We start from the raw sequence: 140066 nt of genomic DNA, 5'->3' as shown, positions 1-140066 counted from the left end.
AAGCGTAGCAGGAGACACTACATACGCGTATAAAGAACTAGACAAGTGGGACGGTTGTCCAATGTACGTGACTGCTGGTATTTATGGGCTTTTCCCATCGATCGGTCCTCGAACTCTTCCGGATGACGCTGTCAAACAAAATGCTTAATTTGACTTTAGAGACCATATCCCTGAAACGTTAAACGAGACCTTTATGCTGCCTTTAAAACAATCTAGGAGCGCATGTTGTGAAGGTGAATAACGGGGTCGGAAAAAAGCTGCACACGATGACAAGCGCTCTTAGAGAAAAGCTGAATGTCACCTAATAAATAAACGAAGATCTAGCAGCGTCGTTTCGGGTCATTCACAGCTCATAAAAAAAACAAGGACACTCTAGTGCTCTGTTTTATGACAAACAGCTTGTAAGCTGACATTTTTCGATACGGTACCTCCAATTGGCTTTCTGACTGAACAAAACAAAGTCATAAATATTCTACTGCGGCAGTTTTTCAGTGTAAGTTCGCACCTATTCGACGCATCCTACACATTTAACGGGCACACAATAACCTCTACGCTTACTTGAAACGGAAAGAGCAATGATTTCTGCAGAAAAAGCCTCCCTACACTGGTAAACTGCCTTGCAGCACTGTAATTGAACAGCACCACAGCAGCATGAGCTGCATTTCAAAAGCTAATAGTACATATGTATAGGCGTCTTTTGTAAAAATACATAACTGAATTCTGTCTTGAACAGGGCCTGAATTCACAAAAAAAATTTGTTCACTCGCAAAGGCTATTTGCCATCGCCTGGCGTCTTTCATTCATCATCGTAAGCGACACCTACCCTAATACCCAGCATCAAGATTGAGTGACGTTCTTTCTTAGGATTAATACTAGCATAAGAGCTTTTTGTGGATACGGGCCAAGTTTGTTGGAGCACATAACATAGTCGATATTTTCGTGCTGAAGCTCCTCAGCTATCTTATATAAATCGGATGCGCCCGCTCAAATGCCGTTTTCATATTATGTCTCTATTTTTCTCTTCTTTATGCAGCTGCAACAAATTATGCAGATAATTCTATAGAGTGGCAAGAGGTCTGAAAGAAATGTTTCAGATAATAGCCACGATATTGTTGAAAGCAAGATGTGTTCCGTAAGTCCGATGATGCAGGATCTAAAGGGCACTGTTTATAATTAGAAGTTTTGTGCACTTCGTCATTAACAATGCCAATTCTATCTCTCGTTCGGCTCCCTGGGCAACTACTTCCAATATTCAATAAATTTATTATCCAAACAACCTATATATATTACTACAAGAGAGGAGCAGAAAGAGGTAAGAACAACCTCTACAGCGAAGTCAATGAATGAGCGCATTTCGCTGGTGATTTCTCTCACTGGCACTACCTTTAAATGCTTCTTTGCAGAAGCTTTTGCCGAAAATCACTTTTCCGTGACAGCATTCGTAGAACTCCACGTATCCCTTAATCGCCACACAGATTAGTGGTGGCCGCGACCTGCCTTGCTGATGGTGATAGGATATCAACAGCACTAGCTGGTATGTCTGTGCCTGCCACCGATTACATCCAAACATCGTAATTCATGATTGTTATTCCGTCCAACGGCTCGCTGAGTTTCTCAGAAGGCGTGAATGGAACAGATTGGACCGAATCACTCGCTAGCGTGATTTTATGACAGGAGCTTCACTTTGTGGCTACGTCTTCCGCAACCTTTAAGCATTGAGGCGAAACGAAGGCAACGCTATGGCACCAATGGACATCGTGGTGCTGTAGCTACCCGTCACCCACGTACGTGACGGTGTCTGTGCTTGCTTAGTGACAGAAAGGACGGCCTCGGCATTTCGTATTTTGTGACACTACTGTGCTGGTGGACATGAAGGAAGGACAAAAGCGATGAGATGGTGAAAGGTCTGCGTCAGTGGCGCAGTCGAAAACGGCTGAAGGTAGTGTTGATGAGCGAGAAGTAATGGCGTCAAAGTGTAAATGGGTGGCACCATAGTGAACCCTAAGATCTTCAGTACACGTGACCGTTTGCACAACTCCTTAAGTCTCACCGCGCATTATTGTCCTTACATAGCAGTGCGGATTACATATGGATACCAAAGAGGATTCAGACCTAATAGCGAGGACGGCGAATGATAGAAATAAGCCCTTGCGGTCAGCAAGCATTTCGTATGAGGGAAACGCCACGGTAGAGTTTGGCACGGGAGCGCATGATAGGGTCCGGCCTGGAAACTCGGCCGCCCCAATGGCAGTAAAGCCCCTTAAACTTCGTAAACTAGCAATACTCTTCTCCTTCGCCTGCACTCCTCCTCGTTTCTCCTCTCTTTCGCGTTCCTTCCTCGACCGTGGTGCCACCTACACTGCTCGAGCGTAGCAACGGCGCCAACATGCGCGGCTCGCCACTCCGCAGACGCCTCTCGAGCAAAAATGGTGCTGAAGCAAGGCGCGAGGGCCCACGTGATGATATTAAGCCAATAGCGACGCGGCGGCGGCCTCTGCCAGAGCGCGCGAGGAGGAGGCGGCATTCTTGAAAGCGTGGCACTACTTTACGAAGTTTAAGGTGCTTTAGGTGGCAGTGGTAATTGACGTCATTCATCGGTAGGGCGGGAAAGCAAATCTGCTGCTCTTGTACGACCTCCTAAATATGCGCGCGCCCGCTCGCGCCGATCCAGGAAGCTCTGCCCTTTCGCCCCTCCTCACAACTCGTCTCCCCTTGCCCACTCTCGTAACTCCCTCACCTTCGACTGTCACCGCGCGCGCCCGCCAGCCCGGCACCAGCTTAGCCCGCTCCACGACGTTTTAGGTTTCGTTATTTGCGGTTACAGGGAGGCGTGCGCTGCTGTGCGTTGAACGGTGTGGGCAGTTTCATTAGTCTCGTGATCCTTAATAGCTGTGTGCTTGTGCTCCGCGACTCGTACCGCTCGTGCATCATGCAGTGGCGCACGAATGCCTCAAAAACAAGCCCTGCAAGGTTGTTCTGGGTGCCTAAAGGCAACAGGTGAGGGCGCAGACCCAAGGACATGAGAATGCGCATGTAGACGAACACAGCCCTGTCCATGTGAGGGCTCCATGAGCCTCCGGACGTCGTTCGGCAATGATTGTACTACACTTCCCTCCTACCGGTAGGGAAAGCTGACAAATAAACGTTCCTCCTCATTGACCCCTGGCCTATGACGTGTTTTTCTGTGCCAAGTCTCATTCTGCAACTGCATAAACTTGCCAAGCTCTACCTTCCATGCCCTCAGTGCTTTTTGCTGTGTGTCACGTTCAACAAACGTACTAACAGCTGAGAAATTACTCTTCGTGTTTGTGTATTATCTCAGTAATCACCGATGGGAAAAGCACGCGAACAACCTTCATGTGTACGCATGATACGCTTTTTTTTCTTCTGGAAATCATGAGCATTGCAAGTGTTCTAAATCCAGAATTTTGGTGCTCATGTTTATTACACATAGCAGTGCCCAATAGGTACGACTTAGTGCCTTAAGTGATGCAATTTTACTGCTAAGCATTGGATTCGGGGTGAAAGAAAAGTCATGTTGTCGGCTTATTTTACCTGGTCTTTCCTTGAGGAATAGGCCTTTCTGCGAATGTTTTCTATGTGCTGCTGCAAAAGCTGACTACCTTCTGTTCCCCCTCGCCACGGTTACTGAAGTTCTGGACAAGTGCAAAATAATGTGATAATCAGAATTTCCGTTTTTAGTACAATGTTATTTTTGTTGCCACATCTTTTTCATTTGTTCAGTAGTAATGAACATGTCACGCATTTCAAATTCTTTTGTGCCGGTTCTTATGTAAGCTCTTTTTATTTAGTATGGCTGTCAATCAAACAATCTTACAATTTTGTTCTATTTTTTAGGTATTTTGCATTTTTTTTTGCCATTACCAGTGAATTTTCCCTTTCTTTATTGATGATGACTATGTCATACACGTCGTCCAGTTTTGTGCAATATCGCAGTGAGTATATCAGAAGCCCTCAGTGCGCATTTCAGCAGTGTTTCTACACTTTGGTCTTTAGGGCATTATGTAAAAATATTTTATATCCGTGATAGAAAAGGTCTTCATGTTTTCCAGAGTTTTATTTATTTCTTTTTTTTATTTCACCGTCTGTGAACTTTTGTGTTGTTTATTAGTCATGTACATATCATGCTTTTTTCACTTTTGTTTATTTTCTGAGCGTGTATCATACCAATTGAATTATGCAAAATATTTGTTTTTGGAAACCAAAGTCAATAAAATGAGGCCAAAGATCTGTTGTGTTCGAAGTGGAATTTGTGTACTTTGTGGAATGTGCAGGCATACTCAAAGTAGGGACAACACTGCGTGCATGCCAACGCATAAAGAACCGACGCCGCACGACTCGCCAGTTCACCAAAAAAAATGTCTGGAGTAGCAGACTCGTGGGATAAAAAAATACGCGCCACAGAAAGGCAAAATGAAAGCAAAAGTAAAGGCGCGCGGGCATGAGGAAGGGTGGAGAGAGAGCAGTGCGGGTCTGCATAATAAAAACAAAAAGAAAAAAATAGAGAGTGCTAGGGAGAGGAGGCGCCACACGACTGCTGTTCCTGTTGCCACGACAACGTAAACAATAGTGTGCGCCGCCATTTTGCTTAAGCATCGCCCTTCTATGGGGGCCGTAACTGAAGGGGACCTTGGCGCTAGGGTCGAAAGAGCATATGCTTCAAAACAGACAATGGCAGCCATGCGGAGATTCGCCCCTGGGACAGGGTCACAAGCACCGCCGTCTCCGGAGGTAGATCAGTATCAGCATCAACGATGGCTTTGCGAAAGCTGAGGTTGGCGGTGACCTGTGGTGTGTCACATAGCGGCGAGAGGGTCACTTGGGCGCGAGGGCCAGTGATGACGGCACTTAGGCGTGACAGGAAGTCACACCCTTGGATGACAACACAAATAACTCGATGGCCTACAATACGTCTTTGATAACTACAAAGGCGGTGCATAGGGCTGTAGGATGAATGCGCTGTGCGCTAGCAGTGCAGAGTGCCATGCCAGAGTGAGAGGTAGCGATTTTCTCAGGGTGCGACAAACGTTTTCATGGATTACCAAAACGGCTGCCCCGCTATCAGCAAGGGCTTATGCGGCTGCTCCCTCTACAGAGGGAACCATACGTACCAAAATTCTAGCCGGTCAAATGGGACAAACACTTGATTACGTAAGATTTAGTGTATGATTTATTGCCTTCTACTGCCACGCTCAATGACTCAGATACAATTAAGCTTAAGCTTTTCCGAAAAGAAAACGTGTGTGACAGTAACTTACGAGCACAAATGCCGCACTTGCACATTGCAACGACAACGGCACATGTATGCCATGCAATATTTGACCGAAGATTCACAAGCATACAAGAAGATGTGCCCAAGCATACGTTGATTGAAGAAATGGAGAAACAAATATACAAGGCCGAGTGCGAGGAACACAGAGCCACATTTTCGGCCATGTTTTGATAGAGTAAACGTGTTGGTATTACTTCATGGACAATTGGCTTGATAAGGCTTGCTGCATGACGTGACACTCCCTCCTAGTCTATTTCAAACATCCATGCCTGCGGACAGCTTATGCGGCAATCTAGGGAAAGCTACAGGTTCGGGTGTTCTGTATATGTGTTAGCGTGCCAAGTAGTACGGCAAAATCTCACAGCGCTTTCGCCTTGATCAAAGTTACATAAATCAGGGCAGCTTCCATTGGCGACATTTTTTGCATTTGCTTGAAAACTCGGAAGGAAAAGTCAAACAAATGTCTGCACCAAAGTAAACAAGGTCGACTGGCATGGTTGTTCAAATGAGTCGATAAATAAATGTTGATTATATGTTTTATATTATCTCTTTCTTTATATGTATTATTCGCGTATGTCGTATCTTAGTCGTGTCGTATTTCACGCGCAATTACGACGATGCCCATTGGGTCCCCCTGGCGTCTTGCAACATCGAATAAGTTGGCTCTATTTCCCAAACGATTACGATGATGATGAATTGTTGCATCTCCTTTGAAACTAGGCGGCGACAAATAGACAGTTATCCTGTTTGAGTTAACAATGTATATTATAGATGCTTTTCATTCCAGCAGTTTTTTATGCATCGTCCTACTCTTTTTGCTGTTCCTCAGAATTTCATGTAGTGTTACGATTGACGTTTAGCGTCGTTTACCCGGCAGCCCTTCTCGACAATTAATGCTTCACGGGCAAGTGTGCAACTATGAAAAGTCGCTCACGGTGTATCGCCGTTATCTGAGGATCAGAAAGCTAGCTCCTAAATCAGCGTAACCAAATCTCACGGACCCGACGAGCGCCCCCTTGCACGTGACTGGACCCGGCATAGACGGTGACGCGCAAAGGCGCTCACGTCGACGCGGCCACAGCCGCCGTCCTTCGTGACAGCAAGCATTACCATGAATACCGCTCAACCGGAGCCTAACCATGACAAACGGACTATCACGAACGGCTCCCCAACTGATGAAAGGGGCGGGCGAACGTCGAGGACTTCCGTGGGAACGACCTCGACATCGTCATCCGAGCTTGCGACGTCGCTGCTTCGTATGTGGGGACGAACGTGCAACATGAGAGGCGGAGCCCGGCTTGACGATGTGGCGTGGTGGGCGGTATTTTGCAAACAGTTCAACGATTGTGGTTGGCAGAGAACAAAATGGGAAATAGCACTACTCGTACTAGTGCTTCTAGTCGTGTGGATGTACCGCTCGTACTCATAATTGAACGAATACTCGTGTTCGTGCTATTACATGTACTTTCAGCATGTATATTTGTAAATAAACCGTTTTTTTTATCTCTTGCACGTCGCCCTGGACCTTTCGACCGCCCGGCACCTGGCACATCATCAGCCACGGAACCGTAATGGCCGCTCGGACGCAGAGCCGCAACAACTGTATGACAGCGATAACGCTACCCTGATTCCCAACATCAGCTTCCGCCGCTACCTCTGCCTGTAACGGATCGGTTCCTGTTTATTTTCCACCAATACTCTAAACGTCTCTTGCTTATCTCTACTCACCGGTTGATGCTTTTGTCCACCTTAACTGCAGGCACTTGTGGAATGTGTACGTTACCTACGGGTGTCAATGGGTGAACAACTTCACATTACATAAGGTTGGGCTGAGCATTCTCCAAGTTTTGCTGCGGCAGACACATGCCTCATCTTCTTGCAGAGATTTGCTCAGGTATGGTTTTCTCCTTGGCATACTCAAAGTATCCTCTCCTTCGGGGCTTCGTCATTGGGCTTCGGCCACAGGAACGTCTGCGCGGCCCTTTGCGACTATCTCTGTGACACAAGAATGCTGCAATGTTAATTTTTGAAATCAGCAGTCGGATAGCTCATTAAATCTGATTGTGTGTTTAAGCCATTGTGATACCAATAAAAAAAGATTCGCTTTTACATATGATTACCATTATTTTTATTTCTGTGCCTGTCAGGTATATTTATTTTCGATTTACAATAAACGTTATACTTCACCCTGATTTACTTTTTCGTTTAGGCCTTTCCCACTCACCCTTCCCTTTAACCTTGAACCGCCAGATTCTTGGCCAAACCCATGCAGTGGGTAAGCGCCATAATTGAGGAACAAGCAAGCAAAGCACTGCCGGTCCTGACGGGGCCTGCTGGCGTGTGCTGCGAAATCGCGCCGTTCCCGTACGGTGCCCAAAACATGTGGCACCAGCTGCCTTCTGTGGCGGACTATCGCCGTAGGGAAGGTGGGCGGCACCCATTCCACAACCATTAGCGTATCCTGTCGAGGCTAGTGGCGTCTTCCTAAAAGCGGCTTGCGTGGCGAGATGAATCTCTGGTGATCGCTGCGGAGTGCTTCAGCCTACTCCTTCTCTGTCACCATCATCGGGCCTGGCATGGGAACCGGGGGAGTCTCGATCTGCTGCGCGCTGCTCAAGCTCCAGGCACCTACATGGGAGAAGGGCACTGGTGACGTAGATGATGATATCAACGCGCTGGAGTCGAGACTACCTCCGAGATCAGCTGCGTTACTCGGCGGTACAGGGTGCCTACTTTCACAAAGTCGTCTAGGGAGGACCTAGTGAGTGACGTCCGGTGCTACGCTCAGACCACCGTCAAATCTGAGGAGTTCGAGGTCAATTACCAACCGTAGCGCGCGCGCCGGCAGCACCGTTTGGGTGATGATGCACATCATCTGCAAGATGCAGTGCGATCTCTGTGGGGTGGCAGGGTAGGGAGCCGGCAACTGCACCTTCCGGCGACCTGGTGTGCGCACTCTTTAGAACGAAGTCAGGGAGGAAGGCCAGACCAGATGTGCGTCTTGGAATGGTTTAAGGTTTTCTACTTTCTGCAAAACCTCGACAACTTTGACGCTGCAGCGCCTGGTCTGCCACAGCTTCGGGAGGCTTACGTCCGCGAAGCCAGCCAGATTCAAGGCCTTCAGGTGTCTGATGGATGGATGGAATAACTTCCCTGAAATGTCCTGCGAGCTACGGGGCGCAAGGCCCCATAGAGCGGGCTACTCCCACGCTGGGACAGGGAGTTCTAACTCCCTGACCGCATCGGGGGCTCGCTGGACGGCCCAGAGCTGCTCCGCCAGGTCCTTGCTGCGTAATGCTTCTTGTAGCCTGGCGGAGTCTTGAGTCTTGTTTGCATGACTCCGACCACACGGCAAGAGTAAGTGATGTAAGGCCTTGGAGACTAAGACGTTGCCTGCTCGGCCAATCCTCGTTCGCTGCATGCAGCAGTCTTCAAGTTTCGTCGCCGCAAGCCGCCGTGGGAGGGGCGGTATGGGAAAGTAGGCATGATGAGCGACGTGGGACCCAGTTACGGAAGAAGACAACGAAGAACGCGTAGTGGAGCAAGCGTTGGGGCGACCCGCGGCTGGGAGCCCTACCGCCCGGCCGCCCAAAACTGGGACCTGCTGGCGTGGAATGCGAAATCGCGCCGTTCCAACTTTACTAACGAGCAAAGCTGCCTTCATGGTAACAAGTGGAACGGCAGAGCGGACAGAGCTGTTCAATGCATCTGAGGTCTGTTGTTGGTACGCGACTTTCCGAGTTACTGCCCCGAGTTCCGTGGTTTCTGTGAGATACAGAATACTATCAATATTGTGCCATCAATTAGTCATAGCTCTGCAATAATAGTACCGCTGACATATACTAGCATTTAGTATTGCTTAGCTAAAGAAAGCCTGGCGCATGCAGCCAGCAAACGCATGGCCTTCGAGATCAGTTAGCCTTACTTCGAGGGAGCTGTCACTGGGGGATAGATTCGCACACCACCCATTACAGTAAAAATAATTTACCGCTTCATAAAACATGAACGAGAAGAACATCGGCTTCAAAAAATATTACCTCCCTTCATCTAAAGTCGCACTTGTCGGTTTCCCACTAATGCCGGCGTACAATCAACAATGACTATCGCGCTGGCCTGTCACTGTTTCCAGCATGTTTCATGAACACGACTGCATCCTGAATGCAGAGTGAAAAATTCCGATAAAAAATTTCGAGAGGTGAAACTGAAACAAACTGAAATAAACACTTCACTTTTTACGTAGAACTGGGCTTGTTACAATTTCGATGTTTCATGTATTCCCAGTGCCCTTAAGAGGAAGCTTTAGCTCGGGCCCAACTCCGACGCGGCCTATTCAAATACATGTAAAACGCAAAAACGTTTTTATGAGATAACCCCTGGACCGATTTTGATGAAATTTGTTGCATTTGAAAGAGAAAGTTAAATTCTAGTGACTATTGGAAGCGGAATTTCGATTTAGGGCTTCAATGTTCCTTAAACGATTTTCAAATATTTGACCGTTTGAAAAAAATAGAAGTACGAAGTTTATAAATTCATAGCTCTGCATCAAGAACCGATATCGCGGTTCTGTAAACGGCATCCATTAGATCATTCAAAGCAGACAAATTCAATATGTCATTTTACATCTTACGTGAATTTGTTACGTTGGTTACAACGGTTTTGCAAAAGTTGTATTTCTCTATGATTAAATTTTTTTATATTCATGTGTAACATATCAATTTTGTCCGCTTTAGATGTGCTATTAGACGCAATTCACAGAATTGTATTATCATTTTTAGTGGTTAAGTTACAGAGTTGTAAACTTGATAGTTTCGTTTTTTGAAAATTTTCGATTTTTGCCAATTTTTAGTAAAAAATTGACAATCTAACTCAAAAATTCGAAACCAACAATCACTAGATTTCAGGTTTTTCTTTTAAATGCAACAAACCTCGTCAAATTTGGTGCAGTGGTTGCCGAGAAAAACGAATTCTCCTTTTACATGTATTTAGATAGGAGCACTTGAGCTAAAGCTTCCTCTTAAGGAGAAACATAAAACCGAAAGAAGAAAAGGCAGTAGGACAGGTAGGAGAGTGGTCTTCAACTAATTTTACTACTCAAAAGATACACTCACAGCGCACGTGGCAACAGACCGACAGATCACGTGGCAGCAGCCACTCGTCATGGATATGTGGCAGACAGCTTCCGATGCAGTTAATCAAACTTTTTCATTGACAATGTAATATACGCACTGCTAACACATTTCTGAACCTTCTTCTTCGACGCTATAGGCTTCCAGAATGAAACGGCATTTTTAAAATTTTGTATCTTCCCAGAAAACGTGTGCTGTTGAATGATAGTGTACGCAGTTAAGGGCATCATCGGGAGCACATCGCCTAGCAGATCACTGTAAGCGATGGTGTCAAGTTGCCGTAAATTTTTTTTTGGTGAAATCCACTTGAGGGGGGCGTCACTCCGTTTGTTTTTACTTTCTGGAAAGGCAATTATTGTCAAAACCATTTCTTTAAAGAAAACAACGTTACCAATCTGACTGCCAAATTTCCTTTTCTAAGTTAATTTAACACTGAAAAGTATCAGTGCTGACATTTTCGTTAGTGATGCTTCGGCCTTTTAAGTTCTGTATTGAATTATTATTCTAATTAATGGCTATCTTGTTCATGATCTGTTTTCGTATCTCTTTTTGCTCATTGTGCACCAATTAAAAAGTGTTAATGTATGCTGTTTCTTGACAAATAAACAAGCGATTCTATTCAGTGGGTACATATGAAAATGAAAAACAAATGCTTAATAGCCACAAGCGGAGGCAGGGCACGGTGTCTAAACATAAAGCTATAGGCTCACCAACAATAACTGTTCAAATAGCGACGGAAATAAATGACCGTGCCATTAGACGACAGAGCGTGCTAGCTGCTTATATAGGTATATTTGCAAAATGTTTTCTATGTTTCATCGTTTAATAATCTTCTGTTATTTCTATCATAGTTAATAACTTTCTAATGTAACCGCGTGGCTTTCTGACAACTGTGGTCTGCTTGGAATGGATTACCGGCCGCGGCGGCCGCTTATAAAGTATATATACAAGGTTGCATGTGTGCACGTTCGATCGGCCCCGCAGAATAATACGCTATGCATCGAACACTACCGCATGTGTCATTGTCCCTCGGCTGTTGTTCGGGAATAGAAACCCGCTAATCAATCATTGCTTGACAGAAAGCACATATTCTACTTTTTTAGCAGGAAACAACATGCTGCTCGCTCGGCTCGTTAGTGCCCGCGTGGCTCGCTTGAGTGATCATCAGTGCACTGCCCAGACTCGTGGATTTGTTTGAGGCTGCCGGGCAGATAAATGATGCACAATAAACTAAAAGGACGGTCACAAACATAGCATGGGAAAAAGGGGATGAAAGATGATTTCAGAATCCTCGATATGATCTCACGGCAGTATCCGAATTCGATGTTGTCCTCCAAGAATCGATGACGCTACCATAGGGGCTTTCAATCCCAACGCTTCGAGAGGCCCTTTTTACATAAATATTGAACAGCTATAAACACCAGTATCTCCACACCACGATAATTTCTTCGAGCATTTGTTTTACTCTTAATATACAATAGAAACAAAATAAAACCATAGGCACGCAAGTTCAACACAATATTGGTAAATTATATGATGCGAAGATTGGTTAAGTTAGCGAAGTAGCAGTGGTGGCCGATGTCTTGAGCACAGCCTAGTGGCTTGCTGCTTTTAGCTCTCTGGGTAATGGCGGCGGAGGTGCGTTTTAATGCTTGTCGACTGAAACATCTCGATAAGAGGTGTATGCAAAGGAAGTGTGACACGTATTTATATAGCTCTTAGGTTTGTGTGCTCCTTGTATGACAGTGGCAGATGCCCATTCTGAGCTATACAGTATGAATTTGCAAATACCAGTGATCCAAGTGGTCTGTTCGAGCCTTCATTCGGGCATATACCCAGAAGCACCTACGCAGTGGTCCAAAATGTCTACTTGGCAAGGCAGCACTCGTAAAATTTGATGAAGAAGCTATTGCTTTAAAAAGCTTTTAGAGGGCTTGTAAATAGGTTGAGAAGGATTTCCAGTTGTCCGGAGCTTCCTGTCTGAAAAACAGCGTGGATGGTGTAATAGTGCCAATAGATACGGAACCCACTCGATGTCCCCTCATCGCTTTGAGCCTCTGGAGCACTTTGAGGAATGGTGGGTTTCAATGTACTCTTCTATTCAACACCACACGAAAATTACTACAACATACGTAAAAAAAGTGACGCTAGTCATGGGCAGGCCATGTAAGGCGTAAGATGGATCACCGGTGGACCATTAGAGATACAGAATGAGTGCCAAGGAAACGGAAGCGTAGTCGAGGACGACACAAAACTAGGTGGGTGATGAAATTAGGAAATTTGCTGGCGGAAGCTGGAATCGGATGGCGCTGGACAAGGTAATTTGAGATTGCCTTCGTCCTGCAATTTACATAAATAGGCTGATGATGACCAACCCCATCGGACAGGCTCACCACTAATTATTGATGTACTTCCTGTGAAGCCTCAAAGACTAATGAATCACACTTTCAGTCCATGGAGATGGCGAAGTTTTGCTTAAAGCAAAAGATCTATGAGAGAGAGAGAGAGGAATACAGGAAAGCAGAGAAGACGTTAACCAGTCGATAGTCTGGTTGGCTACCCTACGCTGGGGGAAGGGAGAAGGGGAAGAGAGGTAAGGGAGAGAGAAGGTGTAGATTCGTGTACGGACAGAACATGAGTTAAAGCCGCTCGAGCAAACCAGAAGTTCTGAGAAAACACAAATTTGCCTTCACTGCTTTCTGAGCCGATGATCGGTCGGGACGGTGCTGTAGTACTGTCTGTTCACTCTGAGGACGATCATCTAATTTCCTCAATGTGTTGCACAAAGATTATCGTTGTGCTTGAAATTAAGGACAATGGCACAATAAGTGGTCAATGTTCTCCTCGCATCCGCAAACATCACATGCAGGACTATCAGCCATTCCAATTAGTGCTGAGTAGGCATTCGTGAAGGCAACTCCAAGCCATAACCGACACAGAAGAGACGCTTCACGTCGGTGCAGACCGGCTGGAGGTCTGAGTTGAAGTGACGGGTTTAGTCTGCGCAGTCTTGTGCTTCATGTATGTACGGTATTCTACTCTGCTAAGGAGATCGTGCGTGCTAGAATGCCAAGTTGTCTCGCGCCGTCAGTCCTTGAGAGAGGAATGGAGACGCAGCGTTCTTCTTGGTTTGACGACCGAGCTACCTTATCCGCGTCATCATTTCCAATGATACCGCAATGACCTGGTATCCACTGAAAAAAGACATCATGGCTCTTTTCCCTTAAGTCATGGACAAGTTCCACGATTTCGCACGTGAGCTGATTGGGAGTTCCATGTCGGAGAAACGACTGCACACATTGCAAGGCCGGCTTTCAATCACAGAAGACTGCCCATGAAGGAAGACCTATGAAACATGCAATACAGAAATGAGGAACGTTCGTTTTTATTGCGCTAATTATAACTTTCAAATGCTTCGTTGTACTCTTCCATGAATTCCCAGTCATTTAAATAGCAAAGGGATAGAACTGTCTTATTTCAGTGTAGCAGAATCAGCGGTATTTTTTGTTGTATAAACTTTGTAGTAATGCATTTAAGTGCAGCAGACTTAGCGGCTCTTGTTCAAAGTGGCTGGTGCATTATCTAAATGTAGGAGATAACGGTGGCTTTCATTGTTGTATAAGCTATGTCTTTCAGTTTTCTTTTATGTGTTGATCTTTACTTAAAACAATGTGTAACATAAAAATGCATTGCAGTGATATTGTTCTGTCTTTCAGCGGCTGTCATTGTTGGCAAAGAGGGCGAAAGACCCCTCAAACCTTAGTTTGAGCGGTTTTTCCCTGCGCCTAATTTTGTGCTGTGCTGTGACGAACAAAAAAATTCACTCGCTCGCTCGCTCGCTCACTCACTCACTCACTCACTCACTCACTCACTCACTCACTCACTCACTCACTCACTCACTCACTCACTCACTCACTCACTCACTCACTCACTCACTCACTCACTCACTCACTCACTCACTCACTCACTCACTCACTCACTCACTCACTCACTCACTCACTCACTCAATGAATCAATATGGTTGAAATATGTATGTGTTATAAAGATACCATAAGCAATGCTTATTGGCCGTAAGCAATTAATATACTATAGAGATATTATTTCTGTAGCAGAGCTGTGAGGGCGCATTCATTACGCGTTAGGTACAGGGCCTATCTCTCTCTCTCTCTCGCCAAAATGGTGAGAAAAATTTAGAAACATAAAGCAGCTGCCTAATGAGTTTTTACAGAAGCTGACAGTCAAGTGTTCCCAGACAATAAGACTAACCAGAGGCTCTACAAAGACGTGACGGAGAACGGAATGAGCTTCAGCGTTATTCTTTTCTACGCAATGTTAACGGCGACCGAGCAGCTCGAAGATAAAATGGCATCTTTGCTTTGAGACAAAGTTACTTTCCTTTGCTCTACGAGGTGCATGGTGACAGCTTGTACACGTAATATTTAGGCGACAGCTTTAAGCGGCTCATACCACCGATGGCCTTGAAAAAATATCGTCGTCTGGTCAAGTGGGACAAAAACTATCATAACCAGCAATGGCTCATACCTCCTAAGCAAGCAAAAAGTGCAATGGTTCATCCCTCTCGTAATGCAGAGGCTACAACAACTCCGCAGAGATCAGAGAAGTTCACCATCGCATAGTTGACGAAGCACAGGATATAATATATCAGTGGTTGCCTAGTCACTGTGGCATACGTGGCAATGATCGAGCAGATGCAGCTGCCCGATCTGCCCATGACGGCGTCAGCTGCGTTGCCATTCCTATTTCGAGAGCTGACGCAGCGAAAAAACTTTCCGCACTTGCTCGTGACCTCACAATAGCTCAATGGAAGTCATGCGAGTTTACAAGTACAGGCCTTCATGCCCTGGACCCCAATATGCAGCTCTGTACACCGCCCGAGCTTCCACGACGTGACTGCACCCTTCTTGTCCGTCTATGGCTTAGAGTAGCATTTTCAAATACATACTCCTTTCTTATCGGAATGGCCAACAGCTCACTTTGTGACTTGTTCGAATGCAATGAAACAATCGCACACCTTCCTCGTGAGTGCCCTCGTTTCAACCTGCAAAGAGCAGTCCTCTCTGCTACCCTAGACAAACAGGACAGGCGCCCTAGGGCAGAAAACAACATCCTTGGAAACTGGCCGACGCGAACATCAGCGTGATCCGCTATGAAGGCGCTGGTGCGGTACTTAAAATACACGGGACTTTCCGACAAACTGTGGACTGTACACTGTGTGACGCAGGATTGTACGGTGACACTGGGTAACACTACGAACGCCTCTGCGGGCTGGGTGACAGTGCCCACAGAAACAATTCGTGTACGTGTGTTTGTGTGTGTATAGCTCCTTTCTTATTTATTTATTTTATCATTTTCTCTCTCTCATCTATCGCATCGTCTTTCCTCTCCCCCAGTACAGGATAGCCAACCAGAGATAATTTCTGGTTAACCTCCCTGTCTTTCCTTTGCCTTTCTCTCTCTCTCTCTCTGTCTACAACAAATCAGCAAAGTGAAAAGTACAGTGCATACATTCATTGGAATCACGCATACAACATAAAGAAGTGCGGCGTCTTGTCGAGTGGTAGAAAAAACAGCTACGTGACCTTCCCAATGGCTCATACTCCCATAATCAAGCAAAAAAAATCACCGGCCAAGCAATTCTTACAAATTGTTAACCACCTAAGCTGAAGCGCACGGCCCCGGTGTTTAATTCTGGGTTAATCCCGATGCTTCGTTGTGCTTGTCTGCAGAAACCTGCTCTTGTGCCCGGGCTACAGCATCAGCACGGCGTGGACGTGCTCGTTCTCGGTTCTATCATTGGCAGCAGCGACGGCGCAGTGGACACCTATTAATCGCGTCTGTCCGCTTTTGCAGGTCAGTAATTCTGTTCTTGAGCACTGTACGTTTCGTTTTGTTGCTTTGCTGTAGCTTCTGCCACATATATTGCGTGCCTTATGTACAGTCTAGTTTTTCGAAGGTTCTGTTTTCTTCCATGCGCGTTTCAAGGCTGTTTTCACTATGCCCATTTATGCTGAGCTCGCGAAAAGAATCGACGAACTTGAATCAAAATTAGGAAATGGGATCGGTAACTTTGAAGGAGACATAGTTGACAAGCTAATGGTAAAATTTAAGGCTACTGGCATAGATTTTGGTGGAATGAAAGAAGAGATCTGTAACCTGGTGTCGAGCGTTGTATTCCTCAACCGCATGGTTGAAAAACTGCCCTCAGAAAAGGCCTTACATATTAATAAAAACAAAGAGCTGAAACTGCAAAGCACCTCACTCACTACTGAATGCCAAGAAATCAAGTTGGAAAACAGTACTGTCCCTCGTGAGCTTTCTGATTTAGAGCAGTATTCAAGGGCAAGTAACGTGGAGATCAAAGGCATTCCATATACCCGAAATGAAGATTGCAACATAATTATGCAGACAATCGGAGACAAAATTGGCTATCCTCTCTCGCCTATCGATCTGGAAGTCGTTCACCGCATACCAATCAAAGGTGAAAGCAAGAAGAAAAAAACAAAAAAGAAACGTCATCGCCCGGTTTTGCTCTCGACCAAAGAAAGCAGACTTCTTCAGCAAGGCGCGAAAACCGAAGCTTTGCCTCAGTGACATCGGCTTCTCTGGACCAGTTCAGGATACTAAAGGGTAAGTCAACGATCACTTGACACCGCAGAACAAAGCATTCTTATCGAAAGCCCTGTCATTAAAGAAGGCTAAGAAATGGAAACTCCTCTGGACACATAACTACCAAATTTAACCCCGCAAGAGCATCGGCAGTAAGGTGCTTCGCATTGCCGATGAGTCTGACTTGGCTGTATTTACTTAATACTGTACTGTACCTTAGGAAACTTTTCAGGTACCCTTGCTAATAACAAAAACAAAAATGTCTGCATATTCTTCAACTAGCCAGGAAAATAAACCACAAAATAATAGTTCATGCTCGGCCGTTCAATTTAATGCACGAAGTTTGCACAAACGCTATAACGACATTAATTCCCTTCTGTCTACGCTCTCTTTTCGATTTACCATCATTAGCTTAACTGAAACTTGGCTCTGCGATGACTACAAGTTATTTTCCTTCCCTTCCTACACAGCCGAACACTGTCATAGACAAACTAGCAGTCATGGTGGTGTGGCCATTTACGTATCATCACATCTTAGCTATAAACGTCATTACCTCGACTTAAACCTAACAAACTGTGAATCTGTTTGGTTAGAATGCAATCACTATTTTCTTCGCGCTGATAACAAAACTTTAATTTTGGATGCATTTACGGATCAGCGTCTTCATCTTACATTGACTTTTGTTCCGCCCTCGATCAATCCCAAGAGAAACTATCACTTCAAAACAAGAATGTGGTTATTATGGGCGACATTATTATAAACGTTCCGGATGAAACTTCACCTACCTCCTCCCTTTATAGCAACTGTTTCCAGAGTTATGGTTTTGAAAGTTTGGTAACGCTACCTACTCGTTGTAATAAGCGAAATGAGGGCACACAACTAGATCATGCGCTAAGCAACATGACGTCACAGCCAGAGGCTGGTTTACTTAATGTCTACATAACAGATCATTACCCTATCTTTGTTTTTTTCAACTCACAGCCACAGTCACCCACTATTTCATGCTTCAGCTACGTACTGAACGAAGATGCCTTATTGGAATCTGTGACTAAAACTGACTGGTCTGCTATTCTTCCAAATATTGATCTGCAAGAAGCCTTTTCTCAGTTCTCCGCAATCTTGTTATCGTTAATCGATTCACACACCGTAAACAAATAATGCAAGAAAATCCTCTCCCTCCCTCAAAACCCTTCGTTGAATGCTAGCATACTAGCCAAAATGTGGAAATGTGTAACCAATGTAAAAAAACTAAAAGGCACACTTTTAATGTCGCCCTCTCTGCACGATTAAAAAAAACACAATTTGCAACGCACTCAACAGCAAAATAAAGAATGCAAGGAGGAGCTACTATGAGCGCAAACTTCATCAGACAGGCAGCAACTGAAGACAAATGTGGCAAGTCTTAAATTCCTTTTTGCGCATAAATGAACAACTCTAATTTATCGATACCATCAAAAACTATCACATGACATATGATCAACCATTTGAGATAGAAGAGCATTCAGTGATATATTTTCCTGGGCAAACCAGTTATCAGTAGCCGTTCTTTCTCACTAAAACATGTGCCGCATTCATTTTTTTTCTTTACGCTACAACTCCCCATTAGTGGGAGGCCCAACTGATAAGCTCGAGCCCTGAAGACCAGCATCGCCTGGTGAGCAGGGCCAAGCTATCAGCTCAAGCCCACGGCATCCTGGACTAGGGACGCCGCCCACCTCGGACGATTTTACCGTCGGCTCATTTCAACTAATAAAGTTTATTCCTCCTCCTCCTCCCCATGAGGTTCTTGATGTCATTCGCACGCTGAAAGTAACCAGTAGCGGTCTTGATAATATTCATCCCAGTAACATAAGACTAGTTGCTCATCTTATATGTGATCTTTTATGTTTTATTAAGAATTTAATATTCAGGACCGGCATTTTTCCTTCTGAGCTGAAACGAGCGAAGGTAATTCCAGTTTTTAAGAGAGGCGATCGTTCTTTAGTAACAAATTGCCGCCCAATATGTATGCGGCCATATTTTAGTAGAGTGATTGAAAAGTTTTTGCTACTAGATTAACCAATTACCTGAATAAATTTAACATTCTTTCCAATTCTCAGTATGGTTTTCGTCCTGGCTATTTGACCGACCTTGCTCTTATCTCCCTAACGGATCGCTTAAACGAAGCTATAAATATGTATAAAGGGTATATTGCCGGTTCAGTTTTTATTGATCCTATGAAAGCTTTTGACACTATTAACCATCAAATTTTGTTTTCAAAGTTGGAAGCTATAGGCATAACTGGGCTAGCACTAATGTTACTACGAACCTACCTGCCGGATAGACATAACATAGTTAACATAGGATAAACATAACATAACATAAGGTTACTAACCTAGGTGTACCGCAGGGTCCTATTATCGGACCTTTATTATTTTTAATTTGCATTAACGATCGGCGTGACTTTATACCATCCTAACACTGTGTATTGTACGCCCGCGACACAACCATTATCAACTACGATAAAAATATTTCGTCCCTGGTTACTAAATTCAATAATGACTTAGCTAAGCTTACAACTTGGTGTAGGATAATAATCTTGTTATTAATCCCTCGAAAACCAAGTTTATTGTATTTAATTCCCACCAGAAACCATCTTGTTCAGTTCCATTGCTGAATCTTGTCTCCCATTTAATCCCTTCTAGCACTCATTGCTCATTGTAAGGGGTAGAAATAGACTCTAGACTCAAGTTTCATTACATTTCTCGAATATTAAAAAGAAAGTTGCTTACGGCACTCGGCTAGTGATTAGAGCGCGCCAATTCTCTAACCGTGCTGAAGTTGTCTCGCTATATTACGCTTTTATACACTCACTCATTAATTACTCGTTAATAAGTTGGGGAAATATATATAATACTCACCTCAGTTCACTTCAAACTTAGCAAGACCAAGCAATTAGAATAGTCACCTGTAGTCCCTATAATACTAGCGCTCTCCCATTGCTACAGTCTAATAACATTCTGTCTGCCAAAGAAACTGTGTTGTATAATTTGGGTATATTTATTTTTAAGCAATTGAATAATCAAGTTCCTGCATGTTTTATTCCTAAAACATGCTTCAAGAACGCTAATATCACTAGATTTGCTTTAAACCATAATTTCATTCTACCTCAGGTGCGCACCAACTATTGAAAACAATCAGTTTATTTCTCAGCGTTGTCATTTTGTAATTCCGTATCACTTTGCGTCAAGACTTCGCGTTCAACATCCGTATTTAAAAAAAGAACATCTGAAGAATTTTCTTCTAACAGAAGATAATTAACATTAACATTTTTTTCCTTTTTTCACCTTTATTATTTCAAATATTCCGCTGTCCTGGAACCTTTCTTTTTTTATTAAGGGTCATGTATATTTCGAAGTTTTTTCTATTGTTGTGTTATTGGTCATGAATATTTTGAAGTCATGAAGTTTTTTTGATGTTTGTATTGCATGTCTCATTAAAAATTTTTGTCAGTTAATGTCCATTTCGTTTAGTTCGTTTAGTTTTACTGCATTCGCTCCTTGCAATTCTCTAATTTCCTTCGTTAGAGTTATTGTAACTTCTTGTTTTGCATTCTACATTGCCCACTATCTTCCATGTTTCCTTATATATGATTTTAATGTGGTGCTCCTTGTTGCTTTAGAAAACGCATATTTATAAATAACAGGATGTACCGATACTGTCATTGAATATGGGACCTCCTTATGTATATTGTTGTTTTTTATAACCTGTAATCTATAATGAATAAATTCATTTCAATTTCAATTTCTGCTCGCTACGCTGCTGATCGAAAACTGCCCACCCTTCAGGAGTTCAGGAGTGCCTACCCATTTCGGAGCTGACGAGAAACTGCTGCGCGCACGCTCGGCTGCAACAGTGAGCAACGACGTCACTATTGGCGTAGCCAATCGCATGCCTCTATTTCTTCACCTATGCGCAAGGCGTTGGACATGAGGAGTTTTTGGCGCACAGGCTACGGACGGAGGAGGAGGAGGAGAAAAAACTTTATTCAGGTCCTGTACAAGGCGTTGCCACCTTCCTGGCTAGTCCCATGTTGGGACTGGAAGGTCAAGCCTCCTAGCCCTATCACGGGCGTACTGGACAGCCAGGGCTTGAGCAATGTGACCGTGGGGCTTAATCATTCCGGAAAACCGATTCTGCGAATACCAGGGCCGAGCGGCCCACACTGCCAGAGCATATGTTCAAGCGTGCATATCTCCTTTTTGCATGCTTGCCACATAATATTCATGTTTGCAATGTAGAACCATTCCTTCATTTGTGCATGTGAATAACAGGACTGTGTTTGTAATTGCCTAAGTATAAATGCTTGTCCTCTGTTTAGCCTATAGTGAAAGGGTGGAAACTCCCTCCTTCCCATGTAGCAATGTTTTGTAATTTCATTGTATGTAATGAGCATCTCTCTCTGTAGGTTCTCCAATCCAGCAGAGTAAAAGCCATATTTAAGATCGGCCCGGTATGTAAGTTCGCGGGTGACGCTGTTGGCCGATTGATTTGGATTGACGGGAATTTAATCAAGTGAACGAAAGTGCGCCGGGAACCGATAAATGTAATGCGTAACATTTGCTTGTCTTATGGTAATTATCCTCGCAGCATGTGGAGAAATCTTGCCCCTATTTAAATCTCTAATAGCCGTTTTCGAGTCACTATATATTTGCGCGTATACCCACTACCACCGATGCGAACTTAGATCCTTGTAGGCAGCCGAATCAACAAAGCAGGCTCATCTGCCCCCTTTATCAATTTTCTTGATTAACGCCCTGGCTCGTGCAACTATTCTGTGGATGTTATGTGTTAGGTGGATATTCCTATGTAGTGGTGCGACAATTATGTTGTCTACGAGTACTTGATGAACTTTAGTGTACTGTGCTGGGTCCGTAATGGGATTCGTCATGATCTCGGCTAGGATTGATCTTCCCGGGCTGATTGTAGATGGTCTTGCCATTTGTGATATTTCTTGAGCCTCCGCGTTCTCCCTGGTCGTGTTTCGTATTCCTAAATTGAGCAATTTTTCACTGCTGGCTTGAATTGGGAGCCCCAATGCGCTTTTAGCAACCTTCTTGATCACTGCGTGAAGCTTCTTGAGTTGAATGTGCGTCCAGATGTACATGGCAGCGGCGTATGAAATATGACAGAGTACGAAAGAGTTGATTAACCTGATGAGGTTATCTTCTTTTATGCCCTTATGTCTTCCTGGCCGGCGTATAATCATCCTGTACGTATTATCCTTTTTAAGGTTGATTTTCTACAGCTCCGTATGGTTTCCGAGAGGAAGTCGCCAGTGGGATCGGAAGCTTCTCGGCTCCATCGATTTATGAGTGTTTCCGCAGTTTTTTTAGTCCTACACCCAAAAGCGGCATATCATCTGAAAGGTCAAGTCATCGCGAACCCAGGGATGCCAACTTTTTGGGTGAGCGTAAACTTTGCGAGTTTTTACGGCAAGAAAATCGCACGAGTCCTGTGTGAGCGCGGCCAGACCTAACGACGGTTGGGCCTGGCGCATCCTTCGTTGGACTTGGGGATTGAACGAAATACCGCCGAGATGGAGATAGACGAGGCAGGAACTGGGGAGACCCTGGACAACGGACCCAACGACGCAAAACGCGTTTCCGTGGGAGAAGACGCTGAAGGCGTTGCGGACGGTTGGATCGAAGTTGCACACAGAAGAAGGCGCCGCATGAACGCTACCCAGATGACGGGAAAGGACGACACCCGTCGCGAAGCCCGGTGCCCCGAGGCGGCCGAAGCATAGTGAACAAAGTTCTACGAGCAAGTAGGATGCCCAGACTACCCAGGAACGATACCAAGATAATCGTTCGACCGAAACACTGGCTGAATATAAGGAACACGTGCGGAACGAGTCTCGACGAGGCAATACGCAACGAAGCGGTGGTGGGCAACGACGAGATGATGACGATCTGTCCCAATCCCATGCAAAGCATCCTGGTGGTAAGCACACCGAACGAGACAATTGCGACAAAAATTGCTAAGATCAAGGTTTTGACGATCAACGGAAAGAGGCACGAGACCAACGTGTACGTTTCGGCACCCGAGCAAATGGCAAAAGGGATTATCCGCAACATTCCCCTGATGTATACGCAAGACCAGCTCATGCATGCTCTGGTGAACTCGAGAAACCCCTCTTTAACATACGCCAAGAGGCTCGGCAGTACGACCACCGTGATATTGCTGTATGAGGGAAACAGAGTCCCCACATGGGCTTACTTCAATAGCATCATGATAAGAGTATCATTGTATCGGGAACAGATTTACTTTTGCAAGGAGTGCGGCAGGCTCGGCCACCGACCCGACGTATGCCCAAGACCGCAGATCAAACTATGCCCGGCCTGCGGATCGAAGAACCCGAGCATCGAACACGAGTGCACGCCAAAGTGACAGATATGCGGCGAGGCACAACCCACGGCCGCCCGAATGTGCAAAGCAAAATATAATTTGCCACACATAGTGAGGAGAGAAGGTGGCGGGCGAGAAGAAGAGAAGAAAGGGAACACACATTGGAAGAAGGAAAGACGACCCCTCAGCGGACCCCATCACCATCGGGGTACAGTATGGCGCAGGGAAAAGGCCAAAGCCGATCGAGATCTGGATCCCTCTCGCCGATGAGAAGACGTAGCCGAAGTCGTAACAGATCTAAGAACAGAAGTCAAAGCCGGAGTCGGAGTGGAAGCCGCAACCGAAACCGAAACAGCCCCTTGCCAGACGGCGTGCGGGCCACACATGGCGAGATACAGACAGGGCCGGGCAAGGTCACCTGGTCCGACATAGTCGCGGGAAGAAATGGATACTTTATAGAGAGCACCCCCTTTTCTGGCAGCACGAGGGAAGCCCCGACTCCCTCCTGGCGGCGAGGATGGAAAAAATGGAGCGAGAGAATAAGGAACTTCCAGAAGAGCTGGGCAAGGCCAGAAAGCAGAACGAACAATCAGCGCGGAAAATCGACGAGCTACAACAGATGCTCAACGAAATCCTGAAGGGCATGAGAGGATCCCCTCCGTGAGAGGATCTCCTCCTTCACCTGCCGCGAGGCCGCCGAGCGAGGCGATGCGACCGCGACAGGAGGCGAAGTAGGGCAGATGCACATGTGTTGCGACGAAGAAGCGCCGGCGACGGCGGGCTCCAAGCCCAAGGGCACAAGCGATGCGCCACCTACGGAAGACGCTTTGGACCACGCACAAGCACCGAAGAGACCCCGGTTTCGAGCCAGAAAAATAGACGCGATCGAAGAGATGGTGAACAAACTGACGGACAAGACGGAGCGAATGTTTGAGGTACTCCTGACAAGGCTGAACGAATACGACGCGGGACGGAACGCGTAGTACGCAGCGGCTAACACCCAACTCGCGGCCATGAATAAGCTAATCGAAGATCTGGAACGCGGGACGATGCAGCTGAAGCAACAGCCACATCACCTCCACCTGCCTGGAAGGGCCGGGGTACCATCGTCACAAGCGGTAAACGCACCGGCCATCCTCGCCAGCGACAACGCCAAGACCACCCGCACCGGGGCAGGAGGAACACACGGACAGTTGCGTCCCCCCAACACCTCTGCATAACAAGCATGGCTGTGTCCCGCAAGTACGACAACAGACGCATAGTCTGGCAGTGGAATTGCAGGGGCTTCAAAAACAAGAAAGCCACGATGGTGCAATACATGAAAACGCTGGTGAACAACAAACTTCCTGTCGTGATTGCCTTGCAAGAACCTTTCGACCGGGCCCTACGACCGGGCTATGTGACGTGCGGCCCCCCTATGAATGCATGGGGAAGGACGTCAGGGTGTGCACCCTGCCTAAGCGTGGGAAGGCCTTCATCGAAGACGAACTCGTGCTCCACGAAGAGTCGGACATAGACCACGTACTGATCGAAGTCGTGCCGAGTATTGGAAGTAGGAAAACCGGCCTTTTCGTGCTCAACGTATATAGCTCCCCCTCCCAAAGATGCCGCACTCACACTTTCGACGCCCTCTTTCCCGAAGCGATGGCCAAGGCCGCCTCCAGTTCCTTGCTGATATGTGGAAACTTCAATGCGCCGCACACGCAATGGCGATACGGAGCCAACTCGCCGAAAGGGAAGAGGCTAGCCGCACTGATGGACGAGCTCGGCCTGACTGTACTCAATGAACCGGCTTCGCACACCAGGATCAGACAGGGAGTGTGCCGCGACGCATCCCCCGACCTATCCGTCTGGTCAGGCGCGGGCGTGTTCACTTGGTCGAACTCCGCAATGGCCTGGGTAGTGACTACAGGATCCTGTGCGTGACCGTGGAAGAGGATGAAAGCGAGTAGGACGTCTGCCGGAAGGCCAGAATCGTAGACTGTGACAGATTCCGGAAGAGTAGAGAACAAGACAAGAAGGAGGGCCCGATCGAAAACATCAGCGAATGGAGCAGAGTACTACTCGCGGACGTAGAGAAAGCTACCGATGAGATCCAATGAACGGACCGGCGACAAGAACCCAAAGAAGAGGCAGACAGATCCCGCGGAGCCGTGGACGACCGCGCTCGCCAACCGTCCAGAGTGGACAGCCGGCTGGCACATCTCGTTGCGGCCAAGAAATACATGCAACAGAGAGCGAGTAGGCAAAAACTCTACAGGAAGATACGCAAGAAGATCACCGAAATCAACCGGGAGATCGAGACGCATTGCGCCCACCTGTGCGAGCAAGAATGGCAGGGGCTGTGCGACACGATGAACGGCAACATGAGCGCTGGACGCACCTGTAAAATTCTCAGGCACCTGCTCGGCCCGGCAAGCACCAGAACGGCGACCCGTACAGAGATGGCCAAGCTGCGACACAAGTAGAAGGACGACCCTGAGGCCTTCGCGGAAGAGATCGTGCAGACGCACCTGGCTAGCCCGGAAGTGCAGAGTCACCCAGAGTGCCGCGGGGCTCCCAACGAGGAGCTGGACGCGGACATTTCCGTGCAGGAAATTAGAACGGTCCTCCAGCTACTGAAGACCAACTCGGCGCCCGGTCCTGACAGGATCACCAACAAAATCCTGAGGAACCTGAAAGACGACGCCATCGAGAAGCTCTCCGAGTATATCAACGCGTGCTGGAAGGAGGGCCAAATTCCGCAAGAGTGAAAGACCGCGGACGTAATACTGATACCAAAGCCGGGCAAACCGCTGGAGGTCGGAAACATGAGGCCAATCTACCTCACGTCGGGCGTCGGGAAAGTGATGGAGCATGCCCGCCTTAACAGGGTGACGACGCTGCTCAAGAAGCAGGACACCTTCGGCGGCCACATCATCGGTTTCCGGAAGGGACTTTCCACGCAGGACGCCATTCTGCAGATCAAGGAACAGGTCGTAAACGCTCCGAGCGCGCATATGCGCGCCCTGCTCGGGCTAGACCTCAAGGGTGCCTTCGACACTGTGAAGCACATGGCCATACTTGACAAGATCAGCCTACTCGATCTCGGGGCGAGGTTCCACCGATATGTCAGCAGCTTCCTGAATGGGCGCGAGGCGACCGTCAAGATGGACGGGGCCCCGCCCCGAACGGTCCGAATGGGTGGTTCGGGAACGCCGCAGGGCTCTGTACTCTTCCCCATGCTTTTCAACCTCGTCATGATCGGCCTGCTCGAACGTCTTGACGCGATAGAGGGCATCAATCACACGATATACGCAGATGACGTGACGGTGTGGACCAGGGAGAACACGAGCGTCGGCGAAATGCAAGACCGACTCCAGCGGGCCGTCCGGGAGGTGGAGCGGCACCTCGAAGACGCGCGACTCGTCTGCTCACCCGACAAATCGGAGATCCTCCTCCACAGACCGCGCAAAAAGGGACCCCTTCCTCAGGGTGTGAAAGACGCCCGTCGCTTCGGCGTCTACGTCACGATGAGGGAAGGGACCCGCATACCGACGGTGTCCAAGTTGCGAGCGCTCGGCCTGTGGCTGGAAGAGAACGATGCCAACCGCGAGCTGGTTGCCCGACTACAGAAAAAGTGGCCACTGCCATACACCTCGTGCGGTGGGTCGCGAACAAGAGGAAAGGAATGAAGCAATACAACGTTACGACGCTGATACAGGCGAACGCGCTAAGCCACATAGCGTACGTCGCCGCGTACGCCGACTGGAATAGGAGCGAAACCGACAAGCTGAACGTGGCGATCCGCAGGGCGTTCAAGACCGCCCAGGGAGTACCCCAATACACGCCAACCCACAGGCTCGTCGAGTTGGGCGTACACAACACGCTCGAGGAGATCGCCGAGGCGCAGAGAATCGCGCAGCTGGAGAGGCTCTCGAGCACCGTAACGGGAAGACGAATCCTAGACTTGCTCGGGATTCGATATCACGAGGCGCGTGGACTGAAGGAATCACTGCTACCGGAAGTCAGGGACGCCATACAGACGGAAAACATGCCGAAGAATATGCACCCGGTGCATAACGTGCAAAGCCGTAAACGCAGGGCGGTAGCAATCCTCGAGAAGCATGGAAGACGAGAAGGCGTCCTCTTCGTCGATGCAGCCAGCGGGCCAGGGCCGTTGCCGAGGATCTCGAAAGATTTTCCTCGGGCGATGAACCCCTGGCAGCCTAGCCCTGGGCACCAACATCAATAACCGTCGGACAAATAAAGTTTATTCCTCTCCTATCCGTATGGTTTTCACCGTTTGCGTCCATGAAAAAGCCTAGTACCCTGATCACATTGACTCTGGGTATATTGACACCATTTTCTGTAAGTATGTGTATATCACTTTCCGATAGAGGTTTCCAGCCCTTAGGCTTGCCTCCTTTTCACGTCTATAAATAGCAACTGCGATTTAAATGGGGAGCAGCTGATTTCAGTGGGTGTGAGGTATTCCTCCACCGTCCTGATTGCTTCAGTCAGCGCCTCTTGCATGTGCCCTTCATGGCCACGAGCACACCACACAATGAGATCATTAGCATATAAGGTATCGTCAACGTCTTCAATGTTGTCCAGCTTTCTGGACAGACCAATCATGACCATGTTGAAAAGGACAGGAGAGATCACCGATCCTTAGAGGTTTTCTCGATCTCCGAGCTTGTGCCTCGGACCTTTACCGTCGCTGTCCGTGCTTCGAGAAAAGATTTGATGTATTTAAACATCCTCAACCCGAGTCCAATGTCTTGTATCATTTTGATGATGTACTCATGCTTGATATTGTCGAAAGGTTTTTCCAAGTCTAATCCAGCTATGGCCTTGGTATTTCTAGAAAATTCATCTAGTATGTGGTGTTTGATTTGCTTCATTGCATCCTGTGTGGAAAGTTCGCACTTAAAACCAAGCATGTTTTGAGTGTATATGTCATTGTCCTCTAAGTGGTCATTTAGCCTATTAAGAATTGCGTGTTAAGCGACCTTTCCCACGCATGACGTAAGTGATACTAGCCGTAAGTAGTCCAAGCTTGGGGGTTTAGCCGGTTTCGATATTAGTATAAGTTGTCAAGTTTTCCATTCTTCCGGGACTTCGCCTGAGCTCCGTGCTTCATTAATGAAGTCTGTTGGCGATTCAATTGACTACTCATCGAGTTTGCTGAGTGATCTGTTTGTTGCTCCACCAGGACCAGGGGCTGACTTTCGATTTAGTACACTTAACCGCCTCTGGATTTCAGATGTGAAGGGTGGGTCGAGTTGAGGTTGACAGGCTCCCCTGTATTCTGATGGAAGTGGTTGGTCCTGCTCATTTTTAACTGGTAGGTATTGGTCAATTAGTTATTTGGTGATTGTTTCGATGAGCTGACCCATAAGGGCTATGTCTCTAGTTAGTGTTAGTGCTTCTTCATCCAGCCGATGCTTGATGAATTTCCACGCCTTGTCATTCCCTATTTGCACATCGATTGACTCACAAAACGCATCCCACTGTTGCTGGGAAATGGTGTTGCAATGTTGTTTGATTTGCTTCATAAGTTCTGCGATTATTTTTCTCAGCCTACCATTTTGCCTTTGGGCACGCCACTTTCGGTTATGGATTCCATGGCCTCTGTTAAGTGGGCAAGTTTGAGTTCATTGCCTCCACATTACTATCTGTAACAATCGTTTTGGACGCTGTTTTGATGTTCCGTCAGATGCACTCACACCAGTCGGTGAGGTTGAGTTTGGTGGCTTTTTCCGCTTTGGGCTCTTAGCTTAGGAAAAAGGCCCCAATCTACAACCTCGCTATCTTGAGTTCGGCCTTTCCCAACTTCCGATTTGAATTCTATTACGTAATGATCGCTGCCAAAATTATGTTTGTGTTAGTCCATGAAACATGATCTGTGTTCTTAATGTACGTAAGGTCGGGCGTGGTGTCTCTGCATACAGAATTGCCGGCCCTTGCAGGATGTGCCATATCCGTGATTAAGATCAGGTCGAGCTCATCCGCCTGGTTCAGCAGATTCCTGCCCTTGACATTCGTCGTAGCGTACCCCCATAGTTCGTGAGCTGCATTGAAGTCTCCCAATCTAATCAGAGGTCCAGTTCCAGCGAGATTTGTAGCCTTTTCGAATATTCTCTTGAAGGGGTGTTTCTGGTGTTTCGGATTCCTGTATATGTTGAGTACGAATAACGTATTGTTCCTTGATTTTTGTGTAAAGTTGGTACGACAACATCAACCATGAGCTACTCTAGGTTTTTGTCCATGATGCCTAAGTCATGTGGCATGTGTGTAAGCTACTTATCTACAAGCATAAATAGACCCCTACCGTACGTTTGACACTCTATGGACCTGTATCCTGTCAGTGTGACATATCCATATCCTGTCTCCTGAAGTTTGACAATATCCAGTTTTGACTGAAGTGACCCAAGGTATTGCTCGAGGATGGTATGTTTGTTGTTTTACCCCCGCTATTCCACTGCAATATTCGAAACTCCCTTTTAGTGTGTCGGGATGCGCGACTCTCCAATCACCGACTCTCCGACACCCTCCAATCCCTCTGCGTCGACGTCTCTGCTCGGCCTCCTACTCTCGAAGTTGGGGGTTAGATTGCCACTGCTGGCAGTTGGCTTGGATTGCCTTCTTTTGAAAGGGGGGAATGGCTTGCCTCCACCGGCGCTTGGCTTGGGCTTCCCGTTCTCGATCCTCGGTGGTAGCTGCTTCTCTCCGCTGGCGCTTTGCTTGCACTTCTCGCTGTCGAAGCTCAGGATTTGCGCGACGTCCGCGCGGCCGCTCTTACTGAGCGGAATCCATGGGGCGATAGGGCGCGCGCCCGGAAAACACCTGCTCCTATACCCCTCTCCTCGCCCTCCCCGGACCGCGCTCTGCCCCCTGCACCACTGAGAGGCTCCAAACGCCGGACAGTGAATGCTTCACTTAGAACATCTCCGCTGTTAAAAATATTTCTTGGTATGATATCCCGAAGCTGCAAGCTGGTTTATGAATTACGTCCTAATCGAGGACAGTATTATAGTTTTAGCAAGTGTGGGTTTCATAACTGTAAACTAAGCACGATAGGCGAGCGTTTTCGCGTACCGCCCCAAAATACATGTGACCATCATAAATAAAAAGCCATCCTGCGACCTCGTACTTTGCCACGAAACAACGTAGTAACTCACCATGGTGACTGCAGGTCTTGTCGTGAATTCAAGGCCGCCACTACACCACTACACAAGCAGAAAAGGTGTAGTGAGATTTGGGTGCGCCGTATACCCCTGAGGCACAGGCAAAAGTAAAGTCCTTCGCAGTAAACCCCTTTTGTTACACTGAAGGACCCTTTGCAGGAAGGCGTTGCGCCAATGACACACGGCACCGCACTAACTTCCTTAGGTCGTTCCTCAGATGAACGCCGCAAGAAAAATAGATCTGCTTGTTAAATCAGCAAGAGAAAAAACATTTTCAAAAAGCTGCGTATTTAGGTTGCATTTAGCTGCTCTAGAAACCCCCCCCCCAAAAAAAAATTCTTTTTCGCAGTTGATTCCATATAATCTGCATATTGGTTTAGTTTATTCGGGGTCTTGCGCTCTAAGCAGCAATTTAAATTGGTCTAGCAACTATGTACAGTCGCTGTATTGCTGTCATTTGCTGTGCATGCTATTTATTCTGGTGCTGCCCAGGTTTTTGTTCTCCCTTCCTTCGTGCGTGTAGGAGTAACGCGTTTTGTTCAATGTGTTATTCGCACAATTGCGATAGCGTGACAGAACTTCGAAGTTGCATCATGGCTCAGCGAAACGCTAACGATGAAGCAAGAGTTGAGCTCGCTCTGACTGACGCTTGTTGCTCTCGGATCTCTTGAAGATGAGATAAACGCAGCCAAGGCAAAACTGGAAAACACCAAACTTCGACTCATCATGAACAGTTCAATGTTGACTGCTTCAGCACTGTGCCCTCGAGCCGCCATCTACGGAAGGTGGGCCTACGTGCGCAACGAACGATGGTTTCACGATGCTAACACACCCAAGACAACGCAGCAGATGACACTGCCGAAATTCAACATGGCGGCACTAGCGACATGATGCAAATTTTTTGAGAATATACCTAAAGTAAATCTTCGCTGTTCGACTAATCAGATTACCGCTACAATTAAAACATTTTCGCAAGGTTGAAAAAATACTTATGGCGCACCGTATTTGTGTGGCAGGTTTCTCTCTATTGAAGAGTTGTGCACGCTGTGTGCGAGACTAACGCCTTTTCAGCTCGAAAAGTAGATGCGCGATATCCTTTCCTGGAAAGGAACTTCAGCGGGAGGGAGATACTTCTTTGTCCTGTGTCAATGCGCTTGAACGCCTTTCCGGTAGATGTCCCCTTACCTAAAGGTCACCTAAGAGTGCCGGTGTGTCAGGGGTATTCAAGAAAGAACAAAAGGCATTCATGTAGAAAGGAACAAGGAAAATTATGTAGAAATAAACATAAAGGCATCTGCTACTGCGTTGCTAATAGCTTTTGTGTTTTAGGACATAAACAACGTCAACCATCCTAATCCGTAAAGGCGTCCACAATAAAACATGATCGCCAGGAGCGAAAGTGGCATCTCTATGCCGGGTGTCATAGCGTGCCTTGGTTGAAACCTGCGGAGAAAGCGTTCTTAAGCGAGCTAGCCGACGGGCTTCTTCGGCATGACATAACGTGTGCGGAATGGATGTTGTTGGATACGGACCCTTTTCCTGGCATCGTTCAAGTTTACCGACCGCATCGAATCGCCGTCGCATTCCAATTATGGGGAGCGTCTACTGCGTTACCGGACCCATCAGACAGGTTGGTGACCCCCTCCCCTCATGCGCCGCACGGCGAACTATTGTCTCCCCCCCCCCTGCTTGACTCTTCCCGAAAGTGCAACGGTAGCCTCGCACGGTTCCACGTAGTGGATCTTGGTCCCGAGCCAAGCTGTTTTGCGCCTCTTGAAGGTCGTGCGAGAACAACCCGTCTCCTCCAGCTGAGCGCTTCCAGGCGGTGATACGACGCCTGAGACAAGTCAAACCTCGGTCAATGGAGCCCTTAGAGCGTCCCCATTGGCCAAATGTGACGGCACTTGCACGGGCGCCTACCATCGGAGGAAAACGACGACACCTGAGCTGGCTCGCCAATTGGCCGAAAATGATGTGACCCCGAGAGACCAAAGGGGTTAAAAGGGAGAGACAGAGAAAAGAGTTTTTTTTTTCGTTTTTCTTGCCACGGGTCACAGCGTCCGATTTGCTGTGGGCCGTCGATGACTTTATGACTGTTCATTACTTTGTGTTATTACTGTAAATAATATAAATAAACTTTCAGTTCTCAAAATCGTCCTCAACGCCGGTCAACTTCCGTACTCAACGGCAAGGTCAAATAATGTGTCTTCGTTACGTGTGAATGCCAAAATTGTGTCCAAGAATGTTTGGAGACTGCGAGCGTACAACAGATAGAAAGGCGCATACCCGGTTTCTTCGTGCTGGGCTGTATTTTATGCGCACGTGACAAAGGACAGCACGGCATCCCAATTCCTGTGATCAGCTGAGACCTATAGTGGCAACATGTTAGTAAACGTACAATTCGTGCGTTCGGTGAGGCCTTTTGTTTGTGGGTGGCATGGTGTTGAATGGCGATAAGCTGAACCGCAAAGGCGCAGCAGTTCAACAACGTCGGCGGTGAATTGCCGTCCGCGGTCACTTATAACAACACGTGGAGCGCCATGACATAGGATGACAGAATGAAACAGAAAGCCCGACACATCGGCGGCGGACGTGAGCGCCGCAGTCTATGTATAGCGCGTCAAGTAGTCGGCGCAAACAATAATCCAGCGAGGGCCGGTAGAGCTCTTGGAAAAGGGGCTGAGCAAATCGATACCAACTTTTTCAAATGGTAAAGTAGGTAGTTTGAATGGTTGTCAAAAGCCTGCAGGAGGCGTCGCCGGCTTCTTATGACATTGGCAACCTGGGCTACTTGCAATGTACTCTCCTGGCCTCTTCCATAGCTGCGTCCAATAAAAGCGCTGGCATAATCGATGAAGCGTGCGAGCAAAGCCAAGGTGGGTGGCCCAATGTGATGACATCATGCATGGCGCGAGTAATAGCAATGCGCAGGCGTTCGGGAAGGATTAGGAGCAAGGAAGGGCCTTCGGCAGAGCAATTATTTTTGCAAAACAGGCCGTCACACAAGGTGAAGGGCGTTTTCTGACCTGATGAGTGGGCAGCCTGCAATAGGGGAACGAGCGTAGGATCACGACGTCGTTCATATTTAAAGGAGCTGAGGACAGAAAACTCGGTAATATTGGCAAGATAGTCGTCGAAGTCGTCATCGTTAGCGGTGAAGTGTGGCGACGGTGACCAGGCAGGCAGTCGGCATCAATATGAACCGAACGCTCTTGTAACCGACATAAGACATATTCGCGTAGGCGTAACGCCCAACGTGCGAGCCGTCCAGAAGGGTACCGCAGTCCAACAAGCCAGCAAAGAGAATGGTGATCTGTCACTATCTTGAAAATGGCGACCGTACAGGTATGGCCGAAACTTCTGGATGTCGAAGACTATTGCCAGACATTCCAATTCGGTGACAGTGTAATTTCGCTCCGCTCTCGTCAGTGTCCGACTTGCGTGTACGACGACGTGCTGGTGCCCATGATGAAGTTGAACGAGGACGGCGCCACTGCCCACACCGCTAGCGTCAGAGTGTAGCTCAGTCATGGCCTCGGGATCCAAATGGCGCAAGACAGGCCCAGAAGTTAATAGATAATTCAGCTGACGGAACGCGTCCTCACACCCTGTAGTCCGTTCGTAAAGATTGTCTTTGTGAAGGAGGCACGTGAGTGGGTGAGCGAGTTGGTCGAAGTTCTTATTAAACCAGCGGAAGTACGAACACAGGCCAGCGAAACTACGGAGGTTTTTTGCCGTCTTTGGTTGGCTGAAATCGCGCACTGCAGCAATCTTTTCAGGGTCCGGTCGAATACCATCTTTGTCGACGTGGAAACCGAGCACGAGAGTCTGGCGCTCGCCGAAGGGGCAGTTTGAGTTTGAGTTTTTGTTTGAGTTTCAATGTAGTCCAGTGTGTTGTATTCGGTCCTGTGCGAAGCCCAATCGCTGATTGTGCGCCTCAAGTGTTTTGCCGTAAATGATTACATCATCGAGGTGGCACATACAGAACTCCTGTTTCAATCCGCGAAGCACTCTGTCCATAAATCTTTCAAAAGTTGTTGGCGCGTTGCAAAAACCGAAAGCCATGACATTAAACTCGCAGAGACTGTCTGGTGTCACAAAGGCAGTTTTCTCTTTATCTGTCGGGTGCATCGGTATTTCTCAGTATCCCGATCCTAAGTCAACGGAGGAGAAGTAGGAGGCTGCATGAAGACAATCAATAGCATTGTCGATGCGTGGCACATTGTATACATCCTTCTTTGCAGTTGTGTTAAGTCTTCAATAGTCAACACAGAATCAAGAAGAATTGTCCTTTTTCTTAACTAGTATCACAGGAGCTACCAGGCCATGCAAGGCTCCTGGACAATGCCTTTCCGCGGCATTTGTTGAACTTGCTCAACGATTACTTTTCGTTCTACAGGAGAGACGCGATACGGCTTCTGTCGAATAGGCTTCGCTTGGCCCGTGTTTATGCGGTGTTGCGTTCGCGAGTCAGGAAGCGAAATTGGACGCTCATCTTGAGCGAAATTGAAAACTGGTGCATAGCGGACAAGCACCTTTTGCAATTATTTCCGCTCTGAAGAGGATAGTGCCTTGTTCGTCATGCGGTAGAATTCCATAGAGTAGTCGCAATTTCCTGCGCTAGCGTCGGTGGAAGCGTCAACTGCACCAATACTGACGGTCGCTTCTGAGTCAAACCTGGCCAGCTTGAGTCCTGTCTGCAGTAAAACTTGCTCCAAAGACGCGTTCACCGTCCACACGGTAGCATGACCATCTACACATTCTATAATTGATCGAGGAACGAGTACATTTTCCTTCAACATAGTATGGGAGTACGGCTCAAGTAAGCCATGACAGCGATACGAAGGGCAATGCGTAGAAGTCACCGAAACAAATGCCGCAGTCTCAGCCGGTAAAAGTACATCGTAAGACACAGAAAATATACTCTGCTTGTCCACGCTAGATACTACTAGTATGGGTGTTATCACGTGGCTCCGAAGATAAATTTCACCTGCCCCGCAATCTAACATTGCACCATATTCACCAAGAAAGTCAATCCCAAGGATGACGTCCTGAGTGGTTTGTTACAAAACAACAAATTCATTTGGAAAATCTTGTCCACCCACAGTCACTATAGCAGAGCAAATTCCAACGGGCTGCAGTGGTTCACCCCCAATTCCACGAAAGCTAGTCTTTCGGTCCCACGCAAACATCACTTTGTGTCCCAAACAATTTTTAACAAAGCACTCATTACAGAAACTGTAGCACTGGTATCGATTAAGGCGTCAGTATTTAAACCATCAACACAGACACACTGTGTATTTGCGCATGGCGATAGGCGGAGGACTGCTTCACCGTCGCACGACCTCACCTTCATCAGTCGCACCCGCTAGTTTCCCAGTTGGGATGTTGGTAAAAGTGAACAACGGCGAGATGATGACGAGCGACGATAGCCTATAGTCGGAGGAGTAAGACTGCGGTCAGAAGCGGGAGACTCACGCCGGGATGTACGCTCACGCGATAGTCAACGAGGACGTGATGGGTTTGCCACGGTGCGCTGTCTTGGCCTCCAGATTGATAATCTGGTAAGCCTTAAACTTGCTGCTTCCGTCGGCGACAATACCTGGAGATCAAATACGTAGTTCGCGGTACACGGGATAGTCATAAAATTGGGCCTGGGGCTTGCTGTAACGGGGAGCAATACGTTGGGGTGGTGCCATCTGACGACGTTCGAAGGTACGCGAAGGATGCGGGAACCCCACCTGGACGATGGGGACGCGGAGATTGACACGCGTACATGTTTATCTTTCTCGGGTGACCAGGTTTCACCGCTTAACAAATGTTATCACGCAGCGCAAGACGCGCCTGCATGTATATGAAGTTTCTGAAATGTTATCGATGGTTTCACCCGCTGTATATCACCGAACCTTGTGTAATCTGATTCCATGTATGGGCGACGCGAATGATGTAGAACTTTGTGGAAGACACGGGGGTCCCAGCGATTAGTGGGGAACATTCGACGGTTGATGTATAAAAGCCGACGCGCTTGACCCGCTGATCAGATTTTCGGCGATCGCCGACCGTGTTCGCCGCTACCGTTGTGCCATAAGTGTAGCCTGTCTTTGAGGGCACAGGTTCGCCCAATAAAAGTTTTGCCTTTCACAGTATTGCTACTGTGTTCTCCAACGTCACCACCACGTGACAATATCATGAAAAAGCCGAATTTCGCGGTTAGTTTGCAGTTGGCAAAGCACCGGCTGTTCAGGACAGTGTACATCAAGCTTCCACTGGGGTTATTCCCGTCCGGCGTCTATTCCTCCACCTTGTGCTTGAAAGTGCGCCAGTTCCTCTTTAACGATTTTACGTACTAACAAGGCAATGTCGTGGTAGGAGGAGACGTCCTCCTCCCACGACATCGTGGGACCACTTGTGACCGTGGTCAGGTTGTCAAGTCTACCTAACTTTGGCAATACACGACGCGTCTTCAGTGTTTCAAAAGCCCGACAATGACATCTTAGATCAGATGAAGTCCGCAGGTCTGCCCTTCATATAAGGAAATTGTAGACATCTTAAGTGATGTCCTTCAGAGGATGTCCAACCTTGCCTTCATCCGACATGCCCGTGGTCACAATTCTACGCAGTTTCAATACTTATTAAATGTAAATTGTGCATGTTTCTTCGGACTGCTGTGCTCTACACGAAAGTGTGTCTTCAGCCTTCTTTCTTTTTGAAAGTGAGTCTCCGAAGCAGCTCTTGATTTTGTCAACGAACCATTCACACGTTGTCATCATGCTTTCGTTATTATCGAACCAGAGAAGTGCCTTTCCGGTGTGAAAGAAAAAAAACGTTAGCAAGTCGCGCAGTTGCGTTCCACTCATTGTGACCGCTTACTACCCTTCAATAATACTTCAGCCAGTCGTGGACATCCTCATCAGCTTTTTCGGAAAAGGTGCGCGGTTCTTTTTTAGTGAGCCAGCACATGTCTTGCTTTGGGCATTTACTGTCGTCTTGAATTTTGCATCATGGCTGCCGCCAGCTACTTGTAGGGCGCTATAGCGTAAAGCTATTCTAAACTTTTCTATTCCACTTCGGCAATAATCCCACCGCTATTGGCCAACAACTTTTTTAGCCACCCCCACTTTGCCTGTCTGTCACGTGACGTCACGAAAACCGTGGTAACTCTCCATCTGATATGATTTGCACACATTGTTTATGCATGATTGCAAAGAAGGAAAGCAAAATTGTTATTTTTGATTCGACGCCTTTTCGCCATTAGGCTTCAGCTATTGGTCAAAAGGTTTCGGGCTGCACCCACTTCACCTGCCTCCCACGCGACGCCACAAAACCGCGAAAACTTACTGCATCCAAGTGACGTGTACGCATTAAAGATGCATTAATATTCCGAACAAAACTGAATTTTTCTCTGAATAGCCGCAGGCTTTCCCGTTCCGAAAGGAATAAAAGATGGCTGCCGCCGATCGCTCAGGCACTGACTACTCGCACCTGCCGGAGAGCATGGGTTTATTTGCGTACAATAATACTTCTTGCGTGGCTGTGTAACGTTTTCGAGCACTTTGGGCACGTTTACGACCTCACTCAGTCAACTTTTCTTTGCTGATGATCCTTCTTAGTGGCATTCTTAACCTTCCGTTGCATGGCGCCATGATTGTCGACCGGCCACCGCAAGCTAAGTAAGGGAAACAGGACCAATCGCAGACGCCGCACCACGCTCTTCATCAGGTTATCTACTTTCAGTGCACTGGCTCGGCCCCAATGAATCCCTCTGCACTTGAGCTATGCTACTCACCTCTTATCAGCCAATTATATAAGACAAGCTGCTCAGTGTAGGCAATGTTATTCGTTTTTAAAGCAAACAAAAGTAACCTCCTATAAACGAGGAAAGCATTTCATTGGTCTCCTTAAACAACTTGGCGGGTCACACACCCGATGCTTGCGTAGGCGGTTACCCAAGTTTGACGTCAGGAGATTGCAATAAAAACATATTGGAATAGCTATATGTTATAGGGCCCGTGGTTCGTTCATGTCCGTGTCTTCAGGGGGCAGTCCGAGCAAGCACCGCCTTAAATGGTGGGTACGTAGAAGAAGGTCACCCAGAGCGCTTACCCAGCACCGCAAAGTTGTTACGGATGAGATGGATTTGTTTACAAGACGGTCGAGGGGGTGTAGAGACAAGATCGAACACAGTCGGGAATTTTTCTACACCGCACGCAGTTCTATCTTCTCTCCTAAGGCTCCACTGCACAGGGTAGCAATATATCTGATTACCATTGCTTGTGGAATTTGCGTCAGTGATCGCTGAGTTCTTGCGAAAACACACCCTTCAACAAGTGGAGCTTAAAATTGGTTTATACATTTCAAGAGCTGTCGACACAAGTTTCATTCAAAAATACAGTACAGTGAAGGAAATAAGATTTGTCTTTTTGGTAGTACAGAATGTGAACAGGAATTTACGCTGTTTACTATTATTATTATTTCATGGGTATTCTCTACCACCAAATCAGCTCGTCTTCATATACGAGACGGTAGTCGATAAAAGTGTAAGGCCAAAGTGCATCATCTATAGCTCGATCTGTGAACTGTCTTTCAGCTAGCCCATGTAGAAATCCCAGGCAAATATCTAGAGGCGGTTTATATATTGCAAAGTGCTGAAAATTTATTCGCGTGTCGACGAGAAGCATGCGCTCATAGCGTAACCTATCATCAATATCTAAAGTCGTCTTTTTATGAATGCACTGTCCATTCATGCGGGTATTTAGGCAATCGCCACGCCGTAGACGTGGAAGCTGTACTCAAAAGGCAGGTACAGATCGACTTCCTCCAGTTGGATCGTCTCGAAGCCGGCCTCCTTGAAAATGCGACCACTGTCTCTGTTCATGTAGCAGCCGCCGGTCATATACTGGGCGAGTGGTGCCAGCAGGTCCTGCATAAACCTAGAGAACGTGCCTTTTTTGTGGCCAACGTGTTCGGCGAAGAGAAGGCGACCTCCCTGCGAGTGAACAGTATCGATGGGTGAGATTTTGTGAAACAGCACTGGCACAGTATTTAAGACAGCTTGGCCAAGACTTCATCAGAGTGTAAAGGGAAGCCATTAGAAAACAGAATCACTTATCCATTCACGTGCACATACTACAAAGATGTTATGGCTTACCTCGTTTAGAAGAAGTGTTCTCTCTATCATTGTTAGTGGACTTGACAATTAGATGGTTCACTTATTTTCATTTCACTTCGTCACATTAGGACACGTTGAATCTCGGTACATGCTATTCGTAGGGGGACTGGGCATTCGTCAGCTCATCTGACACGACGAGGTACATTTCTTATGTTTATTTCTGCATCTCCCTGAATGATCGCCCTATCCTTTTGATACCAATTACAGACCTTACATGTGAGATGGCTGTACTTTTTCAGACTTAATGCATGGCTAGTTTGTGGTAGTTCAATATTATTTGTATATTACATCGGTGAATAAAACAAGTAAAAGGAAAACGAAAGCATCGGTTACATTGTAGTGAGTATTTCTTTAAAAAACAACGAGCTTTTTGGAATCCATCTCATGTGCGAAAATAAAATAAAGACCAGCGGCAATGTCAACGCTAAGCAAATGAATTGGTTGTGGAAGCTTTCCTCCGCAGCGTTTTCTTACGAGCAGTTCAGCATTTAATTTTGAATCTTTTGTAAACCTTCGCTGCCAGGATTTATCGCTGCAGGTGATTCATCCTTGCCCTTTTCACAGCCCTTAAAACAGACGTTGTCGTAGTGTTGAATGCAAGAACCGCATATTGTCTTTTGCAAATTGAGCTCCAAGTTCCTGTTTTGTTCGGGGAGCTCGCAAGTTGTTCGGTGACTAATTTTTTTCAAATGTTATTTTTAGATATTGACTTTATTATTGCGAAATTGAAAGTATTTGATTGTAGTTTTAAATACCATGAAAGACAAATTATTCTGAGTAACATGGCGGCTGTTTCTTCGTGATTTTTCTAATTGGGTGATCTTTTACTAGGACTTGAAAGCAAACCTTTTGGTAAAATTATCGGACTCTTTCAGATACTTCTTTGTTTACGATAGCAGCCGCTACCCGTCCTCGCTACTTACGAACACGGTACTACCGTTTGAATGAGAGCAAGCACTTCTTTCACGAGCGCACGAGGTAGCCGGTATCAACCCCACCCTCGAGATGGTTCCTCGCGTGTTCGTGTTCCTTTTGCTTAGTGCTTAGGTTTGCCATCGACATACAAAGGAGATATTTTTAGTCATATACAGGAGAGGTATAAATGTGTACCAAATTGACCATTTACCAGTCGCATTAATACAAAACTTTGCTTTTTTCAATAATTTTACTTCTTTGTCTTCGAGATTTAAAGTAGACCATAATTATTTAACTGCTGTACGATTTCCTTATTAACATAAAAACATACAAAGATTTTGCTTTCAGTTCACATTTAGCCACAATTTTCGTCATATATGACTCAAGAATATGATAAAAGTGTATTATATGGGCGTTTTTATAGACATTTTATCTCCGTCATTATCGCATTTTAATTTTTGTTTAAGTCAAATACAACCTTTTCAATTTCGTCCTAGCGCCCCGCTTGCCACAGTTTTGTCATACCGCTTCACCGCTAAGCGCAGTGGCTATCTTGCTTCAGAGAGTCGGCATGCGTACTTTGTTAGCGTAACACGACCTTCCTGAGCACGTGAGTTTGCGGCTGTGTTGCTCAGTCTAATTAACTATTGAAATTTCGCTTTGCCTCGTCTAGTCGCACGTCTCACCGTGCGCAAGGAGCTGAGACGTCGGCCCGTAGCTCTCAAACTTCCCTTCTATTTAGCGTCCGTCACACGCAGCCGTACGAGGCCGAAATGTCGACCCAGCTACAATAAACGAATGGTGGCTCTCCCGTAACCTAGAGTAGGTGTAAGAATGAAATGGCCGCCGGCAAAGCAGATTGGTTGGAGTAATTACGGTGATTACTCACAAGCATCTCACTACCATCCGCGGCGTGACGGACGCTGCCGGCCTGATCACACAGCGGGGCGCCTACTTTCGAAGGAGGCGGTGCGAGACCTGCGCATCAGGACCGACTCTGCGTACACCTCATCTTGGCTTTTCAAGAGTGGGCTTCGCGCTTCTCCACTCTGTGTTTTCTGCGGTGACATTGGCGACATTGAACATTTCATTTGGCTATACCCGCAGTTTGACACAGAAAGAAAAGCGATGGTCGACAACCTACAGAAGAGTGGTCTTACGCACAGGACCTTTGAAAACGTTTTTTTCCCCGGAGGGCCCGCGGCATTCAGGAAGAGAGCGCTACGACTGCTCATAGCCTTCCTGCGATACACGGGGCTCAACGACACCTGGTGACACACCCCTGATCTCAACTCGAAGGAGGATCAGGCGGAACAATTGCCGGCTGTGTACGCCAGGCTAACCCCGCCTGCTTCAACATCACCACCACCACCACCACCACATGCGCTGCCGAACTCATGGACTGCTGGCTTTGAAAAGAGCACAAACAACCCTGTCTCAGCGCCAAAAGATGACTATGAAGTCTATGGTGCAATGTGTCTACCTTTTGAACGTCGCTATTGGAAATTGCAAATTGAACGTCAGCGCACTAGACGTTACAGCTGGAGTGATATTGTGAACAAACATTAGAAAAAGCTCGGAAGCAATATTTTTTGTAACTTGTTTGGACAGTAACTAGCGTATGTACTGCGGTCCTGTACAAAGGGTCGGGTGCCACAGACCACATTCTATTAAGTTACAACTAGTTGCCCTGATGATCGCGTTTTGTTCTCGCAACGATGCCAGAACGTTCTCGTCTGAGTGCCTGAGTGCGCTGACTTTTCGGTCAAGATCACTTGAAGGTCACCGAAAACAGAAGCTAAAAGCATTTCATGCGCTGTACTATGATAGCCGGACACAGGGAGCGCCTCACAACTGACAGCCCATGCTCGGCTTGCTCTTGGAGTTCGCCAGGACGAGCAGCCTCGTACATGGACTCTAACATTGTGACCGCGGCTAACTTCAAGTGACCCAGCTTACTAGTACCACGAGCATCGAGTGACACTCGTGTTCTTTGCGCAGCATTCCTCTTTCACCTTCTGCGACGACCGGGGAGCAAATTCAAAATAAAAAAAAGAGAAAAGATAGTACAGCACGAAATTCGTTGGTTTAATTCTAACAATAATAGAAGAGCATAAGTTTAGTTACAAGTAGGGTTACTGAAATGTCTGGGATAATTAAAATTTCGAATTCAAAATAAATCAGGAGAATATAAATAAATAAATAAATATATAAATATATAAATAAATATATAATAATAATATATTATAATAATATATAACATATATATATATATATATATATATATATATATATATATATATATATATATATATATATATATATATATATATATATATATATATATATAAATAAATTATAATATAACACCAGAGATGGAGGCAATAGGCGGAGCGCGCCAGAAACAGGACAAAAGAAGACAGATTATACACATGTTTCGCCCTGTGTCGTCTGTGTTCTTCTTTTATCCTGTTTCTGATGCGCTCCGCCTTTTGCGTCCGTCCTGATACGAACAAGCCCAACGTGCAACTTTAAATAATATCAGAGAAAACGTTCAGTTACAAGTTGTGTTACTGAAGTCGCTAGAATAATTACGATTAACTAGAAATCGCTGACACGATCGGTGATGAAAAAATAAAAGGAATTAGAAAAATACAAAAGATAGTACAGTACAACATTCATGGGTTTTATCATACATATTCTATCAAAGCATAAGTTTAGTTGCAAGTTGAGTTACTGAAGTGTCTGGAATTGTCAGAATTAATTAGAAATCACTGATTACCGGCCACCAAAGCACAGAATCGTACACTTGAGAGATCCGCCACGTGAGCACGACACTGGTGAAATTCTTGGAAAGGCGGCTGTAGAAAAATGAAGTAATGACGTCACTAATGACCTCACACACAAAAAATGTGACATAACATTCAACCGGCTAATTATTGGAAAACAGTTGCCTACGAGTTCGGTTCGTGCGTTGAGTTCGCCTAAAGTTAACCTAAAGAACACCAACGCCGAGGTGCGAGTGCCACTAAGAGAAAACTAAGTCAAAGATTAGGGTCGCCTACCATTTTTTTCCTTCCCACAAACAGGCGAGAAGCCCATTCCTTTAGCTAATAAATTGAAGCAATGAATCATCCATAGTGTCTTTTCTTTTCTTCCTGCGCTCCACTTTACACTTCTGTCTCAGTAGACACATACTTGAGCACGCGCGAGAGTGAAGTTTAGTAGCGCCTGGAAGGGATGGAAGGTGAGGAGTATTCTGGAAAAGAGGTTGATGTTCGACTACTTAGCTGTAACAAAAAGCTGGTTGTAAGACGCACTCGTGAGAAGCTATGTAGCTCTCTTTGTTGTTGTAAGCGGGATCAAGGTGTTCCAAGCGAACAATTAAACTACTCGGCGTGACCGACAAGTCACACTGAGTAGGATATCATGACGCCCGATATCGGCTACCGATAGGTGCCCATTTGGCTCAGTGATTTGATGGCAACTATGTGAAGCGCGATAGCCAATGCAATTAGAGTATCACGTGCACTTAAGGTTAATGAGAAGAATTGAGCATGAGTCGGCTCTGCGGCTCAAATTTTCTAGTGAAATCACAGACGTGGGCTTTGAGCTCACGTGGAGTGAATAAATCGCACTTCGCGAAGACACAATATTTAGAGTGTCCCAATTTGGAAGCGCTATCTTGAAATCAACATTTTATTACGAAATGAAATTTGAATTTTCAAGTCACCAGCAAACATGGGTTGGAGCTGGCTGAATAAGAGGATGAAATATGCGGCACTATCGCGTCTGTTCAGCAGAGGGCACAACTCTAAGGGGAAGAAAACATAGGAGAGGCCTTTGTCTTGCTCTGCACATAATATGGGTAAATAGTCATGATCAATATGATCATGACGACAATTTGAAAGTTGTCTTCATTATCACATTAGGGTCGGTTTAACCGATCCACCGGCGTTCGCCTTACTGCGGACACGCGCTGATTCATCACATTTTAGCGGTGGCTGCACGTTGACGAAGTCCCGGCATTGATTCGCCGCTCTCAAGTCGTTGGTCCGGGATAAATCCTACATGCGTACAAAAGTTTTTCGATCATGCGCTCCTACATGTACGCTTTCAAACTTCTCAGACAGTTGTGTAAATGGTAATGCAGAGAAGAAAAAATTGTCTGTCCCACGCTCTGTTGGAATCGATGTGAACGTGGCTTTCTCGTTGTTTGCGTTGACTGACGATAATTGGCGGTGATCCTCACGGTGAAGGTTTACATTCATCAGTGTTCAGTGCTAAAATAGAGTGGTAAGTTGATATTGAAGTTTACTTGCCAACGCCACTTCTGTTTGGCCATGTGGTACACAGAACACACAAGGAGATGTGTTTTGCTTGAGGCATTGTTGTGTGCCTTTGTTCATAGCCTGCAAGAAGGTTAGCACTGCCGTTGCCTCACATGGTGCAAAGCATTGGGGCAGAAGTGTTAAAAGTTAATTAGAGAGCTTTACATTCCAAGCCCACAATCTTATTTTGCAGCATGACGCAGCGGGGCACTACATTTTGATTTTGACAACCTGGGAAATTTTTATTGATTGCGTTTCCTTTCTTGAAAACGCTGCGCTCGCTACTTTCCTGTTCAGAATGCTCTGTCATGCTGACAACGCGCATGCCGTTCGTTACTTGCACGTACCGCGCCCGCAGCGTTAAAGAAAGAAAATGCGGCAACAGAGATGACGATTGTTGTTGCGTGGCAAGAGACGACCCAAAGTATATAATTTTGCTTAAGAGTGCACCAACACTTTTAAACAACACTTTTAAAATGGTTGCACCCTTTGAGGTGTATGTATATTTGTCCCACAACGATTCTCGTCATCTGCGTTGCTTGCTTTTCCTTTCTTGAAAACTCGGCGCACGCTACTTTCCTGTCGAGAATACTGTGTCGCATTGGTAACACGCATGCCGTTCGTGACTGGGGAGTACCGGGCTCACAGCGTTACAGAAAGGAAACGCGGGCAAGAAAGATGACGATTATCGTTGTGCGCCAAGATATGACCCAAAGGGTGTAATTCAGTTTAAGAGTGTAGGTTTGCGTGTGGACTGGGCTGACAGCGCTTAACTGAGGATCAGCTGAAAAAAGTTAACGCTGTAAAGTTGCGAGTACAAGCAGTACAAGCATCGGGAGCATTATTTCACATCACCCCAGGCGCGCTGAAGTTGAAAGCCGGGTAAGTTGTACAATGAATCAATGAAGAGGAAGAGAAGATCTAGTGAGACCAGCAGAAAAACTGAATATACAATAAATCCGCAGCAGCCTGCTTCGCGCGCATTTCAAGCTGCTTGACTGCTCCCAGCTAATACTGACGACGTTACTTTTGGGATCGTCACGCCTGGTTTGGGAGACTACTTTATTTATGTTCAATGGCTACCGTTATATACGATTTCTGAGACTTTCTTCTACTAAGCCTAATATATTGTCTTTTGGTGACTCGTAAGGTAAAGCTGCACTTCTTACCTTTCTCAGCACACGCCTGCATTCGCTGATGATTTTCTTGCCGTCGATGGCCGTGCACAGCACGTACGTGATCACCACGGCATCGAAGTGGCCGTCCGGCAGCATGTTCATGTCTTCACCGTGTCCGCGAATAGTACGCACCAATTCAACCTGACAAGAAATGTATATTGACATTCTATAGAAATGGCTGTACGTCACGCAGGAAGTTGTTTACTGCTTTTAGATTCGCTTAAATCTGCATTATTATGCTACTTAGGTAGGTGCGGTAGACGGGGGAATTATGCATATCTATTACCTTCTGCCCAAGTGTGTCTTGGAGCACACAGCATACCGCATCGGCCCATTGCTTTAGAAACTCGGGTACAATACCAACGAATCTGGTTGTAGCGGATCTGTTTAGATATTTGTAATGCTATTGCATTTGATCCTCACCATCCTCACTGGATTCAGTAGTAAATTGTCCTCATTATCTAAGGCCGAGAGTGGCGGTGCTGTGGTGTAAATTGACAATTACTAAAGCCTGTTGACCAAACCTACTGTGAATTTAAGAAGCAGCACTTGTCAAGTTCCATTTCTTAACTGTTAGCATGAACTGGAACTGAAATGGCCCTCACGGCGCAGTGTGAGCGGTGACACCGAAGGGAAGAAAACACTGTCACAGTATACAGAAGACAGGCAGGAGGCGATGATGTCAATGATGTGTGATTAAAAAAAATGTCATGAATATTGATACATGCATATTGCGTGTTTCTTGCGGCCGAGGCAGGTGGGCGCCTCGACGAAGACCACGAACGCTCTCTGGCGCTCGAGCTGTCGGCTGAAGTGGCCGGCGCTGCAGTTATCCTTTTGTAAGGATACTTTGTAAAAAGTCTCAAGTCTTAATCCTTTGTTCGCATAATATTTCGGTGGAGGGAGCCATTCCCCGTCCTCGCCAGGGAGCTCCGCAGCGACCACACCGTCCTGCTTTCCGCCATGGCTCCAGGTGACGACACCTCGTCTCCTTCTGCTCCCGCGACCCCGACAACAACGTGCGTTACCATTACCAATCCCCGCGATCCTGGCGTATTCTCTGGCCGAGATAATGTTGACGTTGACGACTGGCTCAACCTGTATGAGCGTGTTAGACAAAACAAGCGCTCCGGCCCTACCATTATGATAGCCAATGTCCTATTCTACTTGGGTGGAACTCCTCGTGTCTGGTTCCGAACACATGAGGACGAGACCTCTAGCTGGGATGCTTTCAAGGAGAAGCTCGTCGACCTCTTTGGAAATCCTACCAGCTGGCTTGGTCGCTGGGCTCTGCGGCTGCACGAATATTCCCAAACAGTAGTGTACAAGTCGAGCCGATTACATCAAGACTCGCAGACTGTTTAACACGCTATCCCGTGGACGAACCACCCGGCGACCCTGACCCCGACACCGACGCTAGCGTTTTCTCAGTTTCTCAGCTGCTACACGTTGCCGACGAGCAACGCCGTGTTGCCACTTTGCGCGCCATCATTGATGGCTTGGACTCTTCGCCTTGTGATTCATCCCTTCACCTGTTTTCCGGGATGGCGTATTATACCACCACAATGTACGCGCCGACGGTCCTGCCCTACTCCTCGTCGTTCCTAAATACCTCCAGTCAGCTGTTCTCCAAGAACTTCGCGATTTACCAAGGGCAGGTCACCTTGGCGTCTCCCACACCTACGACCGGATCCGCCGACGCTTCTTTTGGCCAGGCCTTGCCCGCTTCGTCGGGAAATACGTTGCGCATGCGAAAACCACCATCGACGCTCCCTGCCGGGTGCCTTCAAACACTCGACATTCCTTCAGAGGCGTTCTTTCGCGTGGGCTTGGACTTACTTGGCCCTTTCCCGCTTCCACGTGGATCAACAAGTGGGTCGTTGTGGCGGCGGATTACGCCACGCGCTACGCCATAACCAGAGTGCTTCCAACAAGCTGCACCAATCACGCCGCCGATTTTCTTTGACGCGGCGTGATTCTGTAGCATGGTGCTCCACACCAACTGCTCACAGACCGTGGTCGGACATTTCTTTCTCAAGTCATAGCCGACATCCTGCAGTCGTGCTCCACCAAGCTGACTATGTCTTACCATCCACGACTAATGGTCTCACTGAGCGTCTGAATCGCACCCTAACAGACATGCTTGCGAAGTATGTCTCGTCCGACCACAATGATTGGGACCTTGCCTTACCTATTGTAACTTTTGCATATAGTTCTTCGCGTCACGACACTGGCGGTTATTCCGCGTTCTTTCTGTTGTTCGGCCGAGAACCCACATTGCCACTGGACGCACCGCTTGCATTCGCCGCAGCAGAGACCAGCGAATATGTACTTGACGCCATCACCAGGGCAGTATAAGCACGCGAAATTGCCCGCGCTTGCCTCCTGATCTCTCAACACAACGCTAACACAGAGACGTTTCCTTTTAGCCTGGATTTCTGGTACTGCGGTCGTTCCCGAGTCGTCACGTTGGCTTGTAAGAAAAACTCCTCTCTCGCTACAGAGACCCATATCGCGTGCTGCGGGCCCTAGCTCCAGTTATCTATGAAATCGCCCCAGTCAGTACCAGTGCCGCATCTGCCCCGAATTCCGCTGACGTTGTGCATGTCGCATGCCTCAAACCCTATTACTCTCCTATTATCACCGATATTTAGGCGCACCGGGGCGGTGCTTCTGCTGCCGGGGTTACTGGTACGTGCATATTGCGTGTTTCGTCTGGCCGCTGCACGTGGGCGCCCCGAAGAAAACGGCGAACGCTCTCTGGCTCTCGAGCTGCCGGCTGAACTGCCCAGCGCTACAGTTGCCTTTTGTAAATATACTTTGTAAACAGTCTCCAGTCTTAATCCTGTGTTCGCGTAACAATACTGTACAGAAAATACATTAGAGTCAGTTTTAATTTCAAGCCGTAGCTAATGCACGCAAGAAACACGGGATGATTATTTCATAACAGTAGAAAATGCAGGCTAAATAAAAGAAAGACGTGTTGAATAACCAAACCTTTGTGAAGCATTTATCACAAACTGCGTTGTAGTTGAGTGCTGTTCACCTCCTCCATGTAATTAAAAGCATACGAGTCTTGTATGTTTCAAGTACTGGACTGGTCGAGCTTCCGCGCGAAAATAAAAAAAAAATACAGTTTCAACTGAAAAATCGAGCATTGACAGCAACAGCAAAGTATTAGATAATGAAATGACGTAAGGGTCGTAGCTTTATCGAAGGTATAAAACGCAGTAAAAATTCTGTTACTAATTAAACTCAGAAGAGTATTGTAACAGGTTCCCATGCAGATATGAACATATTTGAGCACTTGAGCACTTTCTGTTACGATGTTAGCGTGATGAAGAGTGCCGACTTCGGGGAGCAAACGCTTGGTGCTGTCTTTCGCTTTAACGAATCTCCGAAACTTAAGATTATACGAGTTCTAGCACTAGGCGCGCGGAAAGACAGCCCACATGAAGTAATCAAGTATGTGGTCTAGCGCGACCTTTGCATTCGCTGCAGATTACTGCCAGGATAACGCGTGGAGGGCGCATATGCGGTCATTTTCCTGGACAGCCATGCGCCGATATGTACTGTCTCGAAGATGAGGCGAGCGCTCACCTGCTTCTCTCGCGTGTGCTTGTTCACGTTACCATGTGCTGAACTCCCGACCAGCTCCTCCTTTGCGCACGCTTGATCACGTGGTCTGGGGTGCTATGGCGTAAAGGTATTTCAAACTGCTTCTGCTTCATTTGTGCAATCAGACATCCCCGATTGGTCCAACATTTTTCTGGCCACCTCACCTTTTGCCTGTCTCTGATGCGACGTCACGAAAAGCGTCAAAACTCCCCATCTTATCTGACCTGTGCACATTGATTCTGCATGATGAGAACAAAAAAAGGAAAAAGAAACATAATCTCTTGGGCTACGCCTTTTTTAACATTACCCTCCTGTAATGGTCAAAAGATTACGAGCTGGGCCAACTTCGCCGTTCTGTCAAGCGACGTCGCAAAACCACGATAACAAAGCACTTGATGGTGGCGTGTACACAATAAAGATTCGTTAATGTACGGAACACAGCAAAAGTATTTTCTTTTTGGAATGCTGGACATTGCTCCGTTCCGAAAGGCATAGAAGACGTCTGCCTACGGATGACTCGAACATTGGCTCCTCAAACCTGCCAGGGAGAATGAATTTGCTTGCCTAAAATAACAAAAAAAACCATGGTGGTGTAGCGTGGTCGAGCCCATTCAGAACGTTTACGAAATCGGTCTGCGAACTCTCCTTCGGTGAGGATCCTTTTCACCGGCATTTTCAATCTGGGGCACTATAACGGATAACTATTCGAAACTTTTGTGTTCCAATTCTGCAATCAGCCCACCGCAATCGGTCAAAAACTTGTTTGGACCACTCCCACTTCACCTGTCTGTCATTCGACATCACGAGAACCGCGATAGCTCCCCATCTGATATGACGTGTACACACTGATTATGCATAATTTAAACGAACAAAACAAAAATAGGTATTTCTCATTCGACGCCTTTTCGCCATAAGCCCTCGGCTATTGGTCATAAGTTTTCGGGCAGCACCCACTTCACCTGCCTGTCACGCGGCGTCACAAAACCGCAAAAACTGTCTGCGTCAAAGTGACATGTACGCGTTAAAGATGCATTAATATGCCGAACAATAGCAAATTTTCTTCTGAATAGCCACAGACTGCCCCGTTGCGAAACGGATAAAAGATGGCTGCCGCCGATCGCTCCAGCACTGGCTACTCGCCCCTGCCGGAGAGCATTGGTTTATTTGCGTGCAAAACTTTTTTCGTGGCCGTGTAATGATTTCAAGAACTTTCGGCACGTTTACGACCTCGTTCTGCCAACTCTTTCTTGCTGAGGATCCGTTTCAGTGTCATTCTTAAGCTTCCATTGCCTGCCGCCGCGATTGTCGACGAGCCACCGCAAGCTAAGAGAAAGCGAAGCAATCGCAGACGCCGGCAGCACTCTCTTCATCCGGTTATCGATATTCAGTGCAGTGGCTCGGTCCCATTGAATCCCTCTCCACTTGAGCATGCTCATCGCCTCTTATTAGCCAATTAGATTAAACAAGCCGCTCAGTGCAGGGAATGTTATTCGTTTTTCAAACAAACAAAGGTTACCTCGTATGAACGAGGGGTGTATTTGATTGGTTTGCTCAAACAACCCTGCGGGTGACGGTGCGATGCTTGCGTCGGCGGTTACGCAAATGTGACGTCAGGAGACTGGAATAAAAATATATTGGAATTTTTTTACGTTATACGGCCCCTGCTGTCGCATACCGCCGTAGTTTTTGACCTGCAACCGCCAGAGTAACAAGGGGAAGGAGGCAAATCGCAGACGCCGACACCACCCTCCCCATCCGTTTATTTAGGTTCAATACGCTAGGTCGTCCCTCCTGAAACTTTCTCCACTAATGCGTACTTCTCGTCTCTTGTCAGCCAATCATATAAGAAAAACCTGTCAAGGTATGCTATGCTATTCGTTTTGAAAGCAAGCAAAACTGACCTCCTATAAAGGAGGAGAGCGTTTGATTGGGCTATTGAAACAACGCTGCAGGTCAACACAAGATGCTTGCGTCGTTGGGTACGTAAGTGTGACGCCAGGAGATTGCAATATAAACGGATTCGGACACTCTCGAATTGTAGGGTCCCTTCGAAATTGGCCACGCTGGTGGACGGCATGCGCAAAGCCACCATCCTTCTTTGCTAACCACCGCACGTCTTCCCTCGCACCCACAGAATGAAGCGCGAGACCCGACCTTATCGCATTTAAACGTCACAAGGAAAGTCACGGCGAGGGCGATGCCAACGATAACGCCGAAAATTCGCCTCCAGTTCATGACGCAACGAATTTGCACAAACCTTCGATGACACGTGCCATCGCTGATCGAGAATTGACCTTGTTATATAAATGATGCACTTCAATGCGCATATTTTTTGCTTTGAGCATAGTTAGGTCGTGTTTCATCGAGTTCTTAATTCCGTAGAGAACAAAGCCTTTAACTAGCAGATCTGTAGGGGCAGTGGGGTAGTACGGGTAGTTCTACATATCAGCCAATTCACTGGCCGCATTGTCTCCAGCGGCGTGAGAGCCGGTGCGGTAGGTGACTGTCCTCTCCTACAGCGGCCACAGAAAGAAAAAGTGGCGCTTCGGAGGAGGGCGCGAGGTAGGCAGGGCTGAGCTTTTCCGCGCCTTCAGCTGCTGGGGTCAGACCGCGGTACCAGCGTGTGTGATGTGTACCACTGCTCCTCCAAGGGGCGATGACGAGCGGCTACAAGTAAGGCACGATGTGGCTCTCCCTTGGGTGTCATCGCCGCTGACACTGCTGGTGCGATTTCCACGCGACAAAGGGCCGCTCTCGTCGTTGGTGGAACGGAAGTGAGAAGAAAAGCGTTGTGCCGCGCAATACCGGCTGCACGGCGACGATGGCAACGATAGTAGCACGCGTTGTCTGTACGGAAACAAAGCGCGCTGCCCACATCGTTCTCTTCCTTATATAAGCCGTTTACCTATATAATAATAATAATAATACAAATTTTCACACGCGAAATGAAAACACGTATAGAGCAGCCTACAAATTTCGCATTAGAGAGTATCGTGATTGTCAGTGAATTTATTCTTGTGTCTGTCGCTTTCCTTTCCGCTCTCGTCGCGGTAGCCTCGCTGGTGGCACAACGGGACACAACACGTTTTAACCACCACTGGTAACATGGTCGCGATGCACTGGCCAAACGCCATGCAGTGTCGTGCTGACTGTCGCAGGCGGCGTCGTTTTCCACGGCGAAATAAACGTGGTGGCATGTCGCGGTTCGTGTGAGCGGCGCTAGAGGCGCCCTTTTACGAAAACGCCCTGTTTGAATAATGTGTCAGTGTGCCTAAATAGGCTCTCGTAATTATCACTAGAGAAACACTCTAGTCGTCGAGCTGGTTCAGGTCTTATGAGTGGACGCCCAGAACCGCATTTCTTGTGCACTTAATGGGAGGCCGGTCCAGAGAGGCGAATGCATCTGTTTTTACGTTATTCTAGAAATTCTGTACGCAAACCACGAGAAGAAGAGCAGGAAGATTGCGTTTACCTTTTTGTTAGCATCCAGGTTTTGTTGAAAGCCTTCGTCGAAGCTCACGTTTGGCTCCAACCTCCAGTACTCTACGCTGCGACGCACGTAGGGCAGGTTCGGTCCGTAAGCGGCACCCACTTCGAGAACACGAACTACGTGGCGTTCTCGGAGAGCGCTGTCGTGGGACTCGAGGTCGTCGAGTCCGGTCATCACCACGCGCCGCACAGAGCCGTAGTCGTTGTACCACAGGCGCTGAATCAGCATGTAGACGAAGGCGAAAAACATTTCTCGCGCACCTTGGCTTAACACGAGCACCGGCAGGATAAGTACGCCGAACGCTCCCATCCCGAACAGATAAGCGTGACCGAGGAATATTCGGATCCATGCGAAGACGACATTCGGGGAATCCTTTATCCGCAAGTCCAGCGTTGTCGTGGTGAGTGTTGTCACAGAGTTCGGGGCTATTGTTCGAACTCTAGATATCATCCTGCTGTGGTTGCGCTTCCTGGGTGGGGATGCAGTCCTCGCTCAGCTCGTGACCACGGCGCGTTGGCGTCGGTGATGCACTGGCTTCAGCGCACGACGTCGATGCTTTAGTTTCGTTAATGGATGGGGCGCTCAAGCTTGCAGTGGCCGTTGAGTCCTGGTTTCGGCGTTTCTTGTCCCTAATAAACCGTGCCCTTTCGCAGATGTTGTTGCTTCTACTAAGACTCGGTGGATGAAACTGCTCGAATCTACGATCTTACTGTTGTTTCCTGCAAAGACAGAAACAGAGATGTACCAGAAGAAAAGAAAACTGTGCTTCGCTGGTGGGCATAACTGCCGATTTTTGGAGAATTTGCGAATGGATGTTTTTATTTCTTCTTAATTTTTTTGCAAACACTGTACTCAAGCACGCATGTTACGTTGTATGAGGGTCCTGTGATAGCTGAGTTTTCCAGATGTAAGTGAGCACCTGAAAACGAACCGCGATATTGAGTGACAAATAAAAAAAAGTTATACGCATGGATCAAACATTCAGGAAATTAAGAGAAGCAGGAAATAAATGCTGGAAAACTCCTCACCTTTGCAACACGTTTTCCAGCTTTACCTTTGAGTGCCCGCGCCAGAAAAACCAGCAGGAGCCTGATCCCCCCCACTCACGTGATCCATGCTATACTGCGAATTACACGGCGTCCTGAATCGGCCCACATTCGTGTAGCCATCTCCAGGACCAGCACGGTTAACTATTGTCGGTAATTGCCCTAACTGCAATACCAGATCCCATGATTCCGCAAGAAGAAGCCGACAGAACAGGCGTGCCAAACCTAGGGAAATGCAGGTTTGCTCTAATAAATTATTTAAGTTTTTAAAGTTGCAGGCGCATATTTATTGCACTGACGATATTCAGGTGTCGTTTCTTTATTTCACTGAGTTTGTAGAGGACCAAGGTGGTCCACCAGCAAGGTGGGGATACATATAAGCTTATTCGTTACATAATCGCTCTCCTGTGTCCTACCTATTCGGCAAGACACCGGCAGCAGCTGCCACCACAGTTAGCAAAGAATAAGAGGTTTTGCCTACAAGGTTTTTAGGAAATGTTATTCAGCCTAAGACGCATTTATATAGATGAGTTCAAAACTCATCTACGCGATCAGGTACCACACGCATTGTGTTAGGATCCTTGTGCTCGAAATCACCTCGCGTAAACACTTGCAGTTGGCGTAAGTATCAGTGCTAAGCCAGGGGCGCTACTAAGGCAAGCTATTCCAAACTTTTCTATTCCAATTCTGCAATCAGCCTTCCGCTGTTGGTCAAAAACTTTTTTGAACGCCGCCCCCCCCCCTCGCCTGTCCGTCAAGCGACGTCACAAAAACGCGATAGCTCCCCACATGGTATGACGCGTACGCACTTATTATGCATGATTGGACGGAACAAAATAAAAATAGTTATTTCTTATTTGATGCCTCTTCGCCATTAGCCCTCGGCTATTGGTCAATTCATTTCGAACTTCACTCACTTCTCCAGCCTGTCACGCGACGTCACAAAACCGGGAAAACTCACCGCGTCAAAGGGACGTGTACGCGTTAAAGATGCATTAATATGCCGAACAAAACTAATTTTTTTTTCTGAATAGCCGCAGGTTGCCCCGTTCAAAACGGAATCAAATATGGCTGCTGCCGATTGCTTCGGCAATGGCTGCTTGCACCTGCTGGAGAGCATGGGTTTATTTGAGTACAATAAAACTTTTTGCATGGCCGTGTAACGTTATTGAGCTCTTTCCGCATGTTTGTGACCTCCCTCTGGCAGCTATTAGTTTATGAGGATCCGTTTTAGAGAGATTCTTAACCTTCCGTTGCATGCCGCCGCGATTTTAGACCAGCCACACCAAGCCAAGTACGGCGAAGCGGACCAATCGCCGACGCCGGCCCCACCCTCTTCATGCGGTCATCGATTTTCAGTGCTGTAGCTCGGCCCCATAGAATCCCTTTCCATTTGAGCTCTATTATGCAATGGAATGCCCGTGGCCTGAAATCCCGCAGTGATTTTCGCCATTACGTTTTCACCAATCGATTCCCCATTGTTGTCGTCTGTGAACCGAAGCTGTGAATCGATGGCCCCTTATGCTTTGCGGATTAATGACCAAATTATACGATATAGACGAACGCACCGATTTCTTGGCGTCGTCATTGATAAAGACTTGTCTTGGAGCCCTCACATCTCGTACATGACAAAGTGTTTGGCCGCCATTGTGGACCTTCTTGCGTTTCTCGGCGGGAAGTCCTGGGGCGCAACAGTACCGTCAATGTTGTAGCTATATAAAGCACAGTTTTTGGGCTTCCTGCGGCACAGCTTACCTGTAATAGGGAATACTTGCACTACGAATATTCGCAAACTCCAGAGCGGGCAAGCCCAAGCACTCAGGACTTGTCTCGGTCTTCCGAAAACAACGTCATCGATTGCGACTGTGGCCATAGCCAGAGACGCTCCTTTGGCATTATACATTGATACAGATGTCCTGAGAGCGCACATCCGGCACCTGACTCGGATTCCCTCACACCATCTTGCTTGCTTGCCAGCAAAAATGCCACTTTCAACTTTTGCTAAAACTATTGTAAGACATCAGTCGTACTTGCCATCAGAATTTACGCCCGCTACACGATTGTCAGATCCATTGTGGTGTCTGCACCAGCCGCAAGTTCAACTGACAATTCCAGGAATCAGAAAGAAAGCTGGAGTGCCATTGCAAGCTTTGAAACAAGCAACTTTGGAGCACATTCACAACGTGCACAGATTCCGGCAACATGTATACACAGATGGTTCAGTAATACTCAACAGCTCTGCTGCTGCAGTCATCATCCCGGCACAATCTGAGGAAATCAAATTAAGAACTTCATGTGTGACCACATCGACGGGTGCAGAACTCGCGGCGCTCCGTGCTGCACTTGATTTCATTAAGCAGAAGCCACCGCAACAATAGACAGTCTTTAGTGACTCCAAAGCAGCCCTTCAGTGCATACGAAGCCCAATGCGCCACGGACCGAATGAACAACTGGCCTCAGAAATTCGGCACATATATCATCAAAGCTATGACAAGGGACACGACATAATCTTTCAGTGGCTTCCAGGACATTGTAACATCAGCGCGAATGACCACGCCGACGAAGCTGCCCGATCTGCACATGAAAGCGGTGAACGAGTCTTCATTCCGCTTTCGCGAAAAGACGCTGCGGCTGAGCTGCGATTGATGTCGCGTGAGTGTACTTTGCCCCTGTGGGACTCAAATGTTTTCACCATGTGTCGGTTGCGTTCATTGTCTCCGGACATACGGATGCACATCCCGCCTGGATTACCACGACGTGAACAGACCATGCTCTACCGTCTGTGACTAGGCGTTGCCTTTACAAACGCCTATGCTTTCCTCATAGGAATGGCCAACAGCCCCACGTGCGACACATGTAACATCAACGAGACGCTCGCACACATTATCTGCGTCTGCCCGCGATACAGTGCTGAGAGACAAGTGATGTGCAGAGTACTGGACCAGTTGGACAATCGTTCACTTTCAGAACTAAAAGCTTTAGGCCAATGCTCCGAAAGAACACCCGCGTTGAAGGCCTTACTCGCGCTGTTAAGGTTCTTGCGGTCTACGGGGCTTCACGACAGAATGCCGCCCCCTACCGCTCTGTAGTGTACGCGCTTTGTTCGTGCTTGTCTCCCTTTCTTTATATCTCCCCCTTTTACTCTGTTTCTCTTTTTATCCCTCTTAAACCTTCCCCCTGCGCAGGGTAGCCAACCGGAACTACCTCTGGTTAACCTCCCTGCCTTTCTCTGCATTATTTTCTCTCGCTTGAGCGTACTCCAGGCCTCTTGTCAGCGAATTAGATAAGACAAGCCGCTCAGTGTAGACACTCTTATTCGTTTTTAAAGCAAACAAAAGTGACCTCCTATAAAGGAGGAGAGCGTTTGATTGGTGTGTTCAGAAAACCCTGCGGGTCACGCCCGATGCTTTTGTCGGTGGTTACGCAAATTTGACGTCAGGATATTTTAATAAAAACATATTGGATTAGTTTTATGGTATAGGGCCCCAGAATACTTAGCACAGCCAAATAGGTATACATGTGCAGCTAGATATATTATTCTAACTGCTTTTTTTAGCGCATACATACCTTTAAAAAAATTCGACAGAGACACCTAATACTGCTTACGTGTGGGAATGCGAAAGCATTATACCACTTGCGGACCTCAGAATGCGATGAACACACTCACTTTATACCCTCATGACGTGGCGCCGCCTCCTCTCCGTTTAATGCGCCGTCACGTGGCCAATGACGCACGCGCGAGGCACACCTTTTGTCCACCGGAACCGTGGAGCTGGCGTGACGTTGGGGAAGCGCGCTCGTGCCGGAGGCGCGGGTTCGACGCCCACCCAGGCCAAAATTTGCCGAATTTTCTTTTCAAAGCCTATAATTTACATTGGTTACGGGAACCTCCCTGAGATTGACACAAATACGAACCTTTCTAGCTTGTTTATTCGTTGCGCCGTCAGCTATTTTTGGTACCATCGCTCGGTCACGTTGCCGACGACGACGTGGGCTTTCCGCGTAATGGGGCATGAAATGCTTTCGCAATAATACTACATGGTTGAAGCTATCGTAATTCTCGCCGCTGAGCTGGATTACTCGGAGGCGTATATTGGTTGCGCGAGGAATTCAAATATATTGTGCAATATAATGAATTAAAATTCTCTCACTAAGTGTTCGACTGTTTGCTTTACGTAAGGTATAGTGCTATTACGGACTCTGTTCGGGGATACTACAAAGGACATTATCTTAAAACAACTTCGCAGGACGAGGCTAGGTTTTAGAATTACGTTCCCAAATGTGCGACGAAGTTTATTGTCACTACAGTTATTTTTCTACTGTAATGCAAGTTATAGGGGAAAATGTGCGTGTTTACTGTAGGTTTGTCAGGGCATACTCTAAAACCTTTGCCCTAATTCAATTTTAATATGCCTTGTAACTTCATAGGCTGTACTTCGTAAATTACAATAGATGCGTTAAAGCAACCAGTTAAAGGTTGATAAGTGGCATTTTATTATTTAGTTGATTACATAATACTCGGCGAATAAGTAATGTATGCGTCTCTGAGAAACCCAGCTAAAAGACCTGAACTCTGCTGTTTGGCACAGGCGATTCGAAAAAGAATACCTTCATTTATACAACTCTTGGTATTTCAATATCGCGCAGAAAATTACGAAGTCCGCAACTGTTTATACCTACTTTCATCAATGTTCATCACTAGGTTTGCATTTTAGTAGCCTCAATCACATCCGCAGTTCTTTTACGTTACGCACATAAACGCCTCCATCGATAAACAGAAATTTTGAAATTACATTTGTATACTTGCGTAACATTGTTATACAAGTTACGGCTCATTTAGTATGAACGCGTTGACTTTTGCCCTGCAATGTCTGACAAATCCTGGCTTATTAACCAATTTCAGGAACTATATCTCATCAATAGCTATATATTATGCGGCAGCGCTATACTATCGTAACATGAAATCCAGGAGAAAAGCTAGGTAGCCTAAATTTGTAGGGAAAATAAATATTTTTTTTACTAACGTAAACCAGAACTTTCTAAGATGCATTTCGCACCGAAAACTTTGCAGGTACCCAAACGAAGCCTTCAAGGCATTTCAACGAGAGGAATTTGCCAAAAGCCATACGTAACTTATCATTTTCGACCGTTGACTACTCAGAGAGCACACTGCACGAATAAGTGCAAAGTAATTGAAATTGTGCAAGGGTAGAGCTTAAAGTCTCCGAATTTCAATGTAGGCTCAGGGGGGCACAGTAGTGGAGCGGTGCGGAATAATTAAGCTTCCTCGAGTTTTTCGCGTACATACAATGCTTGTCACCTTAACATCTTTGCATGCTGCACCAGTCAGAATTCGACCGCCGGGACCTTGCACTCGGCCGCGCGATGCCATGGATACCGTAGCGAGCAAAATAGTATCGCAAGACATCCTCACCTCAACTGATCGAGAGCATCAGCAGCGAGGGCCTTCTGGAACAGTTGACTGCGGCGCACGCCCAGCCCTGATTGACACTGGCACTTGTTTACTGAACGCTGGCCTTCGAGAAACGTGGAGGAGTGAACGCGTCATTCAGAGGAAGCATTAGATGGGCCGAACATCTTGCGCGAGATGCGTTCGTAATGTACTTTGTCGTGTCCAACCGTGAGTAACGGAATGTTTAGTGTTGACATGACCGACGGCACAACCAGGAAAAAGCCACCCTTGAACAGCGTTACATCATTTCCCGGTCTGTGGGGGAAAAGCGAGAATCCGCTTAGCGGGGCCGTTCAATCAAAACGTGAATGCAGTTCCTTGACCGTCTTTCTTTCCAAGTAACACTCGTGCCTCGTTACCACAATATAGAATAACGCATTAATTTTCTTATTAGCACCATGAGGAGAAAACACACACACACACAAACATACACGTATAAATCTATATGCCTCCCACAGGAACCTCATTACAGAAGAAGACAAGCCGTTAACAAACTTCAGTGGCAGGGCACATATAGCTATAAATCCCGCGGACAGAAGAGACACCATGGTAATTCCGAATACCAGGGATTACATAAAAGAAGTTTTCATAGGCAACGTATCACTAATCTGGTGCCACGGCGAGGAAGAGTCATAGAAGTTAATATCCTGGTTCGATGCAGTCCTGTCCACCATCTCATTCTCCCATTCAGGTTTGGCTTCCGCAATCACCTTTCTTGATGTTAGTGTAAGTGTGCACAACAACAAGCTTGCCTCGTCAGTTAACAGAAAACCAATTGACAAGCGCGAATTCTTACATTTTCATAGTAGCCATGTAAAACATAGCGAAACAGCAATCCCCTACAGCCACGCTTTTCGTTTCAATCTTATATGCAATAAATATATGGGACTTAGTATCGAACTGCGAACAACTCCGTAACGAGTTACTGCACCAGCGTTATCCTCCTCCTGTTCTCTGCGACGCGACTAAAAAAGAAAACAACCTTGATTTTCACGCTCTTATCAACGGCAAACCAGCCTCGCCCCGATTCGCAGACTCACCTAACAATTATGATGATGGTGATGATGATTTATTGGCATCCTTTTTGAAACGGGGCGATGACAAATCGCCGTCGAGCCTTCTTGAGTTACTCAGCCGCGCTATGCATGTATTTCATTCTAGCAATTTTTTTATTCATGTCTTTAACCTTTTTTTTTTCTGTTCCTCAAAACGTCTCTACCTACCTTGTACCGCTACCTGTCTGTGTAAAGGATCACGTCGTATCAATCTCTTCCCTGCTTTTTTCCTAGCAATACTATAAATGTATCTAGCTTATATCGACTGCTGAACGGTTGATGCTTCCATCCATTTTAAAATCAAGCGCTTCTGGAAGCTGTACTTTGTATACGGGTCACACTGCGTGAATTCCTTGGCGTTCTATTAAGATCTGCTGAGTAGTCTCTGGCTTTTTGCTGCAGCATACAGATGCCTCATGTAGTTGCAAATATTTGATCCGGAATGTTTTTTTTCCTTGGGCAGCCAGCTCGAGCCTCAAAGAGCAAGGCTCTTTACTGAGAAGATTCGCCCTTCTGATTTCTTTCTTTCAGCTTTTTAATCTCCACAGTTCTTCTAATTTTTAGCATCCAATTGATGGTCTCTGTTTCACTTCCTTTTTGTTGTCTCATGGTTGTCTATTTACACTTCCAATTACCCTGTTCATGGTTGCCAAATTTATTGACCTCTTCCTCTTCTCAGTGTCCACGCTTTTTAGGTACAGATATTTGTGCACTTTAGCTAGCCATTTATTGTGATCCATGATCCTCAGCCTTTCCTGAAAACTAATTTTGCTCTACGAATTTCAGATTTCGAGAGGAGCCCAAACTATGACGCCCTGAACTGCCTTATTTGTGGTTTCGCCGTGGGCTCGCAAAGCCAACCGGCCTATCCATCTCTGGTTAACTTCCATCTCCAACAAGACGACCGATTTTAAGCACAGAATGGCGTTTGCGAACGTTAGCGCTGACACCAATACTCCTTTCCAGGTTTCGCACGCCATGTCACATTTATTTATACTTGCTCAAACAAAACCAATATATCGTCATCACCTCATATTTATAGAGGCCCAAAATTTTCGTATGTTTCAATATTGCTGCATTTCGCTTCCCCTTTATTTTCAAATGACCTTGGTAGGTGCCTGTGTAACTATTTCCTTCGTTTATGCATACGACGAAGTATTTATATTGCTGAAGAATGGGTAGGACTTGCCGTTCAATTGAGACGACGTAATTACCTGTCTCTTCATAACGGTAATAATTTTCGATTTCTCTGTGCTAAACTTAAGGCCTAGATTTGTCGCTGCGTTGCCACATGTATTCGCAAGTGTCTGTTACTCTGTTGCATTGCCCGCTAGTAGCTTATGCCTTCCGCATAGATCAGCCCGGGGACCTCCTGCTGCACCAGTGGTCCATAACGCGTGTATGCTGAATCAAACTCTTATCAGTGGTCTGAAATTCGTCTTTCTATGTCCTTAACATAAAGCGTGAACAGCAATGGAGACAGGGAAAATCAGTCCTTGGTGAATTTCTACCACTCATTACATTTTCGGCCTGTCAGTACAATTTGTACTCAGTCGCCTACATATATATATATATATATATATATATATATATATATATATATATATATATATATCTATATATATATATATATATATATATATATACATGCATACATACACACACCAAGCCTAGTACATAAATTTACCATATTTATTAAGCATCTATTCACTGTACACTCGCGTATATCATAATTTAAATCCAAATAAAGGCAGCTCTGACATAGAATGTGCAATAAAGAATGAAATGATTTTTGGTATTAGCCTTGCATATTGAATGAATCATAATTCTGTGTCCTTGATACATAGCACGTACCATGCTGCTTGTCTGCACTACCTATACGCGCACAATACCCTCAAACCGCACTTTTCTTCGTTACGAATTCCAATGAAATTCGAAACACTTTTCTAGCCAATGGAGTGGGCTGGTTAGGCGATGCATGGAGGCCAGGCTTACGCAACATTGGCATATTTTCTTTGCTTGGTTTTTGTGTAAGGTTCAACATGAGCACTTCGCTGAAGACACTAACATGTTTCACAAAAGATTCGACGAGCACCGTTCCAAGAGCCAATCATAAACTTTTTCTTGCTCTTAATGCAAAAAACAAATAAATAATCCCTCCATGCAAGGTGAGCCATTGATTAAATTTTTTTCTACATGAAAGCGCGACACGATTGACTCTACACTCAATCAGGGTACAGTTACATTCTAATTAGACGAATACATACGAAGAATTAGCTTACAATAATGACATGCAATGTGTGCAGTTTACAACGCTTCCTAGTAGAAGTGCGTTCATTGAGAGTCTGCCATAATTATAAACTCATAGGGCCATTAATGACACCGTGTGCTTCACGTTATTATATACAAACTTTGAAGACAGATTGCCGGCCATTATACGAAAGGGACAAAGAGCGTATTGTTCGTGATAATCTTGAGGACTTGTGATGATTTTTGAATCGCTGTTAGTTAGCTAGGTAGGTGCACTTAAGTATGCGAAATGTCAAATAATTTTTAGGGCATAGGTTATAATTAAAGAAGTCGTAAATCATGCTCATAGACATACAATAAAGCTGTTTATGTGGCGAACAGACGAAGAAGACGAGTTCTTGATCAGCTGCTAGTCCTGCTTCGCTCTGGTTTTTTCGGTTAAATTTGTGCGTACCGTCGCCCCCGTGGCGGGTACTATATCAAAAGCAATGACGGACGTTCCGCCTCCTCTGCCGCCAAGGTTGGGGGCTGACCTCCAAGCTGCAAGTCGGTCTGCTGGGCTCGACCACCTCAACGCGACTCTGCCAAGGTCTTCGAGCTGCTCAGACGTCGACGACATGGATTCTGACGGCGGATATACCGAGGTCACAAATCGTCGGTTGAAGAGGAAACTTCGTAGGACATCAAGCGTGAGTGAGCTTCACTATAATAAGCCGCCCACACAGCAAGCGTACACAATCGCCTACATCCCCGTCGCTGCTACAGGCAACCTCAATTCCCTCAATAGGCAAACTCTCACTGCCTATCTCGAGAGGCTGGCTCCAGGGCACATCAGAGAGGTCCGAATTAATCCCAGAAGAAACATACTTACTGTTGATGTGACTACACGAACCAGCCTCGACATCTTGAAAGCTGTAACTGAGCTAGGAAATATACATGTCCGCTCGTTCATCGTACATGGAGGCAGCACCACCGCCGGTGTTATCTACGATGTCGATACAGATATTGATAATGACGATCTCCCGACGCTAATCTCATCAACCGTCCATATCACAGACATACACCGTCTTGGACGGTCGAGGTGCATAAAACTCATTTTGAGGGAGAGACCTTACCAACACATGTAAAAGTGGGTTATGTGCGCCATCCTGTCCGTCCATACATCCCTAGGCCCTTGCAGTGCCGTAAATGCCAGAAAATCGGGCATGTAAGTGCTGTGTGCGTGAACAAGATGACATGTCCGCGCTGTGGTGGTGATCACGATCAGTTGACGTGTGCTGGCTCTGACTTGAAGTGCCCTAACTGCGATGGGCCACACGAGGCAACGTCGAAGGACTGTCCAAAATTAAAGAATGAAATGTCCGTGCTAAGGACAATGGTACGAGATCGATCTACACACAGAGAAGCTGCTACCAAGGTCCACCGCCGCCAGAGGCGCTCACGCAATCGCAGAAGGAGATCAGCATCGACAACAGGACAACCTGTACTCCAGGAAAAGTCATCGCGCGCTCATGCTAGTCCTCAAACGTCACAGGCACCTATAACCACGTCTACTCTTCTAAATACCAAGGACACTGCAATATGGCCTTCCCTGCCATCTCGGAGTACAGAAGTGCAGCCGGAACGCCAGCGTGACCATGAACCTTCATCGTCGGATAGGCAAATCAAGGCAATGCTTGCACAGTTGATTCGTTCCTTGCGAATGCTGCTCATCGGAGTTAAGACGCCCGTTGCCAAGGCTGCGGTGCAAATTCTCGACGCACTAGAGCCAGTGCTTGCTGCTGTATAAAGGCTAGTAAACGCCATGGCATCATCAACTTCAAGGTTGTCACTACAGGAAAGGATACGCGGTTCCGTAATATTTCAGTGGAACGCACGAGGTCTACGGGGTCGCCTGGGAGATTTTAAACAGAGAGTGCTCAAGCATCGGTTTCCAGTTATCGTCATATGCGAGCCGAATATGACATCGCCATTTAGACTCTCTGGCTATGAACAATTCGCGTCTGGGACAAGTGGAAATACTAGCAAAGTTTTACTATGTGTGCGATGTGACCTCACGTATTCGCTAAACCAAGTTCCGGTGCATAACAGCAACGAGTACATCTCTATAACACTGAAGCTAAAGCGCCGGATAATCTCGATCATCGGTGGCTATATTCCTCCCAGGGGAAGATTTGACTCTGGACACCTGAAACTTGTTCTTGACTCTTGCCAAGGACCTCATATTATTGTGGGCGATTTCAACGCGCACCACCATCTTTGGGGTAGTAGCATCACAAACCTTCGAGGAAGACAACTTCTTAACTTCACAAGCAGCAATGATCTTGAGATCCTGAACGATGGCTCACCAACATTTCTTCGTGGCACGACGTACAGCAGCTGTCTCGATTTAGCTATCGCTTCACGATGCCTTTCGTCTTCTGCTGCCTGGTGCACAGATGCTGAAACGTATGGCAGTGATCACCTACCTACTTATGTACAACTGAGGTGGTTTACAAGACTTCCAAGTTCTCATACGCGTCGCACTGACTGGGATGCGTTTCAGAACAAGCTAGAAGAATCTTGCAACTGTGTAATTTCACCGAAATAGATTGAAGCGCGGATTAGAGCAGCAATGCACGCAACAACACGCATCATCGAAACTTCAAATTCAAGAACATCCGTTGACGTTATATAAGAAGAGCTGCGGGCAGTCCGACGTCGCGCCGAGAGGAAATACAGGCGAACTAAATTGATATCAGACTTGAGGACGTCACGCCGTGTGCAAAAGAAAATTCAAAGATACTTAGACAAGCTCGACCGACAACGTTGGAGGTCATTTTGCACCAGCCTGGACCCAAGAAAACCGTTGTCCACAATATGGCATGTTGTACGAGCACTACCATCTCCTCCACAACAGCTACGTCCCTTCCGAGCTTTGGCTATCATCCAGACGCGCAGTGAGAAGGAAATCGCGGAAGATTTCTGTATACACTTCTCTGGATCTACAACATCGATAGCTTCAGTGCTCAGGTGTGCTCCTCCAACAATGGACGATCGCCTCGACCTCCCATTCACGCTGCAAGAGCTACGTGCAGCGATTTCCTCCTCAAGACACTCAAGTGCGCCTGGTCCTGATGGCATTACCTATTCTACCTTGCGTCATCTAGGCCCTCGAGCGACTGAAGAGCTCCTGGCTTTATACAATCTCTCGTGGTCCTCGGGAACTGTGCCTGCGCATTGGAAGACAAGCAAAATTGTGGCATTATTGAAACCAGGGAAGACACCCCATGCTATGCTTTCCTACAGACCTGTGGCGCTGGCCAGTTGCATAGGTAAAACCATGGAACGCATGGTTTTGACGCGCCTGGAGTGGTTTTTGGAGAAGCGCAATATATATCCAGACGCAATGACAGGTTTCCGAAAGGGTAGGTCGTCAATCGACAGCGTCATTGACCTAGTAACAACTGTTGAACATCAGAAACGTCGCCGTCGATTAACGGCTGCTGTCTTTCTAGATATAAAGGGTGCTTTTGACAACGTTCTCCATGATGCAATTTTAAATGCCCTAGAAGAATGTGGCGTCGGGGGACGTATGCATCAATGGATAGCCAGTTATCTTCAAGAGAGAACGATATTCATGACAACTCCAGACGGGGAAACAAAGCAACACCCCGTCTATCGTGGAGTGCCTCAAGGAGGTGTATTGAGCCCAACCTTATTTAATATCGTTCTCATCGGACTGGTCAAAGAACACGCAGGCGCAGACTCGGTCTCTGTGTATGCAGACGACATCTGTATATGGACCACGAGCTTAACGCGCTTACAAGTGCAAACGAAGCTGCAGCGCGCGGTGTCAATAACGTCGACATACCTAAACAGTCGCGGACTGCAGCTCTCACCGGAAAAAAGTGCAACCATGGCATTTACACGAAAGTCAATGGCCTGCTACCCCGTTATGATTGATGGGAAGATTATACCTTCAGTAACCCACTACAAGTTTCTCGGAGTCATCATCGACCGTGACTTACCTTGGTCAAAGCACCTCTCAGGATTAAGAAAAAAGCTAGACAGCTTTACTCAGATCGTTCGGCATATGTCTGGAAAATCATGGGGGCCATCCAAGTCATCTCTTCTGCAGCTCTACCAGGCACTTTTTGTTGGCTACTTCCGCTACAGTGCGCCTGTACTTTCTCGGGTTAGTACAACTGCTGTACGCACACTTGAAAGTGCTCAGGCTCGCGCACTGAGAATTTGCCTAGGACTACCACGATGTGCGTCTACTTGGGGCACTATTGCAGAGGCACGTGCGTGGCCAGCTCGAGTTTATCTGCAACATGAGCCATTGCGAGTGCATCTAAGGGTACTGACTAGACACAGGAACCATCCACTCACGAACGTCACAAGCGTACGGCCTGTGTCCGCCTACTCAGAAGCCGTGTTGTCGCAGCAAGACTTATTGCCGTCGGACTTCGAACCGTATGACATACCCGAAGTTCCACTCTGGACATTGGCAAAGCCAACGGTGAGGCTCTCAATCCCTGGAATAACGAAGAAGTCGAAGATGCCGCTTGCTGGCCTCAAGCATTTCGCGCTATCATACATTACTTACATGTATGGATATTACGAACATATTTTTACAGATGGTTCTGTGACACAGACCTCTTCCGCGGCGGCCTACACTGTGCCAGGAATGGGGATCGCACAACGGTTCAAGATAGGACACAGGACGTCGTCTACAGCAGCTGAGTTGACCGGAGTTCGAGAAGCAGTTCGCTGCATACTGCAACAAAGTCTCGAGAAGTGGACAGTGTTCTGCGACTCAAAACCAGCACTGCAACTCATCAGCAATTATATGAGTGACAGAACCGCATATAGTCCCCTGGTTTATGACATCATGTATCTGCTTGCTGAGGCGTCTCATTCCGGACATACTATCGTGCTGCAGTGGATTCCTGGCCATTGTGGAATAGCTGGAAACGAACAGGCTGACGCAGAAGCAAAACAGTCACACACTGACGGAACTATTATACAAATTCATTTTTCCCGGTATGACATTAACGCCTTGCTCCATACCTCCCTTACAACTTCTACGGCGCAACATTGGGACAACCCCGAACATCGACAAGAGCGCCTCCATAGACTTGACGCTGGATTACAATTCCGGCATCCACTTCGGTTGCGGAGAAGCCAGGAAACGCTCATTCATCGATTACGGCTGGGTGTGGCATACACCAATCGATACCTTCACAAGATTGGACAAACACGGGACCCTGAATGTAGCGTCTGTCACACTCTCGAGACAATAGCTCACGTACTTTGCGTGTGCCCTCAATATGCGGCCGAACGAAGAAAACTCAAATCTACAGTTGACAGCTTGGACTCCCGCCCCTTTTCAGAAGAAAAGGTTTTGGGCGCGTGGAGGAGTGTTGACTGTGCCCAACGTGCCATAAAAGCACTTTTGAACTTTTTAAGTGAGACTCGTTTAGACGATCGCCTCTAGAAGCTGTGAGACGTGTAGTCAGTGCGAAATGTGTTTGCGCAAAAACTTTTTGTGGCAAGATTACTTTTTGTATGGACAAGATTACTCTTAGTGTATTGCGTCTCCAGTGCGCATCCGCATATTGGCCAACGTGTATATAGTATCTCATTGTACCATATCATAATCATCCGCCACCTACCTTTCCCTGTATTTCCCACTTCCCCATTCCCCAGTGAGGAGTAGCAGGCTAGAGACACGCTCTCCAGGCCGACCTCTCCTCCTTTCTCTCCATTAAAATCTACTCCTCCCTCCTGTTTATGTGGCGGTATCGTTCACGTGATTCCCTCACTGCAGGCTTGCGAATCTGGATAGCAGTGCTCTCAATCGTGTTTCAATAACACGGTCCTGCATATCTGTGGAAAGGCCACACATAGGTTAGCATATATCTTCAGCTAGCACTGAACCCACGTGCAAACCTACTGAAACACACTCAAATCTTAGGTGAGGGCGTACGCTGGACGCCTAGGCTAGTTGTTATATTCCATTTGCAATCGGCATGCAAGCTTTGCTTTTTTGAGACACTACTGAGAGCGCTTCAATTCAAACACCCGCATGAAGGCAGCTATATAGTTTCCTACAATAATTACTAAAGAGAACTCTGGTACTGTGATCGCTCAGCCACCCGGGGAAGGATGTTTACCACGTGAATTTGTCTGATCTTCGTGCTTATGGCTTCAGGCATTCCTGTGGCTACGTTTATTACGCTTTACCCGCCTGCATTGATCTCAATTTCTACACAATGTATACTTATTTTTAAGTCCAGTAAGCAATTAGCGCCTATAAAGCCGCATAATTCCTACTAATTACACCGGTAACGCTTGTCCGTGCGATCGTAGAGTATTTCATTACTCTATCGAATAAAAACTAGGGATATTGTTTTAATATCCGGCTTCTGCGCTCGAGGTTATCTGCCCTGCCATCGGTAAGGCCTAATATCGTTCATGTATTATTTATAACGCAGTACTTTCGTGAAAACGAGCAGTTTAAAGCCGGGTTAACGAAGTTTAGGAAAATGTATGTACTACCGACAAGTCCCATGCTGGGACTACCACCTCGCTTGTAGCTCTAGCTTATATATATATATATATATATATATATATATATATATATATATATATATATATATATATATATATATATATATATATATATATATATATATATATAAGCACCGGCGGATAGGGCGCAGCGCGCGAACGAACTGGGCACGAGCCACGCGATGGCAACGGGGCTTTTCAGCCTGCTGATCTTCTTCGTCACAATCACCCCCGCAATTGAAGAGTAGCCATCCTGGCGACCTAGGAAGAGGTGGGCGGATCGTAATACTGCTTCAGTCGGTCATGTGCACAGTCTCTCGCCCCCCGACGACGCAGATCACGAGATGGCGATACGGGTTCGACCACGTAGTTCACTGGTGATGTTTGTGCAACCACGTGGTAGGGCCCGTGGTACTTCGGGAGGAGCTTGGACGAAAGGCCAGGAGCAGCAACAGGCGGCACCCAAAGCCACACGAGTGAGTCGACGGGGAAGGGGTGAGGGGGAGGATTGAGGTCATGGCACTCTTTTTGGCGGCACTGTTGAGCAGACAGAGGGAACTGGCCAGTTCTCGGCATTTCTCGGCGTGCTGAGCAACTGCAGAAACAGGTGAGCATTCAGCAGGTTCCGGCCGGTACGGGAGAAGCGTATCAATGGTGCTGGAGGGATGGCGGCCGTAAAGCAAAAAGAATGGTGAGAATCCGGTAGTGGCTTGAGAGGCAGTGCTATATGCGTAAGCGACAAACGGAAGCACAAGATCCCAGTTGGAATGGTCAGATGCAACATACATTGATAGCATGTCACCAAGAGTTCTGTTGAATCGTTCTGTTAAGCCATTGGTCTGTGAATAATAAGCAGTAGTTGTGCGGTGAATAATTTGGCATTCAGATACTAGTGACTGCAGGACATCCGAGAGGAATACGCGGCCCCGATCGCTCAACAGTTCACGAGGTGCGCCATGGCGGAGAACGAAGTTGTTTAGAATGAACGAGGCGATGTCTTTTGCTCATGCGGCAGGCAAGGCGGCGGTTTCAGCATACCGTGTCAAATGATCTACGGCGACTACAATCCATCGGTTGCCAGCACCAGTAGATGGCAGAGGCCCGTATATATCAATGCCGACACGGTCAAATGGCTGAGCTGGACAGGGAAGTGGTTGCAGAGGTGCGGTGGAGAGATGCGGGACACATTTGCGTCGCTGGCAGGCAATGCAGGAGCGCACGTATTTGTGGACGAAGGTGTACATCCCTCGCCAATAATATTGTAGGCGAAGCCGTGTGTAAGTTTTTGACACTCCACCGTGACGACACTGCAGGTCAGAATAAAAAGCGGAGCAGAACTCTTGTCGTAGGTGGTGAGGTACTACTAAGAGCCATTAGCGCCCATCATTGTGGTAGTTGCGGCGGTATAAAAGTCCGTCGCCGATTGTGAAATGCTGCGCCTGTCGGCGTAACGCTCAAGGTGCCGTAGTTTCCGGAGGATTTGACAAAAAGTCGAATATCATGACGATCCATGGGTCTTTTCGTTGCTCCGATGCCATGTCCAGGATGTCAAGTGGTGAGATGTCTGTCGGTAGAAGTGCTGCTGTGTGAAGTAACTGGAGAGCGCGAGAGGGCATCGGCGTCAGCGTGTTTGCGTCCAGAACGATAGACACGGATATCATATTCCTGGATTCGGAGGGCCCACCGAGCGAGGCGGCCCGACGGGTCTTTTAGTTTGGACAACCAGCAAAGAGCGTGATGATCCGTCACCACGTCGAAGCGTCGACCGTAGAGATATGGACGAAATTTTAGAAGAGCCCATACGATAGCCAGACACTCTTTTTCTGTGACCGAGTAATTGGCCTCAGGTTTCGTGAGGGCTCGACTGGCGTAGGCGACTACGTATTCGGCATGTGTTCTTGCGTTGTGCGAGCACGGCACCAAGGCCGGCACCACTGGCGTCAGTGTGAAGTTCTATAGGTGCGCTTGGATCAAAATGGCGAAGACGGATGGATCAAGTGACGAAGAGTCGTAAAGGCATCATCAGAGGCTTCCGACCAAGCAGAAAGTTCATTGTCGCCTTGAAGAAGTTGGTTAGGTTAAGTGGTGCGATCACAATAGCGAAATTGCGAACGAAACGTCAAAAATAAGAGCATAGGGCAATGAAGCTGCGTAGTGCTTTCAAGTTAGTGGGCTTCGGAAATTTGGATACGCCGCGAAGTTTAGCGGGATCAGGAAGAATGCCTTCTTTGGAGACAACGTGGCCTAATATAGTCAGTTTTCGAGCAGCCAATTGGCACTTTTTTAAGTTAAGCTGGAGACTAGCATTCCAAAGACAGGTCAAAACTTGATGTAAACGTCGAAGATGGGTCGGAAAATCAGGGGAAAAGGTGACAACGTCGTCGAGGTAGCAGAGGCCAGTATGCCAGTTCAGGCCGCGTAGGATGCCGTCCATCATGCGTTAGCAGGTGGCCTGCCAGTAGCCAGAGCGGAGATCTAATTAAGGAGGAAAAAAACTCCGCTCCTTGCAAACAGTCAAGTGCGTCGTCAGTACATGGCAACGTGTATATATCCTTAGGGTAATCTTCTTAGGCCTTCAATATCGGCGCAAAATCGTATGGTGCCGTCTTTCTTTTTAACTAGGACGACTGGTCATGCCCAAGGACTACTAGAAGGTCGATGACACCACGATTGAGCATATTGTTCACCTGGTCATTGATAACGCGTCTTTCAGTCGCCGACACTCGGTAGGGACGCTGTCGAATTGGTGCATGGCTCCCAGTGTCGATAATGTGGCAAACCGTCGTTGTGCGGCCGAGTGATGTTGCTTGTCAGTCAAAAGAGGAAGAGAAGCCTTGGAGCAAGCGAAGAAGTTCGTCGTGCTGCGTCGTCCTCAGGTCACTGGCAATAGCTGGCGTAAAAGAACGCGGCAATGACTGAGGAGGCGATGTCTTGAGAGCAGCAAGATAAGTTGAGTCGTCCATAGTGTCAAATATTGAAGATGAGGTCAGTGGCTCTGCTCTGACAAGGCTCTCACGGCGGCGTAAAGTAATTGGTTCAGCCGATGGGTTTGAGATGCACATGTAGACGTAGGCGCCAGCTTTGAACTCGAGGACGGCGAACGGCAGTGGTAGTGAACGGCGGCGAACTAAGAGTTCGGACGGGGCGAAGAGTACTGTGCCGTCAACTACACAGTCGCAAGAGATACAAGAGTGGAAGACCAGGCAGGTATAACGGTGTCTTCTGAAACAGCAATTTTGCCACAATGGTCCCTATGGTCAGTGATAATATCGGTCGAAAACTGAAACAGCTTGATTTCGGCGCGGGCGCAGTGAATGATGGCATGATGTGTGGAGAGAAAGTCCCAACCTAATATGACGTCTTGTGAACATGATGGCAACACGATGAATTCTATAATATAGAGGACCTCCTGAATTACGACGCGAGTAGTGCAGGCGCCGGATGGCTCGACGTGCTGCGCGTTGGCAGTTCGAAGAGACAGTCCAGAAAGCGGCGTCGTCACTTTTCCTATCTTGCGGCAAATACGGGCATCTATCGCTGAAAGTGCAGCGCCGGTGTCGACAAGTGCTAGCGTCAATGTTCCTTCTATTGCAACTTCAATAATGTTCTTCGGGGAAGTGTGAGGCCTTATACATTTCGCTGGCGCCGCAGTTCTCGTCTCCTGAACTGCGATATTTAGTTTTCCTGGCGCAAAGGGCTCCGCCGCCTGTGCACGGGGGAATGCGAGCGGCGGCGAGGGGAAGGTGAACGGCGAGCGGCGGCGAATGCGGTGTCGACGGCAGGAGTAGATTCAAAGGTGTCCGAATAGTTGCGGCGTTGTTGAGAACGTGGCGCATACAGACGCACATTGTTCGGGACGTTCGGCGTAAGCAGGCGACAGTGACGTGCCACGTGTCCAGCATGGCCACAATAAAAACAAATCAGACGGTTGTCTTCCGTGCTCCAATGGTCTGCATACTGCACCAGTGCATGGACTGTAGGGGATAAGGGTGGGCGCAAAGGTGGGCGAAGGAGGCCGTAGGTCTGTGGCGTAGGCCTCATCGCGACTTCGGCGTACGTCAGGGGAGCGGCCGTCCTAGCCTGCTGAAGAGAAGGCGAAATGTGGTCGGCTACCTGCTCCTTGATGAGAGATTGGCGAGCGGGTGCCAACGGAGTACTCGGCTGGCCGTGTGCAAGTGGAATCAAGGAAAGCTGACAAGCCACCTCTTCACGGACGAACTCCTTGATCTTAAGTAGTAGTGAAGTGTTATCCGGGGCAGCAGCCAAGCTCGACAATGAAGTGGCCTGAAGCATAGACTGGCGGGTGGCTACGCGTTCTTTACGCAGTTCGTCGAAGCTTTGACAGAGACTGACGAGTTCAGAGACTGTCGACGGATTTTTCGCCAACAGCATCTGGAAGGCGTCGTCTTTAGTGCCTTTTAAGATATCGCGGATCTTCTCGGCATCAGCCATTGCGACGTCGACGCGGTTGCAGAGGTCGACAACATCTTCTATATAGCTGATAAATGTCTCCCCGCACTGTTGCGCACGGCCCTGCAAACGTTGCTCGGCGAGAAGCTTGCGAACCGCGGGGCGCCCAAATACCTCTGTCACGTTCGTCCTGAAGGCCGTCCACGTCGTCAGATCACGTTCGTGGTTGCGGTGCCACACGCTGGCGACACCGCTCAAATAAAACGACACGTAATTCAGTTTTTTGGTGTCGTCCCAGTGGTTGTGGATGCTCACCCGGTCGTAGTCAGCGAGCCAGTCTTCTACGTCATGGTCTTCGGTGCCACTGAAGATGGGTGGGTCGCGTTGACACAACGGGCCGGGGCAGACCACGGTAGTCACCGGGGCAGCGGGCTGTTGTTGTGGTGGTCCTTCTTCCGGCATTATGAAGACTGGCTGCAGTGTCCGATTACGAAGTTCCAGAATTCTGGTTGTACCCAGCAGCTCCAACAATTGTAAAGGGCAGTTTATTCGGCTCGTAGAGAAGCAGCAACAAACTCAGCACCAGCAGGTAGGGCGCAGCCAGCGAACGAAATGGCTACGAGCCACGCGATGGCAACGGGGCTTTTTAGCTTGCCGATCTTCTTCGTCACATAATATATATATATATATATATATATATATATATATATATATATATATATATATATATATATATGTATGTATGTATTTACAAGGGACTCAACCACACTGCATAAACTAGCCGTCGCTTACATATATATATATATATATATATATATATATATATATATATATATATATATACACCAGGAACCAAGCATTTGCTTCAGGTCTGGTAAGATTTGGTAACATGAACAAATGATTTTTACAATGGTTAGGCGCAGTCTCAATGAAACCAACGGCATATGGGGTTTCCTTTTAATTAATCGTTCAAGTTAGGCGAAACACTCCGGATATAATTTTTTGACGAGCCATAGGCTTTATTCTGACAAGACGATTTCGTCGCCATGAAAAAGGCGTATACGGAAGGACGCACGAATACCCCATGATGAAAAAAAAAGAATGAAAGGAAAGAAAATTGCTCGGGATAATAACGCGATTCGTTTTGCTGCAATGTGCAACACCTCGTCGCGGTGTACGCCTTAAAAATGATCACCTGCCGTCATTTAGCTGTCAAATACTTTGAAATAAAGCTGCCAAGATATTTACCGTCATTTGCTGCAATATTTTCACAGTGTACTGGTAAATTGATTCACCATAGGTAAGTGTTTGGCACCACAGATGTTCTTTGTGCCACGACTGTGCACGCTCTAACTGAGAGAAAGAGGGGCTCTCTAACGAATCCTGGAGAGATTTGCCTGGCGACATGTCTGTCATGCTGCTCCAGATGGGTGTGAGGTAAAATGCAATAGTATGTCGTCGCTGAAGTCACTCTTTAAAGAGTACATGATGTGCCATATTCGACGGCTCGAGGCCATGTCGTCCCTGCATATTAATATGTTCTGGAATTTTACATTTTTGTGTAATACCGGTAGTAGATGGACGATTAATGGAGTGAGCGACAGTAATCCCTTTCCTTCGTACTTTGTGACAATGTATGCGTCTTATTGTGGGCAGCCATCCTCGCGTGCCATTGAGAACAAGACTGAACAAAATCATGTTCAGAAGTAGTCGCGCGATCATTGTGGGCTACATAGTTCACATGCATCTTTTTTTCCTACCTGAAGATCTTTGCTTGGTTCCCCATTCATTTTTTTTTCAAACGACACTAGAGGAACTCATATTCACTTACACAACAGGGTACGTAACAAAGGTCGAGGAATAGACAGAGTGCTATAAACTTGAGGGTTTCGTTATCTGGACTTTATTAATTTTCCGTTTCAAGTGAATTGTCATCCGCAGATAAGACAGTGCTGATTACGTCTTAATAACGTAACTGACATTACATGAACATTGGAAAACCATAGCATGTTTAATATATTTTCTGCTTATGCGTTAAAGCATCAGCACCATTGAGTGATTCCTCTACCACCCCCCCCTCATGGCGACAGCATCAGCCTCTCACAGTGAGTGCCACCATTCTCCTAAACTCTTCGTTGCCAGCCACGTAACATCATCCTGGTCCGCTACAGCATCCCCTGTTGCCAAGTATTTGACCAAAATTTATCATGTTAGCATATTGATGAAGTGGCGATTAGTGACCAAGTCAGGGTCACAAAAGAAAAGCTTTTCGTATGACATACGTGTTCCTTGGTCACATTGTGTGTGACAAAGTAACCAGTATGACGCGCGAACTGTCTGTTTTTTAACGTTGATTTCAGGTGACCAATGTAGTGACACAGCCTCGAAAGCTTCTCTTTTTGGCGGTGCCAATCGGCGCGCAAGTTAACGAGCACAAATGTTTCCACAATGCGCATACTTACCCAATTGGCTCCTAAGTGCAAACTACCGCAGTCGCACCGGCTCTAACTAAAGTGGCGGTGGCATGGGCATATTGTTATTGGAATCGCCTACTATCCTACTCTGAGCATGTTTTGCGGACGTTCGTATTCACCAACTGATACGCTACAACTCATCTTTTACATCTAGAAATCTATTCAGTGCAGCTGCTGTTATGCGCTATTTTATTAGCAAGTATGTGTGACTAAGGGAGAGTGATGATGAGATTAAACTCGTACGAGCAATATGTCACGTCATGTCATGTCAATATGTGATGAGCAATTTGTCAGGATGCAGGACAGACATCTTGCATCCTGGGCGGTGCTATGTGGCTGCAACTGATGTTCTGTATTAGTTATCCTCCTCAGGTATGCCTCGTCTACAGCGGCGGGGATCCACACGCTCGATAAAGGTGCCTTCGTAGGCTTAACGAAAAACGACAATCGAACAATGTTTTGATGTTTTAACGCCCCTGAATACAGGAAAACCTTTACTTGAACAGCTTGTAATTTCGAACCGATGTCAATATAACTTGCCGCACTGCTATCACAATTTCGTTTTTGAAAACTCGCTTGGGTGCGTGAGGGCTAAAAGCATAAAATGAAGGAACGACACGCGACTCAGAGTAACTCCACCGCAGTCAGGCTCACGAACGCTAACTGCGCCTCAGCGACTCAACTAGCCAGTCTGTGAGGTGCGGTCATATTCAGGCTCCTCAATCTGGCGGGTCTCGTCAGTCCGAGTGCAACAGCTGATCTATGCACTATATAATTTAACTCATAACGCACTCAGGCTCTCAAATTGACTTAGCCTGACTCCGTGCGAGGGAGCCGATGTTGATGGCGCAACAAAGAAACTCGTTTTTAAGACACAGAGTGCACCCACAGGAAAACACGTCTCCCTTTGCGCACAATATTTTTTGTGTTGGTTGGCATCAAGATAATGCACAAATGCAGAGAGGAGGGGTTTACCTTTCCGACGATGTCGTTCGAGTGATAAGAATGTGGCGTGCACTCATCGGTGGCTTGGGTGGCTCTGGGCTTGTAACGCATACAATGGCGTAATAAATACTCGCTCGTCGTCAGTGGGTAAGGAAAATAGTTTTTCTTCTCTTACCTGCTACCTTGAGCCTCGACATCCACTAGAAAAGTAAAACGTTGTTATAGCTAGCCTGGCTGATTTTCAGGGGCGTTGTAAACTGTACGTCAAAGGCCACATTTCGCTCATGGTCGTGCCTTATATTGTTAGAACGGAAAGGAGAGAGGCCACTGTTTTTGTACAGGATCTTTCACTTGAGGATATCGTCGCTGAACTTGGTCTCGAATCATTGACAAAATAAGTGGATTACAAGTCGACCAATATGCAAGCACACACTATGTGTGTGCTTGCGTACTTGTAGCCAAGCCGAAAGTCGAGTGAGTTGGAGGACGTTGATGATGGAGAGCGAAAACAGAAACGGTCGACGGAAAACATGAACGGTTCAGCCGATTTGAAATTGGCACCCTTCGTAGTGATTCCTACCTTCGGGGAAACTAGAAAACAACACTGCCGACTACAGGAGCTTACATCTATTTCAGCCCAGCGTTTCCTTTCGCCACGGACATTATTGAGGAAGAACACGTCATCAAGCGAAAACTGTGTTCTTCCCGCTCCCCTCTTCCATGCGCTGACGCACTTTGCTATAATAACCATATTTATAACTGAACAGGGTCATTTTCGTGTGCGTACTTCCGTCAGTGTTGGTATTATTTGACATGCAAACAAACAAACAAACAAAAAATACCAGTCGTCAACAAGCACGCCAAACAGCTATTCGCCCCGTATGCTCAGCGCTAGTGAACCTTGGACGTCACAGTTAGCCTTCGAGGCCTTCTATTGCACAACGCAACGCAGTGCTGTTGACTGTCAAATGACGTTGCTCGCTGAGATCAACCGCCAAAGAGAGAAACAAAATAGTTCTTTCTAAGTGATGATAAGCGATGCTGTCGCGCACAACGTTGTGGACATCCGAAACCGCGTTCACACGTTTCTTTAAGGCGGAGCTACCGCGCTGCAAGCATGCTGGTGCACGGAGTAAATCAGCTGACCAGCGTGGGTACCGTGCGGTGAACACGTGTTCGTGTCGTTTGCATGTCAGACAAGCATGCAAAGTGTTCTTTTTTTGTGCCTGCAATGCAACCTCTATTAGTATATTTCTTACGCTTGACTTTGTTCTAAAGCGCCGTACGTGATATGCACGGTACAGTTTGAAGTTTAGCCCTTGGTAAGAAGCCTACGCCGTGCAAAACAAACCAAACATTGTTCTATACCTTACTTCTTTTTTCAAAAATCACCTCTGACAGAAACCACGGCTGAAAGCCTTGAACAGGATTACTCCAAGAGCTGCAAGTTAGTTGCAAGAAATCTGAAAACATTGTAGCGCGATCAAGGAAACGCAGAGACGGCACCCGTTCTTGGTCGAACTATCCTGTTCTCTTTCACCTCCTCTTCGCTCTTCCAGAAAAGTAGCCGAGCCGCGGTGCCGTTCCTCCAGCTCACAACATTTTGAATTAATTTGGAAGATATCCCATACTGCATTTGCAACTAGTTCCCTAGCGGCGCACATTGTAATCTACGAATCCTAGCTTGTGAATTTATGAAGTATAACTATATCGCGCAAATTCGCCATTAAACTTACGACAGCGTAGACTGCTGTACCACTCTTCTTTTTTACTTAGCAGGAAATTATTCCCCGTAACCGCCTTCTGGGTTCCGATGAAAGTGGATTCAAATTGCAATGTTTAATTGCGTTACCGTCATGAACAGACTGTCACAATTTGGCGTGCTGCTCATCTTAAGGAATGCTCCCTGCATTCGGATGGAATGCATATTTAGATTGAGGTTCCCTGTAATGAACAGTGCGTGATCAAAATTAATCTGTAGACATCACTACTCCGTCTTTGAAACAGCTGGTATGTGGCTTTTTGGAATTCCCGCAACCTCATTTGTCATCATTAATTTTCCTTATGAATGTATCCTCACTCAATTGTTTCAATTCACTCAACATACATTTTCGGCTTCCGTTACATAACTTATATTAGTGTTGTAGACGTGCCCTTTCGGCTCGCTAACCTTTGCGTTAACTTATAATTGCAAGGTTCTTATAACATAAAGGTTACTTGGTTACTAAAACAACATGATATTTGTGTTTTTTTGTTATTTTGATCGCGCTTAGAGGTTAAATGAGTCGAAGCATCTATATTAAAGGATACTGCAACGCCAAATATCTCGCAACCTTTAGATTCTAACCTATCGAATGTGTAATTAGTGGCTTAGGGGACCTATAGAATGGACTGAAAGTTTACTAATTATCCTGTCGCATTTCGATCCTGAGCTTGTGTTTTCAGCCGGGACTAACCTGTACGATATGTTGTCCGGCCGGTACGCTGAGACAGGTTGGACTAAATTAAGGTTTTATTGCTTTTATTGTTTATTGCTAAGGTTTCGCAATGTCAAAATGACAAAAAGGCTTCACATCTTGCGCGAGCATATGCTGAAGTCAGACAGAAGCGATTCGTTGGGTAATGATTTATACTGAATACGCGCCATTAGAATACGAAAACAAGCCACAGAAACAATGAAAAGACATCGGGATATATTTGGCGTATGATGCTGTGGCATAAATTATCACTATTGTAGATGGTGGTGGAAAATTCCCTGCTACCACTGAAGGCATTTTGTGCAGTGGTATAAAACATGGACGTGTATTCCATTACAAAAACTAAAAACAGATGCATTATTGTGATCGAATATACATTTGTACTGAATATTTTCATTATGTCCTTGTGTATCAGGGCTATCTTAATCACGCTTGTTTAATTGTCTTCTGAACGGTGACACCCACAGACAGCGAGCGAACAGTCGGCTGCATGCTGCAGTACTGTAAATACTCGATGACCGAGAGAATGAAAGCTGCAAGCAGGTTGAATAACCATTTGTAGGGTGAGAAAGATGCTTTGTAATAAGACTTACTGTACACTGTCACGTAATGTAGGTTCACTGCGTTTTTGTGTGTGCTTTTTAATGTATAAGAGGGAGTGGTTCCTAAATTGCAGCAAATGTCAGGTTCGTTAGAGAATCCCGATGCACCAATTTTGCCCGCCCACCAACACGCGAGAAGGACGCCGCTACATTCACATAAAAGCGGGCGACAACCGCCTCAGTAACGTCTCGTAGAGAGACGAACGTGCGCTCAATGGGGGCCGAGTAAATGACAAGAAAAAAAAATAACATATATGGCCAAATGAACAGCAATCTCTTTGAAATAATATAGAATATTGACATATTGATATATGGTCCTACACCACTTCGACGGAACTATAGCTTAACTATTATTTTTGGCTGCGCTAGACGCATGGCGTAATAAAACACCATTCAGCTGTAGCCAAGCATGAGCGCAGTCATATCACCTCTGCGTCGCGCAGATCGAGATTCATGTCGGGAAGGGTGTCGCCGGCGTGGCAGTGCTGCCAGTTCTAGAAACTTTTTCTTAAATGTAGGAATCTAATGCATTGTTCAGGGAAATATATAAATACGTACAACTCTAGGGAAACTCGGTGCGAAGAGATCGATATGATAAAACTTCTGACGTGACTGCGCGGCAAAAAGGTAATTGGCAGCTGACTTCAGTCAACTGCCAATTACTTTCTAATTACCACGCGAACTGTATGCCCTAGGCCCTATAACGAAGTACTGCTACTGCGATTTTGCATTCGTGAACCTATAACGGAGCTATCGATGTCTGCGCGCTCTAAATAAAATATTCATCCGTAACTAACGAAATATGCGTATGCTGGGACACCAAGGAAACCACCCAGACGAAATGAGGGGGTAAGCGGTCATGTATACTTAGTGCCAAGCACGACAGTGGGATGGTGCGGCTAAACAGCAGACCACGCGCTCATATATTAAAGCAAAACTAAAAGGACCGGGAACCGTGCATAGACAGATCAACTTTGGACAGATTCCTAGTGGTTATGTGTGTGGGCGAGTATTTCTTTGGAGGAAAAATTATAATTGGCTGTATAACTTCACGATTTCCTGGAAATGATGCGTAAGCGCGCATGTGGGGCGGTGCTACATTGGTACACGGCATTTAAAAAAATCTGCACACAGTTGACTTTTGTGTCGAGTAGTGGCGCACTCTTAAATGCGTAAGCATTTATATGCCTGCGCAACGAGGAAACCGGTTCATCTGGGTGTCTGTTAGTCAGGTAAGACGAATGTCTAAAAAGTAATTAATGTATAAAACAAATAAAATTGGAAAGGAAAAGCGATCGCGGCGGTGAGTTTGGAAAGTACAAGCTCTTGCTTAGAAGCTCAATGTCTTACATACTGGGCTAGCCACCCGATTTTTTTCCTTTATTGCATGGACTTATGAGCAATGTCTAAACCAATATTGTTACATTGCATTTGAACATACATGAAAAACAAGCATGCAGACGGTGACTATATCTGAATCGTATGAATTTCTTGTACCGGTGGTACATTTCAAATGTCGAAGAGCAGTTTCTGTAAAGGCTTTCTTGAAAGATTTGGTGATAGTGGAATAAAAGCCATCTCTAGGACTACATGTAGAGCAGACTTGGAGCATTGGAGACATCAGAAAAGTTTCGATTTTGCGACAATTTAAAGCCAAATACGACTCAACTCCGATGCTTTTCGGTAGGTGCTGGATGCGCTTTCCGTTCGGGCGTTCCTTCACCGACCTAAATGTCACCGATCTAAATGTTACACAGATGCATAAGCACTCAATGAGTTGATAAGGATGATAAGGAGTCATGAGGAATTATATGTGTCTCATTGCGGTCGACAAATGTTCGACACGGATGCATAAGGTGTGAAAAGGTAATAAGATGTTTAATGGTCGGAGCAATTTTGGTAAGGTTAAGCACCGATAAGGGTCGATAAGGTTCAGATCATGTCCGATAAGGTTGCTAAGGACTGATTAGAGTTGATAAGGCTCGGATCGAGTCCGATAAGGTCGATAATGATCAATAACGGTTGATAAGGGTTTGTAATGGTGAGAACAAGTTTCGAAACAATGTTAATGAAACTGGGCTGCGTGGACACAAGCAAGTGCCACAATGCTTACGCATATACGTTTACGTAGACAATTCCAAAGGAGTTTCTGCATTATTTTTGTGACACTGTTACGTTCTGCAAGGGGGTACGGCGTCCACGTTCTTTAAACTTCGAATAAGGTTCCGTGTAATTCTGACACTTCGGTCTAGGTGCAAGACAACTTTGCACAACAACAAATAATATACTTGCTGACGTCTTCGTCAGTGAATATAGCTTCAAGCAAGAGGTTGTGTTGCTGGTATAATAACTCGCATAGGGACATGCTTTCAGCTTGAATCCCGTAATTTCTTTATTTGGATGACTTAAAACGAGTTGAAAATTAATTTCAATTTTATGCCAAAAAGAAATTTAAATTATAGTACAAAATTTGCAGTCTATTTGCATAGTACAAATGCCATTTATTCATTACAGAAATTATATTGGTAGACAGAAAACCATAGCTTGCAAGAAGCTAAGGATATATAAAGGAAATCTTGTGCGATTTAGGGAAAAACTGGCTGCCGTACTCGGCAGCAATACGGTGCGGTCTTTTTGTAACGGCCGTGTTGCGCTTTGTTTCATGGCTTTAACCGCCGTTTTTCGCTCTCTGATGCAGCGGAGCGGGCTTACCACGCGTAAGTTCTTCGCTTACGTACCTTAGAGTGGTGAGCAACGGTTGTGTTGTGACTGTTACGAAGACCGAAGAAAGTACTAAAAGTCAACTAGCAAAGGAATTCTTCCTGTTAAATTATTTATTTGCTGGTGTGTGTCTGTGCCGTACATTTCGTCAGCGATTCTTGCTCATACTGACGTTGCCCAATTACTCTTTGGCTAACTACTCGCTCGCTTCACAAAGACTGGCCGTGTTGTTTTTTCTCAAAGCTCCAGTTTATATTGCGCTTGTGTACAGACGCACAGCATTGAACCTCATCTACGGAATGGTTCTTTGTGCTGATGCTGTCAGACGACGGCAAAAACCATCAATTGTTGCACACAAATGTATGTGTCACGATGAAGGAATAAAGGGAGCACATAAGCTGATTTAAATGGCGTGAGTAAAGGTTTTTTGTGGTGGTATCGCGATCGTATCAGGTTTTCTCGCTTCATCACTGTCATAACCCTTGTCACTGTCATAAGATCGAACAAAAGTTGAATCCGGAATCTAACGCTCCAGGCAGCACCGACTGAGGGCCACAGACTTGCTCTTAACGCAACAGCTCGCCGCTTTGCATGACAGTTTGGGAAGTCTGTCGCGCCTACGCCACGACGTAAGCATATTTCGTGGCAACTTCACAATGAGGTATGTTATGCAGCCCCTCCTCCTTAATATCTCCTTCTCAACTGTCAGGGTGTCAGGTGTAAGGTGTTAGCTGTCAAGGGTTATGGGGGTTTAGGTACATGGTTGGGAATGGAACGAGTTTAAGCGTACGTTTTAACAATATTAATTAATGACGCCATGATTCAGTGCGAAGACTACGAAACTGTACTCCTACGGCATAATATTGTCAATTGTAGATCATAATCATCATTTTTACGTTTTTCTCGCTGACGCCTTTGGCAGTTCTTGTGCCATGACCACTCAGTATTCACATATGTTCACCTCTAACACGCACTCCGTTAAATCTTGCCGAAGAACCAACGAAAAAAGGCAGCCGCGTATAATACGCTTTGCAACAAGCCACAGACTGTCGCTCGAATTTTTCTTGGTGTCACACGAACGCCAAACATGCTGGAAAGTAAGAGTAAGAGTCCAGTGGTACAATATGGTTAGTATTGTTGGTATGTCGTACAAGATCATCGTACTTGGTCATTTGTCCAAGAAATGTGAACATATATATTTTTTTCTCATCTGTTCTAGCGAGAAGGAGTCCTGTCCTAGTCTAGTTGTTCGAAAAATGCGGCGGCAGCACAAATGAGGAAGTTCAGGCCTTATTTAGTCCACTGTATTCAAATTGATACACTGCGAAGGCTCGAGACCTGGCCGCCTAAAAGCTTCCAGGCAACGATTCTTGATGGTGGATGCAGCCAAGGAATTAACTTCTTAACATAATACATAACTGCAGATGAAAGTACCTTCAAGTGAAAGAATGTCCAAGAATCAAATGAATTGTCAACTTTCCTTATTTAAAAAAGAACATTAATTACAACAATTCAGTTCGTAATCACTTGATACTGTGTTTTTACTGTTCAACTGTCAAATTTTGTTGGTGTTGTCTTTTGTACCTGAAGGAAGTGTGAACTGACTTAGGGATTAATTGGCATTAACTTCGTGAATATTGAATTTTATACCAAAATTTCCTGGACTAAAAAGCATGCTCAAATTTTGTGAATTCCATTATTTAATTTGTGGTAGTGTTTCTCTCTGTCTCCGGTTTGTTTATGCCCCTTTCATTACTTATTAATAGACGTTCTTTCCAGTGTGACTCCAACAAGTAATTATAAAATAGTAAATTTAGTATTGTGTCCTTACAGGCTCTATTGCCTAGACGGGATGTCGGAGAACTAGTAACTGAAATACTGGCAGCAAACAGACATGATTGTGCTCGCAGCATGGACGAAGTCGTCTTCGTTATGCTAGCCTAAACTGAAACGTATTGTACACGAACCTTTACCACTTACTTATATTTGCATCATTTGTACTGCTGCTGTAGAAACTTGTACCGCCACGCAGCGCTGTGCACAAAGGTCATTTCATTAGTGCTTCATAACCGTGAAAAAAAAAAGGGTGATGAGGTAGTCAAACAGAACAAGACAAACTGTACTTTTGCTTCTAAAGAGAAGAACTTCAGTTATCTGGTTTTGTATATGTAAACAATTGTTGTGTGTTGTGTGTAAATATGTTGCGTGCCGAACCTGTAAGCGAATACAATGCATTCACCTCTGCCAAAGCAGCATACTGTGCATTTCACCAGTTAGACTGTGGTTTGCATATTTAATACCAAAATTACGAAGTATGTGCCAGCATATTTGAAAAGGTACAACTTTTTTCTCCATCGTTCCTCCTACACTAATTCCTGCAAGCTACCTTGTGCAAATGACTTGCACTGTAACATGGAAAGGCAGCAAAGGTTATTTATACGCTCTGATCTAGAGGTTTATTAAATAGTAAAAAAAACAGAAGTTTAGACAAAATGTCGATTTCTTCTGAACAACTTTGTTATCAAACGCAACAAAATTTGCGCAGAAATCGTTAGTATGAATATTAGGAATATTGGACTGAATCACAGGTAAGTAACCAATTGCGGTTAACGGCAGAGATAAAGTCAGTGAGCACTTCATAACCGGTTTCTCAAATCTTTCTGCCGCGCAATAGACTTAGCAACACACACTGTAAACGTGTAATAATATGCATTGCTGTTCCAGTTGAGTTTTTTTTCTTTACAGGTCGCGCAGAAACAACAACTCAAATAGCAATGCACCTCACTGCACATTCTGACTTGCAGTTTCTTGGAACTGGTGACAGGCATAATTGATAGCAAATTGGTAAGCCTACAGCACTGGCTGCCTTCAATATGCAATGAAATGTCCAAAACAATAAAGCTACGTATACCTATGCTAAGCGTTACTAGAGACACATGAACTTATTTATCTTCTACGCGAGAGTGCTTTTTACAGTCTAACAAATGTTATTGCTCAGCGCAGGGCGCACCTGCATGTATCGGAATTTTCTGGAATGTTATCGAGGCTTTTATCCGCTGTCTGTTCTCGCCGAACCTTGCGTAATCTCACGCGTGTGTGCGTGACATGAATGGTGCAGAACTTTCCGGAAGACACGCGGGCACCAGCGATTACTCTGGCCCGTTTGATGGCTCATGTATAAAAGCGGACGCGCTTTGCCTGCTGATCTTATTTTCGACGATCGCCGACTGTGTTCGCCACTGTCGTTGTTCCTTGAGTGCAGCCTATTTTTGAGGGTACAGGTTCGCCCAACAAAACGCTAGTTTCGTTACTCACAGCTTCGCTGCATTCTTCACCGTCACGACCACCTTTTGTTTTATAGGTGCACAAAATTGTGTTAGTATGGCCATTTATTATACGTCACCATGATAAGAGTGACGAAGAGCTGCTACTGACTGACTAGGGAATTGAGGAACCGCACGAGGAGGCCAGAAGTAAACATTGTTAATTCTCGTCAGTAGCACCAAAAACACTACCTAGTGTGTGGTGTCCGAGTCTCCTCCTTGGATCTGACCCGCTGTTGGCATGAATCGAGGCATTCGCCGGCAACTAGCCCGTCTAACAGCAGTAGTAATAGAAGAAGCATGGCTAGTTTGAGGTACATTGTGCTTAATTGTACGTGCGAAGAGCTGGCCCGTTGTGTGCAAAGATTCGATGCTTGGGTAGTAAAATTTCTGCAATTATTTCACGGCGCTGTGTGCCCTAATTTAATTATTGCGCTACGTGACACAATTTCACATCTTCCGCCTCTGCGCGTGTAAAGCGGCAGGTATTTTACGTATATACACGAGCCAGTTCTGTCATTAATTCCTTCTTTTAACGAAAATAGTCCTTGTATAGACACTGTAGTGGGACATCGCTGTGTGCGCTCACAGCAGTGCCTTTGTGCTATTTTTCTAGTAAATCATTTACATCTTGCGGTTAAAAGTTCAAGATGATCAAGACAGAAGTCAGTCTTCGGACATTACCAACAAAAACAGAGTTTCTTAAGTACGAGAGCCCATTATGCAAAAATATATTTCAATTAATTTCATTCGACCTCACATGGTTATACCTTATGGTAAATAAAATAAAACCCTTTTGTGTCATGGGCTGTAGTCGCTAGATACACGAATCGCATAAAAGCGTTCGACAGCCAGCGTGGTAGGTCAGCGGCTATGGCGTTGCTATGCTGAGTAAAAGGTCGCGTGCTCCATCCAAAGAGAGTGCGGGCATCATACCAGACCTGCACGTAAAGAATAACATAGAATTAATGCTTGTACTGAATTTTATATATTGGTAATTTTGCAATTTTGCAACTCGGTAACACTCGCTGTAATTCATTTAAGTTTTTAAAGCGAAGCTTTCTTTTCCGCTTCCTTCGACTTTCCCACTTCTGCTGCTGTTGTCTGGCACACCCTCTCGGGGGTTCGTTCAGAGCATGTGTGCGTATACATGAGAGGAACGAGTGAGAGTGGAAAGGCGATCCGAGAAACTCGTTTCGACCCTGCAGCGTCGAATGTGCACGATTCCATCTGCGCACTGTGGGCATTCCTGGGGACACTTCCTGGGCGTCGCCACATTAGCCTCTTGACAGCTGTAATTATCCGCGACGCCCCTCAAAAACATTGCTGAAATTGCCGCGCTTTTCTTTCTGCTAACGTGCGAGTCCAGAGGGGACGTCCATAGAACTGTAAAGGCGTGCGAAGGGAAGAGGCAGTTCCCATAGAGGAAGGGGGAGGTGACGTGAGAAGGCAAGGAAACCCTGGTACAATACGACAGCAATTGTAGGGAAAGTGGATAAGCTGAAGTTCAAGGTACGGTACAGTACATCCTTGGTTGTTCTGAAAAAATATACAGGGGCCATATAACATAAAACTATTGCAATATGTTTGTTATCCGAATCTCCGGATGTCAAATTAGCGTAACCATCGACGTAAGCATCGAGCGGTGACCCGCAGGGTCGTCTGAACAGACCAATAAAACGCTCTACTCATTCATAGGAGGTCACTTTTGTTTGTTTGAAAAACGAATAACATTTATTACACTGAGCGGCTTGTCTTATCTAATTGGCTGACAATAGGCGACGAGCACGCTCAAGTGGAGAGGGATTTGATGAGGCCGAGCTAGTGCACTGAAAATCGATAACCGGATGAAGAGGGTGGTGCCGTGTTAGGAATGGCCTTCCGAGGTGGCAAGATGAGAGTTTTTCGCAGCCAGGTGCAGCAGCGACCGTGGCGAGCTTCCCCGAAGATACCATGGAAGCCTTCAACACCCACCGCGGTGACTCGTTTCGTAGCAACCAGCGAGGACAGCTCTAACCAGCCATAAACTTAGGTCAGAGAAGTGCGGACTATGGCAGCTCTGGAATTCAGAGGCGCCGGCTGAGTTCGGGCGTGACCACCTGGCCACGGGGACGCAAGACAACGGACGCCACGACGGCCGCGTTGCGAAGGTCGGCTCCGAGTGCTGCGAAGGTCGTCTGCCCTCGGAGTGGGGCAGTGAAAGTGCGTGCGTGTGTGTGTGTGTGTGAACCGTCCAGCAGAGAGGCTTCTTTACGATGTCGTCGAATGCTTTGCCTCACCTATAGGAATCTAGGGAACACGAAGTGTTTAAAAACGGCTGTTTGTCGGCTGCTAGGTGTGCTCGTCGTCGTGCTCTGTGCTCGTCAATGTACTCGTGAGCTGCGTGCTCGTACGCTGTGTGCTGTATGCTCGTCTTGCGTGCTCCATTTGGGAGCCACGCATAGGCTGTTGAATGTATCTCTTGTTTAAACTGTAAATACTGTATATAAACCATGTACGCCTAGTTCCTCCCAAGTTCCTCTCTACGACCTCCAACTCTTACAGCCGGCTTCCGCGGCTGGTCCGCTTTCCCTCACTTAGCTTGCGGTGGCTGGTCGAAAATCACGGCGGCCTGAAACAGAAGCTTAAAATGACTGTAAAACGGATCATCAGCAAAGAAGAGGTGGAAAAACGAGGTCGTGAACGCGCTGAAAGTGTTCGGAAACGTTACACGCCCACGCGAAAAGTTTCATAATACGCAAATACACCCATGCTTTCCGGCAGGTGCGAGTAGCCAGTGCCAGAGCGATCGGCGGCAGTGATCCATTATTCCTCTTGGAACGGGGCAGCCTGAGTCTATTCAGAAGAAAATTCAGTTTTGTTCGGCATATTATTGCATCTTTAGGGCGCGTGAGTCACTTCGACGCGGTGAATTTTCGCGGTTTTGTGGCGTAGCGTGATAGGCAGGTGAAGTGGGTGCATCCCGAAAACTTTTGACCAATAGCCGAGGGCTAATCGCGAAAAGGCGTCGAATCGGAAATAACTATTTTTTTTTGTTCGGTCAAGTCATGCATATTCAGTGTCTACGCGTCATATCAGATGGGGCGGTGTCGCGCTTTTCGTGACGTCGCTTGACAGACAGGGGAAGTGGGGGTGGACCAAAATTTTTTGACCGATCGCGGAGGGTTGAATGCAGAATTGGTATAGAAAAGTTCGGAATAGTTTTACATTATTGCGCCCTAGCATGGAAATGTGTCAAGCGGACAAATTACGAAGTGTGTGCAGAATCAGAGCCGCATTATTTAAAGCCCACCGCAGGGTCCAGGCGACACTACGGAAGCAGTCAACCGTCAAATGATCACTTCTGTGCACGCCGCCGCAGCTTTGCGACTATGGCATTGCTCGAGATCAGGGATGTGATGCAGACCGCTGCAGCCGCATTTCGATTGAGGCGAAATAGAAAACGCACGTGTACTTAGATTTTGGAAAACGTTAAAGAACGTCATGGTGTCAAAATTAATCTGGAGTGCGCCACTACGGCGCACCTCATAGTACGATTATGGTTTTGGCACGCAGAAGCCTATATTCCAATTCAAGTTCAATACTTCTGCCACCATGCTATGTGCCATGTCAGGCAATGACAATGCCGAATCCTCTCAGAGGTCATGAACTATAGCGCGCAACAACACCTAAAGCAAACACCTTGCCCTGTGTGTCATGTGTACAACGCAGACACACAGCAATTGTGCACGCATGGTAACGTTTAACATCAACTCACCACACTCATGATGACAAAACGTTGAAGAAATTAAACATCCGACGTCAACATCACCGCTAATTATTCTAAATCAAAGCAAACAGCACAGAAGCTTCGCTTACATTGATTCCCACAGCACGTGGGATCTGCATAATTTTTTTTAATTAACCGATAACATGCAATCAGTTACTTTACGGAGGAGACCAGCTTTGACAGACCACGCCACATTGAGCATGAACCTGCACTTGAACGCCTGACATTGTGAAGCGCAGCATCCAGGCAGATGCGCACATTTCGAAAGGCAAAGTTTTCACAGCAGCATTTGTTGCCAGGCTTTAACTTTCCTACAGATATCGGACCACGAATCGAATCCGTGCTTATATTTCTCGATAGCGATAGCCCCTCAGGAAGTTTTTGCTAGGAAATACCTACATACATTTTTTGTTTACCTTTTTCAATGGCCCGACCGGGAGCGTGTTCTCGAAGACGCAGCAACAATGAAGGGTTGCGCTTGAGAGAAACGCAAGGTGCTGAGTAACTACAATCTTGTGCGCCACAAACGTTACAACTCTGGCTTAAGCCCCAGGGGACACTTCGAGCGAGTTATTAGTGTTGCTGCTGATGTCTTTGCAACAAAAACGAGGGAGCTAGAGAGACCAAGTTTCGAAAATCAGCTGTAAGCGAAGATAAACAATGTACGAAAAGCTGGGGAAGACGCACTAAAATTTTCAGGGCTACTCGTTCTGGTTACTGCAGCAATGTAATATTAACAAAACGTAGGCGTAGAGTAGCGTAGGAATAATGGATTGCTTTTGAATATTCGCCAGTTACCATGATGCGCAGTAGTTGCAACTGTAATTAAGTACATTTGCGAAAGAAGTAATTGGAATTGTGACCAAGAACTTTCTTGTTTTAACGAGTACAAGTCGCTTCATACCAATAGTGGCAAAATGAAAAAAAAAATGCTCATGTACCGTGCGTTGGCTCCACGTTAAAAAAAACACATTGATTGAAATTTTATCAAAGATCTCACCACGGCGAGCCTCATAATAAGGTCTTCCTTTGCTCGTGTAGAACATTAGAATGTAAAGCCCAACGCAGGAAAAGAGCTTCTAGCATATCAACACGTCCGATTAAAATCGACACACAGCAATCCATTCTTCCCTAAAAATGTGTTGTTTTATCTCTGTCATAATTTTCAGAGCAGTGCATAAACTCGTACGAGTGCTTAACGAGTGCTTAAGCCCCGCTTCACCTCCGCCACGGGTCGGCCCGGCATCGCACTTTCTTCCGGATCGGCCCACGTATGGGGAGTGCTTAACGCCTGCTTCACCTCCACCACGGGTCGGCCCGGCATTGCACTATCTTCCCGATCGGCCCACGTATGGGGAGTGCTTAACGCCTGCTTCAGCTTCACCACGGGTCGGCCCGGCATCGCACTTTCTTCCGGATCGGCCCACGTATGGGGAATGCTTAACCCCTGCTTCACCTCCACGGCGGGTCGGCCTGGTATTGCACTATCTTCAGGTTCGGCCCACGTATTGGGAGTTTTTGCTAACGACAACGACACGGAAATATGTTTGTACGGTATACAGGTATACAGCTTCGCTGTAAAATGCTGCGCAAATATGCTAATTGTATTCACCACGCGTAGTTTTGTAGCGCCTCGGTAGCATCATAATGGCAACGCATGGCATCAACAGGTTTAATTAGAAGGCTAAGGTGGCTTCAATTTTAACACTGCCGCTTTATCATCAATACCAAATTGAGCTTATTCTGAAATTGTGAGTCATTCATGCCACCTGAACTTATAAGCCGACCTGATATCAACCATATGAACTAGTCGAAGACGCTGTATACCTAACATTCTATAGAAACATGGCAATATTTTCTCAAACTTGTAGTTATGGCGCCACTGCATGAAAAAAGAATTTGAAAACTAGAGATGCACTAGGGTTGGCGATAATGACGTTGCAAAATTTCTGCGTTTGCAGTTATTCTTAGTAAGACTCGAGAAGAAAATTTTCTTACGAATAAAGTAAACCACTAGAATACCTAGGCCACATTGCAGGATTATTGATGAGACAATGGTAAAGCTGTGTCACTCTGCTTTGAAGTGCGGTGATGAAGCTGTATGGTGTATTGTGATGTATATAGCATGGGTGGTCTCCACGTTTCGATGGGGGTGAAATGCGAAAACACACGTGTACTTAGACTTGGGTGCACGTTAAAGAACCCCAGGTAGTTGACATTTCTGGAGCCTTCCACTACGATGTGCCTCATAATCAGAAAGTAGCTTTGGCACGTAAAACCCCCTAATCAAATAAAAAGGGTTCTCTCAGCTCTATTTTGTGTCCGGAAAAGGTGTTTCCCAGATTGATTCTTCACCATTGTAACCAACAATAATGTACACGGCTGCAATAAGCTTACCGAATATATTCTTAGAATTTTGACTGCCAAATTGGATTTGAGACGTGTTGCAAAAATGTGTATAATATAACATTTTTGTAGCAACGTCTACCTTAAGCAATGGCACCGATTTTTTTTAAATTGTAAAATAACAGCGATATCTTAAATTATAAGAGGTGGGGCCGCGGGTTTAAGCGCTTTCCAAGTTAAGTGATTAATTTCTTTCTACCTGCTCTCAATAATACGCACTCTCAAAAAAGATCGGCCCTGCACGTTGAGTTCTTAGAGGGCCTCATAATTAGCTCATCCTACCCTTTTTGATAGTTTGCGATAGTTTTTACGGAATGTGACGGTAAGCTTAATGCAAGAACGCCCGTGTCCCGTGCATTGGGGCCACACGAAAAAAACACCAGTTGGTCAAAATTGTTCCGTAATCTTTGACTACGGCGTGTCTCATAATCATGTCGTTCTTTTGGCAAATCAAACCCCTGTATTTATATTTCCTAAAGTTTTTTCCACGGTGCCTTGGAAATACTCGAACTAGTTCGAATATAATAAATAATTGTCTGACAATTGTTGAGTTCACCGTAACTGCTATTACACCCCATCCTATTCCTTAAGTTGAGTCCGCACCTTTAATTCTCTTTCAGCCGCCCTCCCCGACTTTCTGATCGTGGTTACCTGCAATTAGGAGGTTTATTAATTTTGGCGACTTCATTTATGCGCTTATTTTCCTCCGGTATAATTGCACGCGCAACGCTTTCGGTATCCCTGGAGAATTCTAAGTAAGCTTCTTTTTTCTTGCAACGGGCAGATCTTTGCAATCCGCACATTTTACGCGAGCGTTTTTCTTGGCAAGAGTGTAATTGATTGTAGTAGCACTAGCTACTGAGCGTCAGAATTCACCGGAACGCAAATGCGAGGCCCATGAAAGTCATGACTGGCAACAAACTGGCCTTTCTGAATAAAAAACGCGTGAACGCAACTGGTTTTCTTTATACTATGCGGCGGCCGAAAAACAGAGAATTAAGAACCAAAACTTCTGGTTTGTGATTACGTGCAATGCCAAACAGTTAGGACTAAAACAAAATTGCATTCAAAGAGGCCGCGCTCAGAACGTTAGGCGCGGAAAAAGCTGGTTACCATAGCCTCGCTGCCGCATGCCATGAATGCCGCCGACCTCAGGAAGAAAACATGCCATGAGGATAAAACAAGAGGCAGAATTGATTTGCATCATCCATTCTCCTGTTTTCTTGTTATTTAGCGCTAGCTTGACCTTTTTATAGATCATCCTGCGAGGTTAGACTGCGACACTAAGTGTCTAATGTGAGCCTTGACAAAACGAGCGTACGCCAAACCTCTGTTGAGTGAAGTGGTTTTTCATAGAGACACCCAGGGGTTAACTATTACATGTGGACACTATTTTTGTATTTATAAATAGGACCCTTAAGCAGTTTCCGAGCTATGTGAAGCTGGTGTTGTAAAAGCCTGGAAGCATTACTTAGGATAAGTGCGTAAGTAGTGTCTGCAGTACAGTGATATTTGGCAATGTGCAGCCCGATTCTGTGAGATACATACGAAGAATAATAGCATTCATAAGGGTGTTTTCTTGTGTCTGCAACACACCCCTTACAGGTTTAAGAAAGGTTATCTGAGCGAATAAACCACTATGAATGGGTGATTTGTTGTAAACGCACTGTTTTCCCCAATTCGTCTCTATCAAATATTCTTCTTTAACGCAGCACAATTTACCAATAATTCCGTATGCTCACATGAGAATACATGTGAAACATACGTGTTCTGGTATTAAAAGCTAAGTAATGGGGTTTTACGTGCGAAAACCACCATCTGATATGAGACACGCCGTACTTGGGGACTCCGGAAATTCCGACAACCTTGTGTTCCTTAACGTGGATTTAAATGTAAGTACACCTGTGTTTTCGCATTCCGCCCCCATCGAAATGCGGCCGCCGTGGCCGGGATTCGATCCTGCGACCCCATGCTTAGCAGCCCAACACCATAGCCACCAAGCAACCATGGCTAGTGTGGTTTCATATATTCATTCGAAATTATTTCTCACCTTTTATGTGCGTCTTATGACGATTCGTTATTGCGAGTGTTTTGGTGAAATGCGCACTACGCTCTCATTTCACAGTGATGTATTTCATTCCTTCAATAGCCTAACCTCTTCCATGTGGAACGTAGTAATCCCAGTATGCTTGCTGAGCTGTTAACAACATGAAAAATCGGCTCACTGGCTCCACCTGGATTCGAAATGCGGACCTGCAGTATGCCAGTCGAAAGCATTACATTACAGCTACTCCACTAGCATGTGTCCGTCCACACAATATCGGTGCCAGATACAGCAGCGCACACTTCCAAGAAACAAAGCGAATGTGAAGGTTGACATTGCCCTGCTCTCAGCACGTGCTCCCACTGCGAAGCTCATTTTCATTCTTGCGGGATAGTTTTTCCAAGCGTTTCAGTGCATGAGCGTTATGAATCGCTCACACTTGGTTTTCTTTGCTTGTATTAATCTTTCATTGACCCATCAAAACAAAAGTCAGACAACTCGTAGTCGTTCTTTCTTCCGTGGACCTGAAAGCGCTTTCTATTAGGAAATATTTAAAGGCTGTCAGGATGACCGAGAAGGATGCGCCCGAGAGTGCCTCTACAGCTTACAGCGCTTGCTGCCAATTCAGAAAAATTGAATGAATTTCATTTGCATGCACCTGGCCCAAGCTTATGCATAGTTTTTTCTAAAACACATATGGAAGCACGAAGATTTCCAAAAAATTTTCTAAAAAGATTTTTTTCCGAATATCGTCTCAATCAGCGACTGGGTTCTTCATCCATGCTCCTCTCTCAGGTCAAGTATGCCTTGTAAGGTGTGCCTTTATGGTAGTCGGGGAAAAGTCACCTCAGGAACTGATATTTCAATAAAGGCATCCCGGTGGGCCACAAAAGTTATCTTTGGTGTAAGACTACCAAGAACTAAACCACGTTGAGCAAACAGACAAAAGAATCTTGTTAGGCGTGCAGAAAACTGACCGTAATCTTTACTTGAGTTGTAAAAGTAACATGCGAAGGAGAAATAACAGTGCAGGAAACGATAATTTCCTGCAGGTAGGAGCCGAGCCGCCATAATTTGCATCGCAGTGGAGTGCTTACCATTAAGCTACCACGCCAGCCACCGTCCCATCTACTTTCTTCGGTATTTGTGTATGCATTCAGAGTTAGCTTTTGAAGTGTTAGCCGGCGCCACGTACGGCAGATGTGGAACACTGTTTCAACTGAACGCGTATTTGTACGTATTCCGAAAAACGTATAAATACTGTTCGATATCCGCAGGGCTGAAACATACATAATAAAACAAGCTCATAAATATTTGTAAGAAAACCTATACTACCTGTCTGCTCAAAAATTACACCTATTTGTTTCCTCCGAATAGATTGCTGGTACGAGTAAACGTATGGCGCTTGCAAATATAAAAGCTCATCGGGGAACTCTTCAATTTAGCGGAAACTTCGTTGTAGAGGCTGGGCGCTGCGGGTACTATATATATATATATATATATATATATATATATATATATATATATATATATATATATATATATATATATATATGAGAGAGAGACAGCGCGAAAGAGGCGGGGAGGATTGCCCACATCGCGAAACATGGTTGGTACGCCGCTAGGCTTCTTTCATAACGTCAATATCAGGCGTCCACACAGACCACACCACAGGAGACAGACCACGCCAGATTTGCCGCTGCACGTGGCCAAGATTGTCAGAGACTGCTGGTCCTCCAAGCGTAACGGAGATTGCGGGTAGTGGGCGGTACTTTTCGCTGAGGAATGTCGTTAGGCCACCCACGCGTTGGTAATGCTTCGATGTCCTCAGAGATGTGCAGGACATCTTCCAGCTAACCAAAACAGAAATGAGATGGTCTTCGACCGTTCCGCCTACTTGTTCTACTGCTTAATAACGCATGTCTATTTTTGTTGTTGTTGTAGTTGTTGTTGTTTTTCGTGTAGCTTTTGCAAGTAACTCCAAGGTTTATGCGCCTGCCTTTTCTCTCAGACTACGTATTTGATTACGGAGCTCATAAGTTTAATAAGCAGTCTGGTGGCACTGAAGAAAAAAATTCGCAGTGCCACCCGAAAGGCGAAGCACCCATTTCGATGCGAATTAGTGTGTCGCTGTACGAAGTAAGGGTAGTAGTTTTATCCGCCTTGTAAGCTTGGAAGCATTCGCTTACGAAGTAAATAACAGATGATAGAACGTGTAAGCGTGACTCAACGAGGATGTAGAAAGAAACAGACACACAGAGACAGCGCTGTATTTGCCTGTCAGCTTCTTTCTACGTCTTTGTTAGGTCACGTTTACACATTCTATCATGAGTACAATCGAACTAGCCCCTCAACTTGTGTTAGCTAAATTAACCAGCACGGTAACACGCGCATACAAGTAAACATGAACACATCTCGCTCGATGACAGCGGAAACTCTCTGTGAAAACGCTGGAGTTAGGAATCGTGGCAGCAGCCACGAGCCAATTGACCTACGTTCATCTCTCGCTTCAACGCGAACGAAATGTCGTAAGCACAGCGCATACGAAGCTACCGGCACTACGCGGATTCTGCAAACATCGCAGATCGCTTTGAAGATGAGGCCCGCGCGGGCGTGCACTTAGGCGACGTCGCAGATCGCTTTCGCGACACACGAGCGCCGGCAACACGTCCCTATGGCGCAAGCCAAATGCGTCTACTACGGCACTCCCCATTCGCGTGGCCAACGTCGTAGTAGACGCCGCAATACGGTGTTTTAATTGAGCGTATTTATGGTACGCTCCGTTGGGAGTAGCCCCGATAAGCCACAGCGGAGCGGCGGGCATATTCACGCTTTAGTTAGACGTTAAGCGTAGCGGAGCGGACCTTTCGTAGTTGCAGCGCCCTCTGCCCAAATTCAGGGTAACGAAAGCACATAGAAACCCCCATTACTTTTATCAAGTAATATATATATATATATATATATATATATATATATATAGATAGATATAGATATATATATATATATATATATATGTGAAAAATTATTTATCCGTGCGACACCTAGACGTGCGTTGCAATCTGTCACCGCTCCATTTTATCCATTGAAACTAAAGCGCTGTGTCGGGGAAAGCCACCTGATAGCCAGCGAGCTTGCTTTAGGCATGCCATGCAATTCTTTGTGACGCCAACGCTAGCCTAGGTGCTGCGCAGCACGTTCATTTCAGGGATCGCCAGCCGGTGTGCGAAAGCGCGAGCAAGAGCGGGCGCGACAGAAGAAACCTGGGAGATTTTGGTCCTTGAATATATGACTGTGTCGAGGCACTACAGAGGAGGTTTCTTGGCGCGTGTTGCATGCGTTTCTTCCTAGGATTGCGGCAATCGTGGAGCAGCGCTCATGCTAAGTCAGTTGTGGCGGATCATAGCTTTCTCGCGCCTTAAGGCGATGTACCTTGTAAATAACATCACAGATGTTTCTGTCGGAGCAGTAGCTTCCGCAGTAGAGCCCGGGCCGCATATATTAAAAATCTAAAAGGCAGAGCGCTTTAACAACCGCGGTTGAACGCAAGTGGCTGGAAGGCCGCCGGTGACGCTGACTGACTCAGCACGTGCCGCAGGCGTGATAAGGTCTGTCCGACCTACGGACGTACCTTCAGAGGCAAAGTTCTGACTAGTGTTACAGAAGTCGCGGGGCGCGGTAGTGCTGAAAAAAGCGTCCCAAGTTGGTGGCTGGACGTAATTATATTTATTCAATTGCGTTTTTAACTAATTCTAGCAACGTATCATTATTTCGCAATATTGGCGGCGCCTCCAGGACACCAAAGCGGCAACGGGGACACCAAAGCTGGAACCCAGACTGGTACGTGAGTAGGAGCTCGCCGAGGCCTACGCGTGCCAGGGGGTGCATAAGATCGGCGGTCCGCGCGGACAGCCATGTTTTTATGCGCACACCCCCTGGAAAGCTTCGGCATCCGTGGCTCCGAGCCACGGGCCGCCCTGCTTCCAGCTTTGATCCCCCCTCTATACCTTGGGTGCCGTAGAGATCCTGCGCCGCCTGTTTATTATAACCTCAGGTACTCTCCGGAGGCCTCCGTTTGTCGTTTACATGGACCCTCCTAGAGCAGTGCTTATAAAAAATCCTATCAATCGTCGCCATGAAAAAAAGCGACCCATGACTTATACAACACCAGTCAGAACCTTGCCCATTCAGCCACAGCGATGACCAAATCGGGCGTCCGTGCCCACTGCCTCACCGCTCGGGCAGCCAGCGGCGCACCGTGAACAAACTCAACCGCACTTCGCAATGCCAGCATGTCTAGGGGACAAACGCATACAACACGCGCTAAGAAACCTCCTCCGTAATGCATAAGCACAGCCATATATTCAAGGAACAATAGCCCCGATGTTTTCTCTCCCACGCGCTCTCTTACTTGCCTGCGCATAGATGGCTGGCGATACCTCAAATGAACGCCTCGTCACCAGGCTACGCTCAGGCAGCTTATAAGCGGACCGTGTTGATCGCTCCGCTACTACTCTAGCGGCTAAGCGGAACGCCCATGTGCATTCGCACTTCCGCCCCGCTCATCAGCTGAGCGGAACGTACAAACGCCAAATTAAAACGCACTATTAATGTCTGTACTCTGTACGGAGCGGCCGATGAGGAGAACAGCGATGCACCTGGCAGCCGCCGGAAAAAGAATGCCCCTCCTCGCTCGGCTGACCTCCATTGCTGGCGTGCCACAGGAGAGGACACGCATGCGGGCCTCTCGAGCGCACGTGAGATTGAACCGCGTTTGCCGGCTCCCCCTCACACGCTTTCAGGAGCCAAGTACAACTGCCGGTGTTCGGGGGCTGGCCACCGCCACCTTCACCGCACATATTTAGATATATGCATGTACATAGACGCTTTCCTTAGCTCGCCGATCCCTTCTCTGATCCTGACGGCCTTCCCGCACTTTACGTACATGTACATACACTATTTTCCGCTTTAGCACTCCTTATGGCAACGCGATAAACAACCCGCGAGCTGCTTAGGAGTGTGTAACGCGAATGTATAAGCGCTACCTGCTGTCTAAACTAGACGTTTCCGCTCCCAATCTGGACCTCAACGAAGCACCTGGGAGTTTAAAATCCTGTTTTCCCCATGAGAATTCAATGTAAAGTATACTTTATAGAGCTCTCGATTGTTTAGAGAACTGAGCTCTACTCCGATGCTCGAATGTTCGCCAGCTTTTTTAGCATACACTGGCGTCGGGGGCCAGTACTGTACAAACCACGGACACATGGCGGCACTACCGACACACAAAAGTAAATTCCAGGCATGACCACGATCTCGGGAAAGTTGCACGATACTGCAAGGGGTAATTAGTGGATTTCGGCGCTGGCGTGAAACTGAGCAAGCTGTCAAGAAAAACGTAACTCTTGAAAACACTCGCAAAACCGCTTCCTTCTTGGCTAATCTCTCGCAGTGGGTATGAACCTCGCTGTGGACGGCACCGACGGCGCGATACTGAGCAAACCGCTTAATAAAGCTAATCACTCTAAGAACGTCCGGGAAGACTGATTTGCTTTGAATCTACCGCCAGAAACTGGAGTGGTGCGGTTCTAAGCACGAGATCGCGGCAGCGATTCGAGGCCGCGGCGCCATCGAATACGCCCTCCAGGCGTATTCGACGGGGGCGAACTGCAAAAACACCCGTGTAGCGTCCACGAGGTGCACATTAAAAAAGCTCAGATGGTCTAAATTTATCCGGAGTCCCCAACTACGGCGTGCCTCGTAATCCCATCGTGTTTTTGGCACGTAGAACCTAAGAACTTATTGATTTAGTTGCCTAGCAGGTCTACAACGAATCAATTGTAGCGGTGGCGTTCCGACAGCCCCATGACGCCGTAGCTACTGCACGTGCGGCGACCGATTAGCTTGCGTCTTTTGGTGCCTAGTTGCAGATCCAGTTTACATATACTACACACACAACGTCGTAAAAGTATAATGTTTATGTTTCTTGGTCATCACTGTGAACGATAAGCATTTTGCTTACGGATGCCGCTTCAGAAGAACTCTTCGGTGATGAAGTGCGCGCTAGAAACCTTCCTTGGCAACGTTACAAGCTTGCAGATCCTAAGCTTCATCGCCGACTTCTTTTTATACATGTGTCCATCGTACAGGAATGAAGACTTCTTTTATCGTTCACTTCTCCATTTGTGTTCTGATGCACGCATTATATCCCGTTGTTTTTAATTCTTTTTTATGAAATAAATATACAACTTGACAACACCTCAAGAACGCGCCCGGGCACACGGAGCGGTATAGACACAATATACGGAAAATCCCAGAAGCACTTCTCTCACTGGTGGCTCCGCGGTGCGGCCGTCAGTGCGCATTGTGGACCGGGCAAATCCCCCTTTCCATGCACGTGAATACACTAGGCAGCCTTTTGAAAAACTTACAGCCACTATTTTGAAAACACGATGCTCCACTTCTTACGACAGAGAAGCTTGCGAGACATTCCTAATACACATGTTCGACGCACTTTCTACGCGAATTAATGAGAGCATGTATGAGCAGACTTGTATGCCCAGCTAGCAAGAAGCATGTATCCTAGATTGCCGGCATGCTTGGCACACGAATCAATATTTTTATTCCCTTTTTTATTCATTTACTAACGCTTACATATGGGGTATATACAGTATGCCGTTCTCGTAAAGCTATATGTATCATTTCCAAAGGAGCGTTTTGATATTCTCCTCACTGTTCAGTTATAATGATGTTTATTACTTCACTGTGCCTTTCTTACATTTATTTAATTTGTTTCATTTCTCATACACGTATAGACTTCTTACAAAAGCTGTTGGCTCGCAAGTATAGCACCTGTGCAACAAATGCAAGGTAACGCAATTCGCCGAACTCCAGCCTGAGTGGAGGTCACAGTACGGGTGTGATATGACCGAGTTGGGGCGTGTGACCGTCCTAGTGGGCTCACAAATGTTGCAGTAACTACAAACAAAGAAACAAAGAAACTGCGAGCCCTGACATACGCCCTATGCAACATGTGCTCCCCCTCTCCACTGCGATCCACAGTAGCGCCTTTCCATAATCCGTTTCTCACGCCCTTGTCTTGTGGACGCCACTAAATGTACGTGTGTTTGTGTTACTATGCGCAGAACATATTTTTTTCTCCACCTTTAGGGGTGAAATTTATAAATTGAACTCTGTCATGTTCCAATGACAGTCTTGATGAAGGCCGGACCCCGGCCCAAGGGTCAAAATTAAATAAGCGTTTTATTCTTTTCTTCGTGTTTCTACACTTTTTTTCGGGTTACATATACTAGGCATTGTACATATTGCTACGGAAGGATAAAAGGACAGAAGGAGATCGCGAGACGCTGGTTGCTGCGTGTTGTTGGTGGTCAGCCATCTTAATCACTTTGACTCTGCTTGTACATGTATTGTCAAGGGCGTAAAAGTATTTACACGATGTATTTACTAGAGATACATAAACAGCAGCTGAGAATCGCGAAAGCCTGTTGGCAGTTCGTCGTCTTTACCGTCATCCGCATTGCCTTCTTTTGCCAGAATATTGTAACTAGAGTGTGTCTCCCGCAATTTTTTTTACTTTCTTTTTCAAGCTCCCTTTGTAGTTGCACCTTTTCTTGACTAATCGGAAGCCTTTTTATTATTTATTACATTCATCTGCTACTTCTTTTGTTCATTATGCCTTGTCTCCTAAAAAAAGCTTTCATTAATTTGTCGTAAATTTTACATGTTAGCATTGTTGCTCGTATTATTTATTCTAGTGATCAAGCACAGGAGGTCTTATTTCAGTTTCTAACTATGGGACCTCCTTCTGTATACACTTAGGGTCTAACAATGAAATCTTCCTTACCTCAGTAAGGAAGCCTTCATTTCGGTGAGGCTACCTAATGTCACTCTGAAAGCTTCCTCACTGAGGGGCCCTCGGTGAAGGCTTTCTTGGTGCTTCCTCAGCATAAAGTAGCTCCAATGCTACCTTCATGTGTCCTTACGCCGCTCCTGGCCCTGCACGAGCGCTTCGCCTCACTGCTTAACCACGTGACATTTGCTTGCGCATGCGCGCTGTCACCCACCTGCGGAGAAGCGCGAGCACGGTACGTCTTGCCAGTTATGTTCGTTTCAGTCACGCGTGGGGCACGAAAGCGTTGCTAGGCGTTGCTAGATGTCGCCCGACGCCGGCGGGCCAGCGTTAATAGAGCAGATCAAGTTTTGCGCTGTAATGCGCTACATTTTTTTAGTTTAGTAAACAAAACTAGAAGAAAGCGTCCACGCTTCTCTATATCAGCTCTTCAATTTAAAGATTGTGCGACGATACAAAATTTTTTTGTTGAATAATGGTGTTCGCGTAAAGTTTTTAAGAGATAATCTCGAACCCAGGCATGCGGTAACCGCTCCTTACGTGAGGGCCGGTGAAAGGAGCTTTCTGAGTATGCTTGCTTCTTCCGTCGATCCTTCACTGTAAGGACGCCTCACGTAAGGTGAGGAAGCGCTCGAAGGAAAGGAACGTTTTATTGTTTGGGCCTTATCAAGTAATTATCCCAATTTTTACGTCATGAATAAACTGATTCTGATTCTGCTAAGCTTTGAAACGTAAGAACAGTTCAATGATTCCTCTGCCAGTCCCCCATTTAACTGCAACAGCATCACTATCTGACTGTGAGCATTACCATCGCCTTTCTTGCGAGCCACGTAAGATCGTCCGGGTCCGCTACAGCATTCCCTGTTACCAAAGATTTGACGAAAATTTATCTGGTCAGTTAGCATATTGATGAAGTGGGGTCAATGACCAAGTCAATGTGATTTAAAAAGACGTTTCGTATAACGTACGGGCTCCTTGATCACGTTGTGTGGGACCAACTATCCAGTATGGGCCTGCGATGTATCTGTACTTTTTTACGTTGGTTGGAGGTGAAGAAGGAACCGACACGGGTTTGAAAACGTCTGTTTTTCGGCGGTGCAAATATTCGCGCAAATCGTTGCGCAAATTAAAAAGCACAAATGTTTCCACAATGGTCAAGCTTACCCTCTTGGCTCCTAAGTGCAAACAGCCGCAGTCGCATCGGCTCGAACTAAAGTGGCGGTGGCATAGGCAGAGTGTGATTGCTATTGCCTAATATCCTACTCTGAGCGCGTTTTGCGGACGTTCGTACTCACCAACTGGTACGCTACAACTTATATATTATATCAAGAAATCTGCTCAGTACAACGGCTGTTCTGCGCTCCTTTATTAACAGGTCTGTCTAAGAGACAGTGATAACATTAAGCTCATACGGGCAATATGACATGACTAATTTTTTCATTACGCAGGAGAAACATATCCGTTCACGGGCAGTGCTATGTGGCTGCAAATGATCCTCTGCATTAATTAGCCTCCTGAGGTATGCCTCGTCTACAGCGGCGGAGATTGACACTCTCGTTAAGGTATGTCTGCGTCGGCTTGAAGAAAAAATGACATTTTAACAGAGATTTGAGCATTTAAGGTCTCCGAATACACAGGAAAACATTTACTTGAACAGCTTCGAAATTCCAACAGATGTCAATATAACTTGCCACACTGCAATCACAATTTCGTTTTGGAAAACTGGCTTGCGTTCATGAGGGCTAAAAGCATAAAATGAAGGAACGACACGTGACTCAGAGTAACTCCACCACAGTCAAGTTCACGAGCGCTAACTTAGTGTCAGTGACTCACTGAGGTGCGGTAGTATTCAGGCTCGTCAATCTGGTGGGTCTCGTCAATCCCAGTGCAATAGCTGACCAAGTTTACGCACTATATAAGTTAACTCATAACGCACTCGGACTCTCAGGTCGTCTTAGCCTGAGTTCGTACGAGGGAGGCGACTGATGTGTTGAGGGCGTAACAATAAAATGCATGTATTGTTAGGGCACATCTCTTGACTTTGCCAACTACAGAAGTCATCGGGAAGCGTGTACATAATTAAGAGCAACTGGTCACGAAAAAATAGAGGTTACTTCATGATGAAACTTAACAGGGTCATGAATGTCGACAACATCATCAGGGATACTTTTCCATAGTTTGATTGCCAATCGTGCGGCTGAAGAAGGCGTTTGTGTGCTTAAAGATACGTTTGAAGGAGCACTTCATTTGCAAACGGTCAGACATTCTTATCGGCTTGGAGAAAGGGAGGGCGGTTTGGGGCTTACGGTTTGTTACTTTATGAAATAAGCAGATTATAGCAATCTTTAGCGTCATTCTAAGTAGGATAAGGAAAGAGAAGGTTTAATATTAGTGATACTGAAATGACGGCTGCAGTCCATGGCGATGAAACGCGCGGCGTGATTTTGAACAGGTTCAAGAGCGTTCATTAGATAGGTTTGCTGAGGTGACTAAATTGATGACGTGTATTTAAGTTGAGCATGGACGAATTCAAACGAATGCCGTCTCAATTTTTAGTATTTACTGGCATCAAGATGACGCACAAGACAGGAGAAACATACCTTTCCAACGACGTCGTTCGAGTGATAAGGATGCTGCGTGCGCTCACCGGTGGCTCGGGCGGCACAGTGGTTGTAACGCATACAGCGGTGCAATAAATACTTGCTCGTCGTCAGTGGTTAAGGAGCATAGCTTTCCTTCTCTCCCCTGCTGTCCTTGAGCCTCAACAGTCACCATTACCGTAGGTAGCCTGGCTGATTTTCATGGACGTTTTCAACTGTGCGTAAAACGAAACATTTCACTCACGGTCGTGCCTTACACTATTATAAAGGAAAGCAGAGAGGCCATTGATTTCGTACAGGTTCTTTCCATTGAAGATATCTCACTGAAATTGGTCTCGAAACATTGAAAACATAGGCGGATGACAAGCTGACCTAAGCATCGGTACGTGTGTGCTTGCGTACTTCTAGCCGAGTAGAAAGCCGAGTGAGTTGTGGGGCATTGATGACAGAGAGCGATAACCGAAGCCTGAGAGAGAAAACGTGAGCGGTATCCCTGCAGAGTTTTAAGTAAGCCTTTTTTTTTTACTGGCTCGATCTTCGCAATCGGCACAATTCACGCGAGAGTACCAGAATGCAATCGGAGCGCATAAGCCATGCTCATGAAAGTCATGACTGGCAACAAACCGGTATTTCCAAAGACAAAACTGCATTGCATGGGAACTCAACTGCTTTTCATTATGCTATGCGAAGTTAAAAGAATAAATGAATAAGAACTGAAACTCCTGGTTTGTGATTATGGGCAACGCAAAACAACTGCGTCTATGTGAGCCAAGACAAACCTAGCCTATGCCAAGCCCCCCTTGAATGAAGTGGCTTTTCATAGAGACAATTAGTACTTGCTATTGCATGTGGACACTTCTTTGTATTTATGAATAGCACGCTTAAGAAGTTTGCGAACTAGCTGATGCTTGTGTTCGAAAAACGTGGAAGCATTACTAAAGAATGGCGCGCAAATGCTTTCCGCAGCACACGGATATCTGGGAATGTGCAACCCTGTTCTATGAGCTACATACTAACAAAAATTGCATCTTTAAGAGTGTTTTCTTCTGACTATAACAACACCACTTTACAGTTTCAAAGAAGGGTGTCTGAGCGAATAAACCTCCACGAATGGGTGATTTGTTGTAAAAGTTTTCCCTAATTCGTCTCTATAAAATAATCTCCTTTAACGCCGCAGAATTTACCCATAATTCCGTATGCTCACACGAGAATACATGTAAAAGATAGGTGTTCTGGCATTAAAAAATTTAATAATGGGGTTTTACGTGCCAATACCACGATATGGTATGAGACTCGCCGTAGTTGGGTACTCCGGACCACCTTGGCTTCTTTAACGTGGACCTAAATGACAGTTCACCTGTGTTTTCGCATTTCGCCTCCATCTAAATGCGGCCGCCGTGGCCGGGATTTGATGCTGCGACCCCGTACTTAGCAGTGCAACAACATAGCCACCAAGCAATCACGGCGGGTGTGGTCTCATATACTCATTCGAGATTATTTCATACATATTATATGCGTCTTATGAGATTTCTGGCTTCGTCTGTTTTGGTGAAATGTGCACTTTTGCTTTCCTTTGACAGATACGTATTTCATTCGATCATTAGCCTAGCCTCGTCCATGTGCACTGTAGCAATCCCAATGTGCTCGATGAGCCGTTTATAAAATTAAAGAAGAAATGCACACTGGCTACACCGGGATAATAAATGTGGACCAACAGCTTGCCAGTCGAAAGTATTACATTTCTGCCCCTCCGGCAACATGTGCTGGTCCACAAAAAATTGGTGCCGGATACAGTAGCGCGCACTTCTAGAAACAAAGTGAATGTGAAGATACACCTTGCAATCCCCACATATTGTGTTCTGCTCTCAACATGTGCTCCCACTGCGAAGCTCATCGTTTCATTCTTGCGGCATAGATTTTCCGAGCGATGTATCACTGCTTGAGCGTTATGAAGCACTGACGCTTGGTTTTGTTTGCTTATACTAACATTTCATTCACTCATCAAAACAAAAGTAAGACAACTCGTAGTTATTGCTTCTCCCGTGGACCTGAAAGTTTTTTTTTCTTTTCAGAAAATTTAAAGCCTATCGAGATGGCTGAGGAGGGTACGTCCGACAGTGCCCCTTCACCTGACAGCGCCTGCTGCCAATTCAGGCACTGAAAAACAGGAAGGAATTTCTGTTGCATGTGCCTGGCCCAAACATATCATGGTTTTTGCTAAAACACAAATGGCAGCATCAAGATTATATGACGCGAATACGTGAAAACGACCTTTGAGACCGGACTGAAAAATAGCGACCTTCTCATGATGCTGGTAGAACCGTACGAAATACTATACTTTTCAACGTTACTTAGTTTACAATTTTTTTCTCAAAATAACACATTATCCTATCTTATTTTAGGCTCGCGGAAAATTCTGGAAGGCGCACGTCAAATTAGGAGCTGCAGGGCAGCAAATGAATTCCAAAGAAAACTTCTTTCTAAAACAACATCTGACTCAGTGACAGCGTGCACCATCGATGCTCCTCTTTCAGGTAAAGTATGTCTTTTAAAGTGTGCCTTTATGGCACGTGGAGAGAAGCCTGTCAAGAACCTAATATTTCAATAAAGGTATCTCGATGGCACACAAAAGCTATCTTTGTCCAAGTCTCTATAAGAAAAACAAAGCCACATCGAGCAAACAGGCAAGATAATCCGGTGAGACAAAGAGGAAATTAACCGTAATGTAATACAATTATTTATTTTTTGATTACTATATAAATATTTATTTAGTTATTTATTTATTCATTCATTTATTTATTCACCCTGAGGGCCATTGGCATTACAGAGAGGAGTGGCGAAAAATACAATCATAAAGAGAACAACAAGATACAGTGAGTTATAACAAACAGGCATGTACTTAAACCCAGGTAGCACACAGAGTCTTGAAAACGTCGTATTAAGGGATTCAACGTCTGAAACGGGTTTTTGACCAAAATCGACGCATCAAAGACGTTCCGAACAAGATAGCTTAAAAACGAGGGCTGAATACGTTTTGATGACGTTGGAAGCCAGACAGCTTAAAAACGAGGGGTGAATACGTTTTGCAAACGACTCAAAACGCCACCACCACGCCACGGCGCGTCAGCCTCTTTAGCGGCTTCTACAATATTCAACAAGCCATCAACGCGATCCAACCTTGCGCAAGGTGGCGATACCGTCGTCAAATCATGTGACCAAGGTGGCCACGTGATTCGTGATGCCGGGCAGCCGGGCACACCGGGCATAGTCGCGTCGTCATGGCGTCGTCGCGTCACCGTACTCGCATTGCGCTGCGGTGTGTTTGCGGCTGTTCTGAACGTGCTGCCGCTGCCCTTTGCTATGTAAGTGTTGCAGTGTTTTGCTGTCAAGAAAACGATATTCTGTGATCAGTTTGGGTTATGCGATATGTTTGGGTGGTTTTAATTTGGAAATCAGTAGTGTTTTCAATTGTTATGTGATCAAGGCGGCCACGTTATTCGTGAAGCCGGGCATAGTTACGTTATCGCACTCGCATGGCACTATGGTCTGTTTGCGACTGTTCTGAATGTGCTGCCGCTGCCCTTTGTCATGTAAGTGTTGCAGGGTTTCGCCGTAAAGAAAACGACGTTCTGTGATTAGTTTGGGTTGTGCGATCTGTGTGTGTAGTTTAATTTGGAAATCAGTAGTGTTTTCAATTGGAGGGCGCGGAGTGGAGGGCACTAATCAGCTCTTCAAGTTCATTGTCATGTTATGTGAGGCGCCTTTTCACTGACGCTGTAATTAAGGCGTTAAGGGCAGTATAAGGACGAAAGTTAGAGGGACGAAATCGTGCCTGTGTGTCCCTAGTGTCGGGTTGGCCGCTATGCGTGATCCTAACAAGAAAGCATTTTGCAGAATGCGAAGAAAGGCGGCAAAATTTCTGTCTGTGCGCACCTTGCCGATCTCCGCAATAGAGTCATCATCGTGGTATTTTAGTCTCCCGTTTAGCAAGAGTGTTGCAGACAAGGGAACTGGTTCAAACAGGCTTTTTTTAATGATTCAGTACTAGTGCGGTATCCCAAAAGGTGAGGTCAAGTGCTCGCCCTATTTTCTTCCCTCGCGCTACAGCGCACTGACAGAATTTCGCGTGCACCATACCGTGCTTTTATCGTTGCGCTTCAGGTTCTCGATTGTGTTTTCGCCCCCTTTACCCACGTGATGGGTATTTCATGGTATTACCAAGTACCACATGTGTCCATATATTGTGTCCAATATATGAAACGCGCAGCGGTGGCGTAGAGGTAGAACACCCGCCTCGCGTGCAAGAGGTCCGTGGTTCGAATCGCGGTGCCGGCAATTTTCCACCGGATTGAAAAAAAAAAACAATCCGCGTGTTGATAAAAGTGCACAAACAGGCCTGGAGTGTGGCCTGATCCCGGTGACCAGAACCGGTAACGCACTCCCTCACCAGAGCAGGATTGGCCTCCCTGGTGCAGTACTTGGCCACAGCCTCCTATGAACACAACAATCAAACCCCGGCCCTCAGTCCCCAGCAGCTGCGAAGCAACTGACCACGGCGGCGGTCAGACCTGCGACGCAGCAGAGGGTGCTAAGAATCACTGGTTCCGGACAGGCCGCCATTGGAATATGAACCTGGCAACGTTTAACGCTAGAACGTTATCTAGTGAGGCGAGTCTAGCAGTGCTATTGCAGGGATTAGAGGGAAGTAAATGGAATATAATAGGGCTCAGTGAAGTTAGGAGGCCAAAAGAAGCATATACAGTGCTGAATAGCGGGCACGTCCTGTGCTACCGGGGCTTAGCGGATAGAAGAGAACTAGGAGTCGGATTCCTGGTTAATAAGAATATAGCTGGTAACATACAGGAATTCTATAGCATTAACGAAAGGGTGGCAGGTCTTGTTGTGAAACTTAATAAAAGGTACAAAATGAAGATTGTACAGGTCTACGCCCCTACATCCAGTCATGATGACCAGGAAGTCGAAAGCTTCTATGAAGACGTGGAATCGGCGAAGGGTAGAGTGAAAACTAAATACACTATAGTAATGGGCGACTTTAATGCCAAGGTAGGCAAGAAGCAGGCTGGAGACAAGGCAGTGGGGGAATATGGCATAGGCACTAGGAATAGCAGGGGAGAGTTATTAGTAGAGTTTGCGGAACAGAATAATATGAGGATAATGAATACCTTCTTCCGCAAGCGGGATAGCCGAAAGTGGACGTGGAGGAGCCCGAACGGCGAGACTAGAAATGAAATAGACATCATACTCTGCGCTAACCCTGGCATCATACAAGATGTGGACGTGCTCGGCAAGGTGCGCTGCAGTGACCACAGGATGGTAAGAACTCGAATTAGGTTAGACCTGAGGAGGGAACGGAAGAAACTGGTACATAAGAAGCCGATTAATGAGTTAGCGGTGAGAGGGAAAATAGAGGAATTCCAGATCAAGCTACAGAACAGGTATTCGGCTTTAACTCCGGAAGAGGACCTTAGTGTTGAAGCAATGAACGACAATCTTGTGGGCATCATTAAGGAGTGTGCAATGGAAGTCGGTGGTAAGTCCGTTAGGCAGGATACCAGCAAACTATCCCAGGAGACGAAAGATCTGATCAAGAAACGCCAATGTATGAAAGCCTCTAACCCTACTGCTGGAATAGAACTGGCAGAACTTTCGAAGTTAATCAACAAGCGTAAGACAGCTGACATAAGGAAGTATAATATGGATAGAATTGAACATGCTCTCAGGAACGGAGGAAGCCTAAAAACAGTGACGAAGAAACTAGGAATTGGCAACAATCAGATGTATGCGTTAAGAGACAAAGCCGGCAATATCATTACTAATATGGATGAGATAGTTGAAGTGGCTGAGGAGTTTTATAGAGATTTATACAGTACCAGTGGCACCCACGACGATAATGGAAGAGAAAATAGTCTAGAGGAATTTGAAATCCCGAAGGTAACGCCGGAAGAAGTAAAGAAAGCCTTAGGAGATATGCAAAGGGGGAAGGCAGCTGGGGAGGATCAGGTAACAGCAGATTTGTTGAAGGATGGTGGACAGATTGTTCTAGAGAAACTGGCCACCCTGTATACGCAATGCCTCATGACCTCGAGCGTACCGGAATCTTGGAAGAACGCTAACATAATCCTAATCCATAAGAAAGGGGACGCCAAAGACTTGAAAAATTATAGACCGATCAGCTTACTGTCTGTTGCCTACAAAGTATTTACTAAGGTAATTGCAAATAGAATCAGGAACACCTTAGACTTCTGTCAACCAAAGGACCAGGCAGGATTCCGTAAAGGCTACTCAACAATAGACCATATTCACACTATCAATCAAGTGATAGAGAAATGTGCAGAATATAAGCAACCGTTATATATAGCTTTCATTGATTACGAGAAAGCGTTTGATTCAGTCGAAACTTCAGCAGTCATGGAGGCATTACGGAATCAGGGTGTAGATGAGCCATATGTAAAAATACTGGAAGATATCTATAGCGGCTCCACAGCCACCGTAGTCCTCCATAAAGCAAGCAACAAAATCCCAATAAAGAAAGGCGTCAGGCAGGGAGATACGATATCTCCAATGCTATTCACAGCGTGTTTACAGGAGGTATTCAGAGACCTGGATTGGGAAGAATTGGGGATAAAAGTTAATGGAGAATACCTCAGTAACTTGCGATTCGCTGATGATATTGCCTTGCTTAGTAACTCAGAGGACCAATTGCAATGCATGCTCACTGACCTGGAGAGGCAAAGCAGAAGAGTGGGTCTAAAAATTAATATGCAGAAAACTAAAGTAATGCTTAACAGTCTCGGGAGAGAACAGCAATTTACAATAGGCAGCGAGGCACTGGAAGTCGTAAGGGAATACATCTACTTGGGGCAGGTAGTGACGGCGGATCCGGATCATGAGACGGAAATAATCAGAAGAATAAGAATGGGCTGGAGTGCGTTTGGCAGGCATTCCCAAATCATGAACAGCAGGTTGCCGTTATCCCTCAAGAGAAAAGTATATAATAGCTGTGTCTTACCAGTACTCACCTACGGGGCAGAAACCTGGAGGCTTACGAAAAAGGTTCTACTCAAATTGAGGACGACACAACGAGCTATGGATAGAAGAATGATAGGTGTAACGTTAAGGGATAAGAAAAGAGCAGATTGGGTGAGGGAACAAACGCGAGTTAATGACATCTTAGTTGAAATCAAGAAAAAGAAATGGGCATGGGCAGGACATGTAATGAGGAGGGAAGATAACCGATGGTCATTAAGGGTTACGGACTGGATCCCAAGGGAATGGAAGCGTAGCAGGGGGCGGCAGAAAGTTAGGTGGGCGGATGAGATTAAGAAGTTTGCAGGGACGGCATGGCCACAATTAGTACATGACCGGGGTTGTTGGAGAAGTATGGGAGAGGCCTTTGCCCTGCAGTGGGCGTAACCAGGCTGATGATGATGATGATGATGATGATGATATGAAACGGCCAAATTTGATTTTATTTGACGCCTCAAATGGTAGTAATGTATTGAGTCCCTTGTAGCTTTGTGCTTGTTATCAATTTTACTATTTGGCGAATGGATACAGCATGTACGCTGCATAACTCGCTTGTGCATACTGCATACGTGAGTCGAGTATGCCCTTGGTATAAAATAACTTGTATGCTTTAGGTAGTACGATTGTTTGCAGTTTGGGACATGTGTCGGAATGCACGCTGTGCGCCCTTCGCGCTTTACGGCGGCCTGCCGAGTTCGTGCGGGTGCCATGTATGCGCATGGAGTTCGCGAATCGCTCTCGCAGTTTTTATATATATATATATATATATATATATATATATATATATATATATATATATATATATATATATATATATATATATACATATATATATATATACATATATATATATATATATATATATATATATATACATGTGTTATGTTCGCGCGCTTCGCACAACAGGGCATGTCGCAGTTCTTTGTCCTTGTGCAACACATTTTCCTAGCGTACGTCTGTGAATTATTTGATACCGGTTTCACACGGGGCTCTTTTAGCCGCTATCCAGTCCGTTACAAATCGAATTTCTCGGTCGTGATTGGCTCCTCTGCGCAAGCTACGAGAGTGAGCCCGTCGCATCGATAATTTCGATCCGGATCGGGCTTGATCGCAATCGAGAGTGGTCGTGTGACACCGGTTTTACACATGGCTCCCACATAGGGAACATTTTAAGTTCAATGCTACTGAGTGAAGAGCAAGTGCATATCTATGCCTGCGGTGGTATGTGGGCAAGTCTTTCTGGTGAAGCCAATACTTGTGCATTCAAAACATTTCAATTACCAGCGTGGTGCATCAATGTGTCTACTTCGACAAAATGGAGCACCAGTGCAGATATCTGAGCATACCTGTCCAGGGCAGAAAGTGTGTCTACATTGAAACTACTACCAGCATGTGTCGCAATTCTATTTCCAGCAGCGGGACTGCACAATAATGAGTAGGGTGCTCTCAAGCTGTTTATCTATGAAGCGCTGCCTGGACTGTGTGCCAAATATTTTTCGACGTGAAAGTGGGGGTGAATTGGTAAACATCAGTGGAACTGTGCCTGGACTTTGTGGCAAATGTTTTTGGATGTGAAAGTGGGAGTGAACTGGCAAAGAATTTGCTCTGGGCTACATGTGTTAAACGTTTTTCTCATTCGGAGTGCTTTTTTTTTTACTTTAGGAGACTGGAGATGTGCGCAAAGTGTGACATGTCAGTGTTCTAATTAATGCATTTGCTGGTTTGCAAATTATTCGTTGCAACTTTATTTTTGCCAGAGAGGTACAACTTTGCCTCTTGTAAAAAGCTTTTTAGATAAAACACTTACTATTTATTATGACCATTGCTTCCTTTGTTACACAAATGCAGCTTCCAGTGCATTCCAGTTTATTTCCATGTTTATGTAAGTTTCTAATATGAGGCTTGCATATTCATTTCTCACGTTCTGGAGTGGCAAGATGCAGCATTACTGTCTCATCGTTCGCTGTACTACAGTAGTGTTCACTTGTTACACTGAATCCCCCGTTTAAGTATTCTGTACTAACTTCACTTTATTGCTTTTTTGTTGTATGGTTATTTTTTCTCGCCATTACCTTCTTTGATATATCCTAAAGGCAATATTTCCAATTTTGCATTGTTCCCATTTTTTTTTTTATTTCTGTCACAGGATTGTTTTATGATGGTATGCGGTGGTATTTCTTTTTGTGCTCTTTTCAAGCTTCTAGATGATTGGTAGCATTGCTTGGAGGCAGTTACCATCCATTTCATACTCTTGCATTTTTCAGTCTACTTCTTCCATTCGCTCCGATGTCACTTCTGCATAACTCTAGTCCATCTAATAGCACGCGCACTTCACTATGATAACTTAGACACTTTAGTACACTCCAGGTTTTTCTGTTCATTTATGTATGTGTACTTGGAATTTTGTTTATGTGCTAGTGAATGTTCACTTTCGAGTTCATTACGAATCCTTTCTGCGACTTTTGTCATTGTTGATGTACTTTTATTTCTATTTGCATTTCTCACACAGTTTGTTCGAACCTTGCATAAGCATTACATTTTAATAAAGTGTTCTTGCTTTGTCAGAATGTTCTCATTTCATGGACTCTTGGCATGAAGGGCTTGGTCTGGCCACCTGCCAAGACGTGGCCATTTGTTCTTTGCAGGATGTCATTCCCTTTGTGGTTGCAAGCATCGTAGCTTACTAAAGGCGGTATTAAGGATTTATTATTCCTAACAGGCTCATTTTCGTGCGACTTGGTAGAGGATGCGCCGGCCATGCGGGGAACAGTGCTTGGCACTGTGCCATGGCTCTTACAGTCAACACCGACGCTTCTACTCATTTGGGGCGCGATTGGAGATCGTTGTTCGAAACGCCCGATCAGTTTAACCTCACGCGATTGGCCTAGGCCATGCCAACGGGTGCGGCTGACGACGTCTGCGCGGCATAGGCCAGTCGCGTGAGGCGAAACTAAACGCGTGTTTTGAACAACGATGTCTGATCGCGCCCGTCACCCGCGAAAATTAGCTTCAGATGATCGTAAACCTTTCAAGACCGCTTCTAGACCAGCTTTTTGATAACGTCCTAAAAACGTTTAGAAATTGGTTACGAATAGTTTTGGCAAAGGGATTACTTGTGTCTTTCCCAATCCTATTTCTAGACCAGCTTTTCGAATACGTCTTGCAGACCTGTTCTAGATCGTCTCAAGAAAGTAATTAAGCCGGACATTACCAGAGATATACGACGTTTTCCCGCCGAAGTTCTCTCATTCGTGTCTTCTTTAACCCGTTTTTATCGTCTTGGATAAACGCTACGAAAACGTTACGTATCTCTTTTGTGCTACCTGGGAACAGTGGTAGCTAGTGCGTCGCGAAAACGTTTGTTATCAACGATTGATGCAATGTCAGGCGGAAGATGGTTTCACTCGATTGCTGTGCGCGGAAGAAAAGATTCGGAAAATGTTTTGGTTTTACAAAATGGGATACTTACCTTATGGTGATGATCAATGCGATGGGACATATAGTGCGGTGATAGGATAACTTCGTCGTGAAGATCATTGGTAGTATATGTTATGAAATAAGTTCAAACGGCCAAGTTTTCGACGCGTGGCTAGAGATGGGGGAAGGTTGACATTCGTGGTTGCTATGCTAGCAGTGCGATTGTAGTTAGGATCAAACGAGTCGAGTTATACTAACAAGTTCCCGGGCAATGATTAATTTTACATGCGTAGGATCCCAGACAGAAGCAGCGTATTCAAGCTTTGGTCGTATTAAAGTTTTCTAAAGTGTTAGCTTAACTGAAGAAGGAACGGTGGAAAAGTTGCACGGTAGGTATATTAGCATATGGTGGGCATTGTTAATAATGTTTTGTGTGTGCACTGTCCAAGTTAGATTACATCATGTATCAGCACCTAAGGATTTATAAGATGTAGGAGGACTGCTAGTTTTTCGGGCGACACGCATAATCTTACATTTTTTTACGTTTAATTTCATTCGCCGTGTTTTAGACCATTTGGATACAGCAACTGTGTCAAATTGGAGAGTGTTGGCATGCCTATCAATATTAATTTCACGAAATACTACGAAATCGTCGGTGAACAGAAGGCTGTCAGATGAAACAATGCAAGCCAGATCATTGATGTAAATTAAGGATAGAAGGGGCCTTTGCAGAAAGCCGGAATGTACGATAGCAAAGGATGAGTTGTGACCATAAGCATTAACAACTTGTAATCGGCTACGTAGGAAGGATACATTTAAAAAGGTTAGGGTCAAGGTTAAAAAAAAAACTTTGCCTGTGCAGTATCAGCTGATGAAGCACTTTGTCGAATGCCTTGGAGAAGTCGAAGAACATGCAGCCCAAGCCGATGTTTTAATATGTACGTTTCAGCCCTGCAGGCATCGGACAATATTTAGACGTTGCTCTGGATACAATCTGTTTCCACAAATTGCAAAAGGCTATGTCCACAGTTTGCAGTCATGATATCACAACTTGTATAGACGTACTCAATGTACTGACACTGGAAAAGTAAGTACGCGTGAATAAAAAAATAAACCCTAAATTTCTGCTTTGCTTTCCTCCATTTTTTCTTGTTCACTACATAGTGAGGACATGGACTTTTGCAACGATGTTGCCGAGAGGTAATATGTACAGGATTATTGTAGATTGTGGCCTGTGCATAAGTTCAAGTCCCATGTAACGCGTGGAACTAAAATGATGCTCTACATCTGCCGTAAATGGTGTCGGCTAACACTTCAAGAGCTGATTTTGCATGCATGCACACATATCCAAGAAAGTATAGGGTAAGGTGGCTGACGTGGTAGCTTAAGGCTAAACCCCGTGAGAGTGATACTGTGCGCGCCGATTGCGAGCGACCGCTTCGAGCGACGAAGCGGGCCATCGCTTGGACAGACGGCTGGGTCTTGTCGCTCGAAGCCGTCGCTCGAAGCCGTTGCGCACCATATCGCTCTCACGAGCTCAATGGCTCGGTTCTGGAAGTGTAGAATTCGTCGCTCGTCGCCCTGAAAACCATGTTCTGCAGATGTGAAAAAATACATGTTGTGGCACATCAGAAGTGCAAAAGTAACGTGCGAAAGAGAAATAACAGTGCACGAAAGATGACTTCGCGCAGGTGGGAGTCGAACTGCCACACTTTGCGTCACATTGCAGTGCTTACCATTAAGTATAAACTCCATGCAAGCCATCTTGAGCTGGCCGAGCATCGAAGTTGCCGAGTAAATTGCGATCGCGTTTGCTTGTGTTTGAACGGACGCAAAATTTGGGATCAATAACAGCAAAACTACCACACAAAATTTTAGCAAGGGAAAGATCTCGCCCATAGAGGCCAGAATTCTAAGCCAGAGAAAGTTATAAAAATTCAAATAATTTGGACTCCGGCACACGAAGCCGTCCCGGGCAACGAGGCGGCCCACGAGCTGGCTCGAGATCACTACAGCCCAGCCGCTACGGGGCCCCTCGATGACCGAGGGAGCGGAGAGTGCATGCTAAAATAAGGGGAGATCACGCAGCATTATAGATTGGATCGTAGCCTGGTACCCCCGCCAGACCCGAAATTAAACAAGACAAGCGATCGCGAGGAGACAACTGCAACTTATACGTATCCGTATCGGGTTATGGTGAACCACATGTTCCCCGAGGCCAGGAGAGATAGGTGTAATCTTTGTAGGGCGAGAGGAACCCTCGACCACATAATACGGGAATGCCCGTACACTCGCTAAGGGACGCGCAATATTGGTCGCAGAGACACCTGGGAGACCCTGCTGCGCAGCTCGGACTCTGAGCTCCAGCTCCTGTTCGTCCAACTGACTGAAGAGGCTGCTGGGATCCATGACCTCCCAGCCTGCATCTGAGGCGGCGGCAGCCGCCCCCCGGCCTGCGTGTCGGAGGGTGGGTAGAAAACTCTATCCGTTGGACAATAAAGTTTGTTTTATCTATCTATCATCACGCGACAGCGACAAGCGACACGATGGAGATGGCTGTTGCGTTTGCCCGTCGCCTACAACTCGTACCCCACGCGAGCGACGACTTCGAGTGATGTCTCTAGGTTGTCGCCGCTATGAAGACAGCATATACGCGTCGTAGCTGGCGTGACGCGTGTTTTTAATTTAAGTTCACCTGTTTTACGGTAAAAGGGAGCATCAAATGTTTCTGAAGGTCTTGCGGTAGGTTCTTATCTTTGGACGTATAAAAATTCAATCGTTTGCTCGTTCAGTGCGACAACTGGTAGTACTTCAGTGATGTACATCTAGTTCCGGTTTCGCGCTATTAACTAGTCGTTCATAGCACTTCCAGGCGACGAGCGACGAATTCTAAATTTCCACAACCGGGCCATCGGGCGACAAGACCTGGCGATCTGTTCAAGCGAGGGCCCGCTTCGTCGCTCGAAGCCGTCGCTCGTCACCGTCACGCACGAAATCGCATTCACGTGGTTTAGCCTTTAAGGTATCCGCGTCCGCCAGCTTACCCTTTACATTCTCGGGTATTTGTGCATGCATCCAAATATAACTTTTGAAGTATTAGGCGACGCCATATACGGCTGATATAGAGTATCATTTTAACACGCGTCACGTGGGACTTGATCTCATGGGCCGACCACGCAGGCCTGTGTATGTTACCTGTCGGGAACATCACTGCAGAAGTCCATGTCCTCGCTATGCAGTGAGCAAGCAAAAAAATGGAACAAGGCAAAACAGAAATTTAAGGCTGATGTCATAATTCATGCGTACTTCGTTTTACGATGTCGGTACATTTAGTACGGCTATACAAGTTACGATATGATGGCTGCAAAGTGTCGACATAGTTTTGTGGAATTTGTGGAATATATGCCAGATCTCTGCACCAAAATTGCGCGAATTTCTTACCTCAGAGTAGATTGCTGGTACGAGTAAACATATGATGTTTGCAAATGTGTAGGCTCATCGAAGGACTCTTATTCAAGTTTGCACAAACTTAGTTCCGGAGGCTGGGCGCTGGAAAATTATTAGATCTAAGTCTACCCGTTTAGCATCCCACCTTACCTTTCTAATTTGATCCCTTTAGCACTGCGGTCATCGCACAGGTCCGAATACTTTGTGCCCTTTTTGCGCTCATGCATCGAGGAGTATACTAACCCCATAGATCAGTTAACACAGATCGTCATTGCAAATCTGTTGCATGTAGAAACAGCAGGTATGAGATTATCCAGCAAGTTGACAGATTTTTATGGCATAACTCATTTTCTTCAGCCAAGGATCAATAGGGTGCTAAAGATTAAGAAGTCCATGACATCGGGCTGCAAAGGTGGTCATGAAAGCTTTTTCAGGAATCGCATGCATCGGTGTTCCGTTTTTAATTCCTTATGACAAAGACACGAAAGTAAGGACAAACCTGAAATAGTTGACAGTAATGGCAGTAATAATGATGGCATTAGTGGAAAGTGCGCGAAACGCACTTACATCTTCATTGGAGTACTTATCGGGGGGTGGGCGCAAATTCGGGTATAAAGAACCCCCATCTCACACAAACTCACTTGAAAGCTGGCAATGGCAAGTACAACAACAGCTAAGGCCAAACTTTCTTTGGGGAAAGCCGCAATGTAAGTAAGGATTTTTTTAAATTACGTATCCCTTTCGTGGCCAGCAAGGATCATCTTTCGGGCCTCGCTATGACGTGTGGTAGGTGATGACGCTCTGCAGGCCGCAATAAGCAGCTAAGGGTTACGATTCACCAAAGCGCGAGCCGCCAGTGGAACGCGCGTCGGACGCCTGCATTGTAGAGGAGGCCCTCTGCCTGGGAGGTCCAGAACACGTTTGACCTTCCGTCATTTCCATCATCCTGCGTTCTTTCGGGCCATCTAGACTAATCATTCCTGAAAAGACAAAATTAGTGTTGCTATTTTTCTTACATTTCACCGCTCTGCGATAAGTGTTGTCATCTTAGTCAATTTGTCGCTGGATTTAATTACTTTCTTCTCTGTTTAGCGACAAAACTTTCTATGTAGCAACCGGCGACATCTTTTTTAGAGACTTGACTGAACCCTTCACCAGATTTTAGCCTCTTTGAAGTTAGAAAAGTTGTTTCGGAAATAGCCTTCCATATGAGACTGTTGCTTAAAAACTTCGTGCAAGCGGCGCAAACTCGCAAGCTACGTGACAATCATGAAGCAACGGTTCGCTTCAGTTTGTTAATCTTCGCGGCTTTCGTACCAATCAAGACATCACGGTCGGCTTTCAGGTAGAGTAAGGGTGGACGCGTAGTATATGACCTTTACACAACTCGCGTAATTATCTTCGCCGTGTTAACAGCCTGCGTCAAAGCGCGTTCCGCTGCATTTAGTTCCCCGAGCGCTAATGTTGAGAATCAGAAAAAATCAGGGACAATGTTGACAAAGAGCTTTTTCGCGCTATGAAAAGTGTGCTTTGTGTTGTTTCGCATTGTGCTGTATTCGTAGACATAGTCTCAAAGTAAACGCGAAATGCTGACTAAGGGCCTTCTCGTGCTAGGAAAACATTGTTTTTGTGTTCTTTGAATCACGCTGTTTTCATAAACCTACAGTCTGAAGATCAAAGTAAAATTTAGACTGTCATCATCCGTTATGTCAATGTATTGGTAACGTAAAAACCTTCTACACCCTTCGAGTCAATTGACTGTTTATCCATTACGTGCACGCACATTAGGCAAGCACGAAACATCTAGCTACATGATCTAAGCCATGTTACCTTACATTGGAGTATTCCATTCTACATTATTTAAAATTCGCTTGACAGCTCCCGCTCAAACTTAAGCGAACTTTTTTGTTCTAATTATTGCAGCGACACGCATCAAAAATGTTTATCAACACTGTCTCTAATGGTTCATTGTGTGTCATTCATAATCAAATCCGCAGGTAACAAAGATGACTCACTGACGCATTTTAGCCATTTTAGTTCAGTTCCAATCCCTATATCTGGTATATACGATGCGAACTACCTCGCTCTCTATGCGCAATAAATGCTGCGCACATTGCGCACAGAGAGCGAGGTAGAGGTGAAGGGGATGGAGGGGAAGGGCTTGCCCCACGCTCGAAGAGTAGTTGGTAGGCCTTTGCACATATTTAACTCTTGACGCCAATATCAGACGTAGTGTACGCTGAAAGCAGATGGACCACGTCAGGCTTTCAGCTACACGCGGCGAAGATTGTCCTAGACTCCTGATACTCCAAGCGTGACGGAGATTGCGGTTAGTGAGCGTCGGGTTTCGCTGCGGAATGTGCCTAGGTCCACACGTTAGTAACGCTTCGATGGCCTCAGGAACGTGCAGGCCATTTTCTTGCTGATGGAGATATAGATCAAATGGTCTTGGAGCGTTCTGCCTATTCACTCTACTGCGTAATGGAACATGCGCATACTTCTTTTAGTTTTCGTGCGCCTATAGGAAGTAATTCCAAGGTTTATCGCTTGCCATTTCTCGGAGACTACGCATATGATGCGCAGTTTATAAGTTTGTTAAGCGGTGTAATGGCCCTGAAGAAAAAAGTAATTTAATGCTGGTTCAGCAGTCAATGTGACAGAAATGTGTTGGAATCGCGTCGCACTTCTTTATTGTCCCGGAACCCCGGTTTAAACCGCGTTCAACACATCGCCGGGTGTTGTTGGATAGCTCACGCACGTCCTGCCTCTTCGAGGAGCCAAGTGCAGCTGGTGGTGTTCCGGAGCTTGCCACCATCAGCTGCACCACACACATTTATACGTATTGCTACGTACGAGATTGTGCCGCTGTGGACAAAAGGACGTTGTGAGGAAAATAGGAAGTTGAAGTGTATCGACGATCGGTACATGGGGGTACCCTGACTACTGAGCTACAAACTCATAATTGTATATATTGTAAATACATATTTTTCATTCCCCCGTAACACTTTGGTCGAGTTGCGGGGTACTCTCGCCACAAGCGGGCCCCGGATCTTCGCAGCGGGCGTCACATCGGTTTCGCTGTTATGGCTACTGACGTTGCCTCCGCCGCTAACGCTGCCTCCACCGCTTAGGCACCAGTGCAAGTATTGCTAACCCAGCTACGTCATCCGGGAATCTTCATCGGCACCGGCAAGGTAGACGTCGAAGACTGGCAGACGTCGTAGGAACGCGTCGGTAAGGACAAGTGGGATGCCACATTTTTGTTGGCAAACGTGATCTTTTACTTGGGAGGAACCGCGAATGTATGGTTTAAGACGCATGAAGTCAACATTAGAAGCTGGGACTCCTGCAAGGAAAAGCTACGTGATCTTTTCGGAACACCCGTGGGACGTCAAATGGAGGCCAAGCAAGAGCTAGCGTCTCGTGCCTAGACATCAACCAAATCGTACGTCACGTATATTCAAGACGCTCTGGCTCTCTGCCGTAAAGCGGACGCGGTCATACTGGAGGCCGATAAGGTCGGACACATCTTGAATGGCATCGTGGACGATGCGTTCAACTTCCTGCTTTGCAGGAACTGCTCAATGGTTGAGTCCACCATTAAGGAATGCAGGAGTTTTCAGCAAGCGAAGAGCAAAGGCATCGTACAACGCTTCAACCGACTTCCGAAACGGCTGCCATTTCCTCCTGCAAGGACCCTCCGGTGTCACATAATGACCATCCGGCGTCACATTCGTCTACAACGCCAAGCTTGACGCAGGTCATCCGTCGCGAACATGCGGCTATGGCTGCAAATTCTCACTGCCCTCTTACGCATGACCACATGACCATCTCGCTTATTGAAGCTGTTGTCCACCAAGAAATTGCAAACATGGACATCCAGTCTGCCTTCCGCCCACGTCCGACCTTTACCTCCCCTGTCATTGACTGTGCTGCACCTCGACAGTCATTCCCGAATCGCTATCGCAACCCTTCTGAGTGGCGAACGCTCGATGACCGGCCAATTTGCTTTACTTGCTCTCGGGTCGGTCACATCTCCCGCCACTGCCGTAGTAGCCGCTGGTACTCCTCGCCTCGACCATATGCTGATCGCCACTTCTATCGAGACCCTCGGCCTCTATCGCCCCTCTCTGAGCCATATCATGCCGGCCTTCCACCTCGGGCGAACACCACTAGCCACTCGCCCTCGCCGCAACGCCGTCAGTTCCATTCGCCCACACCTCGTCGTCACTCGTCCTTGTCCTACGCGGGCCGCTTCTCGGGAAACTAAGCAATGCAGCCCCCGGAGGTGCGGCTCCATGGACGACTCGGACTGCAAAACCTCTGCTGACCTCTACAGCTTGACCGAAACTTGTTGATACTTTTGTTGATGATGTACCCGTTCAAGCCTCCATCGATACTGGCACTCAGTTGTCTGTTATGCCATCAGATCTTCGTAGCCATCTCCGTAAAGTCCTGACACCTGCTGAGTCACCTGCCGTCCGAGTAGCAAATGGCAGTACAACACTGCACCGCCCGTTTTACCATTGCCGGCCGTCCAGTGTTAGTCATGTTCACGGCACTGGCCGAGTGTCCCCATGAAGGGATTCTCGGAATCGACTTTCTGACTGCCCATTCCGTACTTATTCACTGTGCAACCGGCCACCTTCGCCTTGAACTGCCCCATTACTTCACCGACCCTACCGACGACCGCAAGTCCTGACTTCATTCTACTGAATTCGTTCTACTGCAACCTGATGCTGCGATGTACGTCCACATGTTGCCTTCTCCACCACTTCGATGCGGTCCTCACATGGTGTCCCCGCACTGCAACGTCGTCCTGGCCCGTGAAATAGCGCTCCGGAGCTCAATTGTAACTTTCATCAATAATCCAACGTGTCTTCCTCTTTTGAACTTTTGTTCGTGTGTGCAAGTGCTTCCTGAGGGTGTATCTATAGCTGCGCTACTCCCTTTGGAAGACTGCGGATTAGCTGCTCTTACGCCCGAACCACGATTTGACACCGCTGCAGCTTCTGGCCGTCCTACTTCACGCAACGACAGGTTTACACCAATGATAGCTACCTATTTACGACCTGCTTACGCCGATGCCCTTCGCCTCATTCTGATGCCCTATGAAGACATCATTTATTTTGGCAATAGCCCGCAAGGTCGAACCCGTGTCGTCACCCATCCAATCCACACTGGTGACGCCCCTTCTATACAATGGCAGCCCTGCGGTGTGTATGCGCCTGAACATCAGGTGATCCAAACGTAGGTGGACAAAATGCTCTCCAAAGATATTATCGAGCCTTTCTGCAGTCCGCTGGCGTCACCTGTCGTTTTGGTTAAAAAGAACAACAATGCCTGGAGATTTTGTATCGATTACCGGCACCTCAATAAGATTATCAAAAAGGACGTGTATGCGCTTCCGCGTATTGAGGACAGGCTGGACTGCTTACATGGTGCCAGTTATTTTTCCTCTATTGATTTGCGTTCTGGATACTGGCAAATCGCAGTGGATGAACGAAATCACGAAAAGAACGCCTTCGTCGCCCCAGATGGTCTCTACCAGTTTAAAGTGATGCCTTTCGGACTGTGCAGTGCCCCTGCTACCTTCGAGCGCATGATTGACTCTCTTCTGAAAGGATTCAAATGGACCACATGCCTCTGCTACCTTGATGACGTCATTGATTTTCATCGATGTTTCAGAGCCACCTCCATCGGCTATCCTTGCTGGTTTTTGACGAGCTGGCCTACAACTCAACTCTGCAAAATGCCATTTTGGCCTCCGCTAAATACGAGCACTTGCAGTAAAACACGTTGTGGATCTAGTTGGTGCATAGCTTTCAATAGGTGAAGGGCAAATAGTGACAACACACAAGACGGAATACAGACAGGACAAGGCGCCTTGTCCTGTCTGTATTGCTTTTTGTGTGTTGTCACTATTGGCGCTTCACCTATTGAAGAAGAGCAGTTAGTCACTTGGTGGACGCTGCTTGCGTCCAGCCTGATACTGATAAATTTCGTGCCATTGCTGAGTTTCCACTTCCGCGTTTTTCTACCGATGTCCCAAGTTTCCAAGGGCTGTGTTCTTATTTTAGACAATTTAACCCGATTTATCCCGAACAGACCTCCTCAAGAAGGACAGCACTTTTCGTTGGGGACCCCACGAGGCGGCAGCATTTTCAACGCTTATCAGTCGCTTTATCAATCCACCTGTGCTGGGTCATTTTGATCCACATGCCTGCACAGAAGGATACAGCGGTGGCGTAGAGGTAGAACACCCGCCTCGCGTGCGAGAGGCCCGTGGTTCGAATCCCGGTGCCGGCAATTTTCCACCGGATTAAAAAGAAATCCGCTTGTTGATAAAATTGCAAATAAACAGGTCTGGAGTGTGGCCTGATCCCGGTGACTAGAACCGGTAACGCACTCCCTCACCAGAACAGGATTGGCCACCCTGGTGCAGTACTTGGCCACAACCTCCTATATGAATACAACAATCAAACCCCGGCCCTCAGTCCCTAGCAGCTGCGAAGCAACTGACCACGGCAGCGGTCAGACCTGCGACGCAGCAGAGGGTGCTAACAATCCTTGGCTTCCGACAGGCCGCCATTGGAATATGAACCTCGCAACGTTTAACACTAGAACGTTAACTAGTGAGGCGAGTCTAGCAGTGCTATTGGAGGAATTAGAGGGCAGTAAATGGGATATAATAGGGCTCAGTGAATTTAGGAGGCCAAAAGAAGCACATACAGTGCTAAAAAGCGGGCACGTCCTGCGCTACCGAGGCTTAGCGGAGAGACGAGAACTAGGAGTCGGATTCCTGATTAATAAGAATATAGCTGGTAACATACAGGAATTCTATAGCATTAACGAGAGGGTGGCAGGTTTTGTTTTTAAACACAATAAGAGGTACAGAATGAAGGTTGTACAGGTCTACGCCCCCACATCCAGTCATGATGATCAGGAAGTCGAAAGCTTCTATGAAGACGTGGAATCGGCGAAGGGTAGAGTGAAAACAAACTACACTATACTAATGGGCGACTTTAATGCCAAGGTAGGCAAAAAGCAGGCTGGAGACAAGGCTGCGGGGGAATATGGCATAGGCACTAGGAATAGTGGGGGAGAGTTATTAGTAGAGTTTGCGGAACAGAATAATATGCGGATAATGAATACCTTCTTCCGCAAGCGGGATAGCCGAAAGTGGACGTGAAGGAGCCCGAACGGCGAGACTAGAAATGAAATAGACTTTATACTCTGCGCTAGCCCTGGCATCATACAAGATGTGGACGAGCTCGGCAAGGTGCGCTGCAGTGACCACAATATGGTAAGAACTCGAATTAGCCTAGACCTGAGGAGGGAACGGAAGAAACTGGTACATAAGAAGCCGATCAATGAGTTAGCGGTAAGAGGGAAAATAAAGGAATTCCAGATCAAGCTACAGAACAGGTATTCGGCTTTAACTCAGGAAGAGGACCTTAGTGCTGAAGCAATGAACGACAATCTTGTGGACATCGTTAAGGAGTGTGCAATGGAAATCGGTGATAACTCCGTTAGGCAGGATACCGGTAAATTATCGCAGGAGACGAAAGATCTGATCAAGAAATGCCAATGTATGAAAGCATCTAACCCTACAGCTAGAATAGAACTGGCAGAACTTTCGAAGTTAATCAACAAGCGTAAGACAGCTGACATAAGGAAGTACAATATGGATAGAATTGAACATGCTTTCAGGAACGGAGAAAGCCTAAAAGCAGTGAAGAAGAAACTAGGAATTGGCAAGAATCAGATGTTTGCGTTAAGAGACAAAGCCGGCAATATGATTACTAATATGGATCAGATAGTTCAAGTGGCTGAGGAGTTCTATAGAGATTGATACAGTACCAGTGGCACCCACGACGATAATGGAATAGAAAATAGTCTAGAAGAATTCGAAATCCCACAGGTAACATAGAAATAAGTAAAGAAAGCCTTCGCAGATATTCAAAGGGGGAAGGCAGCTTGGGAGGATCAGGTAACAGCAGATTTGTTGAAGGGTGGTGGACAGATTGTTCTAGACAAACTGGCCACCCTGTATACGCAATGCCTTATGACCTCGAGCGTACCGGAATCTTGGAAGAACGCTAACATAATCCTAATCCATAAGAAAGGGGACGCCAAAGACTTGAAAAATTATAGACCGATGAGTTTACTGTCCGTTGCCTACAAACTATTTACTAAGGTAATCGCAAATAGAATTAGGAACACCTTAGACTTCTGTCAAGCAAAGGACCAGGCTGGATCCCGTAAAGGCTACTCAGCAATAGAGCATATTCACACCATCAATCAGGTGACAGAGAAATGTGCGGAATATAACCAACCGTTATATATATATTTCATTGATTACGAGAAAGCGTTTGATTTTGTTGAAACCTCAGCAGTCATGTAGGCATTACGGAACCGGGGTGCAGACGAGCCGTATGTAAAAATACTGAAAGATATCTATAGCGGCTCCACAGTAACCGTAGTCCTCCATAAAGAAAGCAACAAAATCTCAATAAAGAAAGGCGTCAGGCAGGGAGATACGATCTCTCCAATGCTATTCACAGTGTGTTTACAGGAGGTATTCAGAGACCTGGATCGGAAAGATTTCCTAGGTATACTTTAGGATTGGAGAAGTCCTTTTGGAGAAGTCCTTTTGAATTGGGAAGAATTGGGGATAAAAGTTAATGGAGAATACCTTAGTAACTTTCGATTCGCTGATGATATTGCCTTGCTTAGTTACTCAGGGGACCAATTGCAATGCATGCTCACTGACCTGGAGAGGCAAAGCAGAAGAGTGGGTCTAAAAATTAATCTGCAGAAAACTAAAGCAATGTTTAACAGTCTTGGAAGAGAACAGCAATTTACAATAGGTAGCGAGGCACTGGAAGTGTTAAGGGAATACATCTACTTAAGGCAGGTAGTGATAGCGGATCCGGATCATGAGACGGATATAATCAGAAGAATAAGAATGTGCTGGGGTGCGTTTGGCAGGCATTCTGAGATCATGAACAGCAGGTTGCCATTATCCCTCAAGAGAAAAGCGTATATTAGCTGTGTCTTACCAGTACTCACCTACGGGGCAGAAACGTGGAAGCTAAGGAAAGGGTTCTACTCAAATTGAGGACGACGCAACGAGCTACGGAAAGAACAATGATAGGTGTAACGTTAAGGGATTAGAAATGAGCAGATTGGGTGAGGGAACAGACGCGAGTTAATGACATCTTAGTTGAAATCAAGAAAAAGAAATGGGGGGGGTATGACAGGACATGTAATGAGGAGGGAAGATAACCGATGGTCATTAAGGGTTACGGACTGGATCCCAAGGGTAGGGAAGCCTAGCAGGGGGCGGCCGAAAGTTAGGTGGGCGGATGAGATAAAGAAGTTTGCAGGGACGGCATGGCCACAATTAGAACACGACCGGGGTTGTTGAAGAAGTATGGGAGAGGCCTTTGCCCTGCAGTGGGCGTAACCAGGCTGATGATGATGATGATGCCTACACAGAAGTTCGCACTGATGCAAGCGGTCATGGCATCGTCGCTATCTTGTCCCAACGACAGCGGGACACCAATCGCGTGATCGCGTATGCTAGCCGTCGTCTTTCAGCACCAGAGCGCAGCTACTCCATAACAGAACGTGAATGCTTGCCCCTTGTTTGGTACATTGCTAATTTCCGCCCTTACTTGTTCGGTCGACATTTCATCGCCGTGACAGATCATCATGCCTTTTGTTGGCCATCCTGACTCAGGGATCCGATAGGCCGTCTTGGTCGCTGGCCTATACGCCTGCAAGAGTACACCTTTTCCGTGTCCTACAAATCTGGGCGGCTACATAAGGACGCCGACTGCCTCTCCCGCTAGCCTGTCGACCCTCCCGATCGTACCGAAACCGATACGGATACCTGCATTTTGTCGATCTCCGACTTCTCACGCATCACCGACGAGCAGCGTCATGACCCATATTCGCGATCCATCATCGAACGCCTTACCTCGGTGCAACAGGACGTTTCCGTCCGTATCTTTGTCTTCCAGGACGGGACCTGATACCGACGCAATATGGGTCCATATGGTTCTGTACTGCTTCTCGTCGTTTCCCAGCATCTGCGCTCTACAATTCTGTCGCAGTTGCGTGATGTGCCCACCGCTGGTCATTTGGGTGTGTCCCGTACGTTCGACGCAGGCGATTTTTCTGGCCTGGGCTATATCGCTCTGTTCCAAGTTATGTCGCTGCCTGCGAACTTTTCCAACGCCGGAAAAGCATCCATTGTCTCCCTCTGGGCACCTTGAGCGTATAGATATCCCCAGTCGGCGATATTACTGCGTCGGCCTGGACGTCCTTGGCCCATTTCCATCTCCACCCTCGGGCAAAAAGTGGGTGGAAGATGAGACGGACTATGCAAAGCGTTATGCCATATCGCAGGCCCTCCCTACGAGCTGCGCAACTGATGTGGCTGATTTCCTCCTTCATGAAGTGATGCTACATCATGGTGTTCCACCTCAGATACTCACTGATAGAGGCCGCTGTTTTCTTTCTAAGGTTGTCGACCACCTTCTTCGCTCTTGCTTCACGTCCCACAACTTCACGATGGCTTACCACTCAGACAAACGGACTTACTGAGTCTCTCAACCATACACTCACGGACATGCTTTCTATGTACATGTCCGATTTTAACCGGGATTGGGACTGCACCTTACCCTTCGTGACCTTGCGTACAATTCGTCGCGTCACGATATGACTGGTTATTCTCCGTTCTATCTACTATGTGGCCGTGACCAACTCCTGATTCTTGACTCACTGCTCCCTTCCGCTACCACCACTACCACATTCTATGCTCGCGACGCCATTGTTTGCGCACCCACAGCACGCCGCATTGCTCGTGATCGTCTTGTGGCGTCTCAGACTAGCCAAACCGTTACGGCAGTCGTCGGCAGGATGTTCAATTCAGCCCTGGGTCACTTGTCGTGCTTTTGCTACCCTCCCGTCGCGTCGGTCTTTGCGAAAAACAGCTGCTGGGGATACACACCGTGTAGCCCAGCCACGGGCCACACGGTGTGGCCCGTGTAATCGGGCCACACCGAATTCCTGGCCAATTCACCAGCCTCAAATATGAAATATCACATGTGCCTTCGACGTCTTCTACCCCACCAAGAACTGATATCATGCATGTTTCGCGACTAAAGTTCGCGACTAGCACACGGATTCAACACCATAGGAAGCATCGAGACGATGCATCTGCCGCCGGGCGTTAATGTTACGTACAAGTGTGTGCAGTTATGGACGAAAGGACGTTGTGAGGAAAACAGGAGGTTGAAGTGTCTCGATGATCGGCAGGTGGTGGTACCCTGACTACTGAGCTACTGCCTCGTAACTGTATATATTGTAAATACATATATTTTATTCCCCCGTAACAATATATATGTATGCATAGGCTTTTCTTAACTTTCACGTCGTGTCTCTAACTCTTCCACTTTATGGCTGTGATGCTTAGGATCGACACGTTGCAAGGCGTGTGACGCAAGGAAGATGGAGGAGCCGGAGCGTGATGAGGAAACACATGACAGTTATATTAGACGGCACGTAAACACGAACAATATTGTCACGGCTCACTTGAGACAAGAGCGGAGAGCGTTATTTAATCTATACAATTAGAACAAGCGTTCATTTTAAGCTTCTTCTTCTCTAGCGCGCTCGCTTGCACACACGAGGTCGTCTTCCTCGTCGTCAGCGTGGTTGGGCACAGATGGCGTCGCGGCATTTGCCCCCCTTCAGAAGGAGCATCGTCCCGATGCTCGGCGGGTAGCACCCGGTGTCCAGCCGACAAGCAAGTGTCCATGTCATTCAGCAAAATAAGGTTTGATGCGCACCACGTGCACAGTCTCAGGCAGTTCCTGACGGCGCCTCAAGCAGGATTGGCTGTCAGGAATGACTTCATAGTTGACGTCGCTAAGGCATCGTAGAACCTTGTTCGGTCCGAAGTACCGGCGCAGAAGTTTCTCCGCGAGGCCTCGGCGGCGTACTGGAGCCCAAACACAGACTCTTTGGCCGGGCTGGTAGACGACGCATCGATGGCGTTGATTGTAAAGTCGTGCATCACGGTCTTGCTGGCTAGTTATGCGAACGCGTGCGAGCTGTCTTGCGTCTTCGGCGCGCTCTGTAAAATCTGCGGCGTCAGTCTCGGAATCGCTGGAATCATGAGAAAGCATAGTATCCAACATTGTGGTCACTTCTCGACCGTGGAGGAGACTGAATGGCGTCATTCTTGTTGTTTCTTGCCGAGCCGTATTGTAAGCAAACGTTACGTAGGGTAATATTTGGTCCCAGTTCTTGTGTTCCACATCAACATACATGCACAGCATGTCTGCGAGAGTCTTGTTGAGGCGCTGCGTAAGTCCATTGCTTTGCGGGTGATAAGCTGTCGTCCTTCTGTGTGCTGTGCCACTGAGCGTGTGTACAGTTCGCAGAAGTTCAGCCGTGAACGCGGTTCCCCTGTCGGTTACGATGACCGCTGGAGCACCGTGCCTCAGGACGACGTTTTCGATGAAGAACTGTGCGGCTTCGGCTGCTGTGCTGCTCGGAAGTGCCTTGGTTTCTGCATAACGCGTAAGGTAGTCTGTCGCAACTATGATCCACTTATTTCCGGCAGTTGATATTGAAAATGGGCCCAAAAGGTCCGTCCCAATTTGTGCAAACGGTGTTTCCGGCACTTGAACGGGATGTAATAGTCCGGCAGGTTTCGTAGGTGGCACTTTTCGTCGCTGACAGTCAAGGCACGTTCGAACGTCGTGCTTCACCTGTGTTGCGAGCCCTGGCCAGTAGTATTTCTCTTTGATCCGTGATAATGTTCTTGTGTAGCCTAGGTGACCCGAGGTAGCTTCATCGTGACAGGCCTGCAAGATCTCACTGCGGACAGTTTTAGGGATGACCAGTAGCTATCTCTTTCCTGTTGAAGAGAAGTTCCTCCTAAAAAGAACACTGTTTCGTATGCAGAATGATGACAAGCTCCTTGAGAACAATCTGGGCTTGTTTATTGTGCGGCCTTCTAAGAAATCAATTAGTGAAGCGAGCTCGTGGTCATCTTGCTGTTGTTGAGATATGATAGCCGCACCAACAACTCCTAAAAAGCCTGCGGATTCGTCATCATCACGGCCTGACGACTCGATCGGTGATCTGGAAAGCAGTCAGCGTCTAAGTGCTGCCTTCCCGATTTATAGACCACTGTCATGTCGTACTCTTGAAGCCGTAGGCTGCAGCGTGCCAAACGTGCAGATGGAGCTTTCATGTTGGTCAACCAACAGAGAGAATGGTGGTCACTTATGACTTGAAATGGGTTGCCATATATGTACGGGCGGAACTTGGTAACGGCCCATACTACAGCCAAGCATTCCTTCTCTGTGGTGGAGTAGTTCGACTCGGCACGTGACAGTGTTCTACTCGCGTAAGCGATGACTCGCTCAGCGCCGTATTGCCGCTGAACAAGGACGGCACCTAGACTCACATTGCTTGCGTCGGTGTGGATCATTGTCGGCGCATCCACGTCAAAGTGGGCAAGAACAGGCGGAGTTTGTAGACGGTGCCGCAACTCGTTAAATGCCGCTTCCTGCTCCTCGCCCCACACAAACGTGACATCTTCTCTGGTTAGGCAGGTGAGCGGTGAGGCGATGCGTGCAGAACCCGCAATAAATCGCTGGTAATAGAAGCATAGGCCCAGGAAGCGTCTGACTGCCTTCTTGTCCGTAGGCCTTGAAAACTTTGCGACGGCTGCGATTTTCTCAGGATCAGGTCTGACACCTGTGTGACTTACAATGTGGCCCAAAAACTGTAGTTCTTCATAGCCAAAGTGGCACTTTTCAGGTTTTATGGTAAGGCCTTAAGGCTTGAAGAACTGACCGTAGCCGACTGAGATGTTCATCAAATGTGGCAGAATAAACAATCACATCGTCTAGGTACACTAAGCAAGTCTTCCACTTAAGGTCTGAGAGAACAGTATCCATTAACATTTGGAACGTGGCTGGGGTGGAGCACAAACCAAAAGGAAGAACATTGAATTCATAGAGCCCATCAGGCGTCACAAACGCAGTCTTTTCGCGATCCCGCTAATTGACCTCTATTTGCCAGTATCTAGTTTTTAAGTCCATCGATGAGAAGTAACGTGCATACCGTAGCCTGTCGAGGGAATCGTCGATGCGTGGTAAGGGATACACATCTTTTTTCGTAACCCGATTGAGCTTGCGATAATCGATACAAAACCTCAGGCTACCATCCTTCTTCTTAACGAGTACCACGGGCGATGCCCAAGGGCTTTTCGACGGCTGGATGACATCACCTTCTAGCATTTTCTTGACTTGCTGCTCTATTGCTTCACGCTCTTTCTCAGCCACACGATACGGATGCTGTCGGATGGGTATTGCTGTTTCCTCCGTAATGATGTGGTGTTTCGTCAGTGGTGTTTGACGCACTCGGGAAGTTGTAGAGAAGCAGTACTTAACCTGGTCAATCACTTCTCTGAGCCTCTTTTTCTGTTGTGGCGCTAAACCTGGGTCAACGTCGACGACGGGTGTACATGGCATCGTATCGGTTGTTGATTCCTCTTTTACAGCAAAGCAGTGTTGGACGTAGTCAATTTCGTCAAAGTACGCCACAGCGGTGCCTTTACTGATGTGCCGGCGTTCATTGGTAAAATTTGGCAGTAGTACCTCTGTGCGACCGCCGATTAGGCTGACGATACCCCGAGCGATGGCAATACCTTGATGGAACAGAAGTGCAGTTAGTTCTTCGGCTCCACCGTCCTTGTCAAACAATTCTCCGCAACTTACGGAGACAAGACTGCATGATAGTGGTGGCATGCAGACGTCGTCGTCGGCGACACGTAACGATGAACGTCGGCGCTCTTCGTCTTGGCTCGTGTCTGTACTAGATGACAAGGTTATCTCGCCGTCCCGTATATTAACCACGGCGCCGTACTCCCGCAAGAAGTCCATTCGAAGGATGAGTGATCTGCAGCACTCTTTTAAAATCATAAAAGTGGCGACAAAAGCTGTATTTCCTATCTGGAGCCGTGCAGTACATTTTCCTGTAGGTACCATTATCAGGCCCCCGGCATTTCGAATATAAGGGCCCGTCCATTGCATGTTGACTTTCTTAAGCCGGCCTGCCAACTGCTCACTCATTATCGAAAAGTCTGCACCAGTATCAACTAAAGCTGTCACGTCGTGCCCATCAATTGTTAAGAGTAGGTCGGCACTTACAAATTCGTCGGCGTCCCGTTTCTCCGGGTTGCTATGCTCGTTTCTCAGTAACAATGGGGGATTTTCGGCGGTTCGACGACTTGCAACCTTCCCCCCGGAGGTCGCTGATTTCAGTTTCCCCGCCGTGGGCTTGGAGAGCGGCTTCGTACCACGTCGGCGAAACTGCGACAGTTCGGCGAAGAATAACGTAATGGAGACGGCGAGCGCGACCGCAGATTAGCTGAGCTGCCTTGTTCGCGACTGACACTGTCGTCGAAGCGTGGATGTCGCTCTGGAAACTGGCGCGGAGTGGCAGGTAACATTTTCTGGATGCCACCCTGGCGATGAGGGCAAAAACAATAAATGTGCCCTGGTTCGCCACAGTGAAAACACAATGGTCGGCGATCAGCAGTGCGCCATACGTCGGTCCTGCGAAGCTCGGGTCGCCTGAAATGCTCCCTCTGTACCCAGGCAGCAATAGGTGGCCGCTGGTGGTACTGCTGTACCGGCGTGGTAGAAAGCGGGCGACGGACAGCATCTGCGTAGCTATATGCGCGTGGCTCTAAACGCGGCTCGGGACTCGGTTCAGGGAGTGGCTCAGGAGGTGCTAATGCTTGCCGAATTTCTTGGCGAACAACTTCAGTGACCGAAGCAACAGTAAACTCCTTCGGTGTCACAGTTTTCTTCGCAATCTCCTCGCGCACGATGTCTCTTATTAGTTGAAGCAGCGAGGTCTCGTCTGTCACTGTGAGTACTGCGGCTCCTGCAGGCGCATCGTTAGTCAGGCGTTCGTATTGCCGACAACGCTGCTGGAGCACCCGCTCGATTGCTGTGGCTTCCTTAATGAATTCTTCCACTGTTGTAGGCGGGTTACGCACGAGACCAGCGAATAGCTGTTCTTTGACGCCGCGCATGAGATGGCTCAGCTTCTTTGAATCCGGCATGTTGTGACCCGCGCGGTGAAACAAACGAGACATGTCCTCGGCAAACATGGAGACACTTTCATTGGGCTTCTGAATGCGCAACTCGAGAAGGCGTTGTGCATTATCTCGGCGATCAGTGCTTCCGAAGGTGTCAAGTAGCCGACCGCAAAATTCGTCCCACGTTGTCAGATGTGCCTCGCGGTTTTGGAACCACGTCCTTGCGCTACCTTCAAGAGCGAAGTACACATTGGAAAGCTTCTGGTCCGGACGCCACTGATTGACCTTAGCTACGCGTTCGTAATGGTCCAGGCAGTCTTCGACATCTTCGTACGTGTCACCGTGGAAGCTTGTGGGGACTAGATTGTTTTGAATAGTCACCTGTGTTGGACTTGCAATCGCCATTTCCTGAGTTGTTGAGGTCGCTGACGAAGTGGTTCGTTGCAAGAGACCGAATTCCGGGCACAGACCTTGCAGGCGGCGGCTTGCGCGGTGCACAGGTGTCTCGACGCGTGGATGATGTCTTGAAGGGCTGGACGCAGGCTACTCGCAGGAGTGGTCCCTATCATTAGGCGATGATGCGATACCCAGCACCTCCACCAGTGTCACGGCTCACTTGAGACAAGAGCGGAGAGCGTTATTCAATCTAGACAATTACAACAAGCGTTCAGTTTAAGCTTCTTCTTCTCTAGCACGCTCGCTTGCACACACAAGGTCGTCGTCCTTGTCGTCAGCGTGGTCGGGCACAGATGGCGTCGCGGCAATATCTTCGACTAGAACCATGCATGCAACGTTGTTCGTAACCACGAAAAAAGAATGTAGTCTCACGAAGTTGCGGTTGAAGTTCGGAGCGTGGTGAGATTCGTAGACACTTTGAGGTGGAACACTCGCTCGTAGAGTGATGACCGGCGTGGAAAAGTAGACAAAGCAGCACGGGGCAGGAAAAAGTGGTCAGCCCACAGCTCCGTAGAAGGCAACAGGCCGCTCCAAGGTCTCGTGCAAGATGAAGTCCCAAGGCGCTCGTTTAGGTGCCGGACGCCCGGTCTCCTGAAGCTCGCGCATAGATGCGGGTTCCGAAATGTCGGCAGGCCGATCTGAGGCCTCGTGCAACGCGACGACCCGAGTCGCTCGTCGTCTCGATGACAGACCGAGCGTCCGTCATCTGAACACTCCGGAATCTCGCTCGTAGATTCGGGTTCGAGGTTGCAGCAGGCCCTCCTAGGGGTCGTGCTTTGCAACGACCCGAGGCGTTCTCTGTCCCGAATACGGACGCCCGGTCTAAGGAACCTCACTCGTAGATGTGGGTTCTCTAGGTCCTGCGGTCCTGGTCGTGCTGGCGTTCCAACGAACTCCCCTACGCGAGCCCCTTTTCATTCGCTGCACGAGCCTCCCTTGTCTTTCTTTTCCTCTTGTTGAGGACAGCCGCACGGTCTTCTCTTGCGTCCTTTACTTTGTGAGTACTTCTTCACAATCACCCCCCACTTAGGAAAGTTATTTCATTCAAAGAACTTGAGGGTACTTGATATACGTTGGTCCAGCGTAGCACAGACGCACCACAAGAGCATTAACACTACACTACAGTTCCGAGCACCGCACACTCGGCATAACGACATTTACAAGTCCCACCACAACGATATGGGGTGAAAAAATACACAAACAACTTGCCACGAGATGTTGTTCTATCTAAACTTACACCGGTTTGAAGTACATTCTTTAGAAACACCATGTTGCCGTAGACACTGTTCATGTGCTTGCCAAGCAGCTCATGTAGACTGCGCCTACATTCTCGCTGCCATTAACATACTCGACAGAGAAGTCATACACCAAAAGTTTGACGCTCCAATGTAAAACATGGCTGTTGATGTGCTTGGCCGACTTGATGTAAAGAAGGCCCTTATGGTCGCTCTGTAATATGAACGTGCGTCCAAACAAGCAGATGTTAAACTTTCGTACGGCCCACGTAGAAGCTAGGGCTTCTCGCTCAACTGTTGAATATGCAACTTCTCGTGGTTGTAGTCGGCGGCTTGCATATCACACCGGGTGCAGAATTCCTTCATGACGCTGCATAAGTATGGCACTATATTTGTTGTTGATGCGTCGGCGAGGATTACGAAAGGTTGGGAAAAATCCGGTGTTCCTAATTAGGTGGCGTAGACTGGAAGGTCCTCAGTCTATCAAAGGCTTCCTGTTCGCATTTTACCAAATCAATTTATTACGACCTCTTTTCTCGGTCAGTTAAGTGAGCGGGTAAGATACCTCGGAATAATTGTGGCCAAAGTCTCGATAATACCCGGTAAGTCTGAGAAACGAGCATACTTCGTCTTTCGTCTATGGACGCGTCGCAGCCTGTATTTTGTCTAGTGTGTCGACCTGCGGTCAGATGATACTGTCATAATATATGGTACGCGGGAGTGGAAAGTATAAACATACGAAGACAGTGCGCCGTGCGGTGGCGAAGATGACAGCGACTCTGTGCGAATACCCGCAAGAGAGCCATCATCATCATCGACACCAATTTGGGAGCGTCGGCAGTGGCGCTTCGAAAAGCGTGGCGCGAGAGTGTGTGGCCCGTGGCGTGAGCAGTGCGCGAGGTTCGGCGGTCGACGGAAAACAGCTTCCTCGCTGGGCGTCCGGCCCAGAGGAGCTATCGCCGCCCGCGCCAATACGCCACACCCGAAGCAACACTGTCACCCGCTGGGAGGTTACCTCGTCCCGATCTTCCGATGGGCACTGGTCCAGGAGGCTGGCGGTCCTGAACCGGGGCGGTCGAGCGTTCAGGTGAGCGGCCACAGGGCTACCCCGCCAGCTGTGGACGCGACCCGGTGACTGCGGCCGGCTACCTGAGCCCCGCGAGGCGGTCCGACCCGGCCGTCCAACCCGGCTGTCCGACCCAGCCGTCCGTCCCGGCCGTACTACACGGCTGTCCGACCCGCCGGCCGACACTGCTGTCCGACTCCGCTGGCCAGCATCAGCTCCACGAGGTCTCAGACAAGGCGACTCACGCTTCCGCCGGAACTGTAGGCCAATCATAATCCACCCATCCATAGAGATAGTGCATGTCGCCTATGAGGCATTGTCACGTGTGTGTGCCGTTATCTGTGTCGTGTACGTCAATACAAGTCCGATGTTTGTTTGTGCTTTCGCGTGCTGCTTCTCCCTTTTTTGGAGTGATCCGGCCCCAATAACATCACAAACTGGCGAGCCTGCCAGGATTCACTCGCAAATACAGTGAAAGGGGGCAGTGTCGCTTGAGCGCAGACCCACATTAGTAGACGGCAACATGGATTTAGAGAGAATCACGGCGATAGGACTCCAAATAGGATTGTCAGGCGCAGAACTTCGCAGATGGATTGAAGCCGAACAGGCAAAACAAAGGGACGAGAGAGCTGCGGAGCGAGAGGCAATCAAGGAAGCTGACGAGAGGCAACGCGAGATCCTCCAGCTAAAGCTTCAGCTTCAGGAAGGAGCTCGGAATATGCCGGCAGCGGCTTCTGAAATTCTTAATACGCCCAGCATCTCCTCGTCAACGCTCAATCCACAGAAGTTACTTCCTTTGTTCGATGAGAAACGCGATGACTTACATGCGTATTTACAGCGATTTGAGCGCGTCGCAACAGGGCAGGACTGGCCACAATAAAAATGGGCTCTTGCTGTGAGCATGTGTCTAACTGGTGAAGCATTAACTGTGATCGGTCGGATGACTGCCGCCGATTCGTTAGATTATCCGAAGGTAAAGAAAGCTTTGCTGCAGAGGTTTCAATTCACGCCTCAAGGCTACCAAGAGAAGTTTCGGAAGGCACGAGCAGTAGAGCGCGAAACTGGAAGACAGTTAGCAACAAGAATTTCAGCCTATGTTGACCATTGGATTGAGATGGCTAATGTGCCTAAAACATATGAAGGTCTACGAGATCACATGATCTCTGAACAGTTTCTGCATTGTTGTGAGCCAAAGCTAGTCATTTTCTTGAAGGAGCGAGAGTGCAAATCCCTTGACGAACTTGGTAGCTTGACGGATCGCTTTCTTGAAGCGCAGAACTGGACAAACCTAGGAAAGAGTCCCGACAACACAAAGGATTTTGGTGAGAAAAACATTGAAGCTCCCAGGAAACCGCAACTTATGTGCACCCTCTGTCACCGGTTCAGACATTTGGCTCCTGACTGCCATGCCCCACCTAAGCGTATGCTGAAGTGTGAGTTGTGCGACAGAACGGGACATACAGCTGAAAATTGCCGAACTTAGTACGGGGACAACAAACCAAGTTCTGCGTGTGCATTCACCGAATCTCGACCAGTCCGGACTCATCGAATGAAAGAATCAAAGCGTCCACGAAAGAAGACTCGCCGTTCAAGTGACAGCGAGGACAAAAACCCTGGGACTGCTGTAACTTTCCTCATCGACGGGATGCCAGTGGTTGAAGGCCGGCTGATGGGAAGAAGTGTTCGTGTATTACGAGACACCGGTTGTAATACCGCAATTGTCAGACGGGAACTTGTTCCAGAGGTGTATATGACGGGAAGAAAGAGGAATGTTGTTCTTCTTGACGGCTCAACAAGCTACCTGCCTGAAGCTGTCGTGCAAGTGAACACGCCGTATTTTACAGGCAAGTTAACAGTGACATGTATGGACGAGCCCCTCTACGACCTCGTTCTGGGAAATCTTCCAGGCGTCAGAGGACCATACG

The 140066-nt window shown here is 46.7% G+C and overlaps 1 protein-coding gene across 3 annotated transcripts; it reads right to left on the bottom strand.

Moving 5' to 3' along the window:
- Positions 1–38936: 38936 nt before the first annotated feature.
- On the bottom strand, positions 38937–105349 carry LOC142584760 (thiol S-methyltransferase TMT1A-like). 3 transcript variants are annotated; one of them, XM_075694995.1, is made up of 5 exons: positions 77551–77755; positions 59790–59892; positions 53292–54028; positions 46193–46342; positions 38937–39594 (listed from the first exon to the last, which is right to left on the bottom strand). In XM_075694995.1, exons 3-5 carry the CDS (start codon positions 53757–53759, stop codon positions 39361–39363), a joined length of 852 nt encoding a protein of 283 aa, XP_075551110.1. In that variant the 5' UTR covers positions 53760–54028; positions 59790–59892; positions 77551–77755; the 3' UTR covers positions 38937–39360. The 3 variants fall into 3 exon arrangements, with proteins under 3 accessions (XP_075551110.1, XP_075551111.1, XP_075551108.1); XM_075694996.1 differs by lacking the exons at positions 59790–59892; positions 77551–77755 and adding an exon at positions 105330–105349; XM_075694993.1 differs by lacking the exon at positions 59790–59892.
- Between the last annotated feature and the right edge of the window lie 34717 nt (positions 105350–140066).

Source organism: Dermacentor variabilis, chromosome 6 (assembly GCF_050947875.1).
Source record: "Dermacentor variabilis isolate Ectoservices chromosome 6, ASM5094787v1, whole genome shotgun sequence".
NCBI classification, from domain to species: Eukaryota; Metazoa; Arthropoda; class Arachnida; order Ixodida; family Ixodidae; genus Dermacentor; species Dermacentor variabilis.
The sequence above is the reverse complement of the archived record's forward strand: the minus strand, read 5'-3'. Positions and strand labels throughout refer to the sequence as shown.

Coding starts and splice junctions, on each gene's coding strand:
- LOC142584760 (XM_075694996.1), bottom strand. CDS start 53,759: ATGATATCTAGAGTTCGAACAATAGCCCCGAACTCTGTGACAACACTC. Junction 46,343..53,291: donor ACCTGGATGCTAACAAAAAG/GTAAACGCAATC, acceptor ATTTCTTGTCAG/GTTGAATTGGTGCGTACTAT. Junction 39,595..46,192: donor GCAGGCGTGTGCTGAGAAAG/GTAAGAAGTGCA, acceptor GTTCACTCGCAG/GGAGGTCGCCTTCTCTTCGC.